Raw genomic sequence first — 144,179 nt, 5'->3', positions numbered from 1 at the left:
TAAGAAGGGGAGGATCCAAGTATTTTCTTTTCTTTTTCTTGTTATAGGATGGGTAAGCAGGAGGGCTTATTATTAAAAATAAGCTCATGGAATATCAATGGGCTTAGGGTCAAGTGTAGAGGAAGGAAGATTTTGCAATTTCTTAGGCAGGCGGAGGAGGATGTGATTATATTACAAGAGACGCATCTCTCACGTGAAGAATCGGAAAATGTGATTAAAAATACAAGGTGGATATCGAGGGGTATAGTGACCAACCAGTCGTGCCCAATCAAAGGCGTTGCTATTCTTTTTAAAGAAAAAATAGTGAAGGGATTATGTATAGGGGCGGTGCATGTTGACTTAAAGGGTAGATGGGTGGTGGCTGAGGTCTGCTTTTTTGGCTTATGGCTCACGATCGCAGGTTATTATGGACCCAATACAGATTATTCTACTTCATTTATAGAACTGTTCAATCTTCTCCTGAAAACGAAATACCCGGTTGTATTAGGTGGGGACTTTAATATATTATTGAATTTGGCCTTGGACTAATCCACTACCCGGGGGACAGCTAATTCCCCTAGATGTAGGTTATTGGTTAAACAGGCGATAACCGATCTACTCTCAGTTTGAATTAGGTAGTATTGTTTTTCTGTTTCTTTCATTTTTGTTTCTTATCAGGCATTCTGATTCTTCTTTTTTCAATACAAGTGGATATCTGCAAATCAACAAAGAATACATGTAGCTCTACAGAAAATCGTATTAAATTACATACTATAAACAATTAGGAGTGTCTGTGTTTTCACTGGAGTGTACATGGGCGTGTCACTGACTGCAATAGTGTTTCTTGGGTGTATTAGTGTGTGTCTTCATTGCAGTTTTTTTTCTGCAAATACCTATATCAGTGTGTGCATGGGTGTGTCAATTTCTACAACAGTATTTCCTTCCTTCTGTCACTGCTAACATTGATATGTTATTGCATGGGTGTACACTTCATTGTCTCAGTGTATGCATAAGTGTGTGTTTGGGTGTGTTAGATGCAATAGTGATGTGAGTGTCGGCATTTGTGCATGCTTGTGTATGTCAGTATATGCATCACTTTGTGTCTGGGTATCTTAGTGTATACATCGGTGTGTGCCTGGGTGTGTTATTTAATGTTATTTAATGCATTAGTGTCTCTCTGGATTTGTCAGTCTATATGTCACTGTATACCTGTATTCACAGGTAACTGCCTGGGTGTCATTGTCTGTTTCATTCTATAGCTTCCTGGGTATGTCAGAGTGTTCATGAGTATGATTCTGGTTGTCAGTGTACACATGAATATTATACACCTGGTATGTTACTGTCTGTATACGTGAGTGCCAGGGTATGTTTGTATCTGTATCAGTGTGTGCCTGGGTAAGTTTGAAGAAGACTTGTCTGGATAGGTGACTAGGTTCTGTCAGTACTTGACTACATATCTGACTCAACCGACGCCAACAACGCAGCCCTCAGCCTCACACAATTGATCACCAACTGGGCCGACAACCTCGCACCCCTCAGACGCATCCCAAGGCAGACCATCGCCAGAAAACCTCAAAGGTTCACAGACACCCTCAAGGAATAAAAAAAAACCTGCTGTACCCTCGAGAAAGCCTGGTGCAAAGACCACACTGCAAAAAACATGTCCACCCTCAAAAACAACACCCGCAAACACCATCAGATGATCCACACCACCAAGAGAACATCCTTCAAAGACAGACTGGATAAGAACACTCGCAACAGCAAAGAACTCCTTAACATCGTCAAAGAGCTCTCCAATCCCAACGCCAACTCGAACTCCATCACGCCCTCACAAGATCTCTGCAACTCCCTTGCTACCTTCTTCCATCGAAAGATCACCGACCTTCACGACAGCTTCAGCCCTCAGACCCAGCCTACCACCACGGATCCCACACCCCCAGCCGTCACCCTCAACGCCTGGACCCACATCAGCGCAGAAGAAACCAAAACTACTGTGAACACCATCCATTCCGGTGCCCCCTCGGACCCCTGCCCCCACTTCATCTTCAACAAAGCCGACGACATCATCGCCCCCCACCTCCAGACCATCATCAACAGCTCGTGTGCATCTGCCACCTTCCCCGAGAGCTGGAAACACGCGGAAGTGAACGCTCTCCTGAAGAAACCTACGGCAGACCCCAACGACCTGAAGAACTTCTGCCCCATCTCGCTCCTCCCCTTCCCGGCCAAAGTCATTGAGAAGTCCGTCAACAAGCAACTGACCAAATTCCTTGAAGACAACAACCTGCTCGACCCCTCCCAGTCCGGATTCCGAGCCAACCACAGCACTGAAACCGCCCTCATCGCAGTCACCGATGACCTCAGAACTCTGATGGACAATGGAGAAACAGCCACCCTCATCCTCCTCGACCTCTCGGCCTCCTTCGACACCGTCTGCCACCAAACCCTAATATCCCGCCTCCGCTCCACCGGTATCCAAGGACAGGCCCTGGACTGGATCACTCCTTTCCTCAATAACCGCTCCCAAAGAGTCTACCTCCCGCCGTTCCGCTCGGACCCCACCGAGATCATCTGCGGCGTCCCACAGGGATCCTCGCTCAGCCCGACTCTCTTCAATGTCTACATGAGCCCCCTCGCTGACATCGCACGCAAACACAACATCAACATCATCTCCTACGCCGACGACACCCAGGTGATACTTTCCCTCACCAAGGACCCTACCATCGCCAAAACCAACCTGCAGGACGGAATGAAAGACGTCGCTGAATGGATGAAACTCAGCCGTCTGAAACTGAACTCAGACAAAACGGAAGTCCTCATCCTCGGAAACACCCCGTCCACCTGGGACAACTCTTGGTGGACCACGGCCCTGGGCACCACACCTACCCCCTCAGACCACGCACGCAACCTCGGATTCATCCTGGACCCACTTCTCACCATGACCAAACAAGTCAACGCCGTTTCGTCTTCCTGCTTCCTCACTCTCCGCATGCTCCGAAAGATATTCCGCTGGGTCCCCGCCAACACCAGAAAAACTATGACCCACGCCCTTGTCACAAGCCGCCTGGACTACGGAAACACCCTATACGCAGGAACCACCACAAAACTCCAGAAACGTCTTCAGCGAATACAAAACGCCTCCACTCGCCTCATCCTCGACATACCCCGCAACAGCCACATCTCCACCCACATGAGACACCTGCACTGGCTACCCATCAACAAAAGGATCACCTTCAGGCTGCTCACCCACGCACACAAATCCCTCCACAACAAGGGACCCGAATACCTCAACCGTCGCCTCAGTTTCTACACGCCCACCCGTCAACTTCGCTCCGCCAACCTTGCACTCGCCGCCGTCCCTCGCATCCGCCGCACTACGGCAGGTGGGAAATCCTTCTCCTACCTGGCGGCCAAGACTTGGAACTCCCTCCCCGCCAACCTCAGGACCACCCAGGACCACCTCGCATTCCGGAGGCAGCTCAAGACCTGGCTCTTCGAGCAGCAGTAACCCCCTCCCCTAGCACCTTGAGACCCTCACGGGTGAGTAACGCGCTCTATAAATTTTATTGAGTGATTATTGATTGACTTAGTGTAACAGTCCCTCTATGAATGTGCCACCAGATATTTAAGTAAGTCAGAATATCACTGGCTCTTTTAGTAACTTTATGGATCTCTAAATGTATATGTATGTAAATGTATGAAAGGCTTACTGGCTGTGTTGGTGAGTAGAGGGGTATGTAACTGTGTTTGCAACTTGCTCTGATCTTGCTGAATACAGAACTCCTGTCTGGAAGTGTGTGAGAATGTATAAGTGCCTATTTTGCTCTCTGACTGGGTGTGTGAGTGGCTCTATGCTTTTGTAAATAGGTATGTGAGTTGCAGTATGGGTGGGAGCCTGTATACATATCTGGGCATAGGAGTCTGAAAGTGTATTTGTACGTCAGTGAAACTTAGAAGGGCATGTCTAACCTTTTAGACACAAAGCACCCTACCTACAATCTAGGGGTGAGTTATCAGTAGTAAAACAAGAGTTTAAGGCTTGTACACTCAGGTTCTTCAGTAGTAGGACCAAGCCATGTTTCTAGAACTAATTGTGTGGATGGGTGACTAGGTTGTGTCAGTACTTGACTACATAAGTAACTGAATGTATCATGCCCTCAATGTATATGCCTTCAGATGTTTAGGTAAGTATGCCGGTATATCACTGGTTTGTTTAGAAAGTGTATGGGTCTATAAATGTCTGTGTAAGTGACTGTATGAATGAGTTTCTCACTGTGCTGGTGAGTACAGGAGTATGTAACTGTGTATGTAGCTAGTTCTGATAGTGCTGGACACATAAATGTGGTTTCTGTGTGGGTGTGTGTAAATGTATAAGTGACTCTTTTGCTGTCTGACTTGGTATGTGAATGGTGCTATGCTTTTCCTAATACGTCTCTGAGTTACACTAAGGGTGGGAGACTGGATGTATAACTGGGCATATGTTTCTGTGAGTGCAAGTGAAACTCAGTGAAACTTAATAGCAGATGTCGTACCTTCTACGCACAAAGTACACTGCCCTACAGCCTAAATTCAACCTAGAGTAGGGATGACCTATATGTAGGTAAGTCTTTGCAAATGAGTTGTAAATGTCAAGGGAACCTGTCAGTAAAACTGAACACAGGGACTGTGAAGTAGTGGGCCCGAGACATGTTTAAAAGGCTACTTGTGTTGATGGGTGATTAGGTTGTGTCAGTGCTGGACTACATGTCTGAGTGGGTGTATCAGTCCCTCTACGGGCCTGCTACCAGAGAATGAAGTAAGTAAACTGGTATATCACTGCCTATTTTAGTAGCTGTTTAGGTCTCTACATGTATATGTAATGAGTTGTATGATTGCTTACCCCTGTGTTAATGAGGCTAGGAATTTGTGACTGTGTGTGCAACTGGCTCTAATACTGATGTATACATAACTACTGTTTGGGTGTGTGAGTGAATGTATAAGTGTCTCTGTCACTATTTTATTGAAGGTGTGAGTGCCTCTATCCTTTTTAAATAGGTATGAGACTTCCATTATGAGCAGGAGACAGGATATATGACTAGGTGTATGGGTCTGTAAGTGCATATGTAACTTAGTGAAAGTTAAAAGTTTAAGCACAAAACACCCTGCCTTATGGCTTGCACACAGCCCATCTGAGGGGTGACTTTTATCTTGCAAACACTGAGTTTAAGCGTTGGCATATGAGTTTTAAATGGCAAGTCGACTTGGCAATAAAAATGCACATAAAGGCTTTGCAGTAGTAGGTCTAAGCCATGTTTAAATGACTACTTCTCTGGATGGCTAACTATGTTGTGCCACTGCTTGACTACACATGTGACTGACTGTATCAGTCCCTCTATGGGTATGTCATCAGATGTTGAAGTAAGTATACCGGTATCTGATTGGCTTTTTACGTAACTCTATGGATATCTGAATGTGTATGCAAGTAGCTATATGACTCAAATACTACCTGTGTTATTGAGTATAGGAGTATGTCACTGTGTATACAACTGGCTTTGACAGTGCTCAGTACATAACCGCTGTCTATGTATGTGAGTGAATGTGTAACTGCCTCTTTCTATGTCTTACTGGGTGTTTAACAAAATGTATACGTGTCTCTGTCACTGTCTGACTGGATGTGTGAGTGGCTCAATACTTCTGCAAAGTTATATGAGTTGTAGTATGGGTGGGGGACTGGATGTATATACAGGTATAAGGGTGTGCAAATGCAAGTGTAACTTAGTGAAACTCAAAAGGAAATGTTTTACCTTTTAAGCACACAGCCCTCTGTTCTATGGTTTACCTGTAGTCTAGACTAGGGGTGACTTATCTGTAGTGAAAGGCGAGTTCAAGACGTAGAAATCAGGTTTTCTAATGCCAAATGATGCTGGCAGTAAAAGGGCATACAGAGCCTCTGCAATAGTAGACCGGATGCATGTTTAAAGGACTACTTGTCTGTTTGAAGGCTCGGTTGTGTAGGTACTTCACTACATATCTGAGTGAGTGTATCACTCTCTCTGTGGGTGTCCCACTAGATGATTAAGTAAGAATGCTGCTATATGACTGGCGCTTTTAGTAACTCTATGAGTCCCTAAATGTGTATGTAAGTGACTGTATGAAGTGCTTACTTATTGTGTTACTGAGTAAAGGGGTATGTAACTGTGTGTGCAACTGGCTCTGATACTGCTGGATACATAACTGCTGTGTGGGTGTGTGGGTGGATATATGTGCCTCTGTCCCCGTCTGACAGGGTCTGTGAGTGGTTCTATGCTTTTGAAAATATGCCTGTGAATTGTAGTTTGGTAGAAGACTGAGGGGGTGATTCCGACCCTGGCGGTAAAAACCGACAGGGCCGGGGTCCGCGGGAGCACCGCCAACAGGCTGGCGGTGCTCCTTTTGGCATTCTGACTGTGGCGGTACAGCCGCGGCCAGAAACGGAAAGTCGGCGGTGTACCGCCGACTTTCCGCTGCCCAGGGGAATCCTCAAGCTGCGCCGCCATGGGGATTCCGACCCCCATACCGCCATCCTGTTCCGGGCGGTTTCAGCCGCCAGGAACAGGATGGCGGTATGGGGTGATGTGGGGCCCCTGGGGGCCCCTACAGTGCCCATGCCAATGGCATGGGCACTGCAGGGGCCCCCGTAAGAGGGCCCCACTTAGAATTTCAGTGTGTGCTTAGCAGACACTGAAATTCGCGACGGGTGCAACTGCACCCGTCGCACCCCTTCCACTCCGCCGGTTCCATTCGGAACCGGCTTCCTCGTGGAAGGGTGTTTCCCGCTGGGCTGGCGGGCGGCCTTTTGGCGGTCGCCCGCCAGCCCAGCGGGAAACCCAGAATGACCGCCGCGGTCTTTTGACCGCGGTACGGTCTTCTGGCGGTTCCCTCTTGGCGGGCGGCGGGAATGACCCCCTGAATGTCTAACTAGGTGTAAAGGGTCTATTAGTGCATATGTAACTCAGTGAAACTTAAACACACATTTAAGCACAAAGCACCCTGCCCTATTTCCTACATAGAGCCTACCTATTGGTGACGTACATGTAATAACAGGAGAGTTTAAGGCTTGGCAAACGTTTCTAAATGCCAAGTTGACCTGGCAATAAAACTGCACACACAGGCTCTGCAGTAGTAGGCCCGAGCCATGTTTAAGGAAGTACTTATCTGAATGGGTTACAAAGCTGTGTCAGTACTTGAGTATCTGAGTGAGTGAATAAGTCCCTCTTTCGGTGTGCACAAGATGTTTACATAGGTATAGTAGTATATGACTGGCTTGTTTAGAAACTCTGTGCGTATCTAAATGGCTGTATGAATGGTTCACTGGCTCTGTTAGAAAGTATAAGGGTTTGAAAACTGTGTAATCAACTGGATCTAATAGTGCTGGATATATAACTGCTGAATAGGTGCATGAGTGAATGTGTGAGAGCCTTTTTTGCTGTCTGACTGGGATTGTGAGTGTTTTTGTAAATAGGTATGTGAGTTGGAATATGGGTGGAAGACCAAATGCATAAGTGGAGGTATGGGTCTGTTGGACCTGGCCCTTTTGGCAGGTTCATCCCCAGACTTTTTGCCTCCTTCCTCCTATTTTTTCTGACCTTTCGCTGATGGCTCTAGGACTCTGAGCACTTTATCACTGCTGACTAGTGCTAAAGTGCAGGTGCTCTCCCTTCTAAATTTGGTATGATTGTCCTATTTAATTTACCTGTAAGTCCCTTGTACAGTGGAATCCCTGTATCCAGGGTCTGTAAATTAAATGCTACTAGTGGGCCTGCAGCGCTGCTTGCGCCACCTACTGAAAGAGCCTTTCAAACCTTTCTCAGGCCTGCTAGCGCAAGGCATGCATCCACTGTTTTCTGCCACAGGGACCTGCCATTGAAATTTACTTGCCAGGCCACGTACACCCTTTTACTACATATAAGTCACTCCTAAGGTAGGCCCTAGCTAGCCCTATGGGCAGGATGCTATGTATGTGGAAGGTAGGACATGTGCCTGGTTGCGTGGCCTGTCCTGGTAGTGACAAACAGCATTTTTGGTTTCTCACTGCTGTGAGTACTACCTTCTCATAGGATTGCACTGAAAATGGTCTGCCTTATGTGGAGTGGGTATTGTCTGATTTATGAAGGGTAGCGTAGGCATGTTTGGTATGGTTGTAATGGTAGTGAGAAATGCTGCTCAGTAGTGTACGTGGATTTTTTATCACTATTACAGAAATGCCACTTCTAGAAAGTGAGCATTTTTCTGTGCTTATGACTTTGGTGTTTTGCAGCTTGACACCAATCCACATCTGGGCAGAGTGACAGTTGGGCTTTGTATATACTTTTCAGACAGCTTGTACACAGGGATGGTGGAGGTATCACAGAGGTGCATCTGCATTTTGAATAGTCTTCCTGGGCTGAGAGAAGGGGGAGGCGGGGCACATAACATCTGTAAAGGCTGTGCCCTGGCCTCACACAAAAGGGTTGTTTACCCCCAACTGATGTTTGGAGCCTGTGCTGGAGGAGAGACAGGGCACTCCCAGAACCAGTTGTTACTGGCTAGAACCTCCTCTCCCCTTCTTTATTAACACACTGCAAAAACTGAGTATAAATACAGGGGATTTTTTTGGAACTGATCTTACTTGTAACCAGACACAGAATGCTGCTGCAGGGTCTCACCAGGAATCGCCTGGGACTGCTGCTGCTGTGCTGACCTACGATCTGCCTGGTCACTTGGAGGAACTGCCAACTGCCTGTGAACCCTTTGTGTGGGCCTGCTGCTGGACCCTGTTGCCCTGTGTTCCCTTTTCCTGCAATAGCGCCTGGAAGAGTGCTTTCTACATATTAAAAAGTGCTTTGGGAGCACTTTTCGTTGGTGCAATTTAGCACCCTTGGTGTGCTTTTCATTTGATTTGTCTTGCACTCTGGAAGCATGTTGTGGTGGCAGAAATTGGTTGCAGCGCTCGTGAAGCACTTTGCCGCTGCCCGATATCACCGCTGTGACCGGGCACTGTCAAGTTTAAGCACACCGGAGACACGCTGCCCCTGGGACCCTCAGGGCACCACTAAAGTGAGGAAAGGAGCAAGCGCACTCCTAGAGTGCCCCAGAGGTGAAGCACCCTCTGAGAAGTACCACAGGGGCACAAGTATGCATCTACTTTGGTGCCAGCTCACCTCCACGATCTGGACAGGCTTAATTTCTTCTTTTCTAATCATTCTGCTTTTCCTTATTTTCATCTCACACCGTCTATTTACATTCCCTTTTACTTCTTATCAACATGCTACTCACTTTCATTCACCTTATATACACTCATGTCTTTTCTAACACATTTAAAAAAAAAATACATTTTAATTCGCTCACCTGTCATGTGCGTTTGTTGGTCTTTATGTTTATCTCTCAGTATGAGTTAGAATTTCTTCTCACTGATAAGATGCAAAAACAAAGCACAAGAATGGTACACCACTCTCATTCAAGGCAGCCATTAATGGAAAACTTTTCAACATTGCTTTAAAGGTTACTCAATCAGAGAAACAATCACAATCTCCCTTTCATATTTAACGTATGTTATACCAGTCAGTCAAAATGTATTTAAGCAAAATGCCATAAAAGCACAAAAAGCTTTATACAAATCAGAGATTAAAATACATATAAAAATATACAAGGCATCATTTACAAAACATTTCAGCAGCATAGCCCACATCCAGATCTAATCACACTACCAATACAGCAGGATCATATTGGCCCCTGAAAGCAATATCCAATCTCATAAGATTTAAAAAATAATACATTGGTACCCTTCAATTTTATGTGGAATTATAGCAACCTTAAAATGCGGAACATTTACCTAAATTATGTAAACAGTATAACTTGTTTAAAATCACTAAAATATACAGAATAAAGTGACAAATGCACACTTATATCACAAATCACAAATTCGTTTTAGAATCATATCCATTTCCAAATTAGAACTGTTGTACAACTATATCAACCAATTCATATTGTTTCCTGATAGCAATGGTAGATCTGATAAAATTTAATACAGGATAACAGATTAGAATTTCTGACAATTTTTGAACATGGATCATAGCATCCTTATAATGTATGAACTTTAATTTACGTAAAAGAGGCAATATAAAAGCATGTCTAGGGGAAGTATAAAGTTTACAAAATAGAAAAAAGTGACATGTGCTCTGCTGAGATCTGGCATCACAGGGGCAAGGTGGAAGCTCTTTTTGCCAACTCTATAGTGAATTAAATTTGATCTAAATAATGTTAAGAAGGAACATTTTAATAGACTCAAGAACCAAGTTAAATAGGGCTCCATGGTAATCACGGTTGAAATCTGGACAAAAGGTTCAAAAGTTTTCAAATTCTGGGCACTATGAAGTCTAAGGTTCAGGGTGTATTCAAAATGCCATTGTTTCACCATCTACTCAGCATTTATTGGCAAAGACTCTTGATTTGTAAACATATTCTTGAGCCCCAACTTTTGAAAAAATGTTTGCAAATATGAAAACCATTGGATTTTATTTGATTTGGCCAAATTTAAACAATCAGCCATACAGTCTTGAATCAGGCCAGCTGCAGGGTTTCTCCAGCATCTAAGCCACAACAAGAGTGGGGCAACAGCAATCAGATCTTCTATATATCGGAAACCCAATTCCTCATGGCAGATGACCTTTGCTACGTTCTTTGGTACAATCAATAATCTGTGGGCAAATGTATTCTCAACACGTTGAAGTAAACCTGCTTTGGCGTAACCCATATGCCCGCCCCGTATGTAGCTGCTGATATACACTTTGATTTGTAGAGTGTAATGATCTACGATATTGGTCTGTGTCCCAATTTGCGGGCAAAGCAAAATATTGCTTCTATATTTCTCACCAGTTGCTGGGTCTTAAATTTAAGATCGACATTACATAGCAGAGAAGAACTCACGTACATTCCTAAATAACAAAAGTCTTTCACCTTATTAATGATATTACCTCCCATGGGGAATTATTTGGACCTTGTATTTCGAGAGGCCGCACATCATTACATACATCTTTGAGAAATTTACTTTCAAATCAAGGTCTTGTATGAAAGTTAAAAAAAAGATCCAGCAGGCCTTGAAGACTGTTAGCTGTGTGCACAATTAATAGAGCATCGTCAGCATATAATAAAACTGGGAGCTGTCTCTGTCCCATCTTGGGGAAATCTTTCCCATATTTTATTAAAAAATCATAGAGCCCATCACTATATATCAAAAACTAAAATGGGTCTAAAATACAACCTTACCCTACTCCTCGTCTTGATGGAATAGGGGGGTTCTCTCACCATGCAATCCAAACTGAACTGAGACCATTAAATCTGTATGTAAACACTTTATCAACTCCAACATATTCAGATCGATCTGCAAAGTTTCCATAATTTGCCAAAGTTTCTCTCTATTTACCTAATCGAAAGCACTTGAAAGATCAATAAATGCCATATGAATGGATTATTTTTTAGCAATTACATATTTGCTGAGAACAAGATGCAAATTTAGTGCTTGTTCTACTGTGCCTACGCCAGGCCTAAAGCCATATTGAATTAGGGAGAGAATCTTGGCTTCCGTCACCCAATCTTCCAGCTGTGATAAGATCACATTCCCTAATATTTTAGCCATTGAATCTATAAGGGAGAATGGCCTATAGCAAGTAGGATCTTGTCTTTTGCCCCTTTTAAAGATAGGGATAATAGTAGCCAACTTCCACAAAAATTTTGGGGGTGATTCTAAGTCTGGCGGGCGGCGGAGGCCGCCCGCCAGACTTCCCCCTCCAAAATACCGCTCCGCGGTCGAAAGACCGCTGAGGGTATTTTGGGTTTTGCACTGGGCTGGCGGGCGACTGCCAAAAGGCCACCCGCCAGCCCAGTGCAAAACACCCTTCCCACGAGGACGCCGGCTCAGAATTGAGCCGGCGGAGTGGGAAGGTGCGACGGGTGCAGTGGCACCCGTCGCGTATTTCAGTGTCTGCAAAGCAGACACTGAAATACAAAGTGGGGCCCTCTTACGGGGGCCCATGCAGTGCCCATGCTATTGGCATGGGCACTGCAGGGGCCCCCAGGGGCCCCACGACACCCCATACCGCCATCCTGTTCCTGGCGGGCGAACCGCCAGGAACAGGATGGCGGTATGGGGTGTCAGAATCCTCCATGGCGGCGCAGCGAGCTGCGCCGCCATTGAGGATTCATTTGGGCAGCGGAAAACCGGCGGGAGACCGCTGGTTTTCCGCATCTGACCGTGGCCAAACCGCCGCGGTCAGAATGCCCTGCGGGGCACCGCCAGCCTGTTGGCGGTGCTCCCGCCAACCCTGGCCGCCGGGGTCAGAATGACCCCCATAATGTTACTCTTTACTACACTTCTTAGCACATTTGTAGTTAGCGGACCCCAGAAATTTGGCATAGATTTAAAGATGTCTACCAGGACCCCGTCTGGTCCAGTTTTCTTTCCTGGCCTGGAACGGTTTATTGCTGAAATAACCTTATAAAGGTCAATGGAAATATCTAGAATGTTCAAATTAGATTCTCAGATTTCTGCTTGATACTTTCATCCCCCTGATTTGGTAAATCAATTCCAGAATGAAATACCCTTGTAAAATGATTCATCCAAACAGTTTCTAGAATCAAACAATAGTCATCTCTAGTGTAACTATCAGAAAAATACGGGTGATTTACCACCTTCCAGAATGTTGACGTATCCCTCAATTCTGTAGCTGCCAGAAGTTCTTCCCACACTTCAGTTCTAATTTCCAATTTCCTCTCTTCTAGCGTTGCCTTATATTGACCCCTTGCCATTTTAACTAGATCGTGGGAAAAGGGAATAGTTCTGAGAGCTTTTTTTTAGGGTTTTTATGAGCAGCTGTACATGCAGGGTTGAACCATCAGTGAGCCACTGGACCCGAAGAGATCCTGTCAGTTATCAGTGCAGCAGAAATGGCATTACATAGATGTTCATATTCTTGGACTATAAGATCATGGGTTGACTGATGTGACAGACAAATATTAATGGAGTCTAGCTTTGACCTTATAGTTTTGTGATTAAAGGCATTTGGATCTACCTTTTCCCATTTCATGCATGCACCAGAATTTTTATTGAATGCAGATTTTCTTCTCACGTCCCCATCTTTTGGGGCCAATTTAAAACTGTAAACTTCGCACTTGTATAGCACACTACTCACCTGTTAGGGTCTCAAGGTACTATATGCATACCGCTGTGGAACCCCTCCTGGCTTTTTCCTGTGAGGTGCCCACTCTTGGACAGACCCAGGGTGAAACCAGGCATCCAAGAGCTGTGAGAGCTGTTGTGGAGATTAAGCAAGCTATTGCCCAGAGTTACAGAGTGGGACCCATTAATTAGATTAGGCACAAAGGCAAGAATAAACTGGTCCAAGGGAATGGAGCCCAAGACCCGCTGTGGTGGGAATTGAACTTTGGTCCTGGGCCAGATCTCTGCATCAGGGTCTGCCACTCTAACCATTGTCCCACACTTCTCCACTTCTTTGATGTGAAAAGCTAAATCAATACATAGGGGATTATGATCACTGGCGCAATGGGGTATTATCTTGAAGTCAAGAATTAAACGAAAATCTAAAGAGCTAATAAGAATTAAGTCAATAATACTCCCTTTCAAATTCCCTGTGAATGTGGGAATTTTTTGAGTATTTGCAGACGCTTTTCCCCTTGCATATACAATATCATACCATTTCTGGCTGGTTACTATAGTTACCTTCCCAACACTCCTCAAAAGATATCCCAATTTGATAGGGGTACTGGCAGGATCTGTGGATCAACTGCGGAGCTGATTGTGGCCTCCGTATAACTTTATGGTGAATCCACGCAGGAGTACAAAATTCATGTTCGTTATCTGTTCCCAAACAATCTCATTTATACTCCTATTTGCAAAAATAAATATATTTATAACCAATTACACTTTATAATCAATTTATTGCACTATAATTGTGAATGCAAATTCACAGCCTAGTATTTTTCATCCTCTTCCCTCATGCTCCTGTAGCTGCTTTACCATGGTAACATATTTTGAAACATTTTCGGCTAGCAGTATGTCACAGTTTCTGAGAGCAGCATGCCTACTTCTAAACAACATGTAACAGGTATGGTTGAATGTTTGAAATAATAAACATATCCCAAGCACCAATACCTTTTCTATTTTCTCCACAGTCAATCCAATATCTACTTACTTTTCTCAGAATATAACTACCTAGTTGTATGCACCAATATATTAACAACAATCAGTCAAATGTCTTCTTTCGAATTGTAACTAGTATCCTCCATTTCAACTGCTTTTCATTTCCAAAACTGCAACCTTGTCCTGAGTGTTGCTCCAGCTTACCTCCAAAATGCTCAAAGTGTGTATTGTGGGCCATAGTTTTGTGTTTTGGGCCAGAGAGAGTGCTATAAAGAGTGGCATTAACTGGGACCTCGATTTGTCTAATGTGGATATCACTTGGGTTGGCCAGAGAGGGTTAAAGTGGCATCAGTTGCTGCTTTTGGTTAAAAGCATTATGGATTGCCAACAACTAGACCTCATGATTGTGCACTGTGGTAGCAATGACCTGGGGTTTCACTGGAAGTCCTAATGAAAGATACCTTTGGAAAATCAATGGCACTTTTCACAAACATGACATTAGGTTTTTTTCTGAGTTGTGTCAAAGGCAGAAGTGGGGTGGGAATGGACAGGTGGAGTCTGTCCAAAAATAGCCAAATCCAGGAAACGTGTTAATACAACTGCTTCTGCATTTCTCAGAGACCATAACACGGGCTCTATATACCAAAATGTTTTACAATTTGATATGGATGGTTTGTATAGAAATGATGAGGTCATCTGACAAAGCCATTCCAGGTTCCTCCAGAACTTGAAAGACTGCATCCTGTTTCATGTGTACTTATCACCTACACACCATACAAAACAAAGGTTGAGCCAATCCTTATAATATTTAATTATTTTTGTTAATTCCTATTTTTTTAAGCCTCATTCGGATCCACCTGCGGATTTACACGGGGCTGTTCTGAGTCCTGCGGGTGGATCCGTGGATTTTGGAAATTGTTAAAAAAAGGTTTATACTTATTTTCGGCCCACTACTTGCTAATTTACACATCTAAATCAACTCCGTGGGTTCCAGGAACCTGTACCCTGACCTCATCACATCCATTTCAGCCCACATGAAAGCCCTCTGGACCATTTTCCGATAAAACAAAATGTCGGCCGCATCTTCCCCACCCGGTTGTGGCCAGCCATGAGTGTGAGAGTGTCTGTCTGGGTGTGAGAGTGGGTGTGGGAGGGTGTGTCTGGGTGTGAGAGTGGGTGTGAGAGGGTGTGTCTGGGTGTGAGATTGGCTGTGAGAGTGTCTATCTGGTAGTGAAAGTGGCTGTGAGAGTGTCTATCTGGTAGTGAAAGTGGCTGTGAGAGCGTCTATGTGGGTGATAGAGTGGGTGTGACAGTGTGTGTCAGGGTGTGAGAGTGTCTGTCTAGGTGTGAGAGGGTGTGAGATTGTCTGTTTAGGTGTAAGAGAGTGTGAGAGTGTCTGGATGTGAGAGTGGGTGTGGGATTGTGTATCTGAGTGTGAGAGTGGTTCTAATGGTGTGTGTCTGGAGATGAGAGTGGGTGTGAGTGTTTCATTATGGGTGTGAAAGTGGCTGTGATAATGTCTATTTGGGTTTGAGAGTCAGTGTGAGAGTGTCTGTCTGGGTGTGAGAGTGGATGTGACAATGTCTGCCTGGGTGTGACAGTGGGTGTAACAGTGTGTGCCCTGGTGTGAGATTGTCTGGCTGGGCGTGAGAGTGTCTATCTGGGTGTGACAGTGTCTGTGTGTTGTGCATGAGTGGATGTAAGAGTGTCTATCTGGGTCTTTGACTGCATGTTCGAGTGTGTGTGTGGGTGTGTGAGCCGATGTTAGAGTGTCTGTCTGGGTATGACAGTGGGTGTGACAGTGTGTGCCTGCTTGTGAGAGTTGATGTGAAAGTGTTTGTCTGGGTGTTAGAGTGGGTGTGAAAGTGTCTGTCTTGGTGTGAGAGTTGGTGTGCAAGGGTGTGTCTAGGTATGAGAGACTGAGTGTGAGAGTGTCTGTCAGGTGTGAAAGTGGGTGGGGGCGGGTGTGTTTGGGTGTGAGAATGGGTGAGAAAGTGTCTGTCTGGGCATGAGAGTGGGTATAAGAGTGTCTATGTGGGTATGAGAGTCGGTGTGAGAATGTATGGCTGTGAGAGTGTCAGTCTGGGTGTGAGAGTGGATGTGAGAGGGTGTGTCTGGGTGTGAGACTGTCTATTTGGGTATGAGATTAGGTGTGAGAGTGTCTGTCTAGGTGTGAGAGTGGTTGTAAGAATACCTATGTCCCGGTGTGAGAGTGTCTGTCTGGGTGTGAGAGTGGGTGTGAGACTGTATGGGTGTAAGAGAGAGTTTGAGAGTGTCTCAGTGTGACAGTATGTGTCTGAGTGTGAGAGTGGATGTGGGAGTGTCTGGGTGTGGGAGTGTCGGTCTGCATGTGAGAGTGGGTGTGAGAGGGTGTGTCTGGGTGTGAGAGTGGGTGTGAGAGTCTGTCTCAATGTGAGGGTGTCTGAGACTGGGTGTGAGAGTATCTATGTGAGTGTGAGGGTAGGTGTGAAATTGAGTGTGGGTGGGACAGTGTGTCTCTGGGTGTGAGAGTAGGTGTGAGAGTGTCTGTTGGGGTATGAGAGTGGGAGAGTGGGTGTAAGTGTCTGGTGTGAGTGTGTGCAAGAGGCAAGAGTGTCTCTCTCTCTATACATATATATTTAAGTATATATTAATATATATATATAGATATATATATCTATATATATTTATATATATATGTGTATATATACATATATATATATATATATATATATATATATATATATATATATATATATATATATATATATATATATATATATATATATATATATATATATCTTTGTACAACACGCTCCATTAAGGGGCCACAGACCCTGACAGGACAGCCTCCGCATAAGGGCGAAGCATCCCATCTTAACATAGAACAAAAATAGCTAAGGCACCAGTTTGGGATCCATCCAAACACTTTATTCCAGAGTGAACAACAACTCTCCTTTTTAGAAAAAGGAGAGTTGTTGTTCACTCTGGAATAAAGTGTTTGGATGGATCCCAAACTGGTGCCTTAGCTATTTTTGTTCTATATATATATATATATATATATATATATATAGTCGTGCTCCAGCAAGGAACCCCGCACTGTGGAGGGCAGAGTGCGCAGGAAGGCGGAGCAAGCCTCCCACTCAACATACAACTCCAAGCAAAGTCCCTCTTATCCAACCTGCAAATAGACCAAGACAGGGACTCCCATCAGATGTTAGGCATGGTGGCACTCAAAGTACATATGCAGTTCATTGTTGTTGTGCCCAGCACGTATTGGCAAGGAAACGGGCAACAGATGACACTTCTACATCAACAATCACAGGAAATAAATGACTAGTACACTATAGCTGACAGCTATACTGGGCTAAACACTAAATTTTCAACTGTTAGGAAAGGCTAATGTACACAAGTTGGCTCAAGCTACAGGTAGAAGAAGAAAAGATTCACCGTACATAGTTCATTGCTGGAATTACATCTGGTCAGGAGATTGCAGGACACACAGCACACTACAGGCCTGTTCATAGGAGATGTTAACCGAACAACCTATATTGAGAACACGTCAGGATTGAGACTAGTAACACTGTTTCTGACATGCAATCTGACTCCTATCACAACCCACACATAGGGATAGGTACTGGGCAGTTTTACTGATGTACCTGGCCAGGAGAAGCATTGACATCAATCAAGTGGAAACATAACACCTACTGCTACACATACAATATAAGTGTATGTCACTGGAAGTAGTGATTGATCAGCTCAGTCCTAGAGTCAGTTGCACCATCGTCATTTGCCTCCTCATCACTTTGTATGTCACCATCACCAGCCACTGGTCCAGCTGCCTTCTCATCATCAGCCAGGAATATGATTTGATGTCTCAGGGCTAGATTGTGGAACATGCAGCAGGCAACTATGATATTCCATTCCTTTTGTGGAGTGTGGAGGAGGGCACCTCCAGAGGCATGCAGACACAGGAATCTTGCCTTCAGTAGACCAAATGTTCTTTTTTTTGCATGCCTCGTCCTGCTGTGGGCCTCACTGAAACAGTGTTCCCCTCTATGTGGCATGGTACATCACTGGTGTTAACAGTCAGGGAGGGCTATAATAGCCTGAGTCACCTGTGTGAATAAAGGTAGGACCTGTTACCATTCAGTACAGCCACAGGGAAGATTGTGAAGATAGGTGCCACAGCAGAGACACATATCGAAATGCATACATAAGAATGAGCCAAGCCCTCTCTCTCTATAGTTGTGCCATCATGTGTGGGACATTGCTGTTCTTCAGAATGTAGGAGTCATGGACAGATTCTGGAAACTTGGCTGCCACTTGGGAAATGTACTGGTCTGCCACCTGGACATTTATGAAGTGATAGTTTTTCCTGTTCATGTACACTTGTTTGTTTGCACTGGGAGGGACCAAGGCAATATGGGTGCCATCAATGGCCCCTATCTCATGAGGGATGTGTCCAATATCATAGAAGTCTGCCTTCATAGTGGGCAAATCCGCAGGTTGTGGGAACCTGATGTAGCTGTCCAGGTGTTTCAGAAAAGCACACAATACATCCTTCAACACTAGACTGAACATGGGATGTGACATCCCTGTTGCCAAGCCCACTGTAACCTGAAAGGACCCTATGGCAAGAAAGTGTAGCACTGGCAGGACTTGTACTGTGGGAGGAATGGCATAGGGATTACATATGGCAGGTAATAGAGCTGACACCAGCTGTGTAAATAGATCCATGAAGGTCAAACGATTCAGTCTGGATGATGTGCGTCTCTTCTACGGTAGCTAGGTTGACTAGCGGATAACACACTGGTGCATTTCTAAATCTCCCCATGACAAGGTATGTAAGATAGAGAGGAGAGAATGTACAATTTGATAAGCACTCCACACATGTTATCAGAACAATTTCTTGTGGTACATACCAAACACTGTCGACATGCCTGCACAGTTGACACATACTATATTGGACATGCAGAAGTGCCATATTAAGCATCCATGCTGCCCATTGCTGGCCCTGTACAATAGTTAGTGGAACACAAAACATGTATAATGTTGTGTGCACAGATGGGTCCTGCACAGACCATGTATGTACTAATGCCTGTGACCAATATGGTTACACTGCCTATGAGGCACCAAGCAGCAGGACATGCACTTCATGTGACATCCACCCATATAACAGCATTGTGCCATGAATGTCACATGTAGGAGTGAAACCATAATGGCAGAACATAGCCACTAACTAACATGACACACTTATTTTTCTGCAACAAGCCATTAACTGTTCATAAAATGGCAGCCGCATGTACCTGCTTGCTCTTGACAGATGGAAGTGACTTAAGTCTGCCGGTGTAAGTCCTCATGGCGGTAAGCTGTCGCAACTACCATGTAATTTCTCATTGGTCTACATTGCTGCCAATGAGGGACTGGGGCCAATGATGATCGCCGTCGGTGGTGACGATCATGTAAGAGGTGGTCGTGACTACAATTTTCTGACGCCTAGCTCACTTGACTCCGACACTCCTGCAAGCAAGACCTCCATGACGTGAGCTGCTGTGTACTGTCTCAGGGAGCCATCATGCCACATCCTGCAAATGATAGGGCACGAGCCTTCACCCAAGAAGAGCTTGAGAAGCTGGTTGAAAGGGTCCTACCCCTGTGTGGACAGCTGTATGGGGCACCAGAGGAGCAGGTGAGCCCAATGCCATTGCTCTGTGTGATAGGGGTGTGTGTCATGGTGAATGGCATAGGGATACCGGCCAGGGACTGCATGCATGCAGGGTGCATGGATTTAAGGCGTGTGAACCGTTACGATGGATTTATGTGGGCAGTTGGTGTATCTGATGTGTGTAGTCCACTGCTGTTGATGTGGTGCCAGCCTTCATTACTTTCTCATTCTGTCTGTGTCACCCATCCAGGTCAGCGCCCACCAGAAGAAGGGGATTTAGTGTGCCATCGGCAAGCAAGTGCGGACCTTGGGGGCCCATAGCAGAAAGCGGTGGGAGGACCCGAGATTCTGGGCCCAGAAGACAGCAGAGGCCCAGCTGGGGATGGCATCCAAACGAGAGAGGGGTGCCTGTCAGACCCTGAGCCCCCTAATGACTGGCATTTTGGCAGTGGCCTATACTGAGGTTGATGGGCATTATGAGGGCAGCACAGCAGCCACAAGGGGGTGAGTGCTGATAGTATCCTTAAACTTGTCAGGCCTTAAATGGGATTGGGTGGCTTACTGCTGGGAATATATGATTGTGGTCAATGCTACGTGCACATCGACAATGGGAAATGGGTATCAGTCACCTAGGCAGAGTATCTTTTGTAGATGTGTGACCATACCATGCTGTCAGTGGATGTACATTTCCCATTTCCATTCCAGTCCATGTCTGTTATGTGCACATGTGATGTCCTATGGCAATTAAAGTGTGGCTTGGGCAATAGGTAGTGTCAGAATTGGAGTGGCATTGGTATGGCATGACACATTGCGTATTCATGTGATGACCATTTCCAATCTAGAATCCTCAAGCTGGCTTCTGTGGTAATGGGTTGCATAGTTGTAGTACAAGCTGTGGTATTTGTCCATGTGTGCCACATGAGAGCACATTATTCCCCTCTAAGATGTATGTTGTCTGGGCTCAGTGACAGGGTTTGCCATTTGTCAAATGGTGTTTGTATGTGGCTGTAGTTGTCATGGTGCATAGTCCAACTACTGTTCCTGCATGTGTGGTGGCATTGGAATTGGTCCATGATGTGGTATGTATGTTCCAGGGGTACATATGTTGTCACACTCCACTCAATGGATGTGTGATATGTGGTACATTGCCCAAGGTTGATGCAGTGAGCAGTATGCTGAGTAGTGATGTATGTTTTGGGGGTCAGCTGCTCTGACTATGGCATAGGGTCTGACTGGTGAAATGGGTGTGCCACAGATTCACATGGTACACCTCAGATGTGAACTGCTGCCGTGTGTGACTTGTATTGGCAGGACCCAAGTAGTACTCCATTTTGCAATTACTGTACTGAGTGGGCAGGGAGGTTATATGACAGCTAGATGCATTGTGGTCTGTGAGTGGAGTTTTCTACAGTGTAATTTACATGTTACAGTGGACAGAGAGTAATCAGGTGTTGTAACTGTAGAGGCCTGAAGTGTTGTGTTCTGTCAGCTGTCCATCCAATGGGTGAAGGTGAACTGAGAGATTAGATCTGTATTCAGCCATACTATAGATACAGCATCAGGGCATGATGTGCCCGCTAGTATGCCGTTGGTTTGCGTTAATGGGAATGACTCTAGTAGTACAGTTCTACTTAGATATTGTTGTAGGTGTGAGTGTTAGCATACATGTGTGGGTAGTAGTGAAATCTAATGACATAATGTTGGTTATATGTATTGCCATATGCAATTGCCTAGCCGTGATATGTAATGTAAGAGATGCAAATGTTCATATGTGTCTGTGGGAGGTATGTTTTGACCCTTTCCATCCTTTCTTTCTCTTTCTCCCTCCCTCTCTCTCTTTCTCTTTCTTTGTGTGCATCAGCAGCATCAGTCGAAGGAGAAGGGGCACAGGCGAATGGCAGCCCACGTCCCACGGGACGGAGGAAGATGGTACCATTTAGGCTGAGGGACCAGTGGGATGAGGGTGAGGGGAGTGCCATGGGGGAGACTGGATCTACCAGCTTATCTTTGGGATTATCCTCCGGTGGACACTCTCTGGTGGTGGCGGACCCATCTGGAAGCACCCCAGCACCATCATTGTCCGCCACATCCCTGTCTAGCATCGCCCTCCCTGTAGCTCCCCACACAGTTGCCTGTGCCCACTCACCCAGGAGGGTGGGCATCTTCTTCACCCCAGGCACCTCTACCTCTGCCCCTGACAGCTCTGCTGCCCTCAGTGAAGAGGCTATTGACCTCCTGTGGTCCATCTCTGTGGGTCAGTCCACTATCATGAATGCCATCCAGGGACGGACGACTTAAGCCCAACAGAGCAATGCATTCCTGGAAGGTATTCATGGTGCCCTGGCTGGCCTTGAGAGATCCTTTCTGGCTCTGGCCTCCTCGCTGATGGCAGCCAGTGTCCCTTTGTCTACCATCCCCCCTCCACCTACCTCTTTCCAATCGCAAATGAACTGAATTGCAAGAGCTATCAAACTTTTGAGGGTCAAATGGTTACAATTGATGACATAATTACTTGCAACGTGGACCATGAAATATATGTCCTAAAATGTGGATGCAACAAGCTCTATGTGGGGAATACAAATAAGAAATTGAAAATAAGAATTTTACAGCATAAGAAGGGAATCAGTAATGGAGATAAGAATTACCCCATGGCTTGCCACTTTGGGCATTATCTTGAGCCTTCACTGACAACTTTCAGATACTATGGAATTAAACACATTAGGACTCCTATAAGAGGTTGTGATATAGAGGAGAAATTACGAAGACAAGAATTGCAACTTATTTTGTCTCAAGGGACGGATGCCCCATGGGTCACAACTCAGATGCTGAACTATATGTTCATTTATAATTTGACACCTCTGCTTATTGGGTGTCTTTCTGCTTTAGATCCTCTGTAATAGAGCTTGATAAATTGTGTATGATTATAACCATAGATATGCTTCTTCCTTTTCTCAGTTCAGATGCATAGGAATCTTTTGGTATGTGATGAACTATGAATTATTAGAGATGTATCAGAGCACTTTATAAAGCACCTTATCCTCTTATGCCTTTGTATTGACTCTTCTATCCCCTAATAGGAAGGTTTATGAAAGTTTGGGATTTGTAAGGAATTATAAATTATGAGGGACATAATTGTTTGCTAATGGATGTACTGCTAAAGATAAATTTACTTTAAAAAAATTAATAGGAATTTGAACATATACTTTTCAGTTACAAGACTGTTACATCGATTAAGCACCCTGGACTAATATGCATTTTAGGTAAACGTATAGGCCCTCATTATGACCCTGGCGGCCACGGTGGCAGTTTCACCGCCGACTGGCTGGTGGTGAAGACCGCCACATTATGAGTGTGCCACATCCCCACTTGTACCGCCAGGGCGGTTGGAGCCACCGGGACAGAGATTAGCACCTCCGACATGGCAGTCCATTATGATCGCTGGCGGTATTCACAGCCGCTTTCTACAGGGTTTCCTGCGGCGGTAGTACCTCTTCCATGCCCTGGACTTTATTAGGTGGCTAGTGGACGAGTGCAGGAAAGTACCCTCTTTATGCCATGGTTACCCCTATTTTCTGCCTGATGTTAGTGTGCTTGACTGTGTTCACTGGAATCCTGCTAAGCAGGACCTCAGTGATTATGCTCTTGCTCCTCTAAATTTGGTTGTTGCATACTGGTAACCCAGTATTTCACCCACAGTTGGCATACTGGTGCCCACTTATAAGTCCCTAGTATATAGTATTAGGTACCCAGAGCACCTGGGCTTCAGAGGATCACTATGTGCTGCAGAATATATTTTGCCATCCATAGGGAGCCCATGCAAAGGCTTCTGCAGGGCTGCCATTGCAGCCTGTGTGAAAAGGTGCATGCACCCTTTCACTGCCATTTACACTGCACCAGGCTACTTATAAGTCATCCCTATAGCAGGCCTTCCAGGCTGAGGGCCGGGTGCAAAGTACCTGTGTGTGAGGCACCCCTACACTAGCAGATGTGCCCCCACGACCTCCAGAACCATTTTCCCAGACTTCGTGAGGGCAGGGACGCCATTTTACATGTGTACTGGACATAGGCAACAACCTATATCCAGCTACATAATGGTAACTCCGAACATAGGCATGTTTGGTATCAAACGTAGGAATCATACCCCCGTGCTTTTGCAAGCATTGGTTGTATGATCCCATGTGCTCTGGGGGCTCATTAGAGGACTCCCAGTGCTGCCATTACAGCCTTCTGAGGTTTTCCAGGCAGGCCCAGCTGCTGCCACCTCACAAAAAGGTTCCTGCCCTCCTGCTGCTTGAGAAGCTCAAGCCCAGAAAGGCAGAACAAAGGATTTCCTTTGGGAGGGGGGGTGTTACACACTCTCACTTTGGAAATAGGTGTTATAGACTTGGGAGGGGTAGCCTCCCCAAGCCACTGAAAATGCTTTGAAGGGCAGACTTGGTACCCTCCTTGCATAATCCAGTCTACACCAGTTTGCGGACCCCCTGTCCCTGCTCTGGTGCGAAACTGGACAAAGGAAAGGGGAGTGACCCCTGTCCATCACCACCCCAGGAACTCCTGTTCTCTCTGGACTCTTCTATGCTTCTTGGACTTGGTCACCTTCTTTCACAGATCTGCAGGTACAGGAATCCACTGTTGGTGTTTTGCAGTCTCTTCTGGTTCTTGCATAATCTTCTTTTTCATTTCTGTGTATGTTCTGGGAAGGTTACTGTGTTTTACTCCTGCTTTCCTGGGCACTTGGGTGGGTACTTACCTTTGGGGTTTTCTTGCACTCCCAGCTCCCCTCTCCCCTCTACACACTACACTTGCCTAGGTGGGAAACCGACATACGCATTCAACTTTCTTAGTATATGGTTTGTGTTCCCCCAGGACCATTTCTAACTATTGTGATGTGATGTTCACTAATTGCATTGTTTTCTAACTATTTTTACACCTGTTTTTGCATATTGGTGAATATAATTTGTGTATTACTTACCTCCTAAGGGAGCATAGTCTCTATGGTATTTTTGACATTTTTGTCAACAAAATAAAGTACCTTTGTTTTTGTAACACTGATGCCCTCATTATGACATTGGCGATAAAACCCACTTTCCGCCAGGCTGACAGCCGCCAACTTACTGCCGCGGCGGCGGATGTCCGTTCACCATATTATGACACACACACACCAATCCGTCAGTATTCAGCCACAAACACAAATCCGCCACACCAAAGGTCAGTGATAAACTGGCAGTATCTAAACCCACACCATTATGCGAACAGAACTCCGCCCACCACATTATGTACCACGAATCACCACGGGGGACAATCAACTGCAGTAAACCATTGATGCTACATACTGCGTGCTCAAAATGGACACACACATACAAAACAACACCACATTGAACAATTCAAACAACACACACCTGTCACCCATACACACACCACACCTACACACCCACACCACTATAAAACACACTCCCACATTATCCACAACCTTTCACCACTACAAACCATTGCCAGTAGAGAGACCTCAGACACAACCAGAGCCACACACCATACACACCTATACACTACTCACACACTCCACATCACACCCCCCAACACACCCTCACCTACACACTTCACACAACACCCATGGCACCACAAAGACATCCCCGTTTCACAGAGGAAGAGCTAAGGGTCATGGTGGAGGAAATCATCAGGGAAGAGCCACAGCGGAGAATCATAGACAGGGTCAACGCCGTGGGACAGCATCGAAGAACCAGGGATGACATCAGGAAGAGGTGGAACGACCTACAGGGAAAGGTACATTCCATTGCAGCAAGACACCAGCTCGCTGTACAGAGGACTTGCGGTGGCCCCCGCCTCCCCCACCCCACAACTAACAGCATGGAAGGAGCAAGTCTTGGCAATCCTGCATCCTGAAGGCCTGGCCAGAGTCAGAGGAGGCCTGGACCCTGGTAAGTCAACACTCTACTACGATCACCCCCCTCCCTGCATGCCATCACATACCCCCACCCTTACCCTCACTCCCATCACTCCACCACTTCCCACACACCACACCATCACATCTCACTTATCCCAATGCCAAGCCCTGCATGCTCTACCAGTGCATGGACACCACTCAGAGCCCTGCATGGACACTCATCACGAAAGCATGCACACCATAGAGAACTAACAATCCCACCATACACTTACATATACAAGTGAAAGCTGGCAGGGCAAATCCAAACATAGAAGGGAAGCCAGGGATGTACAATATGTCAGAAACAGAAACGATAACACATCATTTACATCCCCACAGGTATCCCAGCCAATGTCAGCAAAAAGGAGGTGCCACCACTATCTGGTCCCTCAACTGAAGAGGATCACAGTGATGACAGCAACTCTGGTCTTCAGGATCTGGAAGACCAACCTGGCCCATCAGGGACCTCTGGACAGCTGGTTACCCAGGCTCAGTCACACACCACCACAGAGCCTCCCCATTAATGAAAAACACCACCACAGCACCCACCCAGCGTACCCAAACCTTTGTCCCCAGGACACGTCAATCAGAAGTGTGTCCACCTCTACTGGACCCCAGGCCATACCTCGCCCCAAGACAATCAGGGACCTCGGGTCAGTGGCAATGGGCACACGGTTTAGGGGACAGAGACACAGGACATCAGGGAAACTGTGAGGAGTGTGATTCGCCAGGCCGTGGCAGGCCCAAGGAACCAACTCTCCAGGAGGCATTTGCAGAGATCCTGGGAGCCTATCAACATTCCCAGGACACGATGACCCAGATCCTGGACAATGTGCAGGAGAACAGGCGGCTGCAGGACGGACAGTACCAATGGATCAGGGAGGACTTGCAGGCTATCAACAACACCCTGATCTCCATAGCAGTGGTGCAGGCAGACATGGCCAACATTATGAGGGAGCCAGTCACACAACAGCGGGCCCCTACCACTAGCCAGACATCTGGACAGCCTTCCACCTCCACTGCCGCTAGTGGCCAGGAGGCCCCGCACAGGACTCATCTGCCCCTTCCCCTGCAGAAGGAGAACCACCCCGCAAATGTTCCCTTTGATCCAGACAGAAGCTGGAGACACTTGCCAAGACACCTGCCAGGAAATGAGACTCTCCTGATAGTCACCCTTGTATCCCACTCTGTCACCCTGTCCACCTTGAACTGCCATTGCTCCCCTTCCTATGTCCCCTTGGACAATGCACTTGTGCTACAAACAGACTGGAACAATAACCTGGACTTTCCTCCATCATCACCCTAATCCCTTGCACTTGCCACTCAATATTTTAGCACTTCAAGAAACACCCTTGGAAAAAGAAATCATTTTTGAGTTTGTCATGTATTCATTGAAACAGGTACAAACTTTGCAATTCAACAGTACAGAAAATTAACATAGATTAATGACCTCTAGTTGACTGCAGTGATCACACCAGGAGTGTAAGTGAGGTCACCAATATCTGCAAAATGAATTGCCAGAGGGAACAGTAAGTGGACATAGAAGTGGGAAATATCAGCATGCCAGTGCAACAAAAATTCAAACAAATGTCATTGAAATGTGAAGTAACACTGTCCTACCTGTGTGTCATTGGAAGTATTGTCTGATCACAGATGTTCTGTTGTCCTCATACTCTGCCTCCTCATCTTCACTATCCATATGGTCCACTGCTGGCATACGGGCATCTCCAGCCTCCTCCTCTTCCTGCAGGAATGGGACATGACGTCTGAGGGCCAGGTTATGCAACGTGCAGCATGCCACCACTATCTGGCAGACCTTCTTGGGTGAGTAGCACAGGGATCCACCTGTCAAATGGAGGCACCTGCAGCTGGCCTTCAGGAGGCCAAAGGTCCTTTCAATTATCCTTCTGGTTCGCCCATGTGCCTCATTATAACGTTCTTCTGCCCTTGTCCTAGCATTCCTTACAGGGGTCAGAAGCCATGATAGGTTTGGGTAACCAGAGTCTCCTGCAATTATTGAGGGACAACATTTAGCCACACACTATCCCACATGGCCATGCCATAACCATACACCAACATATACTGGGTGGGAACCAGGGCTCACCTATTAGCCACACCCTTTGCCTCTGTAGTTGGGCCATCACATTTGGGATGCTGCTATTCCTCATGACAAAGGCATCATGCACTGAACCAGGATACTTAGCATTGACGTGGGAGATGTACTGGTCCGCCAAACACACCATCTGTACATTCATAGAGTGGAAACTCTTACGATTTTTTAACACCTGTTTATTCTGCTGGGGGAGTGGGGACATATGCAATATGTGTTCCATCAATCGCCCCAATTATGTTGGGGATCTGTCCCATTCCATAGAACTCGGCCTTCACTGTGGCCAAATCTTCAACCTGGGGGAAAATGATGTAGCTGCACATGTGTTTAATCAGGCCAGACAACACTCTTGTCAGCACATTTGAGACCGTTGGCTGTGACATTCTTCCGCCCAGCCCACTGTCACTTGGAAAGAACCAGTTGCCAGGAAATGGAGCACTGATAGAACTTGCACAGGAGGGGGGATCCCAGTGGGGTGACCAATAGCAGATAGCAGGTCAGGCTCCAATTGGGCACACAGCTCCGTGATTGTGGCCCTGTCACGTCTTTAGGTAAGGATAATATGCCTGTCCTCCAGTGTTGCCAAGTCCACCAGGGGTCTGTACAGGGGGGTATGTCTCTATCTCCTATTCATCCACAGCGGTAGGTATTTATGGGGCAAAAGAGTGAGGAGCCGGTCACAAACTGAACGATGGAGCTACAACAGAACTTTGCATGTTGTTAACTTGTAGTGGGCCAGTGTGATATGTCCAGTATGTCCTAATTTCACCAGTGATGCAGCTATTTTCCAGGTCTTGTCCCCCCCTGAAATGTTGTCCGCCTGTCCTATGTGGAGGGACAGGTGGAAGTGAGGTCATTCCACTGACGTTGCACGCCATTGCGGGAGGCAGTCGGGAACCTCCGTGCAATTCCCCATTGGTTAACATTGGGCCCTATGGGTTACAGTAGCCAATGGTGATCTACGCCGGCAGTGACGGAATGCACCGCCGCGGACGTGACTGCCATTTTCTATCTGATCCCTCACTTGCTACCTGATCTTCCACAGGAGAGGACCTACACTGCATGTGCTGCTGTGATCTGTGTCTGGAACCTACCATGTCCCATATGACTGAGGAAAGGGCCCCAGCCTTTCCTTTGGAGGAGTTGTAGAGACTGGTGGATGGCGTCCTACCCCAGTGCGGACTGCTGTTTGGGCCTTCAGACCAACAGGTGAGTACACTGTGGGCACAATACATGTGGAAGGAATGCATGGAGTTGTGTGTGTGAAGGCCTCGTGTAAGGGGGGTGGGTGGATGTCCTCTGGGTAGCGTATAGGTTGTGTGCTGGGCCATGTGCGTGTGAATGGTGATGTGAAGGGGTATGGTGGCCCATAAGTGTAAGAGGCAGGACTGTTTGTCTAATTCAATTTTCCTGTGTGTATTGCCTCTGCAGTTCAGAGCCCATCAAAAGAAGGGTATATGGCATGCCATCGAAAAGGAGGTGCGGACCCTAAGGGTCTATTGCAGGCGGCGCACTCACTGTCGCAAACAGTGGGAGGACCTGAGATGCTGGGCACGGAAGACAGCGGAGGCCCAGTTGGGGATGGCCTCTCAACGAGAAATTGGTGCCCATCGAACCCTGACCCCCCTGATGGCCCGCATACTGGCGGTGGCCTATCCAGAGCTGGATGGTCACTTGAGGGCATCACAGCAGCCACAAGGGGGTGAGTACAGTGCCCATCATTACTACTTACACATGGTAGGTGGTATCCGGGTGGGTGATGTGTGTCAGTGGGTGTCCCTAGTCCAGGCCTGATATTGCAATGTAGGTCCCCTGGTGGCTAGAGTTCTGAAGGGATAATCCTGTTACCTTGCTCATAGGCATACACTACTGGTCAGGGCTGCCTGGGTCCCAGGTGTGCTGCATTTGGTGGTGCGTGCCAAGCTATTTCTCTGCTAGTGCTATGGCATATCGAGTAGTCCTGTTCCCTGTGTGTGAGGGTGCTGTGTACATGAATGGTGGTGTTGGTGCAGCCATTGACCCAGTATATCCTCTTTCCCCCACACTTTTTGTTTTGTCATCCTGTCCTTATGTACATTAGCATCAACTGGCGGAGGAGCAATGGCGCCGGTGACAGAGGGCGTACAACCCACAGGACCCAGGAGGCAGACTCCCATGACGTGAGGGCCCCAGTGGGACGGGGGGGTGAGGGGAGCACCACGGCGGAGACTGGAGGGGACATTTCAGACACAGATACCTGCTCCGATGGAAGCTCCCTGGTGGTGGCGGACACTTCTGTGACCACCCCAGCTACAGGTACATCCCCCACCCCCGTATAAGCACTGTCCTCCCAGCAGCCCCTCATTGAGTTGCCCATGCCCGCTCACCCAGGAGGGTGGGCATCTCCTTCACCCAATGCACCTCAGGCCCTGCCCCAGTGAGCCCTGCTGCCCTGAGTGAGGACGCTATTGACCTACGGAAATCAATCTCTGTAGGGCAGTCAACCATTGTGAATGCCATCCAGGGGCTGGCATCCCAGATGCAACAGACTAATGCATTCCTGGAGGGCATTAACATTGGATTGGCAACCAACAGAAATCGATCCAGGCTCTGGCCTCCGCTCTGATGGCAGCCATTGTCCCTGTTTCTACCCTCCCCCCTCCAACTTCTTCTTCCCAGTAACATTCTCCTCAACTCCAACCCATCCCAAGCACACAGGCAGACGAGCATGCACACAAGACAACACATAAGAGCATCACACTTCATCCCACAGGTACTCACACAAACACCACCCAGATGCAGACACACCAACATCCACTATTTCCAATGTCTCCCCCTCCTCCTCCACCTCCCTCCCAGTTCCATCTACACTCACACCTGCATGCACTACATCATCATCCACTACCAGCATCATCACCATACCAAGCAGAACACACACCTCACTGGCAGACTCTCCCACAACAGCCATGCACACGTCCCCTGTGTCCTCTCCCACTGTGTCTGCCCCCATTCCTAAGGTACACAAACCCAAGCACTCAGACACCCAGCAGCCATCCACATCACAACAGCATCCAGCTCATGCACCTGCACCCAAAATCAGCAGACGCCTCCACCAACCACTCCCTCTTCCTCCACTCCCATTCCTTCTCCCTCTTTCCACCCCAATGTCTCTAAAAAACTGTTCCTATCCACCATTGACCTCTTCCCTACCCCTCCCCCCCATGCTGCACATATGGGCAGGTTTGGAAGAACCCAGCCAAGTATCTCAGCCACCCAGTCCACAGGCCCAGTGGTCACCACACCCACTCGTGGTGAAAAGGATCCAGGCCACATGTCCTTAAGATGAAGGAACCTGCACCGGGCAGCCTCAAGGGAAAGGAGCCTGCCCCAGCTGCCAGAAAGAACAAGGATCCTGCCCCAGCAGGCAAGAAGGGAATGGAGCCTGCCCCAGCTGCCAGGAAGACAAAGGAGCCTGCCCCAGCAGGCAGGAAGACCAAGGTGCCTGGGGCAGCCACTGTGACTGAGCCCCCACCACCAACCATGGTTGTGCAGCGGTCCGAGGTTGCAGGAGGTGGATAGGAGCCTCCCCTCCAGCAGCACCACCACCTCCACTGAGCAGCTGTCCGAGGTTGCAGGGGATGGGCGGGAGCTTCCCCCCCACCAGCAGCAGCACCACCTGCACTGAGCAGCCGTCCGAGGTTGCAGGGGATGGTCAGGATCCCCCCACCAGCAGCACAACCACCACCACTGAGAAGCCATCCGAGGTTGCAGGGGATGGGCAGGAGCCTACCCCCCACAGCAGCACCACCACCTTCACTGAGCAGTCATCCAAGGTTGCAGGGGAAGGACAGGGGCCTCCCCCTCAGCAGCACCACCACCTCCACTGAGCAGCCTTTACCGCCGTAGGACGGTATATAGGCGGTCATTCTGACCGCGGCGGGCGGCGGTCGCCGCCCGCCAAGCGGTTCCCGCCGAATGACCGCTCTGCAGTCAAAAGACCGCGGCGGCCATTCCGGCTTTCCCGCTGGGCCGGCGGGCGAACGCCAGAAGGCCGCCCGCCGGCCCAGCGGGAAAGCCCCTTCAACAATGAAGCCGGCGGAGTTGAAGGGGTGCGACGGGTGCAGTGGCACCCGTCGCGATTTTCAGTGTCTGCTTTGCAGACACTGGAAATCTTTATGGGGCCCTGTTAGGGGGCAGAGCAGGGGCCACCAGGGGCCCCACAACACCCGTTCCAGCCATCCTGTTCCTGGCGGTAGTTACCGCCAGGAACAGGCTGGCGGGAAGGGGGTCGGAACCCCCATGGCGGCGCTGCAAGCAGCGCCGCCATGGCGGATTCCCTGGGCCAGGGGTAAACCGGCGGGAAACCGCCGGTTCTCCTTTTCTGACCGCGGCTTTACCGCCGCGGTCAGAATGGCCCAGGAAGCACCGCCAGCCTGTTGGCGGTGCTTCCGCGGTCCCCGGCCCTGCCGGTCATGGACCGCCAGGGTCGGAATGACCCCCATAGTCCTGCCTCCAGGGGCTGCTGTGCGGCCTGTCCACTCCAGAACCAGTGGGTATGACAACCACCTGAGAGACTGTGACCTTGCACTCCCCAGGACCAAGCACAGGGCATGTTGCCCCCTCCAGAACCAGTGGGTAAGACACCCACATGGCCAACACTCCCCAGGGTCAAGAGCACAGGGTAAGATGCCCCCTCCAGAACCAGTGGGCAAGACACCCACATGGCCAACACTCCCCAAGATCAAGAGCACAGGGTACTATGCCCCCTGCAGAACCAGTGGGCAAGACACCCACCTGAGAGACTGTGATCTTGCACTCCCCATTACCAAGCACAGGTCATGTTGCCCCCTCCAGAAACAGTGGGAAATTCACCCACTCCAGGGACTGTGGCCTTGCACTCCCCAGGACCAAGCGTGGGGCATTTTGCCCCCTCCAGAGTAAGTGGGCAAGTCACCCACTCAAGAGACTGTGGCCTTGCACTCCCCAGGACCAAGCACGTGGCATGTTGCCCCCTCCAGAACCGGTGGTCTTGTACCATCTCCCGGCTGAGGTGCTCCCCCTCCCCTGTCCCCCTGATGTGTTCATGCAGGTGTCATGTGTGGCCTTGGACTTTGGCCTGTGTCCATGTGGCCTGCAAACATTGTGGACTGGGCTGTGTCCCTTTTTCTGTACATATGTATATATCTATTATCTTGCCTATCTTATTTTTCATGCTGTGTTGATCTCATTACATTAACTTTTTTGAAATCGTTTTGTCCTTGCGTTATTCATCCGTGTTACGAGGTAAAGTTGTTTTTGTAATGCAGCTTATTGTGTGTATGGTGTGGGGGGATGCGTGTGTGTGTGTGTCACTGTCATTTTCCTTCCTCCCTCCCTTGTGTGCTAGGTGGCTGTACTCACTGTCGTCGTCTTCGCTGGTGTTCGTGGTGGAGCAGAACGTAGAAGATCATGGGGAAGACATGCAGTTCAGGCTCTATGGAGGCTTGGTTGTTCCCTGTGTCTCCAATGGTGATTCCTTTCCCTTCTGACCTCAGTTTCTGCCAGGCTTTTGATGTCGTTGGTACCGCCCCAGAAAAGGTGGCGGTTTCCAGGGTCATGATATGGTGGGCGGAACAATGACTTCCACCTGGCTGTAGGCAGCTACCACCATTGTGGCAGTTGTTTCCGCCCTGGCGGTCGATGTGGTACATTGGCTGTCTTTCGGAGATCTTTCTGCCATGGTCAAGATTTGGCGGTAGTTACCACCAGCCTGTTGGTGGTATTACCACCACTTTTACACCAACCGCTAGGGTTGTAATGAGGGCCTGAGTATGTTCTTCCATGTGAGTGAGTACTGTGAGACTACAGTGGTATTGCATGAGCTTTGCATGTCTCCTAGATAAGCCTGGGCTGCTCATCTACAGCTACAAATAGAGAGCCTGGCTTCCAGACACTACCTACATTTTACTAATAGGGATAACTGGACCTGGTATAAGGTGTAAGTACCATAGGTACCCACTACAAAACAGGCCAACTGTTCTGTTAAAGCTTTAGAACACTGGTTACATGGCAGCAACATGTCAGACTATGAGGACTTGTACAATCTGTTGTTGAGAGAGCATATTTTTAATAACTGTGTCTCCGACTTGTTGCACCAATACTTGGTAGACTCAGATCTGATCTCGCCCCAAGAATTGGGAAAGAAGGCAGACAAATGGTCAGAACAAGGGTGAGCAGAAAATCTTGTACAGGGGGTGACAAGTATAAGAAGAAGGATGTTAAGTCACATGACAAAGGTGGGGACAAAGATAAAAACAAAGAGTCTTCATCAGGCCCACAAACCTCTTCTGGTGGTGGGTCTAAATTCTGTTATATCTGTAAGATTAAATGCCATAAGCCAGGAGACAGCTCTTGCCCTAAGAAAAGCACCAAGCCTTCCACCACCACAACTTCACTGCTTCAACTAGTGCCCCTAGCAATAGCAATGGTGGTAGGAAAAATAACATTACAAATATTCTGTCCAAGGGTGTAGCAGGGCCCACTCTGTGAAGTGTAGTGGGGGTTGGTTTAGTTAGGGAAAACACTGAGGCTGTTTTAGTCTCTGACGGTGGCATTGACCTTGCCACCCTTGTTTCTTGTCCCCTTAATATGGATAAGTACAAGCAATAATTCCTACTAAATGGTGTTCAGGTAGGGTCCTAGAAGTGCCAGTGTCACAATGGTGACTGAAAAACTGGTGGCCCCTGAGCAATACGTACTTGGTCATCAGTAGCAAGTGACTGACACCCATAACAACACTATAAGCCACCCAATGGCTGTTGTTGATCTCAATTGGGGGGGGGAGTTTACTGGTCATAACAAAGTTGTGGTGTCCACAAACCTACCTGTAGAGTGTCTACTAGGGAATGACTAGGAGACTTCAGCTTGGGCTGAAGTGGAGTGGGAGGCCCATGCAGTCATGCTGGGCATTCCGACGCATAGCTTTGCTTCGACAAGTTCACAGTCCAAGATGCAGAAAGGACATGGAAACTTGGATCCTGAATGTATGGACCTCGAGCTTCCCAGTAGGGGTAGAAAGGGTCAAAAGTTATCCACTGTCCCTCCCTCACTGATGATTCCCCCTTTGAGGAGGAGGAGTCAACTCCCTGGACAGAACCTGCACCTGAGGAACTTCAAGCTGATACAGCTGAACTCATAAGTGTAGGGGTGCCTGCCAGGGAGGAGTTAAGTGTGGCACAGCAAACCTGCCCCACACTTGGGGGTTTGAGACAGCAAGCTGTCAAAGAAGAGGCAGGGGATGCCAGTGGCACCTACAGGGTGTACTGGGAGCACAATTTCTTGTATTGTGAGGCAAGGGACCCAATACCAGGTGCCACCAGGAGACTGGTCATTCCATTGCAATACAGATAATTGTTGTTAACCTTGGCACATGAAATTCCCCTTGCTGGACATCTAGGTCAAAGTAAGGCCTGGGACAGACTGGTCTCTCACTTTTACTGGCCGGCCTCACATGTCTGAAGATACAAAGGAGTCTTGTTGCTTCTGTGTCACTTGTCAAGCCAGTGGCAAAGCAGGTGGCACTCCAAAGGTCCCCTAACCCCTTGGGTGCGGGCGTCGGCCACTGGCCAATGCCGGCACTACCTCCCTGGTGCAGGTCGCAATCAGTGGCCAACACCAGGGAGGGGTTAAAAAATCCTCAGGTGCAATGCACCTGAGGATTTTTTTTAATTTAGAAAAACCCAGGAGACACGGAAGATCTTCCGTGTTTGTCCTACCCACACCTTTGTGACATCAGCGCAGGTATGGCCAGTTCCTGCTCTGGTGGGGAAAACAAGTCCAAACGGGCCTTCTCGATTTTCGAGAAGGCCTCGTTTGAAAGGGGAGAGTCTCCCCTCAGAAAACGTGCCCCCCTGGGACACATTTTTTAGCAAAATGGTATGTTTACCCCTGAGGGGGCACGATCACGCCCCCCCCCGGGGTTTAAATATTTTTAAGAAAATATATATTTTCAAAAATGATATTGACAGGGAGTCGCTCGTGAGCAGGGCGACCCCCTGTGGGGACAAATATTTATTTAATAGTTGTACAGTTTCAGAAACCATACAGCTATTAAAAAATACATATATATATATATATACATATATATATATATATATATATATATATATATATATATATATATATATGTATGTAAATATATAGATCTATTTATTTTGATATACATATCTATATATAGATATACATACTTATATTGATAGATATATCAATATATAGATCTATATACATATCTATATCTAGATAGTTTTCTTGCAGTTGCAGCTTGCACCTTCAAAGAAATGCACATACTTCAACTGATGCATTTCAACTGCAGCTTTTAGGTAGCAATAAAAAAGTCAAGTAAGTCTTGTGATTATGTTTCTGCTACAAAAGTATCTGACTTTTATCTAGTGGCAGTTTTGATGCCATAAAGTAGCGCAGAAGGTTTATTTGCCTACTGCAAAGATCAAATCAGTATCTTATGTGAATAGTTGAGTGGATCAGTATACTATATAGTATGCACTATAATACAAATGAAATGTATGTGTGAGGGGGCTATAGAGAGAGATGAAGGGCATTTTTGCTGAGTTGTAGTGAGGGAATCCGAGGAGGAGGTCATGGGTGTGGGAGCATCAATAATGACTGTTGGACTGGGTGCTAGAGGTGCTAAAGACTGTGCCAATTGGTACGTGACAAAGTGAAGTAATAGTGAGTCTTTTTTTAGTTTCTTGGGAGCACATGCTGATTGAGAGAAGTGAAGGTAAGGTGACCTCTACGTGTTGCACGTATCACACACACACCTACCAGCAATTTTGTGACTGTCTGCGTAGGCTAGTGTTTTAGAGCAACTGTTTAGCCAGTAGCAGAGATGGCAACTCATTGGATGACTGCTGCTCAAACCCTAACTGGGTGAGTGCTCTCTTCGGAGATCCCTAATTTGGTTCAGCTACAAAATACCACCACCCAAATCTTATTGTGGAGACATCAAAATTATTTAGCACAAAACGACCTGGTTTTGTAAGGCAGGCACCTGCGTTTTGGTCTTGGGCTCGGCAGCCATATAGGGAATCAAACCCAGACATTTCTTGAAACTTGACACCCACGGGAGTCCACAGAGGTGTGACTTGTGTGGATTCCGCAATGTTTTCTTACCCAGAATACCCTGCAAAGGTAACATGTTGAATAAAAACTCTATTTCTTCTTCCATTTCTTTCACATAAACTACAGAAATATGCTGAGATCCACAAAATTCCTACCACCGACTGTTTCCCCATCTGTCCTGCTAAAAACGCTACCCCACTTGAGTGCCTGTACCTAGTGCCTGTGTCAGGAATAGATCACCCCAGGGTCAACAGTTGCCCTCATGTAAGGACCAACATTGACCATTGTGTGATCTATTCCTGACACGGGCACTAGGCCTACCCACACAAATGAGGTAGCATTTCTATCGGGAGACTTGGGGGAATGCTGGGTGGAAGGAAATTCATGGCTCCTCTCAGATTCTAGAACTTTCTATCACTACAATGTAAGGAAAAAGTGTTTTTTTGCAAGGGACTCTGGGTAACAGAACCTGGTGAGAGCGCCACAATCCTGGGTTTTCATATGTGTCTAGTTTAAAAAAATGCACAGGTTTGGCAGGTTTTCCTAGCTACTGGCTGAGCTAGAGACCAAAATCTACAGCTAGGCACTTTCCAAAAAGCATGTCACTTTTCAATGTAAAGATTTGATGTGTGCATGTTGAGTTTTGGGGCGTTTCCTGTTGCGGGCACTAGGCCTACCAACACACGTGAGGCACCATTTTTATTGAGAGACTTGGGGAAATGCTGGCTTGAAGGACGTTTGTGACTTCTCTCAGATTCCAAAACTTTCCATCACCGAAATATGAAGAAAAAGTGTTTGTTGTGCCAAATATTGAGGTTTGCAAGGATTCTCAGCAGTAGGCCTACACAGACAAGTGAGGAACCATTTTTATTGGGAGACTTGGGGGAACACGGATTAGCAGAACAAGTGGTATTGCCCCTTGTCTTTCTCTAAATTTTTTCCTTCCAAATGTAAGACAGTGTGTAAAAAAGATGTCTATTTAAGAAATTCCCTATAATTCACATGCTGGTATAAGGCCCCGGAATGCAGAGATGTGCAAATAACCACTGCTGCTCAACACATTATCTTGTGCCCAATTTGGAAATACAAAGGTTTCCTTGATACCTATTTTTCACTCTTTATATTTTACCAAATGAATTCCTGTATACCCGGTATGAAATAAAAACCCATTGCAATGTGCAGCTCATTTATTGGCTCTGGGTACCTAGAGGTTTTGATGAACCTACAAGCTTTATATATCCCAGCAACCAGAAGAGTCCAACAGAAAAATGATATAGTCCTTTTATAAATCTGCCATAGCTGGAAAAAGTTATAGAAGAGAACGTGACAGAAATTGATCTTTTTTACCTCACTTTCAATATTTTTGAATTTTAGCTGTTACTTCTGTAGGAAAACCTTGAAGGATCTACAAAAATGACCCCTTGCTGAATTCATTATTTTGTCTACTTTTCAGAAATCTTTAGCTGTCCAGGATCCAGCATTGGTTTCATACCTATTTCTGTCACTAGCTGGAAGGAGGCTGAAAGCACAAAAAGTAGTAAAAATGGGATATGTCCCAATAAAATGCCAAAATTGTGTTGAGAATTTTTCCTGATTCACGTCTGCCTGTTCCTGAAAGATGGGAAGATGGTGATTTTAGCACCGCAAACTCAAAAACAAAATTTTTGCTGTATTTTGGCTAATTTCTTGGGGGGTGATTCCAACCTTGGCGGGCGGCTACCGCCGCCCGCCAGGAGGGAACCGCCAAACGGCCGCCATGCGGCTGCAATAACGCGGCCCCCATTCCAACATTCCCGCTGGGCCGGCGGGCGCTAACCATGTTAGCGCCCGCCGGCCCAGCGGGAATGAGGCCGCAACACAGGAGCCGGCTCCTAATGGAGCTGGCGGTGTTGCGGCCGTGCGACGGGTGCAGTTGCACCCCTCGCGCTTTTCACTGTCTGCCATGCAGACAGTGAAAAGCAGGCTGGGGCCCTGTTAGGGGGCCCCTGCACTGCCCATGACAGTTGCATGGGCAGTGCAGGGGCCCCCAGGGGCCCCAGGACATCCCTTACCGCCAGCCTCTTCCTGGCGGTGTAAACCGCCAGAAACAGGCTGGCGGTAAGGGGGTCATAATCCCCAGGGCAGCGCTGCTTGCAGCGCTGCCCTGGCGGATTATCACCGCCGTGGGAAAATCGGCGGGAAACCGCCGGCCCCGGCGGTGCGACCGCGGCTTTACCGCTGCGGTCAGAATGGGAAATGAAGCACCGCCAGCCTGTTGGCGGTGCTTCCGTCATTCTTGCCCTGGTGGTCCAAGACCGCCAGGGTCAGAATGACCCCCTTGGTCTCTTCCAGGCAAAACCACAAACTCTGGGTACCTTTAGAATAACTAGGATGTTGAAAAAAAGGACGCAAAATTGGCGTAGATAGCTTATGTGAACAAAAGGTCATGAAGCCCTAAGCCTGAACTACCCCAAATAGCCCAAAAAAAGGTCTCAGCACTGGGGGGATGGAGGAAGACCCAGCAGCTAAGGGGTTAATCACACTGCCAGTGGTTGGCGTACCATTTAAAAAGGGTACGGGTTGATATTGTTGGCCCCCTTGACCCTCCTACAGCTTCTGGAAACAGATTTATTCTGGTGGTGGTTGACCATGTGACCAGGTATCTAGAAGCCATACCTTTTAGGACCACTAAAGCACCTACAGTGGCCAAAGCCTTACAGGGCATCTTTTCCAGGGTGGGTTTCCCAAAGAGGTTGTATCAGACAGGGGTAGCAACTTCCTGTCTGCATTCTTAAAAGCAATGTGGAAAGAGTGTGGTGTAACTTATATATTCACTACACCTTACCATCCCCAGACAAATGGGTTGGTTGAGCATTTTAACAAAACACTCAAAGGCATGATTATGGGACTCTCTGAAAATCTCAGGAGATGGGATGTCCTATTACCATGCCTCCTTTTTGCTTACAGGAAGATAACCCAAAAAGGAGTGGGCTACAGCCCCTTTGAACTTCTCTTTGGTCACCCTGTTAGGAGTCCTTTAGCTCTTGTAAAGGAGGGTTGTGAATAACCCCTGAAGCCCCCTAAACAAGATACAGTGGATTATGTGCTTGGCTTAAGATCAAGAATGGCTGAGTACATGAAGAAGGCCACTAAGAATCTTCATGCACGTCAAGAATTGCAGAAGCAATGGCATAACCAGAAGGCTGTCCTGACAGTGTACCATCCAGGGCAGAAAATGTGGGTCCTGGAGCCTGTGGCACCAAGGGCACTCCAAGAAACAATTAAATGGACAACACATTATAGTGGAAAAGAAGGGTGAGGTCACTTATGTAGTTGATCTTGGCACTCCTAGAATTCCTCTCAGAGTACTTCTTGTGAACCGCCTAAAGCCCTACTATGACAGGGCTGACTTAACCCTGCCCATGGCCACTGATGGAAAGGAGGAAGAGAGTGACCCTCTCCCTGATCAATACTGCAGCTGATGGCTCAGTAGATAGAGTAGTCCTTGCAGACTGCCTTGCTGAATCTCAGAAGGAGGACTGCAGGAACCTCCTAGGACAGTTCTCTGAACTGTTTTTTCTAACACCTGGTCAGGCAACATGATCTCAGCACACCATTGATACAGGAGACAGTTTGGCTGTTAAAAGTAAAATTTATAGGCAACCTGATCATGTTAGAGAATGCATCAAAGCTGAAGTGCAAAAGATGCTTGACCTAGGAGTGATTGAAAACTCTGACTGCTCCTGAGCTAGTCCAGTGGTGTTGGTACCAAAACCTCACTCCAAAAATGGGAAAAGAGAGATGAGGTTCTGTATAGAATATGGATGGCTCAACACAGTCACTAAGGGGCATATTTATACTTGTTTTGCACCAAAATTGTGTTTTTCTTTTTGTTTTTACGCAAATTTGGTGCAAAATTAACTCCATATTTATACTTGTATGGAGTTAAAGTAATTTTTTGGACATTGAAACCTACTTTGCATCAATGAGATGCAAAGTAGACATTCCTGTGCAAAAAATGACTCTATGGCCTTATCGCCATATTTATCCCCTGTGCTAAAAGCACGCACGGGAGGAAGGAGGGGTCAGAAAATGGTGCAAATGGTTTTTAACGCCTGGGTCAGGGCAGGAGTTAAGGAACCTGTGGGCCTATTTCCATTGTGGAACACCATGAAATAAGCCCACAGGTGCCCTTCCCAGGTCCCAGTGACAACCCCACCCACACCAGAGGGACTGCGGAGGATGGGGGACCCCATCCCAGGTAAGTACAGGTAAGTATTTCTTTCTTTTTTTAAAGTGCCATTGGGGGCCCTGAAATGGGTCTCCCTACATGGCACTGGGTTCAATGGCCATGCCCAGGGGACCCTGGTCCCCTGTGCAGTCCATTGGGGTGGTGGGCATGACTCCTATGTTTTCTAAGACAGGAGTCATGTGGTATGGATAGTTTAGCATCAGAATATTACTCTAGGCAGGTTAGAGTATTTTTTTGTAATTCTAACCTGCCTAACATAATTTGTTTGATGCAAAACCCCCTTCTTCCATACTGCCAACCGCATCGAACATCATTTTTTTTTTACACTAGCCTACCCTTTGCACCGGCTTGCACCATTTCATAAATATGGTGCCCAACTGGTGCACAGATATGGGGCAAGCCGGTGCTAACCTTTTTGGTGCAAAACTGCGTTAGTGCAATTTTGCACCAAAAAGTATAAAAAAGACTGATGCTCACCCGATACCCAGGGCAGATGAGCTAATAGATACACTGGCATCTGCCAAGTATCTGAGCACTTGACTGTAGGGTACTGGCAGATCAAAAAGCATTGGTCAGCCATAGAGAGGGATGCCTTTGCTGTGATCTGGGCCTTGAAGAAGTTGAGACCATCCCTCTTGGTACTCACTTCATTGTTCAGATGGACCACAAACCTCTCTTATGGCTAAAACAAATGAAAGGAGAAAAAACAAAATTATTAAGTTAGTCCATTTCCCTACAGGGTATAGACTTTACAGTGGAACGTAGACCTGGGAGTAACCTCTCCAATGCAAATGGACTCTTCAGATGTTTCCACTTAGACAATGAAGACTCATCTGTGCAAGGCCCGCCTTATTGTCCCTCGTTTGGGGGGGTTGTGTAAGAAAGTACCCTCTTTTTGCAATGGTTACCTCAATTTTCTGCCTGATGTCAGTGTGATGACTGTGTTCACTGGGATTCTGCTAACTAGGACCCCAGTGATTATGCTCTCTCTTCTCTAAATTTCGGTGTTGCATACGGGTATCACAGTATTTCACCCACAACTGGCATATTGGTGCCCCCTTATAGGTCCCTAGTATATGGCACTTAAGAATTCAGGGTGCTGGGGTTCCAGGGGATCCCTATGGGCTGCAGCATATCTTTTGCCACCCATAGGGAGCCCATGCAAAGGCTTCTGCAGGACTGCCATTGCATCCTGTGTAAAAAGGTGCATGAACCCTTTCACTGCCATTTACATGGCACCAGGCCACTTATAAGTCACCCCTATAGCAGGCCCTCCAGCCGTAAGGGCAGGTGCAAAGTACCTGTGTGTGAGGGCACTCCTGCACTGGCAGAGGTGCCCCCATGACCTCCAGGACCATTTTCCTGGTCTTCGTGAGTGCGGGTATGCCATTTTACGTGTGTACTGGACATAGGTCACTACCTATGTCCAGCTACATAATGGTAACTCTGAACATAGGCATGTTTGACATCAAACATGTAGGAATCATACCGCCATGCTTTTGCAAGCATTCGGTGTATGATCCCATGCACTATGGGGGTTCCTTAGTGGACCCCCAGTACTGACATTACAGCCTTCTGAGGTTTTCCAGGCAGCCTCAGCTGCTGCCACCTCTTAGACAGGTTTCTGCCCTCCTGTTGCTTGAGATGCTCAAGCCCAGGAAGGCAGAACAAAGGATTTCCTTTGGGAGAGGGGTGTTAAACCCATTCCCTTTGGAAATAGGTGTTACAGGCTTGGGATGGGTAGCCTTCCCAATCCACGGGAAATGCTTTGAAGGGCACACTTGGTGCCCTCCTTCCATAACCCAGTCTACACCGGTACAGGGACCCCATTCCATGCTCTGGCACATAACTGGACAAAGGAAAGGGGAGTTATCACTCCCCTGTCCATCACCACTCCAGGGTTACTCTATCCTGTGACGCACTTCTTCCTGAGTGGTTCTCCTGCGGCGTGGGTTCCTTTGTTGTAGTGCTGCATGGGCCTCTTTTGCACCTTCCTTTGTCCCCGTACTGTGGGACTCCTGTGTGTGCTTCCTGATCTTTTGTGGGCTCTCTGAGTTGCTGAGAGTCCCTTCTCACACCCCCTCATGAGTAGAGTCCATCCGGTCCTTCCTGGTCCCGGGCAGCGCCATTTTCCACTAACTCCAAGCTTTGCATGTGCCAAGGCCTGTTGAAATGAGACTGCAATCCTCCATCCGGCGTGGGGCATCACTTGCACCAACCAGGAACCCAACTCCATCTTCTTGGGTGCAATGCTGACTGTTCTTCTTCAGTGGTAGTTCATCTTTTGCACCTCCATTCAGGTTAGCAGGGGCTCCTGTTCTCCCTGGACTCTTCTGTGCTTCTTGGACTTGGTCCCCTTTTTCCACAGGTCTTCAGGTCCAGGAATCCACTTCTGGTTCTTGCATAATCTACTTTTTCGTATCTGTGTGTGTTCTGGGAAAGTTACTGTGTTTTACTCCTGGTTTCCTGGGCACTGGGTTGGGTTCTAGTACTTATCTTTGGGGTTGGTTTTCTAGTACTCTCAGCTCTCCTCTACACACTACACTTGCCTAGATGGGAAACCGACATCCGCATTCCACTTTCTTAGAATATGGTTTGTGTTCCCACTAGGACCATTACTAACTATTGTGATTTTCACTAATTGTACTGTTTTCTGACTGTTGTTACACCTGTTTTTGCATATTACTGTATATCATTTTGTATTACTTACCTCCTAAGGGAGTAGAGTCTCTATGGTATTTTTGGCATTTGTGTCACCAAAATAAAGTACCTTTGATTGTGTAACACTGAGGGCCTTATTTATACTTTTTGGTGCAGAACTGCACTAACGCAGTTTTGTACCAAAATATTTTGCACCGGCTTGCACCATTTTTTAGCACCAGCTGGGCACCATTTTTATGGAATGGTGCAAGCCGGTGCAAAGGGTAGGCTAGCTTTAAAAAAAATCACGTTAGGCAGGTTTGAGTCAAAATAAATGATTCTGACCAGATTAGCATCATTTTCTGATGCTAAGGGTCATATTTATACTCTGTTTGCCCTGAATTAGCGTCATTTTTTTTTTTACTCTTATTCAGTGCAAAACTAACTCCATATTTATACTTTGGTGCTAGACCCCTCTAGCACCAAATTTATAGAGTTAAAGTCATTTTTGGGAAGTGGAAACCTACCTTGCCTTAATGAGATGCAAGGTAGGCGTTCCCGTGCAAAAAATGACTCTATGGCCTTAACGCCATATTTATACTCCCATGCAAAAATGGTGCAAGGGAGGGAGGAGGGGTCAAAAAATGGGGCAAAGCTTGCTTTGCCCCATTTTTTAAGACCTGGGTCAGGGCAGGCGTTAGGGGACCTGTGGGCCTATTTCCATGGTGGAACACCATGGAATAAGCCCAGAGGAGCCCTCCCTAGGCCCCAGGGGCACCCCCACCCACACTAGAGGGACTGCGAGGATGGGGGACCCCATCCCAGGTAAGTACAGGTAAGTGCATTTTATTTTTTAAAGTGCCATAGGGGGCCCTGAAATGGGCCCCAATACATGGCACAGGGTGCAATGGCCATGCCCAGGGGACCCCTCTCCTCTGTGCTGGCCATTGGGGGTGGTGGGCATGACTCCTGCCTTTTCTAAGGCAGGAGTCATGTGGCATGGTAGGTTTAGCACCATAAAATGACGCTAATCTGGTTAGAGTCATTTTTTTTTACTCTAACCTGCCTAAAGCCATTTTTTGGTGCTAAACCCTCTTCTTCTATACTGCTAGCCCCACCTGACTAAAGTCATTTTTTAAAACTCTAGCCTACCCTTTGCACCGGCTTGCACCATTCCATAAATATGATGCCCGGCTGGTGCACAGAAATGGTGCAAGCCGGTGCGAAACTTTTTGGTGCAAAACAGAGTTAGTGCAGTTTTGCAGCAAAAAATATAAATAAGGGCCAATATTTTGTAAGTTTACGCCACTTTTGCGTAAAAAAATGACGTTAATGCAGTGCAAAAAAAGTATAAATCAGGGCCTTGGTGCTAGATAGGTCTAGCACCAAAGTATAAATATGGAGTTAGATTTGCACTGAATAAGAGTAAAAAAAATGACGCCAATTCGGGCAAACAGAGTATAAATATGCCGCAGAGTATAAATATGCCCCTAAATATGGCGTTAAGGCCATAGAGTCTTTTTTTGCACGGGAACGCCTACCTTGCATCTCATTAAGGCAAGGTAGGTCTCCACTTTCAAAAAATGACTTAAACTCCATAAATTTGGTGCTACAGGGGTCTAGCACCAAAGTATGAATATGGAGTTAGTTCTGCACCGAATTAGAGTAAAAACAAATGACACTAATTCGGTGCAAACAGAGTATAAATATGCCCCTGAGTATTTTCTTTCATGTGTGTGAGTACTGTTTCTTTTTTTTTCTCCTCATATACCTCACAAAAACTCCTATATCAGTCCCATAGTTGATCCTGCCACCATTTCCAGAGAGAAGCTGATCATGCCAAGGAGCCCCCATTTCCTCTCATATAGACATCGAGCGGTAGATGGCATACCCACACCAACCAGTCTAACAAAAAAGGTGGAGGAGGAGAAATAATCATTGGACATTAACAAACAAGGCCTCACTTTATACCCTCCCTATTGCACTATGGACATACTCATCTTCCTTGCCACTTAAGCAGAGGGGCCCACATTTCCTCTTTCCTCTTACTTGAGCCTCCCACCGCCAAATCCATTCTTAAAAAGTAGAGGAGGGCTTGCAGCCAATCCTTGAGCAGGGGAGGAGTATTCCCCGTCCATTTTCAACATATTTTCCTCCTGGCCACCAAAATAGAATACAAAATTAAGTTCTTATGAGCTTTACTACCTTTATGACTTTTACCACCTACCCCTTGTGTCTGCCCAAAGAGAATCAGAGGGAGAGTTACCAAAACCTCACATCCCAACATGCGAGAGATATTTACATAGATCTTTCCAAAAGAGCTTCACCCCTGGACACTCATAAAACATATGAACATCAGAAGCAAGCTGTAAGTCACATTTAGGGCACTTAATTGCTTTGTTTTGTAAACAAATGATTCCTCCGCAGAGGTGCCGGCTTTGCTATCCTAAACAGGGTTAACATAGAAGATTCCCACCATTGCACAACTTTTCCTTGCAGCATAACCTTCCCCCATAGGGAGATGGGCAATGTAAAATCCCCATCCAAACCTTCTGATATCTCCCAATACCAATTTGAAACCTGCTTAAGTCTGGGGGACTCTGTTAACATACATTCCTCCCAAAAAACGGCAGCCCCACATACTCGTGATTCCCGTACCCAGCCTTTTATTTGAGCATACTTCAGTCTAGAAAAACTACCCCTCAGCTTGACCTCAAGATCCTCCAGAGAGATTACCACTCCTTCGCTAAATAGATTCCCCCAAGACACTATCCCTCCATGTCCTTTAAGCATTCAGGAGGACCTGGGGAGTCCCAATTCGGAGCGTGTGGGCTGTAATAACTGGCTCCTGCCACCACCCTCAAATAATACCAAATTGCCACAAGATCGCATAGAATTTTCAATTTTCAGTTTTTGAAGAATTTTGGATCTCCAAACTTGTAAAGATATCCCTTGGAGGCCCCCTTGACAGTGCCCAACATCGCTTTAAACATTACACCAATAGCCGAGGAGTCAGGATTGGAAAATAGCATTTTTACGGGGTTCAATTGGAATGCCCAAGCATAATAGTTTAAATCCGGGAGCGCCAACCCCCCTTTTTCCCTCTTTCTCCTCAATTTTTTCCATGAGATCCTAGAGCTTTTTGATGCCCAAATAAAAGAAGTAATAGCCTGTTGAAGCTTTAGCAAATACTGCTTATGCATTAGTAAAGGTATAGAGCTGTACAAAAAATTAAGTTTAGGCAGAATCATAATTTTTACCAAATTAATCCTACCTACCAATGTCAGGGGAAGGTACATCCATCTCTGAAGAGATTTGCACCCTTCCTCTACCACTGGCTTTAGGTTCGTCATTGCAAGCAGATCAATATCCTGAGTGAATAAAATCCCTTAATATCTAATTTCTCTCTTCAATTGTATCTGTCCGACCGACATATGATTCCAAGCCATAGCCTCTGTTTTCTCCATATTTACCTGAAACCCCAAAACTTTACCAAAATCTTCATCTAAAGACAAAAGCATGGGCAAGGCAGATAACAGGTCTGCCGTATATACTAAGAGGTCGTCAGCATACAAGGCCACCTTTTTCACCCAACCATTACACTTAAAGGGTACAATAACCAAATTTCCTCTTACTTTCCTAGCCAGTGGCAGTCTATGCAAGACAAACAGCAACGGGGAGAGAGGAGAACCCTGCCTAGTGCCCCTCATGATCTTCAAAGGCTCAGTAAGTTTGCCTTTACTAAGACTCTAGCAATGGGGTCTCTATATATAAGACACATTGCTCCACACAAGTTTTCTCCTAGACCAGCTAATCTCAAAATGAATGCTAGGTATTTCCAGTTCACCCTATCAAAGGCATTCATTGCATCCAGGGTAACCACAGCCAAAAGCATTTCAAAAGATGTGGCCATGTCTATTGCCCCTACCAAATCATACGTCAATTCATGTAGAAACCTACCCTTGATAAATCCTTTTTGATCAGGATGAATTAATTGACCCATCACTCTGTTGAGTCTATCAGCAAGAATTTTAGTGAATATCTTATAATCGCAGTTCAGCAAGGAGATAGGCCTATATGACTCACACATAATCGGACTCTCATCCAGTTTCAGAATTAAGGCAATCGTAGCTTCATTCCATGAACCAGGGATAGGGGTCCTGTCTTCAAAGATTGCTGCAAATAATTCTACCAAGACTGGAATTATTAACTCAGCCATCGATTTATAACATTCCATAGGAATGCAATCTGGCCCAGGTGCCTCACCATCCTTACTGCCCGTCAGCACCTTCCTAATTTCCCCAGCTGAAATCGGGCTATTCAAAGCAACTTGCTCTTCTTGTGATATAGTTGGGAGTATATCATCCGCCAACCATTTACTGATGTCCTCCTCTCTTACCTCAGCCTCTTCTTTATATAATTCAGAAAAGAAAGACTGAAAAGCTGCCTCCATTTCATCACTATTTGGTGATCTCTCGTCTGCTTGATTTATCTCTACTTCCTTAATATAGCTCTTCACTAAATCCCACTTACATTTCCAGGCTAGTAACTTGCATGCATTCTCACCATACTCAAAATTAGCTAGTTTAGTAGCATTTGTGCTGTTGACAACCCTGGCTTGTAACACCTCCTCCAACTGAAATCTCAACTCCTTCAACTTATTCTCCAAAACCTCACCCTCTTCCTCCTTAGTGTTCCCCAATAGTTTCCTCCTTACTTTGAGCATTTCCTCATCCAACTGGGAAATAGCAGTCCTAAACTGCCTATCCTAGCTATACTCATAAAATTACCTCTCATAACTGCTTTAAAGGTATCCCATACCATTGCCAAGGAAGGTGAGCCCAAATTAATTTTAAAGAAGACCTCTGTCTCTGTTTGTAACTGATCGAGGGTCTCCAAATCTTGTAGTAGCATATGGTCAAACACCCATCTACTAACACCCAACCCTCCAACCACCCTCAAGTCTAATATCACTGCTCCATGATCCGAAAGGTGGATGGGTAAATAAGTAATATTGCCTACCAAGCCCTCAAGCCTCAAGTCAATAAGAAAATAATCTGTGCAAGAGGCAAGATTATATTTTTTTATTGTAAAAGGAGAACTCCCTTGGGTCTCTCTTCCTCTGCCACCATAAATCCCTTAACCCCCACTCTTTCATCATTCCTCTCAGAAAAAATTGAGATTTTGGAGACCCTAGTGACCTGCACTTCTCAGATCTATCTGGTTTATTATCTAGCACAGCATTGAAGTCTCCAGCGATTAAAATTGGATCTGGAAAATCAACTAGCTGTGAGAAGCATTTTTCGAGAGGGTCAATATCATCACAGTTCAGACTGTTGAACCCCGCCACTGTGAATCTTCTGTTATAGATTTGTAATTTAACTATAAGCCATCTTCCCACTGACTCAGATTTTACCTCTAATAATCCTGCCTTAATCCCATGCTTAACTAAAATAGACACTCCCCTAGTATTGAAGTTGTGCTCCATACAGGCATAGGAGTGTAACCATGTTTGCTTTTTAAAGAGTCCAACCCCCTCATCTCTGGTCAGATGGGTCTCCTGTAGAATTAAAATTTGAGCAGGGGAATCTTTTAGATATTGTAGGATTTAATCTCTCCTACCCTTTGTTCTTAAACCATTCACGTTCCAAGAAAGTATCTGAAAAGAGTTGGGGTCCCGGCATACACTACTCTCACCAGCCATTGTCTCCTGGGTGCCACATGGATTGAGGTGAATGAGGTACCTTTTTTTTGTTTTTTTCCCCCACATGCTCTCCACCCTTTGACCCATCCCCTCCCGCCCCCCACCCTTCCCATGGAGAACCCCCTTCGAATAGTGGACCGAAAAATGTCCACAATTAGAGCACACATGACTCCCGGGTAAAGGCCACAGATATTACTTTCCCGTCACACTGCCCCCTGACGTGAATGCTGCCAGCAACTCATCCGCAGTTTTCCCATCCCTCACATTGTACATTTTATTATTAAACTTAACCTTAAGAATAGCCGGGAACTTAAGTTGAGCAGAAGCTCCCAATGATCTAAATTTCTCTAGCCGTTGCCCCAACTCCCACTGCCTGTTGATGGTAATCCTGGAGAGGTCTGATTTGATCTCAAATGAAAAATTCTGTGCTTTTAAGGTTCTCAATTTAAGTGCCTTTGACAAACATTTTTCCTTCAAACCATATGTTAAACAGTTAATCAGGATTTTCTGAGGCTTGCTGATGTTTGGATTTTTCCTGAAGGGGTCTCTATGTATCCTCTGAATGTCCAGCGCAATTTCTTCTTCGCTCTCCTTTAATGAGAGCACAGACTTCAAAAGGGATACTAGAAAAGGCTTCAAATCATCTCCTTCCGGAACATGCAGAACTCTCAAATTATTTCTCCTTGAGCTATTTTCTAATTGTTCCAATTTACTCTGAAGAACCTGTTCAGAGTCTTTCAAGGCCTGAATATCGACTTTGTGCACTTAAATTTCCTCTTTCATAGTCTCCACCATAGCTTCCAAGACCTGCGTTCTTAATGGCAGGAGATCAAGCTTCCTTTCCAAAGCCTCACAGGCCTCTCTAATCTCTGCCTGATTTTTTCCGAAATGGAAAAACCTTTCCCGATATCCTTAGAAAGGGAGAATAGCATTGTTTCGACTGAGGGCTCCTTGCCAGAAGCATATCGAGAGGGGTCCGACTGATCAGCCGGGACCCGACAAGGGACACTAAGCTCCAAAGAGCTCTATGTTACCTCAGCAGGAGGAGCCTCGCTGCCAGCTGCCTGAGGAGAGGGGACCCTTCCCCCCCACAGGCTGACTTTTCACCAGTGCTTAATGGAATCTCTACTACTTGGAGGGACCCCCCTAGTCCAAGTGCCCCTGCGTCCAGTTGCTCCTGCATCTCTGTGGTGCCTTGGGAGTCCCTTTCCTGTATAGTCTCTATTGGGAAGACTTCCATCCCAGGCTTAATTTTAAAGAAGGATCTCACTGAGGGGGTAATTTTTAAGGACAACATTTCTTTTTTTTTTTGCGGCACAGACCTCTAGACCGTTTTTTTAGGGCCTGGCCCAATACACAGGTGGTAATGTCTTCATCCCTGGGACCCCGGGCCCTTCACCATCAGCTGAGCAAGCAGAGTTAGAAAGATGACCAACAGTCTCCAAATTTAATGGATGAGAGACCCTCCTACCTTGAAATTGAGCCCCACTCCACGTGTTGCACAGCAAGGGCCGTCCTTATTGGCCCCCTGAAAGCTTTCCAGGCCCTTCTGATGCTCCACTCTCGCTCCTCACCTTCCTGTAGCCTCCTGGAAAAACCTTAAGCCGTCCAGGGCTAAGCCAGCGTGGCTCTGGTTCTTTTAGACCTGTCCGCAGCCTTTTATACCATCTCCCCCTTGCTGCTGATGGAACGCATCCTGGATATGGGCATTACAGAACAGGCATTGGCCTTCCTGTCCTCCTTCCTCAATGATCACTCTCAGAGGGTCCTGTTAAATCAATTCCAATCAGATGCTTTCTCCTTGCCTTGTGGAGTACCACAGGTCTCATCCATGAGTCCTACTTTATTTAATCGTTATGTATCCCCCATCTGCTGCCATTATTCATGCGTATTTGGTGTATGTGATATCCTTTGCTGACGAGACCCATATCATAGTGTCAATACCTAAGAGCTACTGTAGATAAATTCTCTCAGTGTATGTCAGCGACCACAGACTGGATAGAAAGGAATTTCCTCAAACTTAATGGTGAGAAAACCGAGGTGTGGCTCTTCTGGATCCACACCTCAGCCTGGAAAGGTAACTGGTGGCCAAACACCTGAGGCACCCTCCCAATTCCAGTTGAGAAGGCAAAAAATCTTGGGGTGATCCCAGATACTGAACTTTCTCTGAATGGACAGGACAATTGCACAGTTGCAACATGCTTCGGGTTTTTACGGAAGCTAAAGAAAATGTTCCCTTCATACACTTGTCGGTATGAAAGGAGGTTGCACTAGCTTTGGTCACGTCCAGATTGGGCTACTGTAATTCCCTCAATCCGAGTTCTAAAATCAGTACCCAGGTAAAACTCCAGGTAGTACAGAATCTGCTCGCTAGGGCGGTCCTTGACATTCCTAAGTGCTGGTCAGCTGCTGCGGGGCTGTGAGGGCTGTATTGGCTCCCCATCAAAAAGTGCATCATGTTTAAGGCTATCTGTACTGTGCACAAGGCTGTCCATCATCCGAGACCTGCCAGGATTAGGGATATGTTTAATCAGTGTAATATCACAAAATAAAATGATGGACGGAGTGTTAAAACGTTTCAAAGACTCCCCCAGTCACAGATCTGGGTTTCATCCATTGTTATTTTGCTTGCCAGCCACGTCACCCCAGTTTGGACCCAGCTTTATGCAAATCAGTCTTGATCCTCCTCCCAGTGGGAACAGTCAAGCCGGAAATGCCAAGCCAGAACCTGCCTAGACAGGATTCAAGCATCCTGGGACCGGTTTCAGGGTATCACCCTTCATCAGCCAGGCTAGCTTGAATCTAGTGGCACAGCAAACAAGGAACTCATGTCTGGGCATACCCTAGCCACTTAGGGCAAACAATGCAATATCACAAAATAAAATGATGGACGGAGTGTTGAAACTTTTCAAATACTCATCCCCAGTCACAAATTTGGGTTTAATCCATTGTTATTTTGCTTGCCACGTCACACCAGTTTGGACCCAGCTTTTGTGTTGCTAAAGTTGCCCTAAGTGGGAAGTGTATGCCCAGACGTAGGTCCCATGTTCACAGTGCCACTGGTTCAAGCTAGCCTGGCTGCTGAAGGGTGATACCCTGAAACCAGTCCCAGAATGCTTGTTTCAGGTCCAGGGAGGACCTGGCTTGGCAATTCGGGCTGGACTATTCCCATGAGGACCAGGGTGAAGATTGATTTGCCTATGGCTTGGTCCAAACTGTTGTGGCATGGTGAGCAAAAGAACGAAGGATTAAACACAGATCTGTGACTGGCGGTGAGTGCATTGTTCAGCACTCCATCTATCATGCTTTTGTGTTCCTAAAGTTGTCCTAAGTGGGACGGGTATGCCCAGACATGGGTCCCATGCTCATTGTGCCACTGGATTCAAGCTAGCCTGGCTGATGAAGGGTGATACCCTGAAACCAGTCCCCGGATGCTTGTTTCCACTCCATAAAGGACCTGCCTTGGCAGTTCGGGAAGGACTGTTCCCATGAGGAACAGGGTCACGACTTATTTGCATATGGCTGGGTCCAAATTGGGGTGGCATGGTGAGCAAAAGAGTGATTTATTAAACCCAGATTTGTGACTGGGGGTGAGTGTTTGCATTGTTCAGCACTCTGTCCATCATCCTTTTGTGTTGCTTAAGTTTTATCAGTACATTCCACATGGAAACCTTTGCTAATGCGTCCCTTTGTGACTAATTCATTCACTCTGGGACTCGTTTTAGGCCAATGAATCTTTTGACCCTGATTGAAGATATCTTAGGGTGAGATAGCTGATCAACATGTCAATTAATAGGTCAATAAAGTCATCAATATTTACGAAAATAAGACAATTCAAATTAGTCAAAGACATTAATAAGACTCAGAAACCACCATGACCTTTCAGTCATGAATAACCACACCAGTTTAGTACGAATTTGTGATATTTATTCCCTATTAATTACAATTCTACTAGTAAGTTTATTAATCTCAAAACCAAGAAACACATTAGCATAGTCACAATATGGCAACTCTGATAAGATTTCATCAAAGCAAGAATCACGAATATTAGAACATAGCACACCGTCAACATAGGTTATCCTTAGCAGAGTATCATTAGCACATTATTCAACAAAGCATAGATTCAGTCATTTGCCTATTTGCGTCTGTTTAGGGAACCCCTTAACTAACCTCGAATTAGCATTGGCATGTTGGGCTTCATGCAAAACAATTTAGTAACACCAATTTGGAAAACATCTAGCTATGGTCTTTGTCAAAAGAAGCAGTTGGTACCTAGAAAGGAAAATCAAACAGACAATCACAATTTCATTGTCATATAGTTACCCTCCGTATTGGGTCAGTATACAGATTCAGTCTTCGTCCTCAGGACATCAGTTGATTTGCCATCAGCCAAGAATTCAGCAAAATTCGGTAGGGCAGGGTAAAAGGTACTTCCCTCTTAAGGAGGTAAAGTAAAAACGGGCAAGATAAGGACAATATTGGTTTGAAGAACCAAACAGCAAAGTCTCTATGCAGAGTGACAAAGTGTCTGGGTCATAGCAAATCTGCAATAGCATCTCCCTAACTAACTCATTTCCTTGTGTCATAGGTTTTTATCCCTTTTCTGTTGTATAGTCCCCTAAAATTTGGTTGGTTTGGGCTGGCACCTCACTATCTCCCTCCAATAGAGTTTTAATGACTTCATTAAAATTGTCACCCCATAACAGTTCTCACGTAGTTTATTGGTCCTTATGATTGACGTCTCCAGCGGGTAGAATGTCCGGTATGATTTCATACTCTCGTGGTCCTCTTTGCATCTTCAGTCAATGGTTCCATTGTCTGTACCGGTTCAGACAACCTTGTCCCTGCGAGTAGTCTACACTGTTGCATTCAGCAAGAATGTTTCACTGAGCAAGCCGAATTTCATGAGAACAGATCTACTAAGGTTACATTCATCGTCTAGCTTTTGGAAAAAACACGAGTTCATGTCCTTCAGCAAGTAAGCACACTGCACGTTAGAAACCAGGCAGCTTAGGCCTCGACTCATGCTAACTAAGGCCTAATGATTTATTAGCAGAACTTTAGCATATAACCTTTTATTATTAGTGCAAATCATACTTTAACAGAACATTTCATCATTATTAGTCAGTTTCATTAGTCCCAGTATATATTGGTGGCCACTCCCAGTGGGCACCTTTCAAACATGCATTTAGCAAAATCAGATTAATACATTTTCTATGCGCCATTATTATACATTAGTTCATAAACATTTCATGTTAATTTCTAAGTGTATAAACTACGCTCTCTCACCTTCGATCTGTCCTAGGATTTGGAGGAAGAGATGAGGGGCAGGTCCTTCTCACTTGCTGCTGCCAGACTCTGGAACTTTCTTCCTCAGTCTCTGACTGCGATTTTTGGTCATCTGCCTTTCAGAAAGGCACCTAAGACCTGGCTTTTTACCGTTCAGGCAGCTTTTCGTAGAATGAAAATTGTGGTTTGATTAACACTTATCAGTATCGGAGTGTCATGACTAAAGAGCCTTGATGCCTATGGGTAAATGCTGCACTTTATAAATTAAAAATCAAATCAAAATTGCAAAATACAAAAATTTTTGTTGTAAATTCATGCGAGGTAAAGGTATATGTGTGGTAAAAATGTGTGTGATAAAGACATGCGTGATAAAGGCATTTGTGTGGTAATGGATGCGTGTAAAGGTATTGCATGGTAATGACTGCGTTGTTAATAGTGTTTCCCCACAACATCATGTGTCATGTTGTCTGAATTAAGCGGAAGAAAAAGCAAATTATGCAGCATATTTTATTATAGTATTACTTCCTTATGTTATCAATGGCATCCGAACACCGAGATGTAGAGTGGAATGAGTTTATTAATTATCAATGCTGCACTTTTCAGGAAATCTGGGCTATGATCACAAGTTTTATGCATGGTTAGATTAGTTATAGTGTTAAGTTTGTACCAGGCTTACAAAGGGAAGTAATAGAGAATATCAAGGCCACCGATTACAAAATAAATGTATCTTTAGGGCCTTATTTATACTTTTTGGGGCAAAACTGCACTAAGGCAGTTTTGCCCCAAAAAGTTTTGCACCGGCTTGCACCATTTTTTAGCACCAGCTGGGCACCATATTTATGGAATGGTGCAAGCCGGTGCAAAGGGTAGGCTAGCTTAAAGAATAATGACGTTAGGCAGTTTTGAGTCAAAATAAATGATTCTGACCAGATTAGCATCATTTTTTGACGCTAAGGGGCATATTTATACACTGTTTGCACTGAATTAGCGTCATTTTTTTTTAACTCTAATTCAGTGCAAAACTAACTCCATATTTATACTTTGGTGTTAGACCCATCTAGCACCAAATTTATGGAGTTAAAGTCATTTTTTGGAAGTGGAAACCTACCTTGCCTTAATGAGATGCAAGGTAGGCGTTCCCGTGCAAAAAAATGACTCCATGGCCTTAACACCATGGCCCGTATTTATACTCCGTTTGCGCCGAATTTGCGTCGTTTTTTTCAACGCAAATTCGGCGCAAAACTAACACCATATTTATACCTTGGCGTTAGACGCGTCTAGCGCCAAAGTATTGGCAAAGAGCGTCATTTTTTAGCGTGAACGCCTTCCTTGCGTTAATGAGATGCAAGGAAGGCGTTCCCGTCTAAAAAAATGACGGCGACGCAAATGCGTCGTATTTATACTCCCGGGCAAAAATCACGCCCGGGAGGTGGCGGGTCAAAAAACCCCGCATTTGCGCCACATTTTAACGCCTGGGTCAGGGTAGGCGTTAAGGGGCCTGTGGGCTCAAAATGAGCCCACAGGTGCCCTCCCCTGCCCCCAGGGACCCCCCCTGCCACCCCTGCCCACCCCAGGAGGACACCCAAGGATGGAGGGACACACCCCAGGGACATTCAGGTAAGTTCACGTAAGTATAATTTTTGATATTTTTCAATTTTTTTTGGGTGGCATAGGGGGGCCTTATTTGTGCCACCCTACATGCCACTATGCCCAATGACCATGCCCAGGGGACATAAGTCCCCTGGGCATGGCCATTGGGCAAGGGGGCATGACTCCTGTCTTTACTAAGACAGGAGTCATGAAATGGCGTCTGGGCGTCGTAAAAAAATGGCGCAAATCGGGTTGAGGCGATTTTTTTGCCTCAACCTGACTTGCCCCATTTTAAGACGCCCTAACGTCATTTTTGCCCAACGCCGGCGCTGCCTGGTCTACGTGGTTTTTTTCCACGCAAACCAGGCAGCGCCGGTCTGCTTGCGCCGGCTAACGCCATTCCATAAATACGGCGCCCGCATGGCGCTTCAGAATGGCGTTAGACGGCGCTAAATCTTTTGACGCTAAACTGCGTTAGCGCAGTTTAGCGTTAAAAAGTATAAATATGGGCCCATATTTATACTCCCATGTAAAAATGGTGCAAGGGAGGGAGGAGAGGTCAAAAAATGGGGCAAAGCTTGCTTTGCCCCATTTTTTAAGACCTGGGTCAGGGCAGGTGTTAGGGGACCTGTGGCCCTATTTCCATGTGGAACACCATGGAATAAGCCCAGAGGTGCCCTCCCTAGGCCTTGGGGCACCCCCACCCACACAAGAGGGACTGCGAGGATGGGGGACCCCATCCCAGGTAAGTACAGGTAAGTGCATTTTATTTTTGAAAGTGCCATAGGGAGCCCTGAAATGGGCCCCCATACATGGCACCGGGTGCAATGGCCATGCCCAGGGGACCCCTGTCCTCTGTGCTGGCCACTGGGGTGGTGGGCATGACTCCTGCCTTTTCTAAGGCAGGAGTCATGTGCCATGGTCGGTTTAGCACCATAAAATGATGCTAATCTGGTTAGAGTCATTTTTTTCACTCTAACCTGCCTAAAGCCATTTTTTGGTGCTTAACCCTCTTCTTCTATATTGCCAGCCCCGCCCGACTAAAGTAATTTTTTTAAACTCTAGCCTAACCTTTGCACTGGCTTGCACCATTCCATAAATATGGTGCCCGGCTGGTGCACAGAAATGGTGCAAGCCGGTGCTAAACTTTTTGGTGCAAAACTGAGTTAGTGCAGTTTTGCAGCAAAAAGTATAAATAAGGGCCAATAGTTTGTAAGTTTGCGCCACTTTTGTGTCATAAAATGACGTTAATGCGGTGCAAAAAAAGTTTCAATCAGGGCCTTGGTGCTAGATGGGTCTAGCACCAAAGTATAAATATGGAGTTAGTTTTGCACCGAATTAGAGTAAAAAAAAAATGACACTAATTCGGTGCAAACAGAGTATAAATATGCCGCAGAGTATAAATATGTCCCTAAATATGGCGTTAAGGCCATAGAGTCATTTTTTGCACGGGAACGCCTACCTTGCATCTCATTAAGGCAAAGTAGGACTCCACTTTCAAAAAATGACTTTAACTCCATAAATATGGTGCTAGAGGGGTCTAGCACCAAAGTATAAATATGGAGTTAGTTTTGCACCGAATTAGAGTTAAAAAAAATGACACTAATTCGTTGCAAACAGAGTATAAATATGCCCCTTAGGCCCATATTTATACTTTTTGACGCAAAAGTGCGCCAACGCAGTTTTGCATAAAAAAAATTAGCGCCGGCTAACGCCATTCTGAAGCGCCATGCGGGCGGCGTATTTATTGAATGACGTTAGTCGGCGTTAGCCGCCGGCGCTGTCTGGTGTGCGTTAAAAAAAACGACGTACACCAGGCAGCGCCGGCGTAGGGGGAAAATGGCGTATGGGCGTCCAGAAATGGTGCAAGTCAGGCTGAGGCAAAAAATTCGCCACAACCCGATTTGCGCCATTTTTTTACGACGCCCATCCCCCATTGAAATGACTCCTGTCTTAGCAAAGACAGGAGTCATGCCCCCTTGCCCAATGGCCATGCCCAGGGAACCTCTGTCCCCTGGGCATGGTCATTGGGCATAGTGGCATGTAGGGGGGCACAAATCAGGCCCCCCTATGCCACAAAAAAAAATAAAAAAAAACACTTACCTGGACTTACCTTAATGTCCCTCGGGTGGGTCCCTCCATCCTTGGGTGTCCTCCTGGGGTGGGCAAGGGTGGCAGGGGGTGTCCCTGGGGGCTTGGGAGGGCACCTCTGGGCTCATTCTGAGCCCACAGGTCCCTTAACGCCTGCCCTGACCCAGGCGCTAAAATCCGGCGCAAATGCGGGTTTTTTAGACCCGCCCACTCCCGGGCGTCATTTTTGCCCGGGAGTATAAATACGACGCATATGCATCGCAGTCATTTTTTAAGACGGGAACGCCTACCTTGCATATCATTAACGCAAGGAAGGTGTTCATGCAAAAAAATGACGCTAACTCCATGAACTTTGGCGCTAGACGCGTCTAACGCCAAAGTATAAATATGGAGTTAGTTTTGCGTCGAAATTGCGTCAAAAAAAACGACGCAATTTCGGCGCAAACGGAGTATAAATATGCCCCTTAATGTTTTTCCGAAGCAGGGGTATTCACCATCCAATCTAACAAGAGTGGAGAGTATGTTCCCTAGCTTAGGGATTTGACTGGAAACAACTTGTTGCCGGTCCTTACTCTACTAATAACAAAACTGCATCATATTTTGAGGTCCAAATCTTAACGGCATACATGACTTGTATGTTTAAAGCCACTCCTTCAAATACCAGGAAGTCAGTAAATGCCCTTCACTATAAGTGTCAAATGACATTTGGACGGGAGTTCTTTTAATGCCTGAGCCGTTACATTAGTTGTGTCTACTGTAATTTAAAGTTAGGTGTGAGGTATGAGTGAGAGTGTTCCCTATCCACTTTTTTGCGACAAACAAACGGACACGTGAATCATGTGAAAACATACTTATTGGATGAGACGTGTACGGGACAGAGTGAACATAACAGTGTATTTCTATAAATGTGTGCAGCTGAATTTGAATTTGCTGAATCTGGTTCCACTGCACCACAACCCCCTTTGAACTGACAGAGGGAAATGTATAGGTAGAATGGCATATTTTGAGCGCAAACGTTTTTGTTTTTGGATCCCGCCACCTAATTTGTGCACGATTCCTTGGATTAGATACCTCACACTGTCGTTAGTGTCGTGAAGCAAGTAGTATGTTAAAGACCTAGCAGAAAGTATATGAAGTAACACAACAGAACACAACACATACTGTAGTACATAACATAGAACTATATAACATATGACGTAGCATATGGTATCAGTGACCCCCCACATGTCCCTCTAAGTCAAACATGGCGGCAAGCTGAGAAGGAAAACTGGCCTGTTTTGACTATTATGATGTATAGCAGGGGAAAGCTTATCATGGCTATTCTTAACGAAGTGACATCTGCCTGCTTGGTAGACTAAATCACAAATAATTGTAGTGCTTGCTCTTGTTGTCTGCTAATTAGAATAAACGTTTTAACTGAAAAACATAGTAAACATCTACTAGGAACTCCCATAAATATAATACCCCTTAGGTAAACTCTGGTGTATGTTTCTGTTTGCATCATGTGCGCCTTACACAGGTATATATATAGCTATATGTACCTGTGTAACTGTGTATGTGTAAGGAGGGTTTCCTCCCCCGTCCCCGACTCGGTCAGGAGCTCTCAGGCCAGTGGCCTGCCTCCCGTGCACAGTGTACTGTTCTAAGGGGGACCCCTGGAACTCGGGGCCTCCCATCCAGTGCTGCCTGCGGGGGCTATTATTACTGCACTATGACCTATAGTTGGCACACCCACACCTGCCCATGGGTCAAATCTACCTTGATAAGGAAACGTCACTGGTGAATCTTTACCCAAAATATTATTTTGTATCTCAGAAGCTTAACAGGTGGATGTAATCACATTTTGAAAAACCCCGAAGTGCTCTCCAGACTCTGCACTGGGTCGGGGAAGGAGGTTTGGGCTGGTTCCTAGAGCCATGGCCCAGGGGACCGGGCCCCAGATGTCTGCTGAGACTTCACATGTCTCTCGCACTGGTTTCATAGAGTTTTGTTGCCCTGGAGATGACCGTCATGGTCAGACAGCACCCTATCCTCTACAGGGAAAGAGGCTTATCCCAGTGGGGACAATGATCCACAAGGCCATGCAGGCTTCAATGACCTTTCACTCGGGATTCTAATAGAGTCTAAGAGGTGGTCAATGCAGAGGAACACTAGACTCCTCCTGGGACTGGCTTCACTGCACTGGGTAAATAAGGTGCTTCTGGAAGTTGCAATGAGCCCCGACCTGTGAGCCCAGGCTCCAGGCATCCTACTGGGATTCACATGCCTCTCACTTGGGCTTCAAGTCGATGGTGGGCCTAGAGGAGAAAGAGACTACTTTCTACTCTGGCAGCACCGTGCCCTGGGTAGTGAAGGTGGTTCTGGCTGGTGCTTCGAGCCATGTCCCGAGGGGTCCATGCAATATTCAGCAACCTTCCACTTGGGCTTAATTGAACTGGTTAGCCCAAAAGAGCATCAGACTCATCCCCAGCATGGTGGTATGTCACCTTGAGTAGGGAAGGTGTTTCTTATCAGTGCATGGATACTTGAACAAGGAGATCAGACCCCAGCTATTGCAGTTTGCTTCACCGACCTCACTGAGGCTTCTTGAAGCTATTTGGCCTGGAGGAACAGAAGAATCCTTCCTGTTATGGATCTGCAATTATCTGGCTAGGAAGGCAAAAAAACTGTCTGAGTCTGAATCTCGTGCTCAGAGGTGCCAGACCCACTTATACGCCGGGACCACATGGCTTTCTCACTGTGGCTTATTGGAACTGGTCAGCCCTGAGACACCTTCCTGATCTGGTAATGCATGAGACTCCTCTCAGGTCTGGTGCTGCCCTGCCATCGGAAGGACGGGTGGCTCTAGCCAGTGCCTGGATTTGTGTCTTGGGTAATTGGGCCCAAGGCATCCATACAGACTTCAGCAAACTCTCATTGGCCTTTGCTGCTGGTTTGGTGCCACTATACCTTGGGTAGGGAAGGTGGATCCGGCTTGTGCCTTGAGCCTCTCCTGGGTACTAGACCCCAGATATCTGAGCGTGTTTCACTGTCCTTTCATTGGGGTTTCTTGGATCTGCTTGACATAGAGAAGAACAAATTCCCTCCTGAGTTTAGTGGCACCCTGTTTGGGGTAGGGAAGATGGATATGGCTGTTCCGTGGTGCTCTGACCCATAAGGCCCAGGTCTCAAACAGGGGTTCACTAACCTCCTACTAGACTTCTCGAAACTGGTTGAGCTGGGTGAGAGCTATGACTCCACCATAGTCTGTCCCACACCACCCTGTGTGTAGGAGGTAATTTTGTATAGTACCAAAAGCTTTGGCCTGGGAAATGACGCCCTAACCATCCATATAGGATTTACCACCCTATCAGAAGGACTTGATGGAGATAGTTGAACCTCCTCTACTGGAGCAACCCTGGCCTCAGTAGTGAAGGTGGCTCTGACAGTTGCCTGATGCACTGGGCTGTGGGATAAGGCTTCTGGGTATCCATGCAGGCTTCACTAACCTCTTACTAAGATTCTTAGAGCTAGTCGACTTTTAGAAGCATTGACTACTCTTCAGTTTGGTGCCACCATTCTCTGTAAAAAGAAGGGGGCTCTAGCCTGCAACTGGAGACGCAGTCTGAAGTAACGTGCTAATGGCATCCACGGGGCCTTCACTGTCCTCTTGCTGCACTGACCAGTAACCTAGTCAGTGTCGAGGAGCATCAGAAACATCCCTGTTCAGACAGCACCTTGGCCTGGTTAAGGGAGGGGGCTCTGACCCATGTCTATAGTACCGGCATGGAATAAAGAGCCCCAAGCAACTATGTAAGCTTCATACATTATCAGTGCATATTCTAGATGGTGGTCAGTCTGAAATAATAAAAACCTCATGCCAATTCTGGTGCCTTCATGTCCTTTGGGAAGGTGGCTCTGTCTGGTGCCTGGGAATAAGGCTAGGGGGCTAGAACATAGGTGTCCACAAAGGCTTCACAAACTTCTCACTAGAACTTCTTAGAGTACATGAATCCTCCCAGCTCTGGGACACACTGTGCTGGGTAGTGAAAGTGACTGTGATCTATGTTTGAAGCCTATCCCAGAGGATCTGGTCAAATGTGCTCACAGGTGCTTCAATGACTTTTCATTGGGGCGACCTTGAAGCTGGTTGACCTAGAGGAACGTGAGAATTCTTCTTGGGGTGGTGCCACTTTGGTTTGGGTATGAAGGGTGGCTCTGGCCTCTGCCTGATGCAATGAGCAGAGGCCACCAAGCACCAAACATCTGTGCAGGATTCAGCGACCTCTCTCTGCGGCTTCTTTGAGTTGGTAAGCCTGGAGGAGCACAGATTTCCTCCCCGTTTGGTGACACCCTGGCCTGGAGAGGGATTGTTGCTCTGACCAGCAACTCGAGCCCTGGCCTGGGAAACTGTACCCCAAGCATCCATGTATCACCAACATCTCACTGGGTATTCTTGGAGTTTGTTGTGTTGCAGAAGCAATATATTCCTTCCTGGTCTGGCACCACCTTACAAGGGGTAGAGAAAGTGGCTCTGGTCAGTGGCTGAAGCCATGGATAAGAAAACCAGGCCAAGGACATCCACAGAAGCTTCACCAACCTCTCAAAAGGTCTTCTTGGAGTTGCTTGGCTTGGAAGAGCACAAGACTCCTCCCCGGATTGATGTCACCCTGCCAGTGATAGAGGAGAAGATTTCCAAAACTGGTGTCTGGTGCCCTGTCCTGGAGGACAAGGCCCCTTGCACCTAAGTGGGCTTCACAGGCCTCTCTCTGAGGATCTTCCTGTTGGTCGGCCTGGAGAGCATAACACACCTCCCTGTCTGGAGCAACCTTTCTCTGGGTGGTGAAGGTGATTCTCGCTAGTGCCTGGAAGCACTGGTCTAGTGGACTTTGTCCCCTGGGTCTACATGGGCATTATTGCCCTCTCACTGGGGGTTCTTTAAGCTGGTCAGCCGAGAGGAGCACAAGAATCCCACAAGGTCTCATGCCACCCTGCTGTGGGTAGTGAAGTTTATTTTAGCCAGTACTAGGATGCCTGGCTGAGAGCCCCTCACAAGGCAAAGACTAGGACTTCACCATTTCTTCACTGGGGATTCTTGAATCTGCTCAACCAGGAAAAGCATGGAATTCTTCCCTAGTATGCATTGAGAGGGTTGCTTTAGCCAGTCCAGCAGCACTTGGACTCAAGAACAAGTACACTGGCATCCACACAGGCTTCGAGGACCTCTCACCATGGCTTCTTGGAGCTGATTGGCACATAGAGACCCATCTGGATTGATGCCACCCTCCCCTGAGGTGACTCTGGTCAGGGCCTTGGAGGCGCGGCAGGAGTAGCAAGCCCAGGCATCCACAAAGGCTTCATGAAACCTGCATTGGAGCTTATTGGTGCTGATTAGCCAGGAGGAACACAAGACGGCTCCCGGGTGTGGTGCCACCTTGCTCTGGGGAAGGTAGGTGGACCAGCTCAGGACATGGAGCCAAGCACAGAGGAATCATTCCCATGCTTCTATGTAAGCTTTACTTACTTCACAAGGGTTCCTATTGGATCTGATTGTCTTGAAGGAGCACTAGACTCCTCTAATCAGGCGCCAACCTGTCCTGGATAGGGAAGGTGGCTTAGATGGTGCCTGGAGCCCGGTCCCTGGGAACTAGATCCAAGTGTCCGTATGGATTTCACTGACCTTTCATTAGGGCTTATTGGAGCTGGCCAGCCCGGAAAAGCACAAGACATTTTTCCATTCTGGCACCACCCCACCCTCAATAGGAATGGTGTCTCTGGCCATAGTATGGAGCACTGTCCTGGTGGACCTGGCCTCTTGTGTCTATTTGAATGTCACTGACATCTCACTGGGGATTCATTGAGCTGGTCATCCCAGATGTGCATGAGAATCCTCTCTGGTCTGATTAAACCTTGTCTTGGGTAGGAAAGTTTGCTCTGGTCAGTGCATGAAGCCCTGGACTGCAGGGCAAGCACCACTCATCCATTTGTGCTTCACTGGCCTCCCCCTGTGTTCTCTTTGGAGCTGGATGTACCAGAGAAGTACAAGAACCCTCCCCAGTCTCGCTGTGTTGTGGCCAGAGTAGGGAAGACAGTTCTATCTAGTGTAGGTATAGCAGGTCTGGTGGACAAGGCCCCAAGAGTTCATACAAGCTTCATCGACCTCTCCCTGACCTTGGTAGTGAAGAGAAGCCTGGCCAGTGCCTAAGCCCTGGCTAAAGGGCCAGGCTCTGCTTCACTATGTGGTGTTCATAGTCCTCTCACTGAGGCTTCTTAGAGGTGGCCAGGCCGGAGAACTACAAGACTCTTACCCGGTCTGGTGGCAGCCTGCTCTGAGTAAGGAAGGTGGCTCTATCCAGGGCCCAGAGCCTTCACCAGAAACCAAGCCCTAAGCGTTCTTTCAGGCTTCACCCACCTGTCAATGGGAATGCTGAGAACTGGTCTGCAGGGAAAATGGTTCTGCCCAGCTTTGAGAGTGTTGACCCAGGGAACAAGTTACAGAGGTCCACCCAGGGTTCACTGACCTCTTATGGAAGTGTCCTTGAGCTGGTCAGCCACCATAGTTTGCATAGGGAAGAGGGTTTTGGCTAGTACCTTGAGATTTGGCTCTGGGAGCCAAGCCCAGGCATACGTTTCACTGGGGCTTCTTGTAGCTGGTCAGTCCAAGATGACCACAACAATCCTTTACAGTTTGGTGCTTCTGTGCCTGGTGTAGGGAAGGTCCCTCTAGCCAATACCTGGAGCCCTGGTGTGAGGGCAGAGGCCAAGTCATCCACGGAGACTTCATTGACTACTTATTTGGTCTTCTTGGAGCTGGTTTGCCCAAGGAGTGTGAGGTTTCTCACCAGTCTGTCACCTCACAACCCTGCATATGACTAGTCACTCTGGACAATGCCTATAGCCCTGAGGCAGGGCATCAAGCACCAGGCATCCACTTGGGCTACACCAACTTCTCACTGAAGTTTCTTTGGGGTGATCAACCTGGTGAAGCATAAGTCTCTTAAATGATCTGGCGGTATCCTGTACTATAGGTGAAGGTGGCTCTGGCCTAATCACTGTTCTAAAAACCAGGCCCCAGGGATCCAAGCTCGCATCACAGACCTCTCACTGTGCCTTCTTGGAACTTGTGAGCATGGAGAATGAAAAGGTTTCAAGCCATTTTCAAGTCACCCTGGCCTTGGTGGGGAATGGGGCCCTGACCAGTTCCTGAAGCCCTGGCTTGGGGGACAGGCCCCAATCAACAATGCAGGTTTCTCTGATCTCTCTCACTGGGGGTTCTTGGAGCTTGTTTGTCTGAGAAGCATGAGAAGGCTCACTAGTCATGCACCACCCAAGCTGGGTCAAGATGTATGCTCTGGTCAGTGCTTGAATCCCTGGCTCGGGGACCAGCCCCAGACACCCACATGTGCTTCTCTGAATTCTCCATAATGAGTTCATCCCCATCAAGGTCCCCTTCATCCAGATCCAAAACGTATTAATCTAAGGAGGATTAATAATGTGGCTCTTCTTCACCCACATCAGCAATTCGGATACCTGGAATGGCAGAGCGATTTTGAGAGGCAAATGTTACTGCAGACTGGAATCCAAGGCTTTTATGAGACTTCAGCGGCAGGAAGTTGGAATTCTCACAGAGTCTTCTTTGAAATGGTTGGCTTCTAGAAGAATAAGAAGCCTCCCTAAACTTGTGACATCCTACTCAAAGAGGAGATGGTGGATCTGACAGTGCCTGGAGCACTGGCCTGGGAGATAAGGCCCCAGATGTCAATGTGGATTTCACCAACCTCTAACAAGGCTTCATTGAGCTAGTCATCCCAGAAGAGGATGAGAATTCTACCTTGTATCACAAAACCTTGACTTTTTATAGAAGGTGGCTCTGGCCAGTGCCTGGATCCCTGGCTTAGGCGACATGACCCCAGACCTCCATATCAGTTTCACACACCGCTCACTAGGGATCCTTTGAGTGGGTCAGAGAGGGACCTGTCCTCTCCTGGGACTGCCATACTACTCTATCTTCCAGGATGCACAGGGAGGCCTTCCATCTCCCAGGAACTCAAACTTTGGGGGCCAGGGTGGGATACAATTAGGCCTGGGTGAAATGTTGATTACATCAGGGTGATCTGAGCAATTTCAGTAATGCTGCATTAATATTTGACATGGACTTACTGATAATAATGCAATGATGCCCGCTAGCGTAATTAAGAGTAATTTTGGAGTAAAAAAATCCTACAGCAAGAGGCAAGAGGACATTTAATGAGAGACTTCTCTGAATGAATGATTTAATGAAAATGAATTTGTATAGCACTTGGTTACTCGCCCTGGAGTGTCCCCTGCGCTCAGGTCCAGCTCACCATCCACAGGCAATGTAACCTACTAATCAAGAGTCCTCTGGAAGAGCCAGGTTTTTTTGCTATTTTTTTTAAACTGAATTCTGTTTCACTAATCACAGGTCCAGTGGCAGTGAGTTTCACATTTTATGAGCCAGGTATCTGAAAGAGTGTCCTTCCATTTGTGCCTATTAACTTTGGAGACAGATGCCAGCGTTCTGGCAGAGGATCTGAGACTCCCTGTAGGGCAAGACCAGGACCCCATTGGGAGCAGGTGACGAGGGCCTTTTCTCTGGAGTATTTGGTGTTAGAAACACAAGGCTTTAAAAGCCACCCTTTTACTTAGTGGGAGCCAGTGCAGAGAGCTAAGGGCCTTTCCCATGGAGGAGAACATTGGAAGATTTAATATTAGTTGGGCAGCGACATTTTGCACTCTCTATAGCTTCAGTAGTCTGCTCCTGGTGACTCCAAGGTAAAGAACATTACAATAGGCTAACCTTGATGTAATTATGGCCCGTACCACATTTTCTCTGGCCTCTCTTGGCAGAAGGTCCATGATTTTCTGAAGCATCTTTAAAATGCCAAAACAGGTACCTGCCAGAGCCTCGATCTGTTTATCACAACTCAATTGCGAGTCAAACCGGATCCCAAGATTCTTCACTGCTGGTTGAGGGCCGGAACCAGCCCCATAATGTCGGGCCACTAGTCTGAGGTCCAAATTGGAGGTTGCTTTCCTTTCAGAGCCACCTCCTTTTTCTGGCATTCAGTTTCAGGCAGCTCTGTTCCATCCAGCTCGCAGGGCTGACCAGGGAAGATCTAAAGTGTTCAGCAGAAGAGCCCTGTTTCTGAGAGAGATTTATGATCAATTGGGTGTCATCAGCGTGGGACACTACTTTGACACCCCAGCTCCCAACCACTTGAACTAAAGAACGTTTATAAAGATTGAAGAGCATAGGACACAAGCTTGAGCCCTGTGGTACCCATTGCTTTAGCGAGAAGATTTCTGAGGCACAGGATTGCTGCACCACATGAAACGTGCAGTTGGAAAGATAAGAAGCAATCCACTTTAAAGCCAATCCCCTGATGCCCACCAACCAAAGCTGCTCCAGTAGAATGCCATGGGACACGGTGTCAAACGCCACATTTAGATCTTGCATTATTGGTGCAGCAGTGTCTCCATCGTCAGCACTGTGCCTGAGTGTTTCTGAGGTGAAGAGCAGGGCAGAAACAGTGTTGTGAAGTGGCCAGACCGACTGGCTCACATGCAGCGCCTCTTCTGCCTTGATAAACTGCATCAGTTGTTTGTTAATGCATTGCTCAGCTACTTTAGCAGCAAAAGGCAACAGCGAGATCTGCCTCAGATTTTCTGGCTTACTGGAATCTAATTAGGGCTTTTTTTAGGAGGGGTGCCACAATTGCGTGTTTCCAGTCTGAAGGGACCTGGTCCACGTTTGGAGACTAGTTTACCAACTCAGAGGGCCGAAGAGATGACCCCCATACCTCTTTCCAGGATCCTAGGGGGAGCTGGGTCCGATTGTGACCCGGATTTGATCTTTGTTATTGCCTGCTGGATCACAGTTGCAGATGTTATCTCCAGAATGGTTAGGCCTTCCTTTGCGACAATGGGGGAACAACAGGAATCCCGAAAGCTGGCCTCCCTAAATTCGTGTGGGAAGGTTAAATAGATATACAAAGAACTGAGCTATTGCATTGCATCTTTCAGTAGTGGGTGCTAGCACTGCAGCGATGCATTCTAAAGGTGACAGAGATTTGACAGTGGAAAAAACATCCCATTCAAAGTTCTGCACTGAGTCAATCTTTTTATCATAAAATTGCCTGCGACTCCCCCTAATCTGCTTGCGATAAGCTCTTAGGGCCTCCCTGTCTGATGTGCTGTAGTTCCTGTACCACTGGCTCTCCAATTGTTTGCAGCGTTTATTTTTAAGTCTGAACTCTTCATTAAACCACTCTGCCAAGGGAGAGGTGTGTCTGACTGAACATCTCCCTGTAGGAGCTAACTCATCAAGGGCATTCCTTCTCCAGTTTGCAAACCGGGAACTGACTGTGTTCACATAGTCAGAGGAGCTAGGGACAGATGCCTCTAGTGCTGTGGTGAATGCTTCGGCTGAAACATTAGCCCATTTCCGCACCAAATATTGGTGGCCTATGGCAGTCTGGTGGGTAGGTGGAAAACCCTTAACTTCGCAATGTACCTCACAATGGTCAGACCTGAGCAGCGGCATTAGGGAGGAGACACTCATATTAGAGGAATTCGTAAAAATCTGATATAGAGTGTGCCCCATTCTATGAGTAGGGGCTTGAGCTAATTGTTTCATCTGTCCTACAGCTACGTCTTCCAGAAAAGTTGCTGCATTATGGATGATGGATGATCGAAGTGCATGTTGTGGTCCCCCAAGATGACAAAGGTATAATATTTTAACACAGGCGGGACAGGAATGTCCACCAGCGCCGCCATGAATTGAGATGGTGGGTCAGACGGCCGATAAATAAGTAGGCCCACTAGCCTGTAATCGCTAGACAATGTCAGTGAGAAAAAGAGAGCCTCGCTGCCTTTGATCTTTATGTCAGTCAGGATGCAGGGTAGAGACTGTTTAGAAATCACCGCAAGCACTCCACCCCTTCCTGACTTCCTATCCCATCTGGCTAACGCATAGCCATTCGGAATTGCCTCAAAATTGTCAGAAGCTGAGGTGTCTGTGAGCCACCTTTCCATGAGGAAAAGTGACCTTGGGTGATTATCCCTGATAGTATCACAGATCTCCAGTTTGTGCTTAGGAAGTGTGCAGCCATTTAGGGTGAACAAGTCTGCCAAGCGGTCAGCTTATGGGGCTATCCTCTCTCTAAATTTAATCAACTTAGTAGCCATTAGTCTGAAGCTGCATTGATTACAGCTAAGCTCATTTCTACTGATATTCAACACTACAGACACTTCTCATTCACCATGGCGGGAGCCATGGAAAAAATATCTTTTGGTGAATACACCTTGCACTTGATGGCCTCTCAGGTAGGGGTCCTGGCCCCTGGCGTCATCCAGGCGTGGATGGGCACAGACAGGTTTGCCTTAGGCATGTCTTTGGTGTGCCAGCAGTGTGCCTGCGGTGCACGTCCGCTACGTGCCAATCCAGCTTGCATGCTAAAGTAGGCCACCTGAAATCGGGCATGGCCTAATGAGCTAAGAAAGAAGAAACACCGGGGCCAAAATAAAATGCCTAAGGACATATTTATACTTTTTGCCGCAAAACTGTGCCGGTGCAGTTTTGCATCAAAAAGTTTAACGCCGGCTAACGCTACTTCTTTGCGCCACCCGGGCATCTAATTTATACTTTGACGCTCCACGGCGCAAACCACGGGTTAGAGTAATTTTTTTTTACTCAAACCATTGTGCCACGTCGTAAAGAAAAATTACGTTAACGTGACGAAAATGACTTTAATCCGGTTTACGATGTCAGAAACCAGATACGCGCCTTTTTTTTACCGCAATAGCGGCGCAAACACAGCAAAATGTGCAAAGGAGCCCAAAATGGATTCCAGAAGCCATGAGAGACCCCAGTAAGACTACAACTGACCAGGAACCAGCCGGAGGACCCAGACAAGACCCAGGAGAGGGAGAAGGAGAAAAGGAAGTGCCGGTTCAGTGCAGAGTAGCATGAAATACTGGTGAAAGAGGTGACGGAACACTAGTATCAACTTTTTGTCACCTCTAAATTGCCAATTGGGAGAAAAGAGGCAATTTGGCAACAAATTGTCGATAAGATCAACAGTGTGGCAGAATTACGGAGAACAGTCATCGAGTGCAAGAAACGCTGGCATGACTGCAAGCTCAAGACCAAGGAAAAGATGGCAAGGAACAGGAAGGCAGCACTGCTGACTGGAGGTGGGAGTCCAGCACCGCAGGAGGCCCTGGACCAGATGGAGGAGATGGTGGCAGCCGTCATCCCTGAGGAGATCGTCACAGGGATACAAGGACAGGACAGCGCAGACTACCAGGATACAACACAGAGTAAGTGGCATGGGAAACAAAAATGCATAATTGTTAACTGCAAGCGGGGGGAACATATCTACTACACAATGCATGTCAGCCACAATAATCAGGTAGTGGAAAGGGCAAAGGGGCACGGCACGGGTGCATGAGCTGTGCAGGGGAAACCTAAGGCACAGCACAACACTACACCAACAACCTTTGCATGGGTGTACTCTGCCATGAAAAGGATGTTGGAAAGGCAAAACCAGTCCAGGAGGGTAGGGTACAACATAATACTGGCCTGCTGTCACACTGTCGCGTAGGCTGTCATTATTTTAATGAGACTACTGGATTTTGATCGGCAGAATCGCCCGCGGTGTGGGAGACTGAGTCCAACCCACTGCGGGTGACACCTGTCACTCCAATCCGGGTTTTGCTCCGGCTAACTAGCAGTGCCTCATCTCTACCAAAGGATAGTGATGATTGGGCAGCCAATCGCATGACATACTAGGCTTCTCAGGGAAGTTGTGGTCCCTCAGGTAGCATCCGGTTCTCTCTGTTACAATTTAGGGGGTCATTCCAACCCTGGCGGTCGGTGATAAAGCGGCGGCCAACCCGCCAACAGGCAGGCGGTAAAAAAAAATGAATTCTGACCCTTGCGGGAACCGCCAACACAGACCGCCACTTTAACACTCCGACCGCCACAGCGGAACAAACAAACAGCGTGGCGGTCACCACCAACAGGCAGGCGGCAGACAACGTACCGCCCACCCTATCACAACTCACCAATCTGCCACCTTTTCCGGGGCGGGAGCACCGCCGATAAAAACACGGCGGAAACAGACTACGAACGGGAAAACGCTCACCTCTATACACTCCACGAGGACGGAGGACAGCATGGAACCCGAATTGAACATCCTACCTGCTCTCGTCTACCTGCTCATCTACCACGAGTACGAACTCCGGCGCAGACGACAACGGTGAGTACCGCACCTACGACACAGGGGAGGGGGGAGGAGGAAGGGTTATGGGCACACACATACGCAATACACCCACCCCCCAACTATCTACACACCAATGCAGAGCACCAAGTCAAAGTGACACCACCCAAACCCCCCGGAATAATGAAAAGATATAATTAAAGTGAGAAACGAAATTTATGTATAAAATAGGTTCATTGAAGTCATGGTAAAATAGGAAAATGAATAAAAAAAAATCAAGTTAAAACATTGCGGAACCGATAAATAGAGGCAATAAGTCCTGCACAGTCACTGAAATTTCAACTGTCCGTGGGCCAAAGTGTATCAACACATGGGCAAAGCCCACACAGGAGACCTGAGTCAGTTGGAGAGAACACTGCAGGGGCATCAGATGATAAAACTACAGGCACCTCAGGGGGAAGGGAAGGGGGGGCACCACAGCCACATGAGTCCACGACGCCAGATCCACGAAGGGGCCACCATGCCCGCTGTGCCATCCTGGGGAGTGCAAAGCCATAGTCTCTCAAGTCTCTACAGTGGGTGGCTTGCCCACTGCCATATCCTGGGCAGTGCAAAGCCACAGTCTCTCAAGTCTCTACAGTGGGTGGCTTGCCCACTGTTCAATCCTGGGGAGTGCAATGCCACAGTCTATCAAATGGATAACAGTCTCCACAGGCAATGGAGGAGGCAGGGTGGCCCGAGTGCAGCGTGAACAGTAGCTCGACACAGAACCGGCACTGTCATTGGGCCAGCGGTGCTTGAGACGGCGGGGCCCAGCGGAGCGGTGATTGACAGGAAGGGCCCGGCGGAGCGGTGCTTGACAGGAAGGGCCCAGCGGAGCGGTGCTTGAGACGGCGGGGCCCAGCGGAGCGGTGCTTGACAGGAAGGGCCCATCGGAGCGGTGCTTGAGACAGCAGTGCCCGGCGGAGCGGTGCTTGACAGGAAGGGCCCAGCGGAGAGGTGCTTGAGATGAAGGGCCCAGCGGAGCGGTGCTTGACAGGAAGGGCCCGGCGGAGCGGTGCTTGAGATGAAGGGCCCAGCGGAACGGTGCTTGACAGGAAGGGCCCGGCGGAGCGGTGCTTGTCAGGAAGGGCCCAGCGGAGCGGTGCTTGACAGGAAGGGCCCAGCGGAGCGGTGCTTGACAGGAAGGGCCCGGCAGAGCGGTGCTTGACAGGAAGGGCCCGGCAGAGCGGTGCTTGAGATGAAGGGCCCAGCGGAGCGGTGCTTGACAGGAAGGGCCCGGCGGAGCGGTGCTTGACAGGAAGGGCCCAGCGGAGCGGTGCTTGACAGGAAGGGCCCAGCGGAGCGGTGCTTGACAGGAAGGGCCCAGCGGAGCGGTGCTTGAGATGAAGGGCCCAGTGGAGCGGTGCCTGTCTTGGCGGGGCCCTGTTCAGCGGTGCCTTTCTGCACAGCGGGGCCCTGTTCAGCGGTGCCTTTCTGGACGGCGGGGCCCTGTTCAGCGGTGCCTTTCTGCACGGCGGGGCCCTGTTCAGCGGTGCCTTTCTGGACGGCGGGGCCCTGTTCAGCGGTGCCTTTCTGCACGGCGGGGCCCTGTTCAGCGGTGCCTTTCTGCACGGCGGGGCCCTCTTCAGCGGTGCCTTTCTGCACGGCGGGGCCCTGTTCAGCGGTGCCTTTCTGCACGGCGGGGCCCTGTTCAGCGGTGCCTTTCTGCACGGCGGGGCCCTGTTCAGCGGTGCCTTTCTGGACGGCGGGGCCCTGTTCAGCGGTGCCTTTCTGCACGGCGGGGCCCTGTTCAGCGGTGCCTTTCTGGACGGCGGGCCCTGTTCAGCGGTGCCTTTCTGCACGGCGGGGCCCTGTTCGGCGGTGCCTTTCTGGACGGCGGGGCCCTGTTCAGCGGTGCCTTTCTGCACGGCGGGGCCCTGTTCGGCGGTGCCTTTCTGCACGGCGGGGCCCTGTTCAGCGGTGCCTTTCTCGACGGCGGTGCCCTGTTCGGCGGTGCCTTTCTGCACGGCGGGGCCCTGTTCAGCGGTGCCTTTCTGGACGGCGGGGCCCTGTTCGGCGGTGCCTTTCTGCACGGTGGGGCCCTGTTCAGCGGTGCCTTTCTGCACGGCGGGGCCCTCTTCAGCGGTGCTTGTCCTGTAATTCAAGGGAGTCAGACCTGGCCAGGACTCCCTGCTCAGTCGCCCTCCGACCGTGCAGTTGCTGGACCCTTTGGTGACGGTGTCCTGGGCCCTTGGGTGTCCTCCCTCACACCCGGGATGGGGCTTGTGGGGCCCTCCTGGTCCGCACTCCTGCTGGCTGACTTCTCCGCCCTGCTGCCCTTGCCCTCCTTCGATGTGGCTCTCTGGGCCTTGCCTCCCCTGGATGTTGTGGCAGGTGAAGTGGCAGAACTTTGGTCCTTGGGGGCAGCCGTGTCAGTCTTCTTGCGGCGGCCCCTTACTTTACGGGTCCTCTTTCCAGGGGGGGGCTGGCTGTCCCCTTGCTGCTGACCGATGTATCACTGCTGGCAAAGGGGGGACTCCAAAATCCATGCACTACGGTGACACTTGAAGCTGGGCTGGTGGTGGCTGAGGTGCTCTTGGGACTCTTAGCAGATAGAGGGGGTGGGTCAGGTGAGGGAAAGAGGTCAAGATTGGAGAGGTAAACTTTTTTAGGACCAAGGTAAAGGGTAGGTGTAGTGGTTATGGGAGTGGAGGAAGAGGAGGTGGTTGTAGGAGAGTCAGGTGTGTTGTCCTTGGGTGAAGGTGCATGGGCTGGAGGCTGTCGTGAGGTGGTTGGCTGTTGGGTGGGTGGCTGCCTGCGTTTGTGTGTCTTGGAAGAGGGGGTGACAGACACAGTGGGAGAGGACACAGGGGACGTGTAAATGGCAGTGGGGGTGGTGACTGCATGTGTGCGGACTGTACTGGAGGGTGTGCTGGTGATGGAAGTACTGGCTGTTGGTGGTGTGCATGCAGGTGTGAGTGGAGACGTCACAGGGAGGGAGGAGGGAGACGAGGAGGTGGGGGACACAGAGGTGGTAGTGGCTGTTGGCATGTCTGCATCTGGGTGTTGCTTGGGTGAATGTTTGTGTGATCTGTGGTGCTTATGTCTGGATGAGCTGCCCTTGGGTGTTGAGGTGTGTGCAGGCTGGTCTGATGGTGTGGATGGGATAGGCTGAGGAACAGGAGACAGAGACAGGGTGGAGGCAGTTAGAAGAGGGAGGCTGGAAACAGGGACAATGGCTGCCGTCAGTGCTGAGGCCAGAGAATTGAACGATCGTTGATGGGCAGCCTGACCCGAATGAATGCCCTCCAGGTATGCATTGCTACGATGCACCTCCCTCTCTACCCCCTGGATGGCATTCAAAAGGGTAGACTGCCCAACAATGATGGTCTGTAGGAGGTCAATGACCTCCTCACTGAGGGCAGCAGGGCTAACAGGGGCAGGTCCTGAGGTGCCTGGGGCGAAGGAGATGCCCGCCTTCTTGGGCGAGCGGGCACGGAGCGATGGCTGAGCGGCTGCTGGGAGGGCGGAGCTGGTGCGCTGGGTGGCGGCTGTACCTGTAGAGGCGGGGGGCACGGATGTTGCCGCCACCGCTAGGGAGCTCCCATCCGAGGACGTGTCGGTGTCGCTGGTGTCACCACGGGTCCCCGTTGTGAAGCTCCCCTCGCCCTCCGTATCACTGGTGGCCTCGGTGTCTGTGCCATGGCCCACCGGGGCCTTGTGAGTTGCAGCTCCCTCGTGCTCCGGTGCCAATTCTCCTCCGCCTGATGATGCTAATGCACACATGCACAAGAAGATAAAGAAAAAGGGTGGGGGGAGAAATAAAAACAGGTTAAGTGCATGCATTGTCAACACCGTTGGCGGAGAGGACAGACACAGGAGCCTCATGCACTAAGCCGCGCAATCGGGGTACACTACTCAGCACTTGTGACTAGGCCAACAGGTCTAGAGACAACAAACGCGCACATGGGTGATGCAGGACCATGGATAGCTGTACTTGTCACCCTACAGAGGTGGGGGGCGGGGGCACAGGGACATGGCTAAAGGAGAGGACTACACTACAGAAAGCGCCCTGGCCTAATGTCACCCACAGCCCTCCTCCCCCACCCAGGCACCTCCACTGCGCGTAAAGATAGCTGAATGTGCTGGTACTCACCCCCTTGTGTCTGCTGTGATGTCCTCACGCGCCCATCCAAATCGGGGTAGGCCACTGCCAGGATCCGGGACATCAGGGGGGTCAGGGTACGACTGGCACCCCTCCTAGGTTGGGAGGCCATCCCCAGCAGTGACTCGGCGGTCTTCCTGGTCCCGCGGCGGATGTCCTCCCACCTCTTGCGGCAGTGGGTGCCCCGTCTGTTGTGGACCCCCAGGGTCCGGACTTCCTTGGCGATGGCACGCCAAATGTCGACTTTCTGATGGGCGCTGACCTATTTGACATGTACAGGGTGGAATTGGAAATATCATCATTTTTCCGCATGTTAGATGTGATTGGCCCCCCCTCCTCAACCTTGCCATGTGGCACATGCTCTCATCTGTCGTGCCTTGCACTCGTCATTCTCTCCCCACCCCACCATCTTATATCCACCCCACTCAACACAGGCATAGCCCATTTAACGTGCACACAGTGTACTTACCTGTTGGTCTGGAGGACCGTAGAGTAGCGCATACTGGGGCAGGACCCCATCCACAAGTTTCTCCAACTCTTCTGTAGTGAAGGCAGGGGCCCTTTCCCCAGTCGCAGCAGCCATTGTCTCTTCCAGACCGAGTTCACAGCAGCACTTGCAGTATAGGTCCTCTCCTGTGGATGATCAGGTCTCGAGTGATTAATCAGATAGAAAATGGCAGTCACGCCCGCGGCGGTGCGTACCGCCGCGGTGCGTACCACGACCGCCGGCGCACCTAGTCATTGGCTCGTGAAACCCATAGGGTTCAATGTTAACCAATGCGGCTTGGCGCCGCGGTCTTCGACCGCCTACCGCCACGGTGTGTCACGCCAGCGCATTGACCTCACATCCCACTGTCACACTTCTCAGGTCAGGCAGCCGCCATTTCAAGGGCCCACATGGCTTAATTTCTACTGCGTCACACAGGCCTAGGCCTTGCATTGCCACTCATACAAGCCATTCAATGCATAGCGATTCGTGTACTGTGCAAGCTGTAGTTACGTACCTGTGGGTTGCTTGACTCTGTACTCCATGTTCTCCTTCCTAGGCACCGTCCGCTGGGACTTGCGAGGAGAAGGAGGAATCCTCCCGTGTACCGACCGCTGGTGGACCTGTCGACAATGGAGGAACGTCATATAATACTTCGATACCGACTTGACCGAGCCACTATACATGAACTGTGTGCCCAGCTGGAGCCAGCACTGATGTCCCCCATCCGCCAACCCACAGGAATTCCCCTTCTGGTGCAGGTTCTGTCAGTCCTCCATTTTTTGGCAAGTGGGTCTTTTCAGACAACAGTGGCCATGTCATCAGGGATGTCTCAGCCTATGTTTTCTAAGATTTTGTCCACAGTGTTGTCTGCCCTGACGAAATACATGCGGAGCTACATTGTTTTCCCTGAGGAGGGTGATTTGGCCACTGTGAAGGGTGATTTCTATGCACTTGGACATATCCCCAACATCATTGGTGCCATTGATGGGACCCATGTGGCCTTAGTACCCCCAAAAGACGATGAGCAGGTGTACAGAAACAGGAAAAATTACCATTCTATGAATGTGCAGGTGGTCTGTTTGGCTGACCAGTACATCTCCCATGTAAATGCCAAGTTCCCTGGGTCAGTGCATGACGCGTATGTTATGCGAAATAGCAGCATCCCCTATGTGATGGAACAGCTACAGAGACAACGTGTGTGGCTAATAGGTGACTCTGGTTACCCCAACCTGCCGTGGCTACTGACCCCAGTGAGGAATCCCCGGACCAGGGCAGAGGAACGGTACAATGAGGCCCATGGGCGATCTAGGAGGATCATAGAAAGGACCTTCGGCCTCCTGAAGGCCAGGTTTCGGTGCCTGCATATGACAGGTGGATCCCTAATGTACTCACCAAAGAAGGTGTGCCAGATCATCGTGGCCTGCTGTATGCTTCACAATCTTGCATTGCGACGCCAGGTGCCTTTCCTGCAGGAGGATGGTCCAGATGGTGGTGTTGTAGCAGCTGTGGAGCCTGTGGAGAGTGAAGAGGAGGAAGACGACGGGGACGACACGGACAACAGGGACACAGTTATACAACAGTATTTTCAGTAGCACACAGGTAAGAATCCCCCACGCCATTTTACATTTACTTCAGGCCTCCTGCATCTCTACTTTCTGTGTTTCCCCCCAGTTCCTTTCAACTGAATTGTGACTTTCCCTTCCCTTTTCAGAGCTGTATGACCCACTGCCTGACTTCTGCTTTGTTTGCCTATGGAGTAAAGCACATTGACATTGGTATGTTGTCATCACAATGTAACTGAACATTTTTGATCCGTTATGTGTAATACATTTGTTAAGAATACAAGCAGACTCCTGAGTGTTTTAAGTGCAATTAGTGATTTATTTAAAGTGCTACATATAGGTCCATGATAGTAAAACGGTGATGGGTGGGGGTGGAGTAATGTCCATGGCAGAGTCAAGTTCTCAGTCGCACAGGTGCATTGTCCATATGCCTGTGGAAGGATGGAGCAGGGGCAGTTCAAGGTTGGACAGGGTGACAATGTGGGACAGTGGAATGACATCAGGGGGTATCTTATGCTGGCTGGGGTCTTGGCATCCTACTCTGTCTTCCTTTGTGATCTCAGGTTCCTCTTGCGGGATGGTTGATCTTCAGCAGGAGGTGGGGTTCTGGTGGCCTGTCGTTGTGTGGGGGCCTCCTGTCCACTAGCGCCGGCGGAGGTGGTAGGCTGTTCCTGGTCCAGGCTGGTGACAGGGGCCCTTTGGGGTGCCAAATGGTCCCTCAATGTGGTGACTATTTGGTTGAGGGCCAGGACGATGTTCCTGAGCTCCTCTCTGTACCCCATGTACCGTTCCTCCTGCTGTGCCTGGATCTCCTGGAACCTGGCCAGTACCGTCGCCATCGTCTCCTGGGAGTGGTGGTATGCTCCCATGATGGTGGTGAGGGCCTCTTGGAGAGTCGGTTCCCTGGGCCTGTCCTCCCCCCCCTGTCGCACTGCAGCCCTCCCAGTTCCCCTGTTTCCCCAGGCCTCTGTCCCCTGGACGGTGTGCCCACTACCACTGCCCCCAGGTCCCTGTTGTTGTTGGGGTGTTGGGTCAGCCTAGGTGCCCTGTAGTGGCGGACACACCACTGATTGACCTGTCCTGGAGACAGAGGCATGGGCCCGCTGGGTGGGAGCTGTGCTGATATTCCCAGAGGGGGTTAGGTCTGCTGTGGCCTGTGTCTGTGTGTGGGGAACCGACTGTCCAGAGGTCCCCGATGGTCCGGGCTGGTCATCAGGTTCTAGGTCGACAGAGCTGCTGTCCTCACTGGGGGCCTGTTCTGGGGGTGGGATGGACAAATCTGGACCCTCCTGGCCGGTGTGTTGGCGTTCGGGCCCTGCAGGGGTAAAAGAGTATGGTTATTGCTTCTGTGTGTTCCATGGCGTGCGATTTGTGGGTGCCCTTGTCCCCCAGTGCTGGCATTCCCTTGTGGGAGGAGTTGTGAGGGTGGTTTGTGGGGGGGGATGGGTATGTGCAGTGGTCATGCATAGGTGATGGGTGTCCATGGTTTGTGTTGCCATTCAGGGTTTGGTTTTGGGTTGGGTGGGTTGTGCTGGTGAGACATTGGCAGGGAGGATGTGTGCTGGGGGGTTGGGGGTGAGGGTGGGGGTGTGGGTTGGCATGCTGGTGGTTGGGGGGGGGAGTAGTTGAGATTAGACTTACCAGAGTCCATTCCTCCGCCTACTCCAGCGAGGCCCGCAGGATGCAAGATGTTCAAGACCTCTTTCTCCCATGCAGTGAATTCGGGAGGAGTGGGTGGTGGTCCGCCGCCAGTCTTCTGCACAGCGATGTTGTGTCTTGAGACCATCGACCGTACCTTCCCCCGTAGGTCGTTCCAGCGCTTTCGGATGTCTTCCCGGTTTCTGGGATGCTGTCCCACAGCGTTGACCCTGTCGACGATCCTTTGCCATAGCTCCACCTTCCTGGCTATTGTGGTGTGTTGCACCTGTGTGCCGAAGAGCTGGGGCTCTACCCTTATTATTTCCTCCACCATGACCCTGAGTTCTTGGTCCGAAAACCTGGGGTGTCTTTGGGGTGCCATGGGGTGGTGTGGATGAGGTGTGGGGTGGTGTTTGTGGTGATGTGAGTGGTGGTGTGTGGTGATGTGTGCGTAGATGTGGTGTGGTTGATGATGTTGGGTTCCTGTGTGTGTTGGGGTTTTCGATAGCTGTGCTCTCTCTCTCTCTCTCTCGCCTTCTCTCCGATTTTCTAGTAGTGGCGGTTTGTGGGTGATGTGGGTGTGTGTTTTATAGTTGCTTGGATGTGTGGGAGTGGTGTTTGGATGTGTATCAGGTGTGTGTATTTCAAATTGTCCAATGTGGCTGTGTTTTGGAGCTGGGTGTGTATTTTGAGCGCGGCGGTGTGTACCGCCAATGGAATACCGCGGTTGAAAGACCGCCGCGTGGATTCGTGGGTCGTAATGGCATGGGCGTGTTTGTGTTGGCGTGGCGGTGGAGGTTTGGTCATCTCCAGTTTTTCGCTGCCCGCTGCCTTCCGTGGATGTCGGGTTTTCGGTGGTTTGGCAGTTGGAGGTCAGAATGACCGTGGCGGTTTACCGCGGCGGCAGCGGTATGATGGCGGTCTTCTGACCGGCGGTAAGGGCCTTTTACCGCCGAGGTCAGAATGACCCCCTTAGTCTCATATATAATTGACAAACAGAAGCAGTATATGTTTCAATAATGAGTTTAATAAAATGACTGCATCTTAGATAGCAAAGTGTGAGCTGCAATAACCAGGATGACACAACATGACAGTATTAAAATTGTGAGAAGAAGAGTGAAGCATAAAAACAATGCTGTCATATTGTCACTATGATCGATAGACTATTTCCTATGTAGGTTGTAATTTGAGCACAGCATGTTACGCTCTAATTCTTCCTTTCAGGTTCCCCTGGGAAGACATCAACCCCCATACCTGAGCAAAGGCCTGTTGTCTGCGTTAGCATCTGTAGTGAAGCATTCAGCAATCAGCATACAGTCGTGGTTCCCTGGCTGGAATCTCCCTCTAACGTGTAAGGGACAAGGAAGTGTTTATATGATAACACAGCTGATGTTCGGAGAAAATGTCCCTATGTAAGGATGTGTATTTTCTACGAATTTTGGAGACTAAACGTCTACCACGTTCACCGGCAATGTACCAAGCTGCAGCCTAGAATGAAGCACAGGGTCATCAAGAATGTCTTGTTCAAGAACAGAGTGCTGGCTTAGGCAAAAACAGTTAGATAGATGAAAATAAAACAAGACCGTAAAAATGGTTATTGTAATAATAATAAAGCAAAGCTGAATAAAATATATCTAGGTTAAAGGGCACAGCGGCCTAGTGTGTTAAAACAACGTGCATGGAGCTATAACTAAAATGGCAACACAACACCCTCCCCTTGTCGGTTGAAAGTGGTTCAAAGCCAAAGTTAACATTTTATTGCTAAAAAGCTCAACCTAAGACATATATAAAAGCAAAGTAAATTTTGGACAAGTTGAAGGGACACATAAGCATCCTACATGACAATTTAAAACATGAGCATGTGGCATAAAACCTAATTCGAAGGGCATGTCAATTTAGAAAAGTTCCAATCAATTCTGAGTCATGGAGAATAGGAGATCTTCCACTTCGGTCGATGTTAAAATCGGGGAGTCCTCGCCACAAAGGATCAAGGAGCAGATGTGTTCCGTATCCCCAGTCTCAACCAAGGCAGCATCCCGTGGTGTGCCCAGTGATGAGTTGTGAACAACTTCCTCCAGGAAGGGTAACTCATAAGTAGCTTCACGTAGCAAACGCAACCTCAATGCGCATGTCCGGAAATGAACCGTCAGCAAGGACATCAACAGATCAGCATCCACTGTAGGCAAGCGCTGCTTCGAAAGGCAGATTTCCAGTGCATATTCCAAAGAACACCGAAACACGGGCTGCACACAATACAAAACTGGTATGAATGACAAAGACCAGCCACACTCCAATTTCTCCAGGAGTGTTGCTCGAAAATACTGCATCATACGTTCACAGCAAAGCTGCGCTGATGGGAGTGCGGTCATTTCTCCTTGTTGCAGCGGGACAGCCATTGCGCATAAAAAACAGCAACAGCAGGATGCCAGCTGATAAAGCCAAAGTTATCGGAAATCTCCGAAAATACTAGAGAAAATTGAGTGGATTGCTGATGGTATCAAACCGAATACGGAGGAGAAGGTGTGAATGAAACCAGAACCAACAGCTTTGAAAAAAATGTGCAATTCCAGTTGTACTGGACACATTAAATATCCGTCCCACAAGTTCACCAAAGTGTCTCGGAAAGTTTGTATTTAACATGGACGGTATGTCTGCCACTTGAAGTGCGTAGGTCTCACGCACAGATGTAAGAGCCACATGCTTTTGAAACAGTAAAGCCTTGAGTCTGCTCAACTTGTCAAAATTTACATTTAAAGTAGCAATGTGAGGCCAAATATCAGCTACCTCCTTAATTTTAGAGGGGGGAGAAAGTACGTTCCCGCAGCATGTAACGACCTTAGAGACCGAAACAATGTAAACTATTCCGGCCCGCATGCCACAACAGTCTTCACCATTGAGGAGGATGTAACTGCCGTTTGAAAGCACCTGGAACATAGGTCTAATAAAGGGGACTGGAACTCCCTTCAGCTAACAAGCCAAGTTCGCAGCAGACGCATTACACGCCCCATGCAGGGACAGCTGTTTTCAAACCATCGAGTGGCTGACTGAAGTCTTGCATTCACTACCGCTTTGCAAGGACTTCTTTCATGCCACTGAAGCATTTGTACGAGAAGGGAAGCTCCCACACCTCATGGATGTAACTATCTCCCAGCTTCTCATATCTGCCTACTGGAATGTGTTTTAAACAGGAGGTGAATTGAAGTGTTGAAATAGGCAGATTAATAACCTCATGTATTAACCACTCAACAGATGGTGTTTCGGCCACACTAAAGGGGCCATGTAAATTTTGAAGAGGATAGGGCTGAGGGAGAACCCTTGGAGGACCCCGCAGATGAGCTTGGCTGCTGGGAACTGGAAGGGAGGGAGGCAGACTTTCTGGGTTCTTTCCGCAAGGAAGAAGGTGAGCCAGTCTAAGGCCTTGTGCCGTATTCCTGCGTCGAAAAGGCATGCCCGAAGGATTTGGTGGCAAACAGTGTCGAAGACTGTGGAGAGGTCCAGGAGGATGAGTGCGACGGTCTCACCCTTGTCGACTCTGGTTCTGATGTCGCCAGTGCAGGCGATGAGGGCGGTCTCAGTGCTGTGGTTCTTGCGAAATCCAGACTGGGAGGCGTCAAGTGCATTGTTTTCCTCTAGGAAGTGAGACAGTTGGGTGATCACTATCTCCTCAGCGACCTAGGCGAGGAAGGGGAGAAGAGGGGTGGGGCGGTAGTTGGTGAGGTCTTCTGGGTCTGCTTTGGGTTTTTTGAGGAGTGTGGTGACTTCGGCATGCTTCCAGGTGTCTGGGAAGGTTGCGTCATCAAAGGAGCTGTTGATTACGGTACGGAGCTGGGGAGCGATGATTGGGCTGGCGTTGTTGAAAATGTGGTGGGGGCAGGGGTCTGTGGGGGAGCCTGAGTGGATGGAGTTCATGTTTTATTCGGTATCTTCGTCATTGGTGGGGGTCCAGTTGTGGAGTTGGTTGGGGTGGGGAGGTGTTGTGTTGTTGGTCATGTCGGTGGTGCCGGTGGTGGTGCTGGGTGCGGATGGTGTGAAGCTGTTGTGTATGTCTACGATTTTGAGGTGGAAGTAGTTGGACAGGGAGTTGCAAAGGTTTTGTGTGTGAGGGGGTCGATGGTGCAGGATTTGGGTTTGGTGAGCTCTTTCATGATGGTAAAGAGTTCCTTGCTGTTATGTGCGTTACCATCTATGCGTTCTTTGTAGTAGACCCTTTTGGTGGTCCGGATGAGTTGGTGGTTTTTGTGTATAGTAGTTTTGAGGGTGGAGAAGTTGTTCATGGAGGGCTCTTGGCGCCATGCTTTCTCAGTTTTGCGACATTCACGCTTGGAGGCTTGGGGTTCAGTGGTGAACCAGGGGGCGGTCTTGATGTTGCAGGTGTTGTTGTTACTTTTCAGTGGGACGAGGGAGTCTGCGCAGGTTGTTAGCCAGTGCAAAAGGTACTGAGCAGCGATATTGGGGTCGTTGGTGAAGGGGGGTGGAGTTTATGTGTGCTTGGCGTTCAGGTATTCTATGGGGATCTTGTCCCACATTTGGTAGGGTGTGGTGTGTTGTCGGTAGAGGGTGGGGGGTTTCGTGAAGGAGAAATGGACGCAGTGGTTGCTGGAGGTGAAGATTGCGTCAAGCGTGTGTCCTGCTGAGTAAGTGGGCGAGGTGACCAGTTGTTTCTAGGTTCGTGAGGTTGTCTAGCAGGGTTGTGGAGATGTGGTCATGGGTGTTTTCCAGGTGAAATTTGAGGTCAAAAAGGAGAATATAGTCTGTGGAGGTGAGGGGGTGGGAGCTGATGGTATCAGCGATGGCATCACAGAAAGGGGGGTGGGGGCCTGGTGGTCTGTAAATGAGGGCTCCTCTGAGGGTGGTGTTGATGTTTGTTAGAAATGGGGTCTTTGGTTGACAGTCAGGTTACCCCCTGCTCAAACAAGGACCCTCACTCTAGTCAGGGTAAAAAAGAATCACCCTCAGCTAACCCCTGCTTACCCCATTGGTAGCTTGGCAGAGCAGTAGGCTTAACTTCAGAGTGCTAGGTGTAAAGTATTTGTACCAACACACACAGTAACTTAATGAAAACACTACAAAATGACACAACACCAGTTTAGAAAAATAGGAAATATTTATCTAAACAAAACAAGACCAAAATGACAAAAATCCCACATACAAAGTCAAGTTATGAATTTTTAAAGATTAAACTCAAAAATGGCACTTAGAAACACAAAATGCTTCGATGTGGTGTTAACACGGCGTCGTGATGCAGTCGTTCCCAATAAGCCGACACTAATGGCGCTGGACACGGAGTCGCGTAGACCCCCAAGTACAGTACCTTTGGTGAAGAGTGAAAACAAGCCGATGCGCGAAGTTGGGGATCGCAGCATCTCTGCGAAACATTGAATCCACGCACTTCGAGCGGCGTCGGTCATGACGTGGTGCGGCAACTTCCACGGAGTCGCGGATTTCTGCAGGGCTGCAGCGGCGTCGGGCCTGCGAAGGTCGTCGCGTTTCAGCGGTCGGTTGCAGGCGGCGTCACCGGATTCAGCAGCGGCGGCGGTCCAAAGTTGTCCAAAGTCGATTTCCTTGGATTTACACCAGCTTTCCTTTCAAGGGCCCAGAGACTGGATAGGGCACCACTTGTCAGAGCAGGAGTCTCTCCAGAGACTCCAGGTGCTGGCAGAGAGAAGTCATTGTTGTCCCTGAGACTTCAAACAACAAGAGGCAAGCTCTAAATCAAGCCCTTGGGGATTTCTTCACAAGATGGAAGGCACACAAAGTCCAGTCTTTGCCCTCTTACTCTGGCAGAAGCAGAAACTGCAGGATAGCTCCAAAAAGCACAGTCGCAGGCAGGGCAGCACTTCTCCTCAGCTCTTCTCCAGGCGGAGGTTCCTCTTGATGTCCAGAAGTGATCTAAAGTCTGTGGTTTTGGGTGCCCTTCTTATACCCAATTTCTCCTTTGAAGTAGGCCTACTTCAAAGTAAAGTCTCTTTTGAATGTGAAATCCTGCCTTTCCCAGGCCAGGCCCCAGACACTCACCAGGGGGTCGGAGACGGCATTGTGTGAGGACATACACAGCCCTTTAAGGTTAAGTGACCACTCCTCCCCTCCCTCCTAGCACAGATGGCTCATCAGGAAATGCAGACTACACCCCAGCTCCCTTTGTGTCACTGTCTAGGGTGAGGTGCATCCAGCCCAACTGTCAAACTGACCCAGATAGGGAATCCACCAACAGGCAGAGTCACAGAAATGGTATAAGCAAGAAAATGCTCACTTTCTAAAAGTGGCATTTTCAAACGCACAATCTTAAAATCAACTTTACTAAAAGATGTATTTTTAAATTGTGAGCTCAGAGACCCCAAACTCCACATGTCCATCCGTTCCCAAAGGGAATATACACTTTGATAATTTTTAAAGGTAGCCCCCATGTTAACCTATGAGAGGGACAGGGCTGCAACAGTGAAAAACGAATTTAGCAATATTGCACTGTCAGGATATAAAAAACACATTACTATGGGGGTTATTACAACTTTGGAGGAGGTGTTAATCTGTCCCAAAAGTGACGGATATACCACCAGCCGTATTACGAGTTCCATAGGATATAATGGACTCGTAATGCGGCTGGTGGTATATCCGTCACTTTACCGTCACTTTTGGGACGGATTAACACCTCCTCCAAAGTTGTAATAACCCCCTATATGTCCTACCTTAACCATACACTGCACCCTGCCCTTGGGGCTACCCAGGGCCTACCTTAGAGGTGCCTGACATGTAAGAAAAGGGAAGGTTTTGGCCTGGCAAGTGGGTACACTTGCCAAGTCGAATTTACAATTAAAACTGCACACACAGACACTGCAATGGCAGGTCTGAGACATGATTACAGAGCTACTTATGTAGGTAGCACAACCAGAGCTGCAGGCCCACTAGTAGCATTTGATTTACAGGCCCTGGCACCTCTAGTGCACCTTACTAGGGACTTACTAGTAAATCAAATATGCCAATCATGGATAAACCAATCAACAATTACAATTTACACAGAGAGCATTTGTACTTTAGCACTGGTTAGCAGTGGCTCAGAGTTCAAAAGCCAACAGCAACTGGTCAGAAAAAATAGGAGGCAGGAGGCAAAAAGATTGGGGATGACCCTGCATAAGCAAAAAAGTCCAACAGCGTCTATGTGAATTAAGAAGTATAGGTGTTCTGCGCTGTCTAGGGTATCGAGGGTGTTGGTGGTGATCTTGATGGTGCTTTTGTGTATGATGGCGATGCCTCCTCCTGGTTTGTTTGTGCGGTCTCTGCAAGAGATTTTGTAGCCTTCTGGGACAGATATGCCTATGTCGGGTTCTGATGAGGTGTTCATCCAAGTTTCCATGAGGAAGGTGATGTCAGGGGAGTGTGCAGTGATCAAGTCCCAGAGCTCAATGGCGTGTCTGTGGATGGAGCGGGTGTTTAAGAGGATGCAGTTAAGGTGGTTGTGGTGGCTGTTGTGGTGCGTGTTGGTGTAGTTGTGGTGCGTGTTAGTGTTGTTGGTGTTTGTGGGAGTGCAGGAGAAGCGGCATGCGTGACATGTGAACGGTCCGTGTGTGTGCTTGGGGTTGGCCTGAGTGCAGCTGGGGTGTTGTCCTGGGTTGATGACGTGGAGTATGGTGAAGGAGTAATGCTTGCTCGGGGGACTGGCGCTGGGCGCGGTCCAGGCGCGGATGGGCGCAGACAGGCTTGCCTCTGGCACTGCTGCGCAGCGGGCGCCATTAAGAAGGGGACGTGGGAGGGAGGAGCAGCTGGGAGGCGGGACCGATTGGGGGCGTGAGGGGGGTGGGGCCGCAGGGACACAGCGGCAGGGAAGAACGGCTCAGGGGAGCCACAAAACGGGCAGGAGGGGAGCGCACAACAGGGCAGGTACAAAAAGTGTTAAGAAGCACTAAAACAGTACAGGGCACAAAAAAGGCGCAATTTAGAAATGAAATAGAATGCAAGTACAGGAGACACAGTTACAGACCTTACAGTGAGCAGCAGCAAGGGTGGGGGGCAGCCTGAGGGCGGGGTGGAAGGCACAGGCACAGTCTGGAGGGTATGCGCGGTGTGAGCGGCGAGCCCAGGACCTAAAGGCAAGGGCAGGGGTCACTCACTGCAGCATGCAGCGGGCGCCATTAAGAACGGGAGGTGGGAGGGGGGACCAGCTGGGAGGCGGGAGCGAATGGGGGTGCGAGGGGGTGAGGCCGCAGGGATGCAGCGGCAGGGAATAACGGCTCGGGGGAGCCACAAAACGGGCAGGAGGGGAGCGCACAACAGGGCAGGTACAAAAAGTGTTAAGAAGCACTAAAACAGTACAGGGCACAAAAAAGGCGCAATTTAGAAATGAAATACAATGCAAGTACAGGAGACACAGTTACAGACCTTACAAGGAGCAGCAGCAAGGGCGGGGGGCAGCCTAAGGGCGTGGTGGAAGGCACGGGCACAGTCTGGAGGGGATGCGTGGCGTGAGCGGCGAGCCCAGGACCTAAAGGCAAGGTCAGGGGTCATTCACTGCAGCGCGCAGCGGGCGCCATTAAGAACGGGAGGTGGGAGGGGGGACCAGCTGGGAGGTGGGAGCGAATGGGGGTGCGAGGGGGTGAGGCCGCAGGGATGCAGCGGCAGGGAATAACGGCTCAGGGCAGCTGCAGAATGGGCGGGAGGGGAGCGCACAACAGGGCAGGCACAAAAACTGCTAAGAAGCACTAAAACAGTACAGGGCACAAAAAAAGGCACAATTTAAAAACGAAATACAATGCAAGTACAAGAGACACAGTTACAGACCTTACGGTGAGCAGCAGCGAGGGCGAAGGGCAGCCCGAGGGCAGGGTGGAAGGCACAGGCACAGTCTGGAGGGGCTGTGCGGCGTGAGGGGCGAACCCAGGACCTAAAGGCAAGGTCAGGGGTCACTCACTGCACCATGCAGCGGCCGCCATTAAGAAGGGGAGGTGGGAGCGGGGAGCATCTGGGAGGCGGGAGCAAATGCGGGCGTGAGGGGGTGGGGCCGCAAGGACGCAGCGGCAGGGAAGAACGGCTCAGGGGAGCCGCAGAACAGGCGGGAGGGGAGCGCACTAAAGGACAGGCACAAAAAGTGCTAAGAAGGACTAAAACAGTACAGTGTACAAAAAAGGCACAATTTAAAAACTAAATACATTGCAAGTACAGGAGAAACAGTTCCAGACCTTACGGTGAGCAGCAGTGAGGGGGGGGGGGGCAGCCAGAGGGCGGGGTGGAAGGCACGGGCACAGTCTGGAGGGACTGCGCGGCGTGAGGGGCGAGCCCAGGACCTTTTTTCTGGTTTTTCTGGTTTCTATGGGAATCCATTTGAAGGTCTTCCGTAGCATGCAAAGGGTGTTTTAAACAGGAGGATGATATGGTGTTGATTTGCTGAACCATGACGAGAGATGAGTCTAGGGTGATGGCGAGGTTGCGTGAGTGGGTAGAGGATGTTGGGGGTGGTCCGAGGGCGGTGGGCCATCATGAGTCGTCCTGTCTTGTTGGGGCCGAAGATGATCATTTCTGTTTTGTTGTATTTGAGTTTGAGGTGGCTTGGAGGTTTGTCTTGGCGGTGGAGGGGTTCCTAGTGAGGGAGATGATGAGCTGGGTGTCGTCTGCGTATGAGATGATGGTGATTCTGTGGGGGCGGAGGATGTTGGCGAGCGGGGCCATGTAAATTTTGAAGAGGATAGGGCTGAGGGAGAACCCTTGGGGGACCCCGCAGATGAGCTTGGTTGCTGGGGACTGGAAGGGAGGGAGGCAGACTTTCTGGGTTCTTTCCGCAAGGAAGAAGGTGAGCCAGTCTAAGGCCTTGTGCCGTATTCCTGCGTCGAAAAGGCTATGCGCGAAGTATTTGGTGGCAAACAGTGTCGAAGACTGTGGAGAGGTCCAGGAGGATGAGTGCGACGGTCTCACCCTTGTCGACTCTGGTTCTGATGTCGCCAGTGCAGGCGATGAGAGCGGTCTCAGTGCTGTGGTTCTTGCGAAATCCAGACTGGGAGGCGTCAAGTGCATTGTTTTCCTCTAGGAAGTGAGACAGTTGGGTGTTCACTATCTCCTCAGCGACCTAGGCGAGGAAGGGGAGAAGAGGGGTGGGGCGGTAGTTGGTGAGGTCTTCTGGGTCTGCTTTGGGTTTTTTGAGGAGTGTGGTGACTTCGGCATGCTTCCAGGTGTCTGGGAAGGTTGCGTCATCAAAGGAGCTGTTGATTACGGCACGGAGCTGGGGAGCGATGATTGGGCTGGCGTTGTTGAAAATGTGGTGGGGGCAGGGGTCTGTGGGGGAGCCTGAGTGGATGGAGTTCATGTTTTATTCGGTATCTTCGTCATTGGTGGGGGTCCAGTTGTGGAGTTGGTTGGGGTGGGGAGGTGTTGTGTTGTTGGTCATGTCGGTGGTGCCGGTGGTGGTGCTGGGTGCGGATGGTGTGAAGCTGTTGTGTATGTCTACGATTTTGAGGTGGAAGTAGTTGGACAGGGAGTTGCAAAGGTTTTGTGTGTGAGGGGGTCGATGGTGCAGGATTTGGGTTTGGTGAGCTCTTTCATGATGGTAAAGAGTTCCTTGCTGTTATGTGCGTTACCATCTATGCGTTCTTTGTAGTAGACCCTTTTGGTGGTCCGGATGAGTTGGTGGTTTTTGTGTATAGTAGTTTTGAGGGTGGAGAAGTTGTTCATGGAGGGATCTTGGCGCCATGCTTTCTCAGTTTTGCGACATTCACGCTTGGAGGCTTGGGGTTCAGTGGTGAACCAGGGGGCGGTCTTGATGTTGCAGGTGTTGTTGTTACTTTTCAGTGGGACAAGGGAGTCTGCGCAGCTTGTTAGCCAGTGCAAGAGGTACTGAGCAGCGATATTGGGGTCGTTGGTGAAGGGGGGTGGAGTTTATGTGTGCTTGGCGTTCAGGTATTCTATGGGGATCTTGTCCCACATTTGGTAGGGTGTGGTGTGTTGTCGGTAGAGGGTGGGGGGTTTCGTGAAGGAGAAATGGACGCAGTGGTTGCTGGAGGTGAAGATTGCGTCAAGCGTGTGTCCTGCTGAGTAAGTGGGCGAGGTGACCAGTTGTTTCTAGGTTCGTGAGGTTGTCTAGCAGGGTTGTGGAGATGTGGTCATGGGTGTTTTCCAGGCGAAATTTGAGGTCACCAAGGAGAATATAGTCTGTGGAGGTGAGGGCATGGGAGCTGATGGTATCAGCGATGGCATCACAGAAAGGGGGGTGGGGGCCTGGTGGTCTGTAAATGAGGGCTCCTCTGAGGGTGGTGTTGATGTTTGTTAGAAATGGGGTCTTTGGTTGACAGTCAGGTTACCCCCTGCTCAAACAAGGACCCTCACTCTAGTCAGGGTAAAAAAGAATCACCCTCAGCTAACCCCTGCTTACCCCATTGGTAGCTTGGCAGAGCAGTAGGCTTAACTTCAGAGTGCTAGGTGTAAAGTATTTGTACCAACACACACAGTAACTTAATGAAAACACTACAAAATGACACAACACCAGTTTAGAAAAATAGGAAATATTTATCTAAACAAAACAAGACCAAAACAACAAAAATCCCACATACAAAGTCAAGTTATGAATTTTTAAAGATTAAACTCAAAAATGGCACTTAGAAACACAAAATGCTTCGATGTGGTGTTAACACGGCGTCGTGATGCAGTCGCTCCCAATAAGCCTACACCAGTGGCGCTGGACACGGAGTCGCGTAGACCCCCAAGTACAGTACCTTTGGTGAAGAGTGAAAACAAGCCGATGCGCGAAGTTGGGGATCGCAGCATCTGTGCGAAACATTGATTCCACGCACTTCGAGCGGCGTCGGTCATGACGTGGTGCGGCAACTTCCACGGAGTCGCGGATTTCTGCAGGGCTGCAGCGGCTTCGGGCCTGCGGAGGTCGTCGCGTTTCAGCGGTCGGTTGCAGGCGGCGTCACCGGATTCAGCAGCGGCGGCAGTCCAAAGTTGTCCAAAGTCGATTTCCTTGGATTTACACCAGCTTTCCTTTCAAGGGCCCAGAGACTGGATAGGGCACCACTTGTCAGAGCAGGAGTCTCTCCAGAGACTCCAGGTGCTGGCAGAGAGAAGTCATTGTTGTCCCTGAGACTTCAAACAACAAGAGGCAAGCTCTAAATCAAGCCCTTGGGGATTTCTTCACAAGATGGAAGGCACACAAAGTCCAGTCTTTGCCCTCTTACTCTGGCAGAAGCAGAAACTGCAGGATAGCTCCAAAAAGCACAGTCACAGGCAGGGCAGCACTTCTCCTCAGCTCTTCTCCAGGCGGAGGTTCCTCAGATGTCCAGAAGTGATCTAAAGTCTGTGGTTTTGGGTGCCCTTCTTATACCCAATTTCTCCTTTGAAGTAGGCCTACTTCAAAGTAAAGTCTCTTTTGAATGTGAAATCCTGCCTTTCCCAGGCCAGGCCCCAGACACTCACCAGGGGGTCGGAGACGGCATTATGTGAGGACATACACAGCCCTTTAAGGTTAAGTGACCACTCCTCCCCTCCCTCCTAGCACAGATGGCTCATCAGGAAATGCAGACTACACCCCAGCTCCCTTTATGTCACTGTCTAGGGTGAGGTGCATCCAGCCCAACTGTCAAACTGACCCAGATAGGGAATCCACCAACAGGCAGAGTCACAGAAATGGTATAAGCAAGAAAATGCTCACTTTCTAAAAGTGGCATTTTCAAACGCACAATCTTAAAATCAACTTTACTAAAAGATGTATTTTTAAATTGTGAGCTCAGAGACCCCAAACTCCACATGTCCATCCGTTCCCAAAGGGAATATACACTTTGATAATTTTTAAAGGTAGCCCCCATGTTAACCTATGAGAGGGACAGGGCTGCAACAGTGAAAAATGAATTTAGCAATATTGCACTGTCAGGATATAAAAAACACATTACTATGGGGGTTATTACAACTTTGGAGGAGGTGTTAATCTGTCCCAAAAGTGACGGATATACCACCAGCCGTATTACGAGTTCCATAGGATATAATGGACTCGTAATACGGCTGGTGGTATATCCGTCACTTTACCGTCACTTTTGGGACGGATTAACACCTCCTCCAAAGTTGTAATAACCCCCTATATGTCCTACCTTAACCATACACTGCACCCTGCCCTTGGGGCTACCCAGGGCCTACCTTAGAGGTGCCTGACATGTAAGAAAAGGGAAGGTTTTGGCCTGGCAAGTGGGTACACTTGCCAAGTCGAATTTACAGTTAAAACTGCACACACAGACACTGCAATGGCAGGTCTGAGACATGATTACAGAGCTACTTATGTGGGTAGCACAACCAGAGCTGCAGGCCCACTAGTAGCATTTGATTTACAGGCCCTGGCACCTCTAGTGCACCTTACTAGTAAATCAAATATGCCAATCATGGATAAACCAATCAACAATTACAATTTACACAGAGAGCATTTGTACTTTAGCACTGGTTAGCAGTGGCTCAGAGTTCAAAAGCCAACAGCAACTGGTCAGAAAAAATAGGAGGCAGGAGGCAAAAAGATTGGGGATGACCCTGCATAAGCAAAAAAGTCCAACAGCGTCTATGTGAATTAAGAAGTGTAGGTGTTCTGCGCTGTCTAGGGTATCGAGGGTGTTGATGGTGATCTTGATGGTGCTTTTGTGTATGATGGCGATGCCTCCTCCTGGTTTGTTTGTGCGGTCTCTGCAAGAGATTTTGTAGCCTTCTGGGACAGATATGGCTATGTCGGGTTCTGATGAGGTGTTCATCCAAGTTTCCATGAGGAAGGTGATGTCAGGGGAGTGTGCAGTGATCAAGTCCCAGAGCTCAATGGCGTGTCTGTGGATGGAGCGGGTGTTTAAGAGGATGCAGTTAAGGTGGTTGTGGTGGCTGTTGTGGTGCGTGTTGGTGTAGTTGTGGTGCGTGTTAGTGTTGTTGGTGTTTGTGGGAGTGCAGGAGAAGCGGCATGCGTGACATGTGAACGGTACGTGTGTTTGCTTGGGGTTGGCCTGAGTGCAGCTGGGATGTTGTCCTGGGTTGATGACTTGGAGTATGGTGAAGGAGTAATGCTTGCTCGGGGGACTGGCGCTGGGCGCGGTCCAGGCGCGGATGGGCGCAGACAGGCTTGCCTCTGGCACTGCTGCGCAGCGGGCGCCATTAAGAAGGGGACGTGGGAGGGAGGAGCAGCTGGGAGGCGGGACCGATTGGGGGCGTGAGGGGGGTGGGGCCGCAGGGACACAGCGGCAGGGAAGAACGGCTCGGGGGAGCCACAAAACGGGCAGGAGGGGAGCGCACAACAGGGCCGGCACAAAAAGTGTTAAGAAGCACTAAAACAGTACAGGGCACAAAAAAGGCACAATTTAAAAATGAAATACAATGCAATTACAGGAGATACAGGGCCAGATGTAGCAAGCAGTTTTGCCCATTCTGTTTCTATGGGAAAATGTGTTCGTACATATGGCCCACAGTTACAGACCGTACGGTGAGCAGCAGCGAGGGCGGGGGGCAGCCCGAGAGCGGGGTGGAAGGCACGGGTACAGTCTGGAGGGGCTGCGCGGCATGAGGGGCGAGCCCAGGACCTAAAGGCAGTAGTAAATCAGTAGTGTTAGACAGGAGACTGAGGTGTTCTCTAACCGTGTCTAGTGAGGATGATTTTAACCATTGCTGGCACAATTTACCTACACTATGGGGGTCATTCCGACCCTGGCGGTAAAAACCGCCAGGGTCGCGGATGACGGAAGCACTGCCAACAGGCTGGCGGTGCTTCCTGGGCCATTCTGACCACGGCGGTAAAGCCGCGGTCAGAAAACCGGGTCCGGCGGTTTCCCGACGGATTTCCCCCGGTTGCCCAAATCCGCCGCCATGGGGATTCTGACCCCCTTCCCGCCACCCTGTTTCTGGCGGTTCATGGGGCCAATGGCATGGGAAGTGCAGGGGCCCCCCTAACAGGGCCCCAGCCTGCTTTTCAATGTCTGCCTACTGCACCCGTCGCACACCTGCAACACCGCCGGCTCCATTCGGAGCCGGCTTCAGTGTTGCAGACCCCTTTCCCGCTGGGCCGGCGGGCGCTAACTTGGCTAGCTCCCGCCGGCCCAACAGGAACGTTGAAATGGCCCCAGCGTTCTTTTGACCGCGGAGCGGCCATATGGCGGTTACCGCATGGTGGGCGGCTACCGCCGCCCGCCGCGGTTAGAATGAGGGCCTATATGTTGTGACTATACCCGCACGTTCAGGTGATATATAGCGAGGGTCTGTCGTACTAGTTCTAAAACCCCAGAGGAGTTATTAAAACGTTGAGAACACCCATTGGTATCTATTGGCCACAATAACCAGCCGCCAGGACGTGTCAGTGAAGCATTAAATGTACCATTCTGGACCCATTCATGGAGCTCATTTTCAGTTGCATTTGTATATTGTTGCCATTTATAAAACTTTGCGGGGCAGGTATACTGGGCATGTTTAATTCCTTAATTTTAGCTAAGCCTAAACAACTTGTCTGTTGTACTGTTTAATTTAAAAAGATCATTTGTACAGGAATAAGGCATGCTCTAAACAAAGTTTGCTTTCCCTTAATTTGCCAATTTCTTGTTTCCCACAAACTTTTCAGATCAATTGTTTTCAGCCTATATGCATAGCCTTCTATCGACAACCGGGAAACAAAGGATTCCGAATATATAAATTTCGTATTAGTCATTAATATATGCATATCCTTAGTAGGTGGTACTTTAAAATAATATGACTCAGCATTTTTCACATTGTGCCCAGAATAAATATGCAAACTTTTCAGAGTATGTTTTGGAACTCCCCTGCGGTGGAGTTGGACAGTGTTCCCATTGTGTATAATTAAAAACAGTTTTGGGGCTGCTCGCTCTATGAATGAAATGGTGCCCATAATAATTATAGCAAAACATATCTCCATAATATTCTTTAAATTGGTAAACATCTTCGTTTTCAAAGACAGTCTAGTATCGCAATTCAGTCATCATGGATTCGAATGTTTTCACATCCCAATCATCAGAAACAATGCCTGGTATTACTACATCATTCATTGATAGTTTGAACACATACGGTATTTGAATAACTTCCGTGGGACCATATATATCAAACATTACTCAGTCCCAAACAATGCCGTTCAGGAATTGGTACTGCGGAAATGTTCACAACTGACAAGTCTCTGTGGACCTTATGTGATGAGAAATATGGCTTCAAAACCTCCTCCACCAGTTCAACTGTTGATTTTCCTGGAAGAAAGTGACCATTTATTAGTAAGACCATGGTAATGACAAAACCAATCCAAAGAAAAAAGGCTAGGAGAGTCAAAGAGAGCCATAGATAGTTCCATGGAAAAATAAAATACGTTTCTTTAAGCCAATCTTTTTAGCTTACGTGTATTTGACAAGTCAACTGTCGAAGAGGCGAATGAGTCTGAGAAGTCATCATTGAAATCGGCAAAATATCCAGAGGCAGCTCATGAAAATGGTGGAGCCATTGTCAGTAGTGGAGTCAGTGTTTCTGGGGTGGCACACTATAGATAGCACCATCCATCTGTGTTGGAGTTGAGTTGACTTGGTCAAATGTTTCTAAATTGTCTGATGTTAGTGGAACCAACGCAAGATCATCTTCCACCCTCCTCAAGCTCGGAGAGGTGTCAGTGTTAGTATAAATGACTTGTAGAGGAACTTCTTCGCCAGTATTGAGAGGGATTCAGGAGCTACTGGATGTTCCCCTTGGTCGGCTGTGTAGGATCAGCCACATGGCGTAGTTTGACATTGTTGATGGAGACAAAACGATTTTCTTTGGCACCTGCCAACGGTGGTAGAAATACAGTTTTGGTACTGTGCATCCCTAGTACTGGGACTGGTGCTCAATAGGAAGGGCCAAATTCTTTTTTCACAACAACTTTTTCACGTACAAGATCCCCAACTTTGGGAATCCAGCCGGTAGATGTTACAGGCACATCCTTGATTCCTGTGGAGGCGGCACTGTTAGAAGAATTATCATCACGGAACTGTTGCAATTCCTGTAAGACAGTGACACGTTCATTTATGTCAAAGGGTGTTTCTGCTGCCTCCACGCCAGGACCATCAAGATCTAGAACATACATGTGAGTTCCGAATAGGCACTCATATGCAGTACGGCCCCCAGGGACCGACTAGGCAGATTATTTAGTGCTCTCTGGAATCCATATAGGTGGTTAAGCCAACTATGACCCGTACCTAAGACTCTGGCTGTTAAGGATTGCTTTAAATCACGGTTTATTCACTCCACAACACTATTTCCCTCAGGATGAAATGGAGACGAGTACTGGAGTTGGACCCTCAATGAAGCCATGGCGTCCCTGAATGCCCTTGACGCGAAAGCAGGGCCCTAGTCCGAATGGAAAGCCGCAACCACATATGTACCGATAGAGACTCGCAAATCTTTAATGACAGTCTGAGCGTCAGCCAAGCGTTGTGGCCACACCCATACAAATCTGGAGCATGAATCAACAGCGACTAAAATATACTTGTATGCACTGTCTGGTGTTAGAGGACCACAGTTGTCCAAGTACACACATTGTAACAGTTTGTTTAACATTAAGAGGGGTGTCTGCGGCTGGTGCTTGGCAGTGGAAACTTTAATTTGTTGATAGATGTCACAACAAAGGACATACTTCTTGGCCTCTTTGTAAAGACCTAGCCACTAATAACGGGCCTGCAGGATCGAAATTGTAGCCGCCACACCAGCATGGGCAGATGCCAACTCCTCATGTGCTGCTTTAATCAATTGTGATCAAATGTCTCTATTTGGAATGTCTCGTACATCTCCGCCTGGTATCTTAACATCAGCGTTCAGCATACTTCCTATTCAGTAGTTATACTTGTTAGAAAATCCCTAAGGATAGGGCGTACCATCAGCCGTAGGTGTCACGGCAGCCCAAATGTCTGCATCTGGTTTTGAACTCAAACGAGTCACTGCAGCTACAGCAGCCACAGCCATTGCTGACTTTGTGGCTTCATCAGCCAATGTATTTCCAGCAACATGTATCCCAACGCGCTGGTGTCCAAGTGTATGTACAACGTGGACATTTGGTAGCGTCTCTATCAGATCTGCTACTTTCCCCCACAGAAGTCTGTGTTTAGATGGTCTGGCCCCTAAATTATCTCGACCAATACTAGAATAGGTCTCTGCGGTGATTTTGGGCAGCTCTCGTTCCTGATCCTGTTGAGGAATGTTACGGAGCCGCATGCGCACTGCAAGTGCTACCGATTCCCCTTTAAGATTACTTAAAATGATTGTGGATACTGTGGCAAAATTGCCCTCAATCGCATCCCCAAATCTCGACCGGGGCAGCCCCGTATTTGTCTTGAATTTGTTTCAACACCTCTGGTAAATTGGCAAGTGTCGGTGTATCGTGTGCGGTTGTATAGAGTGCGGCAAATACCGTTCCCCAGGTATTACAGTTATCTACTGTAGGGACCATCCCAAAGGGCAAGCACATTGTTAATATTCTCTGTTTATCCTGAGGTCCCGTATGGGGAAATACTGCCTCCAGTGCACTAATCTTTTGTGCTAACAAAACGGAGTTTCCTCTCATTTGGTGGGCACTATACCCATAATATAATGTACAGTCGCAGGATTTATATCTGGCGTTGCTGCATGTGGATGTGCTGGAGCAGCACATGCTGGGTGTGTGTTTGCATTACAAATTGTACTAATCGTCTATATATCGCTGTCAATTCAGTATATAAACGACGAACCTCAGCTACCGCTAAATTTCCAACCGCAGGATGTGGTGTATAGGTGGCCAATAAAGGCCAGGTAGGACCACCATTACTTAGAGGACCTAACCTTACTGATAAAATTGTGTGGGGTAGGGCGCCATCAAGCCAATTATTATGTTCTTGATAAGATAAAGGTATTTCTAAATATGCATATGCTCTGTTTTGTCCAGGCTCATTTGCAGGTGTATAATGGTGAAATGTATTTGTATTCCCATCAACTGCTGGAAACATGACCCAAGAATAAAAAAGTTCTGTTCTATAAGCTGCATGGGCATCCACCACAAATGTGACTGGACCCCCCTGGGCATTAGGCCATTCGCTAATAAATGTGCAGTTAGAGGTTGTCTCATATTAACTGCTATTTGTACCTGCTGTAGGTTCCCCATTGTAGTGACACTATAAGTTCAGGGAAGGCACACCAAATAGGGCTTTCCTTTTAAAGTTCAAGCTTGAACAACCTCCAGCTGCAAATAGGATAGCCTACGCAGCTGGGGTGGAAATCCTCAGTACCACGGACGTCTCCGCATACGGTATTGAGGTGTCATTATATATAATGAGACAGAGATACTCCGGAGGACCCGAAAATTAGAGCCTGACCAAACGTTGGCGGCGCCATGTTGCGTAGGCTCTCATTATCCTAATGAAACTACTGGATTTAAGGATAGTGATGATTGGGCAGTTGAGCGCATGACATACTAGGCTTCTCAGGGAAGTCGTGGTCACTCAGGTTGCATCCGGTTCTCTTATTTACAATTTAGTCTCATATATAAATGACAAACAGAAGCAGTATATGTTTCAATAATGAGTTTAATAAAATGACTGCATCTTAGATAGCAAAGCGTGAGTTGCAATAACCTGGATGACACAACATTACTGTATTAAAATTGTGACAAGAAGAATGAAGCATAAAAACAACGCTATCATATTGTTACTGTGATCGATGGACTATTTCCTATCTAGGTTGTAATTTGAACACAGCATGTTAAGCTCTAATTCTGCCTTTCAGGTTCCCCTGGGAAGACATCAAGCCCCATACCTGAGCAAAGGCCTGTGGTCTGCGTTAGCATCTGTAGCGCAGCATTCAGCAATCAGCATACAGTCGTGGTTCCCTGGCTGGAATCTCCCTCTAATGTGTACGGTACAAGGAAGTGTTTATATAATAACACAGCTGATGTTCGGAGAAAATGTCCCTATGTAAGGATGTGTATTTTCTATGAATGTTGGAGACTAGACTTCTACCAAGTTCACCGGCAATGTACCGAGCAGCAGCCTTGAATGAAGCACAGAGTGATCAAGAATGTCTTGTTTCAGAACAGAGTGCTGGCTTTGGCAAAAACAGTTAGATAGATGAAAATAAAACAAGACCGTAAAATTTTTTATTGTAATAATAATAAAGCAAAGCTGAATAAAATATATGTAGGTTAAAGTGTGCAGTGGCCTAGTGTGTTAAAACAATGTTAAAACAATGAGCATGGAGCTATAACTAAAATGGCTACACAAGAACATGACAGCTGGCATTGGTACAACATGAACTGGGGCTCAATTCCCAATATCAGGCCATATCTGCAAGTGATATTTACCATTGACAACAGTTGCCACTACCACCTATGCTGTGTGTGCAGTTCAAGTAGCCAATGGCAGTTATGTGCCCATAGATCAAACACAACCAAAATAGAGGGTTCAGGATGACAACATTATCAATCCCCTGTAATTACAAAAAATGTGCAAATCCTATCAAATGTTCATGTCAATATGCGCTATAAACATCAGGTATTGTAAATAACATTATGAGGTACACAGCAGTAATGTCATACCCATGCTCCACATGTCAGGGTCTACCCTGTGCCTGTGTTACAATAAATGCAATGCCACCATACAACATCTCAAGTGTCATAGTGCTAAGACAACAGCATTAAGGGGGAGGACATATGTGTCTAGCTAGTGAAACACACCCACACAGTCATAAGAGGAAATGGAACACTGCTAGGACCATCAGTGCAATCCAATGTAGCACATATTCCCCAACATCAGCAGTACACACTACCAATGCTGATACCTGTATCGTGCCATGCCAATGCTATACATAGTATATGCTATGTCTCAGCAACATATTGGTGGATGTGACTGAGTCAGTTCCAGATTGTTAAGTGTGGTGCAAGTGCCATCAGAACATCCACAGCCAGTGCAAGGCCACACAGTGATAATGGAAGTAGACTGAGGGTTGAGTAGTATAAGAAGAGATGGTGTCAACATACAATTTGGAAAGAACCTACACCTAGAGGATGTGACGCAGACATTTCCCCAAACTTCCCACACTACATGTGACATGCAGGTGGGGCATATGCCTAGGAGAATGCTAATAATAATGACAGGAACAATGAACAGGAACCAAGATCACAATATTCAACTAATAGGAAGTCAGGAACGTCACATATGCCTGTCCTGGACTTCCCTGATAACATGGATGACGAGCTGACAAACATTAGCCAGCAGACACTCCAAGATGTCCTTGGAACCCTCCAGACCCCACTTTCAGTCACGAGGGGGAGCACAGAGGTGGCAGCCGTCACAGAGGACCCACCCACCACCCCAATAGTACGTCCTGCCAGCTCCAACCGAGCTTGGGGACTCTGAGGACACTGGTACCACCTTTGAGAGGACTGTAGTTGGAGTACAGCGGGAGCTGGCCAAGGAGGTGCGGGTGGAGATGCAAAATATGGCAGCCAGCCTTGAGGGGATGCGTTTGTGCATGATGTCATCTGCAGAACAGGCAGCAGCCATGCAAGCGCTAACATCCATCCTGCAAGGACTACAACAAAGCGTAAGGGAATTCACCACTGCAGTAAGGGACACACAACACCTGGCACCCCAAACCTTTCATTGTGTGCACAAATGCAATCATGACCCCCTCAGGGCAGACCTGGCTGCCTATCACAGTGATGTAGCTGCTTTACTTAAGAACCAGCAGCTCCTCCTTGCTGCAGTAATGCCCTTAATAGCCCCACAGTTGGCAGCTACCGGGATTTCTGACTCCACGTCTTCAAACACTGAAGTGTGTGTTGCCCCTTCCAACCCACCACCACCAAGGGCAGAGGAGACAACACACACATCAGAAGATGAAGACGTGGAACAGATCACCTTCACCCGTAGGAGTACCCGGTAGCACAAGTCCATACCACATGGGCACTGATATCCTTGGTCCTGTGCTTGTTAACATGCCAGTCTTGCAACAGCTGCTCACATGCACTGTTCTCCAGCACACTGTTTACCTTGACACTATGCTCTGTGATTGTCTCTCACTACCTCATTGGCAATTCATGTTCCTCTGCACTGTATGACACTTCACCCCAGCATGTGCAATGACATGTCCCATTACACTTGTGTAGCATCACAATAGAAGGCGTCACACTAATGGGCTCACAATCCTGGACTACGTAATTATTGCAAAGAATGTATGTCGGACCCACGCTTGCCGGAACAACGCATGCCTGAACAACGAGGTCGGAACAACGACCTCGTTGTTACCACTAATGCCTTTACCACGAATGCCTTAACAACGATTTTTCGTTGTAAAGGCATTCCTGGTAAAGGCATTAGTGATAGGCATGCATTGTTCCAGCATGCGTCCACCCTGGCCCCCCACCATTAAAAATTGCTGCGACCCCACCACCCCCAAAAACCACACCAACCCCCCACCCTTGCCCCTAAAACTACCCCAACCCCCACCTCCTCCCTAAAATTACTGCAACCCCCACCCTACCCCCAAAACCTAAAACAACCCCAACCCCCACCCCATTCCCTGAAACCTAAAGTTCTCCAACCCCCACCCCTAAATCTACTCCGAGCTCCCCACCCTGCCACTAATCCTAAACCCCCAACCCCCCACCCCTCCCCTAAAATTACCCGACCCCCCAACCCACCCCTAAAACCTAAAACCACCCCAACCCCCACCCCTAAAGATACTCCGAGCCCCCCACCCTGCCCCTAAACCTAAAACTCCCCAACCCCCCACCCGCCCCTAAAATTACCCGACCCCCCAAACCACCCCTAAAAAAACCCAACCCCCACCCCATCCTTAAAACTCAAACTACCCCACCCCTAAAACCACCCCAACCCCCACCCCTAAAACAACCCCAACCCCCACCCCATCACTAAACCCTAAACCACCCCAACCCCCACCCCTAAAACCACCATAACCCCACCCCTAAAACTAAACATACCCGACCCCCACCCCTGCCCCTAAAACTAAAAATACACCGATCCTCCACCCCGCCCCTAAAACTAAAACTAAAACCCCAACCCCCCACCCCGCCCCTAAAACTATAAATACCCGACCCCTAAAACTTAAACTAAAACCCCAACCCCCCACCCCGCCACACCCCTAAAACTAAAAATACCCCAACCCCCCACCCCCGCCCCAGCCCCTAAAACTAAGACCCCCTGCCCCTAAAACTAAAAATACCCCGACCCCCTACCCCCGCTCCTCTTACCTGACACGACCCCCCATCCCTGCCCCTGAAACTAAAACCCCAACCCCGCCCCTAAAACTAAAAATACCCCGACCCCCCACCCCTGCCCCTCTTACCTGACCCAACCCCCACCCCTAAAACTAAAATCCCAACCCCCGCTCCTAAAACTAAAAATACCCCGACCCCCCACCCCGCCCCTAAAACTAAAACCCCAACCCCCCACCCCCACCCCTAAATCAAAAAATACCCCACCCTGCCCCTAAAACCCCAACCCCCCACCCCGCCCCTAAAACTAAAAATACCCCCACCACCCACCCCTAAAACTAAAACCCCCACCCCGCCCCTAAAACTAAAACCCCAAATCCCCACCCCTGCCTCACTTACCTGACTCGTCGCGCTCGTCCCCCTCAGCCGACTCCCTTGTTTGTGCCTTAACCATGCATGTGCGTTGTTCAGCACATGCGTGGTTAAGGCACAAAACAACGAAGTCGTTGTTAAGGAAAGCGTAGTTCCGCTTTCGTTGCCCATGACTTCGTTGTTCCGGAGTCGGCCTTCAGGGCGTTTCCCTATTGCACTACAGTACTTTAAAATAAATAGCACTTACACAACCACTTTGTCTCTGTGTAATGTGACACATCAACTGTGTAGGAGATTAGTGATGTATGTCACATGTCAGTGGCCATAGAATGTCAATACAACTGCGTTGAAAGATTGTGGGCTGATAACTATGTACTGGGGTCTGGATTGTATCATCATCTCCACTTCCAGAGGCTTATTTCTGAAGTAAATTGAAAACTAACAGTATAATGCTGTGTTGGACTGAAAAAGTCAGCTTCAAGGTATGTATAAGCTGAAAATCAATGTGTTCAAAATACCCTTCAAGACAATCTTTATGTATGTGACATCTGACTATAAACTTTCATCACACACACACCAAACAGCAGGAATGGATGTGTACAAGTGTATGGACAAATCTGTAACCTGGGAGTACAATGTAAGAAATGATAGGTGTGAGTTATGTATACAATAATATATAAGATTATAACATCATTCAGCTTTTGTGGGTTCACATGAACATCAGGCTGCAGGCAGACATACCACAGTGCCCAAGATTCCAAATCAGGTCTCAAACAATGACAGATTTAAAACATACATCCAAACTTCACAACACATTGGGAACCATAGTAACCTTGAGTGGTGGGTGCAGTGGATGGCAGATACATAGAGAAGTAGCTGTGGTGTAGCTGCCAATGTGACTGCACATTAGGAATTGTGAATAACCATGTCAATGATGGGATTCGGTGGCAAGATGGTACACAAATGCAAATACTAAATTGACACTGTTCACCCATGCCAAGGCCCTGTTCCCCAAGCATATGACACATACTGTAAAGGAGTACCTAAATATTTATTTAACAGTAAAAAAGGATAATAAAATTAGGAGAAACACCTTAACTAACCTAACCTATCCTAACTACACATTACCCACAACTGGCCCTAAATACCCTAATCTAAACTTACGTATCACATTTAACTAAACGCTCTAAACATCAACCTCCCACCCCCATTATATGATGGGACACACGTAGGACAAAATATACTAACCTAAACAATTTTTTTTTTTTTTTGGTATGTATTTTTTTATAATGTTTTTTTTTTTTAATACATATAAACCCCAACATCATCAACCCACAAAAAAACACATGTAATATTATAACCCACTCCACCCCCAACCCACTTATGCTAACTAAAGGAACAGCCTACTCTAAGCCGTCTAAACCCACTAAATATAAGAACCAGGAAAGAGGAGGGAGGGGAGGGAATTATGGCTGAGGTCCCAAAGTCACAAATTTGCTCTCCGCAGGATCTTCTTTATACCCCGCAGTCTCCTGCTATTGCGGGACACCTCCTGCTGCAGCCTGTCCATCCTGCGCAACATCCGTTGCATGTCACGTTTCATTGCTTAGAATTCGGCATTGTCTATCACTGCAGCTAGGGTTGTCTGTGTGCCACTAGTAGATGGTACTGCTGGTGCCGGTGCCGTGTTCGGAGGGGGAGGTGCAGGAGTTGTTATCTGTGGGCCGAAAGCTGATGAAGTAGACGGACCTGCAACAGTGGCTGTCATCCTTTGTGCGACTGTGGTCTGAGCGGTTGTGCTGGTGGTGGTGCCTGTTGTGGGCAAGGATGCCCCCCACCCCTTAGGCAAATGCCCTCCAGACCCCTGTGGCTCTCTCATGCTGATAACGCTGTACCATATTGCGGAACCCAGACTCCACATCTAGTATGTGGCGGTAACGCATTGCCCGCCTCTGGAATTCCCTGATCTCATGGGCATTCATGTTGGCAGCTGTAAAAATAGAGAAAGCCAAACATTAGTGACATTATTGTGTGATACCTCTACAGATGATATTCTAACACTTCCTCAAAATTATCTTAAACAGTCCAAATCACAGCACAGATCATAGAATGTCCCTGAGGAATGACAGGCCAACACAGCCTACACATCTACTATCTAACAGCACAGCAATGCTCAAAAAGGTGTGTACAGACTTAAATGATCTGTGCATCATTGTATTGTCATTAGTCACATAACAAATGCTGCAAGTACTCCACATGTGACAGGCCAACTAATGACTATCTTCTGGATGACAATCAAGGCCCACAAGATCTGTGATTTGTAAATGGAATTGCCTGGACAGTATGCAGTTGCTAATCATGAGGGGGTATCCACGGTTGGAACAAATGAATGTTGGAATTACATGTCTGTCTTCTACACTGGGATCCTCACACCAATGTACACATATTTCATAACCCTAACCCTGTGCCTCAGGGAGTGATGGACATGCAACACATACTTTCATAAATCAAGGACAGCCAGGAAGCTTTGGACAGCTGTCCATGGGTTTAGTCAGTCCACCACAGGTAAAGAAGGCTGCCAACTAGGATTCACTCAAACATTGGACAATCACATCCACATGTATGTTCCTAATTGTAAACAATTGTCAACATAATTTGATCTCACTAATACCTTTCCAAAAACAAGCACATAGATGCAAGCACCCATCTGGGCTTGAGTTACATTCACAACTATGACATTCTACTCAAGTGCCACATAAACGTAGCAAGACTTGTGGAGCTAGATGCTGCTAGGAAGTCAAACATACAGTCCTACATGTACATTAGTTAACAGGGAGGCTCAAGTCTGTGGTGATACTTCAGCATCACTGGTCTGTGTGAATCAGGGCATGACTTGCTGACTAAATAATGAAAATGGCCCCTCCAAATTTATCATTGGCATAAATGCAGCTACAAATATCACCCTGTTCACCTGCCCATGCCTATAGTGCAGCACTAGAATCCCAAAATATGTCTCTCCGCCACTGATTGTCCAATTCAAACATGGATATCAGATCATGTGCCAACACATCATACCTTGCAATGTGTCCAGCACACAGGAGTCAATCACACAACAGTTGCAAACACAACACAGAACTAACATATGAACACTTCCTGGATATGTCTGGGTCTGCAAATCCAGCCACTTCTCCAATTGTGTAGGGGCTGGTCCACCTGTAAAACATGGAAGGGTGAAATGTGCTCAATGTCTGCTCACTGTACAAAACTTTGAACAACAAATCACTGTGTGTGACATTTTATATGATAGAGCAGCACCTCAGGCATGTAGACACCCCAACAGACATACTACTGCAAACATGTATTGTCCCTGTCACTCCAGTGAGTGATAGACACACATATGCACACATGCACTGGCCCTAACAATCATGTGGTGCCAAACATGAGTACTCAATTTTGTGCAGAATTTGTTCTAAAGGGTACTCCATTTCTTCATTTGTTGTTCTGAGAGACATGCAAAGCCACATTGCAGGTGCACTGCAATACCAGTCACTCAGGTATTGTGGCTTGTGCATCAAGGGACAATGAGTTACTATGTGATGCTCATGTGGGTTGAGTTTAGTTCAGGAATTATTGTGCTTTCTATGGTCCATTACATGTGGGCCTGTGTTGTCTGTAGGTTACATATGCTTCATTGCCAGTGTACCCAGAGCCGTATATGAGCCCTATGACACCATTATGGCAGGGATCCTGAGTGTTACTTGAGGACAATGTTATGCTAAACATGGATTGCCCATTTATCTAAATCAAAACAACAAAGAAATATATGCTGACAGTGTCTAATTTGATCATCCATGACAGAATTCCTGGGCACAGGTGTAGTCATTGCACCTGAAATTTGTTACTCAGGGCCCTGTGTACCTATATCAGGTATTGTAGATCACAGTTAGCCACATTCATCATCTTACATTTGCCAAGTTGGGTGATCTGTGGTTATACAACAAACTGACACTGTCCCCCAATCGAAACATGGTTTAGCAAATGTCCTACTGTGGCAATCCTGATGTGGTAGGTCTCAATTTGTATGCACCTTGGGAATGGCAGCAGTCACCGGAATGCTGGTCTGCTGCTCTTAGCATACACCCATGTCTGTGATAGCCTTCATACTGAGAAGTTAACAATTGTACATATGCTGCACTAGATCAGCAGAGGTGTACCAAACGTAAACTAGCAAACTATTTTGTCACTTTAAATGTATGATGGAAGCAGTCAGGGGTCCCTGCACAACATAATGTAAATAAATAATGTGTGACCATGCATTCACAAAGGACATGGATCCCATTATGATCCATTAACTTATGAAAATTGCTCGGCTATAAAGTGACACAAATGGCAAATGCATCAGCTCTGTACCAGCAATTGTGCCCAAGGCAAACTAAATCACACAGGGACAATGAACATAGGGGCAGATCTTTTTTTTTAATGTGTAGCATTTGCTTCATGTTTTTACGCTACAGCTATGGAAAGTAGCACCAAACATTTAGATACTATCAAGTGTGCATTACCTTGGCATCCATAGTTAATTTAAATGCTGCCCAAAACCAAGTCAAAATATCAGCCTAATATATTACCAGAGTTTAGGAAGATCTTTGTATGTATGGCCATGAATACAGTTTAGACATGTATTCAAAATAATTGGGGACTACATTCATTCCTTACATTAGCATGTGAAATACATCTCATTCCTGGTACACTCACAGGCCATGAATAAAACATGTGTTTGTGTTGCATTACCATCATCTATTGACATCAAAGCAGCACTAATTTACAAGATCAAGTTGTGTTTTGTATGTTTGTGCAGCTTTTGCGTCAACAAATGACGGTAATGCATAGCAAATATTGTATAAATCAGGGCCACTGTATGTTCAACATGCATTCCACATGTCCACAAATTGCATGCAGCATGTCACCAAATCTGCTCATGTCACCACAGAGCATTTTACTGTACACATTAGTCTGATTTGTACTCGCCAACAGGGCCACCAATCACCACACCCAGGTGGTCCAGCAGGTCTTGCTCTCTGGCCACAAGGTCAGCCCAGCGATGTTTGAGTTGGTGGTCGTTGCACTGGCTATTGGACACTCTCTTTAGGGGGAACAGCACCTTGATCCACCTGAGCCTCCTCGCCTCGTTGTGATACCCCTGTATCACCCTGCCACCAGCCTCTAACATCAGGGGGAGGAAGTGGCACACCAGCCAAATGAAAGCCCCCAGCTCCTCCTCACCCTTTCTCCCCAGACGTGGCCTGCCCAACATCACAAAAAATAATAGGGATAGGAAAGGGAAAAGAGGGAAATACAGAGAAAGGAGGTATGAAAATGAAACTTAAAGAACCCACAAAAAGCCCAACAATACCCCAACTAACAATACCCACAAGACACTTCCAACAGTACAAAGACAAAATTACAGACAAAAAATGACAAAAACACACTTTCACTGAATTACTGAGAAAATTACAAAAACAACAGATGACAATTGAAATGGCACACAGGAGACAAAAGCACAATTTGGACAGACACAACTCTCAACACAGCCACACAGTCCAGAAAAATCACAGACTGCAAAGTGAAAGTGAAAGTACACGCACTGTACCATTTCTGTAAACAGGATATCCTATTACATCACATCTTGTGTCAAATGCGGTCCGTTTTTATTATGATGAGTGAAATTTTATGACGCTTACAGGCTTTATCAATATATGCTCTTAGCACAGTCCACTTACTTATTGGTAGTGGGCAATGTCAGCCCAGGAGTGTTGTGAGATGTTGATACTGCCTCAATGATTCCATGTCACCTTCATTAGAGTCAGCATCATCCTGCTATGTGTCTCATGGTGTTTGACCTGCAGCAAAACACATTACACACCCCTTACACAGTACGTGTGATTGAGTGATATCGATGTGATATTGGAAGATTCATCTTCCAAGTTGTACTGCCAGTTAAGGCCATGTCATTGTCACTGTGTGGTTTTAAATTGGTCCCTTGTTGCTCTGGAATGGCATCTGTTGTTATTTGCATCTGTCATTTGTCCATAGGTGTGTATCCCATTGGGTCAGGATATCAAACATGACTAGCAGTGTCACAACCTCAGTGTCTTCCTGGCCACGTGTCAATGTAGTGGTGTATGTGTTGTGTGTCCTACAGGGTTGCTATGCTTTCTGTATATAACTAGGTTTCTGTACTTACCAACAAATAGGCCATTTCCATATCGTCAATCCTGAAAGTGCTGATTGATGGTGCAGTGGCGGAAGATGAATGAATCATGTACACTCCCAGGATACCTTGCCACGATGTTGGTGATCAATCCTGGGTGATCCACAATGACCTGCACATTGATGGAGTGTGTGTGCTTCCTGGTGCGGTATCGATGCTCGGTTGCAGCAGGTGGCACAATCCGTACATGTGTGCAGTCAATGGCACTAAACACATGTGGGAATCCATTGATTTGATAGAGCCCTGTTTGGTCTCCTGCTGCTTCTGCTGTGTGTTGGGGAAGCTGATGTGGTGGGGTGTGAGGGAGATGATGGCATCCAGTACGTTGGGTAGGAAGGCAGAGAACAAGGGCTGTGAGATCCTGGCAACCAGGGCACCAGTGGTTTGAAAAGAGCCACTTTCCAACATGTGCCAGACAGCTAGCAGCTTGGTCTCCCTGTGGAATGATGTGGGGTGTCTGCAAGCTGGGTGGCAACTGTGGCTCAATGTGGTGCAGCAGCTGCTGTATGGCTTGCCAGTTTAGTCTTTACCTCTGGATGATGTCATGTTCCCTGAGGCGGTGAAGGGTTGTCCTGGTCTGGAATCTCCTCTCCTACCTTCGGAGTAGCCTTTGGGGTCCCTGTTGTTGTGTTGGAAGCTGATGCTGTTGCTCCTGTGCTCTGCGTCTTTGTGCATGCTGGATGAATAGCACCTCCAAGTCTTGCTTTTGGAGCTCTAATGTTGCTTCTGTGTGTTCTCCTTCAGTACTGGTGTGTTTACCCATTTTAACGCCTGCCCTGACCCAGGTGTTAATTTTTTATGCAAATCGGGATGTGTGCCATTTTCCGACTCCACCTCCCAGCCGTGCAGGATTTTTGCTCTGTTGGATAAATATGGCACACAGGTTTTTAAGTCATTTTTTGGACGGGAACGCCTACCTTGCATGTCATTAACTCAAGGCGGTCTCAAGCAGTCAGAAAATGACGCACACTGAGATATTTTGATGTTAGCGCGGTCTAGCGTCAAAGTATAAGCATGGTCTTAGTTTTGTGCTGAATTTGCGTTAAAAAAAATGACGCAAATCTGGCGCAAGCAGGGTATAAATATGGGCCCGAATGTGCTAAAAGGAATCAAAAGCAGGCAGGCAGTCAGGGAATTATAGTTCCCATGGTGAGGCTGTGAAGTACAGGAAGAGTCATGCATCGGTTGAGACAGAAAGCTCTAAGATCGCGCAGCTCACATGCTAAAGTAGGCCACCTGAAAGGGGACGTGGCCTAGCGAGCTACAAATGAAGAACCACTGGGGCCATAGTAAAACAAACTGGAGCCTAGACACTCCTGCTCCTACTCAGAGGCTGCCCTTCCAGGTAGAAACTAGTGGGAAAGTCATTGCTAATTAATATAAAAAAAGACAACCCAAAATGAGAACGATAACATAAAATTATTAAAAACACACTGGTAGTGTCTGAACATAAAATGGCCACCAACTGGGGTGGGAGCCAGGCACCTCCCATGCCTAATGCGCAACAAGAAACCAAAAGCAGGCAGGTAGACAGGTGAGTGTAGCTCCAACTGTGAGGCTGTGAAGCGCAGGAAGTGACATGCATCAAGTGAGACAGAACCCCACCTCTTGCTGCTGTTTATGTTCTGTTGCATTTAGCTGTATTTTCTTAGCACAAAATGCATCCTCACATCCATTTGAATGTGCACTTTGTGGTAAGAAACCAGCTCAAAATGGCTGTATTAAGCTGTGGACAATCGTACCCCAAGTGCACATTTAGCAAACGCTAGCAAATTCTTGCACTGCAATTTGTATCCTGTTCTAATTACTGCCATGTCTTAGAGCAAAATGCATCCTTGTGTCCATTTTGGATGTGAGGGGGGAGCAGGTCCCAGGCCCAGCTTTCTTTTGCTGTTGGTCCCGGATTTGCCAGATTCTTGCCCTCCTTGGGCTCTGGTTTTGTTCCTTCTCCTGGTCTTTGCCTTTTTCTGCATTTTTCCTTTGGCTTTGTGTGTTTCCCTTTTGTGCCTTTCGGTGCCTCATTTTCCCCTCCTTTTCTCCCTCCATTTCCCTCCTTTTTCTCCATCTTTTTTCTCTTGCTAGTTTTGCCTTGCCCGTTTCCCATCTCCAGTTCACCCTGCCTTCTCCCACCCTGCACCCTGCTCTCCTGGGACCTACTTAATGAAGGCAACAGCTCTGCTGCACAGTGGATGCATGCAGTGTGCACACCACTGGCATTGAAGGTGCACCAAAGGCAAGCCTGTCTGTGCCCGTCTGAGTCTGGACCATACTCAGCACCAGGAACCCTGGTTCTCCTTCACCCTACAGACACACTGCCACAGAACTCTGAGATCTGAACCACAGATGCCACAAAAGCCACTGCTGTTGCACCTCCCCTCAATCCTTCGTAGGACCTTTCTCCTGCATCCACTACTCCTTCTCCTGCATCATCAGATGGCCCACCAACATGCCATCTGCCACCATGCAAACCAACCAACAAAATGCACCTACTTTACAACAACTTGGCTGCCTCCTCCACAGCCCATGCTCGCTTTAAAACTAGGTCACCGAGATCTAGGACCTCATCACCATCCTCATCCTGACGTCATCTTCCTCACTGAGACTTGCTCACACCTGTGTCCACTCCTGATAACAGCAACCAACAGATACAAGATCACCAGAGAGACCCCACCAACAAACCCGGAGGAGGGATCATCATCATTCACAAAGATAACATCTACTGCACTACTGAGACAGCAGACACCATCCAGCTCATGGAACACCTCAACATCATATGGAAAACCATCAGCAGAGGCACCCTTGCCTACACACAACCTAGACAACTCCTCAGCTTCTGCACCATCGTCCCCAACCTCATTGCCCTTCTCGCCATTGACTCCAAAGACGACATCTTCCTCTGAGATCTAAATTTCTACCTTAAGGACACCAACACTGCCAATCTCCTCAACAGCATGAATAACATCAGACTCACCCAACCCGTCACAGACCTCACCCACAATGTAGGACACTCACTGGACCACATCTTCACTTCCAGAAACAGGGTCAAGTACAGCCACGTCAATGTACTCATCTGGACCACATAGTCCATCATATACTTTGAGATTTCCAGGCCTCACATCTCCACGGCCAAGCCACCCGGCTCCCAGCACCAAAACTGGAGCAACGTATCAGAGAGTCAATGGACCACCCCCTTCCACACATCATGCCTTGACCCTGCATCGAACCTGGACCAAGCTGTCAAAAACATCAACTCCTGGATCGCCAACTGAACCAACCTCATCACTCTCATTAAGACCAGCAGACACAGGAGATCCACCAAGCAGGCAAGATAGTACACCAAGGAACGGAGAGTAGCAAAACGCCACTGCAAGCAACTGAAAAGAAGATGGTGCACAATCAAAGACACCTCAGACAGGGCCACTTTCAAGACATTCCTCAATCTTGACCTCCTGCTACTAAAAGAAACAAAGAGGAAAGCCATAGCTGACCACATCAAGTCCAGTTCCAACCAAAGCAAAGAGCTCTTCAACATCATCAGAGAGTTTGCCAACCCCTTAGTCACAGAAAACAGCATCACTCCCACCCAAGAGCTATTTGACAGACTATCTGACTTTTTGCACAACAAGATCACTATCATCTATTAGAACTTTGAGCCCAAGCCCTCAGACTTCCCTCACCTTCATGCATTCACCAAAATCAACACAGGCTGACTTACCTCATGGGACCAGTTCACCTCTCAGGACACCACAACCATCATGAACTTCATTCACTCAGGAGCCCCCACGGACCTCTGCCTTCACCACAATTTCAAACTTGGAACCCCTGGGATCAGCAGCAAGGTCACCTCCCTATTCAGCTCCTCACTTGCACAGCCATCTTCCTTGAAGACTGGAAACATGCAGAAGTCAAACCACTGCTGAAGAAATCATCTGCTGACTTGAGCAAACTCAAAAATTACCACCTCATCTCACTTCTCCCTTTCCTTGCCAAAGTCCCTAGAAAAAGCCATCAACTGACAACTCACAAAATATCTGCATTAGAACCTTCTACAAGACACCACCCAATCTGGATTCTGCACCAACCACACCACCAAGACTGCCTTGATCGCAGCCTCAGATGACATCAGAGCCCTCCTTGATTGGGGAGAAACAGCAGCCCTGCTCCTCCTCAACCTTTCAGCAGCCATTTATACAGTATCTCATCACAATCTGAAGGTTCCCTTACCTCCATTCACCTCTGAATGCAATTACAACATCTGTGGTGCCCCTCAAGGATTCTCCCTTGGCCCCACCCTCTTCAAAACCTACATGGCACTCTTAACCAGCTTCATCAGATTCAGCAGTCTAAACATCATCTCCTACTCAAATGACACCCAGCTCTTCTTCTCTCTCTCTGAAGATCCCGCCAACAGAAGAATCAACTTCCAAAGGTGCTTGAGGGCATCACCATCTGGATGAAAGACAACTGCCTGAAGCTCAACACAGACAAAACAGAAGTGCTGATCATTAGCAATAACACCACCCATTGGAATGGCTTCTGGTGCCCCCCCGGAATAAGGACCATCACCCAAACTGACCGACAATGCCAGAAACCTTGGCATAATCCTGAACAGCAAACCGACCAGGAAGTCCCAGATCAACACAATCATCTCTACCTGCTTTTGCACACTTTGCATTTACGAAAAGTCTTCAATTGGCTCTCCCTGAACACCAGATGTACTGTCACTGCCCTAATCACCAGGTGATTAGACTACAGCAAAGCACTCTACGCTGGGATCTACAAACAGCTTCTTCGAAGACTCCAGACCATACATAACTCCACTCCTCCACAGATGGACCCATATCACCTCCCACCTCAGAAAGCTCCATTAGTTCCCCAAACAGAAGAGATGCCAATTCAAGCTGATGATCCATGTCTACAAAGCGCTGCATAGCCAAGGACCCACTTACATCAACCGTCACCTGAACTTCCACCACCCCACCAGACAACTACGCTCTACCTCCCTCTCACTCACCCACAACCCCCTCATCAACCAAAGCAACAGCAGAGGATGCTTCTCCTCCTACCTTGTGGCAAAATCCTGGAACAAATTTTCACTGCAGCTGCGAACTTTAACCTCTCTACTGGGATTCTGGAAAGCAGTCAAGACCTGGCTGTTTAAGTGAGACACCTGAACCATCATGACTCTCAAGCGCCTGCATACCATCTGGGTTGATTAGTCATGTTATATAAATCCACCCGATTGATTGATTGATTGAGGGGTCATTATTGAACTAAGAAAATAGCAGTAAATGCAGAATTACTCTTCTCACATAAATCTGTGTAGTCTCGGGGAATTTTTGGGTAAACCTGCTGATTATGCTGTTTTGAACTACTTGCGTTACACCCACCTTTAGTTAAAATCCTAGCCCTTTTGGGATTCCAAGGAAGTGGCTTTTCCTCAGCTTTTAAGCCCCTACAATGTGGTGTTTTCTGGCCATTTGGTACATCAGCCACCCATCAGATGGCTTATGCCTGCTGCTAACAGATGGCCCAGGCTGTCTGTCTACAAGGTAGCCAAGTCCTGTCACCAACCAGGTGGCCCAAGCTGGCCATCTACCAAACAGCCCAGACAAAACACTGACCAGTTGGCACAGGCACTTCGATGCTCCAACCAAAGTGCCTAGGCGCATGGTGCTACCCACCCATATGCCCATGTTCACTGATGCCAGTGATCTAAAGTCTATGAAACCCCCAGCACCAACCCAAACTTCTTCAAGGTTATATTGACTACTGTATCAGGCACCTCCTTAAACCAATGTTTTGTTCATCCGTCAGCAACAATTATTCTTGTCAAAATCGGTCCTACAGGCATTTACATTCAATGCTGGCTCCATGGCAGCAAACAGAACTTTTTACTATTTAAAAATTGCAAAAAGGTTGAGATCGCATTCGCACCATGTCCTCTAATCATTTGCTCTAGCAGATAAAAATGGTTCCACCATCTCTCCCATGCTGGCCACGAGAGGGTGCCAGATATGATGACCCCCTCTTGTGCCCTCTGTACTGTGGGTTTTGCATCCAGGGCTCATGTTGTTTTTCCCCAGTGGCACCTCACATCCTCCTGCAACCCACGGTCCCCTCCCAGAACTCTTCACCCCTTGAACCTCCTGTACCAATGCTTCCCCTATTTGCACTCTTGTAAGAGTAGCGCGTGTTTCCCTTTTAATTAGCTCCGTCCACTATTATCTATCAAATGTAACCTTTCATTCTTATTTTTCATCCTGCCTTGGTTATTGGCGTCAACAGTTGTAATCTATTGACTCTTTGGTTCCGGCTGCATTGGTTACTTGATTCCAACCGTCACTTGTACCTGCCATCAGCAAAGGACACATGATTTATCTGTTAGTAATCAACTCTTCTTGTTGATTCTAGTGCACCTTATCTGCATCAACACTAAAAGGTCAAGGGAGTACAGACCCTTGTGTGCAGAGTCACAAGGCAGTAGAGCAGACCCAGTGATGCAAGTCTATCTTTTTTTTTCATTTTATACCAACCCCGCTTTCACTCAGAGGCAGTTAGGCCCGTATTTATACGTTTTTAGCACCGCATTTGCATAATAGTTTGACGCAAAAGCGGCGCAAACATACAAAAGACATTTATATTTTGTAAGTTTGCACCACTTTTGAGTCACAAAATGACACAAATGTGGTGCTAAAAAGTATAAATATGGGTCTTAGTGACTTAAGGTTGTGATTATTTGATTCCATTCTCTGCCTCAGATGGGATTAGAAGTCAAGCATTGCCTCTGTGGTTAAAACCAGGTGAATGCGTGACACGAGGGTGGTTTTTGAAAGGATCATCAGAGGCAGTCAATTTCCCTCAGACTTGCAGGTATGGCAAAACAGCTGCCACGTGGCTGTAACACAATTTGCAGAGGGAAGACTCAAAGCCTTCTGAAGTGGCTGGGTTGATCTGAACCCAAGCCAGTGGGGGTAGATGCTCCCTTCCATGATGAACAGGAGGCCGCCCTATGACAGTGCACATTATCAGCCATGGAACATCACAAAAAGCCACACACCGCATGGAGATTGGAGCCCCTTGGTTGTGGTTTCCTGCTCTCTCAAACAAGGAAATGGCAGGTGTGCCAGTGGCTTAAATGTGCACCAAGATTGGGAGGGCCTATGATGGGTAACTAGGACCTTACTTTGGGGGAGGAAGGGAGCGAAGCCCTAGACATGCCCTGAGATGGCATCAGGGAGATTGAAGTGCAGTCTACCCTAGAATAGGCATAGCGCCAGGAGGAACCATTGGTGCTAATGATCAGTGTATCCTGCAATTCACACAAATTCCTACAGTTAGCTGTGTTCTTCATCTACTTGCGAGCAGAGTGATCCACTGCTAATAGTCATAGGCAAATGTTCTACCATTTGCCCACTAGTAAGGGCAGAAGTGGTAGGACAATGGCAGTGCCACCTAACTGCCACCATATGTCAATATGGCCTAGTGCCTTGCCAGACTTACCCTCTTGGTGTCAACCTTGACAATTAAAAACATTTTTAAGGTGCTCACATCGGAAGCCCCACCCCATGGGTGAGCAGCTCACACAGAAGCGGAGGCAGGTGGCTAAGCTCTGGCCCAATGAGTCATGCATGGATGTTCAGATCGGTCTGCCAGATGCCTAGTTCCCTACTAGTACTCGAATTGCCCGTCAAGAGTGTGTCAGTGATGGAAGGTCACAACACCTGCATGTCAGGTACCTGACATTCACCGCAGCTGGCTCCAACCAGGATGAGACAACTGCTAGAGGAAAGTCACCTGCCTAGGGGGTGGCCCCTAGCAATGCAGGTGGGCCAGAGAACACTGCCTGAAGGTGACCACAGTGAAAAAGACCTAAGCTTCCCATCGCCATCAAAGCAACCTACGCAATAACCACTGATTGTGACTGTGGAAGCCATAGACACCAGGGAAAACTCCACTCCTGCTCCTGGAAGCTACAACCATGCTTGACTTATGGAGTTCACTCCCAGGGTTGTTGAGTGGCACAAGATCTGGGTAGAGGATGAGCCAGGTTACAGCATGGCCTGATTCCCTCAATTTAAAGCAAACCTGTTCCTTGGTCACTTGAAACCCCAATGGTCCAGGTGTGGGCACAGAGGAACCTGCCAGGAGGGTGTCTTGGGGCCAAGTCAGGGAAGACATTGTTATTCAGTCCCCAGGATCCTGCTGGGTGAGTGTGGGTTGCATCCCAGCAGGGTGATCTGTCACATGGGGCACCTCCCGCTCACAGGCCTGGGGTCGGCTTCCAGGGTCACATCCAGTCTGTTGTTCTGTTAATGATCCTTCTTCATGTTATGACTTTTACTTCCTCTAGTTAGTCTAGTTCTGTCATCTTCATTGTGTTCCTCCAGGGCCTTTGCCCACCCTCTTTGGAGTCAACTGGAATTCAGTCACACAACATGGAGCAGTAACAGGTTTGTGATACTCCTTAGATATCCAGGGCTGCATACACATTGTACTGAACAGATCAACATGTGCTACATTTTGCCAACAGGTGCAAGTACCATGCTGAGCCCCATTCATGATACCAATTGCGGTTTGCAATTAGTTTCAATGAACAAATATCAGTAATAGGCTTACATTGATTAAGTCCCAGTCCATTTACAGATCACCCATCACCACTACTGGATGGTCCTAATTAAACCATCTAACCTCTATAAGCACAATGGAAATGTCCCAAGACATACCCCTTAATTAAGTGACTTCTAAATTTGTACACTCTAATTTTTTCAAAGTAAGGGGCATATTTATAATGCCCTAGCTCCACCTTATGCCACAATAGCATCATTATTGTTTATGTTAATGTGGCCCAATCATGCCGAAATCCCCGTGCTGAATTTACAGGGTAGCACAATGCATGCATTGCACCACTCTGTAACCTCTTGCACTACATTATCCCTGCGTCAGGCATAATGTATACAAAGGGGGTGTTCCCTGTTAAGGGAACCGAAAAATCTATGAGATTTCCTTGCTCCATTTACTTACCACACATTTAGGGCCTGATTACAACTTTGGAGGAGGTGTTAATCCGTCCCAAAAGTGACGGTAAAGTGACGGATATACCACCAGCCGTATTACGAGTCCATTATATTCTATGGAACTCGTAATACGTCTGGTGGTAGATCCGTCACATTTGGGACGGATTAACACCTCCTCCAAAGTTGTAATCAGGCCCTTAATGCCTGCCCCAAAGCAGGCATTAAAAGGGGTCTTCCATTCTTTAGAATGGGGTTCTATGTACTCTGCAGGAGTAGCACCAATATTTTGGCACTACTCTTGCAGAGTACATCAATAGAGTCATGAGAAATTATGCTATAGCCCCCTACCCTGCACCATGGTGCACCATATTTTAAATATGGCACACACATGGTGGTGGTAGGGAGGTGCTAAGGGGTGCAGGCAAAGTAGTCCGACACTCGATGCAGCGCCACTTTTCCATAAATCTGCCCCTAAATGCTTTGGACCTCCAGGACACTCGGGGAAGAGCATCAAGGTGACACTAAGGAGCATATTTATACTCTGTTTGCACCGAATTAGAGTCATTTTTTAAAACTCTAATTCGGAGCAAAAGTAACTCTATATTTATACTTTGGTGCTAGACCCATCTAGCACCAAATTTATGGAGTTAAAGTAATTTTTCGGAAGTGGAAACCTACCTTGCCTTAATGAGATGCAAGGTAGGCGTTCCCGTGCAAAAAATGACTGTATGGACTCAGAGCCATATTTATACTCCTGTGCAAAAATGGTGCACAGAAGGGAGGAGGGGGTCAAACAACTGTGCAAAGCTTGCTTTGCCCCATTTTTGAACTCCTGGGTCAGGGCAGGCGTTAGGGGACCTGTGGGCCTATTTCCATGGTGGAACACCATGGAATAAGCCCGCTGGTGTCCTCCCCAGGCCCCTGGGGCACCCCCACCCACACCGGAGGGACTGCGGAGGATGGGGGACCCCATCCCAGGTAAGTACAGGTAAGTATTGCATTTTATTTTTTTTAATGCCATAGGAGGCCCTGTCCCCTGTGCTGGCCATTGGGGTGGTGGGCATGACTCATGCTTTTTCTAAGGCAGGAGTCATGTGGCATGGTAGGTTTAGCATCATAAAATGACTCTAATCTGGTTAGAGTCATTTTTTTTCACACTAACCTGCCTGAAGTCATTGTTTGGTGCTAAACCCCCTTCTTCTATACCGTCAGCCCCACCCGACTAAAGTCATTTTTTTTTTTTACTCTAGCCTACCCTTTGCACCGGCTTGCACCATTCTATAAATATGGTGCCTGGCTGGTGCACAGAAATGGTGCAAGCCGGTGCAAAACATTTTGGTGCAAAACTGCTTTAGTGCAGTTTTGCACCAAAAAGTATAAATAACTTTTATATACACTATTGGATCTCAAAATACCATGGTTGCTGGTACCTGACTTGCCCTCCACATGATCTGTGTTGTAGGATTTAAAGAGTACTCATTTCAATTGCAGGTCCTCAAAAGTGTTCTGTAGTTATATTTTTGTTATGGCCTTTCCACTTTGAGTGAGTATTTTGTGTGCCTGCTGTCTTCTTTGGAAGTGGTTGCTATTTCTCAAATGCCCTCTCTGAAATTGAACCTTGATTATCCATTACACATTGTCACTATGGTTGGCACAGAAAGTACCACTCAAATTTAATAGGGCAAACATCAGAATGTATTGTCACCATCAAGGAGATGAGTGATCAGCCAAAGTTTTTTAGAGTCACTTAAGTGCCTGGGTGAAAGCAGATTGGTCTTAGTCTGATAAAGCACGCAACCTTTATGTCAGCGCTCATCAGCAAGTGTCAGAGCAACAATTACCACAGTTATCTGAGTAAGAGATGCAGTAATCAATAGAGCTATGATGGATTTAATGAGCCATCCATAGCTTCAATGTGCCACTGTATATACTTACACATGCATGTCTTAATCTTTGAGACAAGCATTTGCAACTGGCAGGATTAACGAGGTAGATGCAAGAGTAGTAGGTGATGAAACTCAATATAAAATTTGGTCAGTGTGCATATTGGAATCCAGGGCAGAAAGAACAATGATGAGATTAGCTGTATCTGGATACCAGTTCTGATCCCTTGGATGCCTCAGAGGTTGAATGTCACAGCACAGCAGTGGGGTGGAGTCACCATGGGTAAGCAAACACACAAAAAGAAAAATGCAAAGAGAGAAACAAGGCAAAGTACACAGGGGAGCCAGGAAGGAGGAAAACAAGATGAGGAACTTATACCTAGTGGTTGACCTAGATAAAAGAACTACTGCAACAATGAATCATTGCCAGGCACTGCTTCTATTGGAATTAAATATTGTCTCACTAATGATCTGGAAGTGAACTCCTGTTTTTCCAGTTCACACTCATATAGCAGTTTGTCGCGTAGGCGCTCATTATTCTGAGACTATTTGTTTTGACTGGCAGAATCGCCTGTGGTGTGAGGGACTAAGTCTAACCCACTCCAGGTGACACCTGTCGGCATAATCCGGGTTTTTTGCTCTGGCTAACTAGCAATGCCTCATCTCTACCCAAGAGCAGAGAGGATTGGGCAGCTGAGCGCATGACACAATTGACTCCTCAGGTAAATCGTGGTCACTTGATCGCATCCGTTTCTCTCACTTACATTAGTTTCACATATACAAGGACAAACAGAGACAGTATATGTTTCAATAAGATTTTAATGAAGCAACTGCATCTCAGATAAAAAAGCATGTACTGCAATAACCAGGACAATAAAGCATGACAGGATTAAAATAGTGACGAGGAGTGTAAGGCATAAAAATAACGCTACCATATTATTACTAGAGTCAATAGACTAATTCCTATCTAGGCTATATTAGAGCACAGCATGTTAAGCTCTAGTTTGCCCTTCAGGTTCCCCTGGGAAGACATCATCCCCCATACCTGAGCAAAGGCCTGAAGTCTGCATAAGCAGCTGTAGCGAAGCGTTCAGCAATCAGCATACAGTCGTGGTCATCTGGCTGGAATCTCCCTCTCACGTGTATGGGACAGAGAAGTGTTTTTAGAATAAAACAACTGATGTTCTGAGAAAATGTCCCTACATAAGGTTGTGTATGTTTCTATGAATACCAGAGACAAAGCGTTACCACGTTTACCGGCAACTATCTTACTGCAGCTTTGAGAGAAAGAAATGTCTTGTCTATAAATGCAGTGCTTGCCTAGGCAAAGAACAGCTAGATAGGTTAAAGTGCACAGTGACAGGCCTGATTTTGCTAGAATAACGTGCATGGAGCTATAACTAAAATGGCTACACAACAAGTTAGCTGGCTAGCCTTTCTCAAACTTCACTGCTCAGCCTTCTAGAGTCACCATTCCTTTCTTTCTGTAAATCTAATGCAAGTTGCAAGTTAATACCGGGATTGATATAGCCTTTGTCCTGACTGTTTTCAATGGGCCATTTGAGCTGAATTCCCAAAATTGGGTAGTGGTGGCTCAGCCTGCGCTTGCGAGCTGAGGCGCAACATTATTGAGACACAATGTTTCAGACCTCACTATCTGCATCAGCAGTGGTCACACACCATGGAATAGTCATTCCAAGCTTCTATGAAATGCACTGGGTGAAGAAGGGGAAGGTCCTGGCACCCTGGGCCTTGACTGCTGATGCATCCACAGATGAAGTTCCTAACCCCAATCACACGGGTCAGACCACTGATGGGTGAGCTACCAGGCCTTTGCTCCACTGGGTGGTAAGGCCCTCTCAGATGAGGGGCTCCCTAAAAGGCACACTGTCATTTCTGATGGTTGCAGGTAAAGTGGAATACAAATCCTTTGCTTGAAATACCAGTTGAGTCTGGGCAGTCGATGCCTAAGTGGGCCACGTACACTCAATCAATGAAAATACTCTACTGTGTAGATAGCATCTGAGCTGGCCACCCTGCTGTGGATGTCTGCATCACATAGCTATCTCGGAAGGGTGACTCACAAATAGGCCCATTGAGCAAGACTAAAAAATGACAGGAATTCATTGTGCGCTTGCTCTGGCTCTTACACCATCCAGTGAGTATGAATGGGTGACTAATGGGTTCAAGCAACTAGAGTCTACTAATCTGGAAGAAGTTTCCTTTCTTGTAATCCATGCTCACTTATTGAAAAAGGGGGGCATTTGAGTGAGTGTATTTGACCTCTTGGAGTCCTGGCTAGGCTTGAAACTTCAAATGAGCCCTCATCTGGAATTCCAGGGTATCCCAGCCATCTAGGCACACCATGCATTCCTAGTGCTCATGCAACCAGAAAATTGGAATCATAGAAAGGACTTCTTGCAGCACTGTGTCTTCCAAGGTGAGCTGCTGCTTCCCATTTGGGGGACCAGTCAGACACTGGGGCATCTTGGAGCTCTGACTGGGAGCCGGTCAGGGCTATTAACCAAACCAAAGCAGATGAACAATCCCAAGGCTTTCCGAATCCCATCCTGAACACTTTGTGATACCACAGACTGGGGAATAGAGCCCTGGCCCAGGGGTCTGAGCACTAGGTATATTAGAGATCTGACTGTGTCCCGGTCACATCTTACCAGTCTGTCTGAGAGGAAGCCTCCCCAGCTTTTTGGAACCCCATCCTGGGTACTTTGTGATGCAACATGCTGGCAAATGAAGCCCAGACCCGGGAGGCCTATACACCTATTCTATTGGCGCTCTGACTAGAATCAGCCAGACCTTTCTACCTGCCTGAAGTTCGGAACCCACTCTGGGCCTGAAGGATCCTGCCTTGGATTCTTGGTGACATCCTGGGCTGGGGAACAGAACTCAGGCCCAGTGGGCCACATATTGGGCCTGCAGGGGATCTGACTGGCAATTTGGTCAGAGCACTTTACCTCTCCTAAAGATGAGAAGCATCCACAGCCTATACAAGTGAATGCTGGAGAGCCTGGGACACCAACAGGTAGTGCTTGTTACATAGGCCTGGGGCCCGGTCCCCCGGCCTACTGCAGCTATGACTAGGAACCTGGTCATATCGTCATACCCTGTCAGAGCAGGGGAGCCCTCCCCAGTCTTGCAGTACCCCATTCCAGACCCTTTCTGACACTTTGGGCCCAGGACACCAAACATTGGTGTCTGGCACCAAGGCCTAGGCCCGCCCACACCCATGGCCTATCATAGCTCTGATTGGGGAACAGGAATACGTTTTCTACCATCCTGCAAAATTACATACTGGGCACTGTGTGACTACACAAGCCTATGAATGTAGCTGAGGCCCATGGAATGGCATCCCAGGTCTCAGAGAGCTCTGACCAGTAACATACCCAGTGATTTCAAATTTGTGGCAAGGAGGGGAATCCTCCGAGAATTTACATGGCTTTATTTTGGGTTGCTTGGACCATAGTCCAGGGCATGCACCCTGGGTCTGCTGACGCTCTAACTGAGACTTGTCAAAGGCTTCAATCATGCAGGAACTGGGCAATCTTCCCCATGCCTGTGGTTTCCCATTCAGTGTAGGGAAGGACTTATCAGGTCAGTGGATATACTTTAAGTCAACTATGACAAGACCACTTTACTGGGAGGATGATCTTTTTGGTACAGTAGTCCTTCTATTCCCCAACAATCATTATCTGGGGGAAGGTCACTAGGCAATCTTGTAATCTGGTTACTTGGGGTGATGTGGCAGGGGTCTGAGCAAAGGCATCCACCCTCATATGAATTCCGGGGCAGCTCTGAATTTTTAAGACTGAGTTCCACGACATGAATTATGAGTTTGTTTTGCATTCGAAATTCATCAATGACATGGTTATGACAAATGTCCACAGCCCTTAGCATGATGAATGCAACATTGGCATAATTTGATTCACTCCTACTATTTTCATATGTGTGATTTGGATTCTCAATTCATAAGAACAATGTCTTTATGTACAAATCATAGGTCATCTTATAGACTTACAAAAAAGCATCTGTGTTGCTCAAATTTCCCCATTCCACTATTTTCTAAATTAGGCCCATAGGCCCTCATTCTGACCCTGGTGGTCCTAAACCGCCAGGGCCGCGGGCAACGGAAGCACCGACAACAGGCAGGTGGTGCTTCATTGCCCATTCTGTACCGCCGCGGTCAGAAAAGGGGATCCGGCGGTTTCCCGCCGGAATACCCCTGGCAGGGCTGAACTGGGGATTCCGACCCCCTTCCTGCCAGCCTGTTTCTGGCGGTTTTGACCGCCAGGAACAGGATGGCGGGAACGGGTGTCGTGGGGCCCCTGGGGGCCCCTGCACTGCCCATGCCACTGGCTTGGGCAGTGCAGGGGACCTCTAACAGGGCCCCAGCATGATTTTCACTGTCTGCATAGCAGACAGTGAAAACCGCGATGGGTGCAACTGCACCCGTCGCACCCCTGCAACACCGCCGGCTCCATTCGGAGCCGGCCTCTGTGTTGCAGGGCCTTTCCCGCTGGGCCGGCGGGCGCTCCTTTGGCCAGAATGGCCACCGCATGGCGGGCGGCAGCCTCCGCCCGCCGCGGTCAGAATGACCGCCATAGTGTTTAAGAATGATCAAAATTGAGAATATTGTTTTCATTGGAAGCAAGTCTCTCAATCAATCAGTTACACTGTCATTTACTTCAGGCCAGATGTAAAATGCGTTTGTGATTTGTTAATTTGTCATAACTAGGTTAGGGTCTGTGAAAAGGTGAGTTTCTAATGTATCGAAGTGTATGTCTGTTTCATTCGCAAAAATAACGATGTGAGCTGAATCTTACTAACTAACTATTTTTGCAAATGGAAATAGTGATTACCTCCTAACAATTCTCAAATTATGTTTCCTCCTTTTGAATGTATTAAAGATTTGCAAATTGCAATTAGTTGCAAAAATGTGTTTTCTCACTCACACGTTAGCATCAAGTGGGGGTAGGTGATAATCATGTGCAAACAATTAAAGGAGAGGAAACACCCTTATTTCACAATTGCAGCTCTCTATGCTACAGCAGGGGAGTGGAAGGCTTTTCTCCACATCAGCAGAGAAGACAAAAATTACAGTAGTGCATTTTCAGAGTCTGAGTGAAGCTATTCCAGCAGAAAGAGGAGGGGATTTGTAAGTACAGTCTGATCAGTAATGGTATTTTAGATCTCATTGCTAAATTAGACCCTGTGTTATTTAGAAAACACAAACATGAGTGTGTCCATTCCCACATATATGCAACCTGCTGCCTTCACCTTTTAGCCTGAGGAAGCAAACAGAGGCCCTCATTACAACCCTGGGGGTCAAAGACCGCCAGGGCTGTTTTGTGGATTGCGCTGCCAATAGGCTGGCGGTGCAATCTGCTGCAGTCGCACCGCCGGGACCGGCGGTTTTCTGTCACGTTAGTCCCGGCGGATTTAATCCTCGAGGGCAGCGCTGCTTGCAGCGCTGCCGAGTGGATTACGAGTCCCCACTCCCGCCAGCCTTTTCATGGTGGTAAAAACCGCCATGAAAAGGCTGGGGGAAAGGAGAGTCACGGGGCCCCTGGGGGCCTTAGGCATGGGCAGTGCAGGGGCCCCCTGGCACAGCCCCATGAAGCTTTTCACTGTCTGCATAGCAGACAGTGAAAAGCGCGACGTGTGCAACTGCACCCGTCACACCGCCGCAACACCGCCGGGTCCATTTGGAGCCGGCTCCCATGTTCTGGCCATCATCCCCGCTGGGCCGGTGGGTGGAAACTCGGTTTCCGCCCGCTGGCCCAGCGGGGATGTCGAAATGGCCACCTCGGGAGTGCGGCTGCAATGGCGGTTGCCGCCCACCAAAGTTGTAATGAGGGCCAGAGTGTTGTAGCCACTGCAGGAGGGCTTTCACAAAGGTTACTTTCACGTTGTGTTAGTATTTTTTCACGCAGTGCTGCTTAGCATTCACAGACACAATGCATTTCCGAATACTCACCAAGATTTGCAGCAAAACATATATATTTTTTGTAAGGCACAATTTCCCCTGGTTACATAACCAGTTTGGAATGCAGACATGTTTTAATTGGTCCAAAAAAAGAACCACTTATTTATTGGAATAGGAAAAAACAGCACTCTTTAAACATAGAAATTGTGTGCAATACAGTCAGCATAATTTCAGACCTTGTTGCTAAATGGCCCTCACCCAACACATTATTCACATATTTCCAGGCACTGTAGCCTATACAACCACCTTTCTAGAGGAAACTTTGTTGATGCCTTTATTTAAGTAATTATTTTAATACAGATTATGTAATTTTAAAAACAGAGAGTTTCACTGCTTTAAGCTGTACCATTATGCTTGTCTTAGGTGACCGTGCATGTGCTCTGTGTACAGAGATCATGCCCCTATATCTGACTGCTACTACAGTAGCCAACACAGTTAAAATCTTGCGCACAGGAAAACCAGGCAGTCATTGAACACATGTTTGGCCTTCTTAAGGGAAGATTTCTCTGCCTACGCCAAAGTGATCGAGCTCCGCAATATTCAACAGAAGTGGTCTGCACAACAGTAGAAACTTGTACAGTGTGGCAAAACGTTGCAACCAGAATGAGTGTTCCTATGCAGCCTGAGTTTGACAGCTCTGATGATGAAGAATAGCTACAACCACAGGGCCAAATACATGATGCCACAAAGGCTGCAGATGGACTGGATAGAACATATATTACAAACCACCATGCCTGAGTTAACTGTCCTAAAGTGCAAAATGATATACAGTAATAAAAACTCAAAAGCAAACTGCATACAAGTAATTGCTCTTTCCATGTTTATTCACAGGAAAATATAATATATTTTTTTATTGAAATAACTGTTTTAGTTCAGAACGTAAGAAACAAATGAACATTAAGGTTTCGCTTTTCACAAGCTTTGTTCAAATCCCCTTCCTTAACTTAGTTGCAATTGGCCTCCCTATATTTGTTGCTGACATGACTACTTCTCTTTCAACATCCTGACTATTAGTATGCCTACACCTTATCACTTCAGACACAAACTACTACGGCTGGAAGCCTCCTCACTTTCTAGCCCACGGGCAGCCTGATCATTGGAATGTGTTTACATAGTTTGAGGCACTTGCAGTGATGACGTAACTCAACACAAGCATTTAACTAAATCCTAGATCCTATGTGCCATTTCCTGTTGAATTCACAAGATTCTTCTGTTAAGCAGCCCCATAGCGGTATCCAATTTTCAAACATTCATACCATATTATTGCATTAAAAAAACTACTTGGGGATATATTGTATTCTTTTGCTGAGTCTCCTCATGAGTTGCACCACATAAATTATCAGTGCTATTAATCATGTTTATAGTGTCCGATTGCTTATTTTTTACCTCCATCTTGGATTTTGAGTAGGGTGTGATCTTGGTGGTAGTGCATTATGCCATCTTTGTCTTGGATAGAGATGTTTATTCTATGTCGTGTAGGCGGATGTAGGTGTGTTTGTCTTCTGGGAGGCACTCTTTTCACAAACGGTAGCCGTACTTGTAATGCCTGTTGGTGCAGAAGATCCATGATGTTACTAATGTCATCCTCTAGTTTATCCTGGTTTTCTTTATTATAGCCCAGTGATATGTTTGCTTCTATATCGTTAGTGTAAGCATGAAAGAGTAATAAAACAATTATATTTGTGTTTATATGCCATATGGACATTTTTGAAAAGGTGTCTGTGCAATGTAGGTTTCAACTTTGAAAGGTACAGCAACTTGTTGTATATAAATTAAGTGATAGAAAATATATGCCTACATATTTTATCCAGGGTATTATTGTCTATTCATATACTCAAGTGACAAGTAATGCTGGAGAAGCAATGCAAAACGACTAGCAACGAACTACAAATCTTATAATGCATTTCACAACGCAAAACAAAAAGATTTCAGATTTTTTAAAGTTACCTTGGAGAAGTGGAACCAATTATTGGACTATAATGTAACGTTTAATCATTTTTTTTTTTTTAATGCTGAATGCTTTTGGTGGTTTTTGTCTAAGTGTCCTGAGGTTGGCTGTGGAGGTTGAGAAGTGTCAAAGAAGTAAGTCCTGATGTTAAAGTGCTTTCTATTGCCTCATTTAAATATGTGGGTGATGGCTGTGTGCATTAGCCCCCTCCAGAATCAAAGGCTTCCTTCTTGTGACGTGCAAGCTTTTGTTTAGTTCTGCACCAAAGGACAAATCACCCCTTTCTTAGTTCATCAATACTGCATGCTTTTATTCCTGCAGCATTAAATCGTTTTTGATTTCTAATCTATATTCTTTTTTTGGTGGCTTCTGGAAAAGTTAAAGAAGCTTTTCCAAAAAGCTTCCTATTATTGGCCACACATTCCTCCACAAGGATATCAATTTCTTCGTCGGAAATTTTTTGTTTTCTTTTCCTTCCCAAGTCATCCTGATGATCATCCTGAATTGCCATTTTAGAAGACTCCACCAGGTGGTATGCACAGCATGTTTCCTGCCATGTCCTGTTCTTTTTAATGTTAATGCTACAATGTATCTGCTGATTCTGATGTCATCAGTCTGTGTCTGTGCAATGTTTGTATTTTGTGAACGGGAACAAATCGCTATTAGTAAATCGCTATTTGAGGAAAATTATCTATTTTAGTCGCTATTTGGAACATGTACTCCATAGTACATTTCATTTACCGAATTGCACATTGCGATTTCTTAACAATCGCAATTCACAATTCTGTAAACTACACATTAGTACATCTGACCCTCAGTCACTTAAACATTCACTCAAAAGAAATTGGTCAAGGAGTGGTTACAAATTATGTTCACTAAATTGAGTTCTTAAACTAAGAAAACACAAATAGGAGGCGGATGAAGGGTTATTGGTGGAACAGGATGCCAAATCTTTGATGTCATCAGGGTTAAAGGGTGCATGATGTCATTTTTGCTCCCTTTGTATTTTTGAGAATCAAAGTCCATGCTTTAAGCACTATAATGTCTTTTAGTCACTCAGCTGTTATAGAACTGTATAAGTGCTGCTCTTTTTAAGGGACCTTTTAGCCAGAATTCGATGAAGCGGACGCCACTGAGACCTAAGGCAGAAACCCAATTTGAATCAAAGCGAGCCAGGATGAGACTATTTGCAAACAGAAATGTCTAAAGTGAAAGAGATTCATGGCTTGATTCTCGTTTAACAAATGTTGATGAATCACTCTCTGAAGGGCGGAAGTCAACTGTGTATGACACCATCTGTCAGGTTTAATTCCAGCATGGAATCGGTGTGAAATGGTGCCATTTAAGATACTTTTTAATGAACCATTTTGAGAAAGGAACTGGCAGAAAAGGAGTATGTCAAACAAAAGTGTCTGTTGCTGTGCATGAACTGCTGAAGATAATTTGTGGCTTTCATTTGAGTTCCAAGGAATATTTATAAGAAAATACTGAATACTGTATGCAAAGACTAAGGGCAGACACCAAAGAAGCAAAACATAATTTTATGTCTACTGTGATCGTCAGTTGCATTTTTGGCGCAATTTGTTGCAAGAAGAAGGAAACGTAGAACTGCGGACGTGCAATGACAAATGCTGAGGGAACATAGTGAAGTCATAGTCCGCATTATTTAAGTGACTTTGGCATCATTATGGACAGTGGATTGTAACATTTGCTTGGCTTGTATAACCAACTGCAAAATATAAGCCTTGCAAACAAGAAAGGAAATGAATGAGCACAACACAACATTGAAACAATAAAAAAGCAATGATTTAATAGTTTTGTTCATGCGCTGCCCGTCCTTTAGGGCGGAGGGGCCACGCCCCCACCTTTTGCCCCTCATGAAGAGTGTCTGTCAGGCTGAACAAAGGTCAGCCTGACAGACAGTCTTCATTTTCAGCTCAGACAGCCAGGAGTGAGACATGCGCGATTTGCGCAGACTCTTGGCTGCCTGAGCTGAACTTTGCTGGGTTGAGGAGGTCACAGCTCCTAAGGGCGTGACCTCCTCGGCTCAGCAAAGGGGCCTTGAGGCCCTATCCTGGGTGATGAGGAAAGCGTCACCCATTGACACTCCGCTCTAAGCCCTGAAGCGCCCAGAGCGAGTGTCAATCAGTGACACTTCGTCACAGAGTGGGGTGGGGTCAGCAGTCTCACTGACCCCATCCCACTCTGTGACAAGGCTGGGACTGCTGCCTTGAGGGAAGGCAGCAGTCCCAACCTTCCTGGGACCTTGAGGCTGAAGGTATGTGTGTGTGATGTTTTAAAATTAATGTTTGGTGCATGCGTGCATGTTTGAATGTTATGAGTGTTAATGGATGTGCATGCGTGCGTGCGTGTGTGAAAGAATGAGTGTGTGATGTTTTAAAATGAATGTTTGGTGCATGCGTGCATGTTTGAATGGTATGAGTGTTGTTAATCGATGTGCGTGCATGTGTGTGTGAACTTTTAAAATGAATGTTTGGTGCATGCGTGCATGTTTGAATGTTATGAGTGTTGTTAATGGATGTGCGTGCGTGTTTGTCTGTGTGTGAAAGAATGAGTGTGTGTGTATGTGTGTGCGTGTGTGCTTCCCGCCGCCCCCTCCCTCCTAAAGCTGCCGGCTGCCACTGGTTTTGTTGGGAGTAAGCTAGACCTCAAAGGGCATTGGATTAATTTGCAAATCACGGCGGGAAACGTAATGGATGTTGAACGATACAGTACATGCAGTAAGAATGAGAAAAATAGTGGTGTCAAGGGTAAGTGACAGGGAAGCTAAGAAGCAGCTGATGGAGAAAATGCTTAATGCTAAATGTGTGTGTGTGTTTGTGTGTATGTCTGTCCGCCTCCCAGGACCAGGGAAGAGAATCTCTGCACAGTGGGGCATAGAGGGAGAAGGTGGGTGCAGCACCTTCCATCTTAGCACCCATAAAGACTAATCTGGTTGGTAGTGTATACAATGGGTTGCAATTGTGTGATTAAAGTATATTATTTCTTGCAAATATAAGCACTATGCTGAACATTCACCTTATTGGATCTGTTGATTGATTTTTCTGTTTTGAACTTGAGCGTGCAACTGTTTAGCCTCACAATCAGCTCTGGCTTTAACCCTGATGGCGCCCTGTGCGACAATCTTTTTTGGTCCTCCTCCCCATGACCTCCTCCTCAGATTCCCGCACTATCATCCTGCAAAAGTGCTCCTCAGCTCTCCACAGCCCCTCTTTCACACACATTTCATTTGTTGTGAAGCACTGGTAAAGGCTGACCAATCCACTCAGCTATCCACATAAAATATAGATCTGTTCTTTGAACCAGGCATATTAGGCCACAGCGCTACTTTATGGCGACTCAAAACTGCCATTGGCAAAATATGATCTACCTCTCTCTCTATCAGGATCATGAATCACAAGAGTTATCTTTGCATTTTTATTGTTGCCTGACAACTGGATGCAAAAGGAACTCTGCTACAGGTGCTTTTAAATTGTAAGTTATTGCTAAACACAGCGCCCCCCACTGAGGTCATCACACCCTTTCATTCGGTGCCCAGTGCTGACACATCAGTCACACAACCCTAGAGCCAGCCCTGCTCACAACCCTGACAGTCAAGTGCGGAAAGTGTTTTACTATGACTAGTTCTCAAATACATAGGGCCGTATTTATAGGACCCCTAGAGCCATAGGAGCGTCACTTTGAGTGACGCTCCTGTGGCGCTAAGCACAGCGCTGTATTTACAAGGTGGCTGTAGGAAAATGGCCCTTGTTGCAGTTACAGCCCCACTTTTTGCCTGATATTGATGCTGACTTGACTGAGAGTGTGCTGGGACCCTGCTAACCAGGCCCCAGCACCAGCCGTCTTTCACTACCCACAATTGGCACAACCCTGGCACACAGATAAGTCTCTTGCAAAAGGTATCAGTGGTGCCAAGGGCCATGTGACCAGGGGAGGTCTCTAAGGGCTGCAACATATGTTGTGCCACCCTAAGGGACCCCTCACTTAACACAAGCACATTGCCATTGCAGACGGTGTTCGTTGGTGGGGGGAAAAAGACAAAGTCGACATGGCACCCCCCTCAGAGTGCCATGCACACAAAACACTGCCCGTGGCACAGGAAAGTCACCTCTCTAGCAGGCATTAAAGCCCTAAGGCAGGGTGCACTATACCACAGGTGAGGGCATAGCTGCATGAGAAATATGCCCCTACAGTGTCTAAGTCCATTCTTAGACATTATAAGTACAGTGTGGCCATGTTAAGTATATGGTCCGGGAGTTTGTCAAAACAAACTCCACAGTTCTATAATGGCTACACTGAATACTGGGAGGTTTGGTATCAAACTTCTCAGAATAATAAACCCACACTTATGCCAGTGTTGGATTTATTAAACAATGCACACAGAGGGCATTTGGAGATTTTACCCAATCCTCTAGTGTAGGACGGACTGGTCTGTGCAACTAGCAAACAAGTTTCTGACCCCCTGGAGGGAGAGCCTTTTGCTCTCTGAGGCCATAAAAAAAGCCTACACTGGGTGGAGGTGCTTCACACCTCCCCCTGCAGAAATTGTAACACCTAGCGGTGAGCCTCAAAGGCTCCGACTTCATGTTATAATGCCCCAGTGCACTCCAGCTAGTGGAGATGCCCAGCCCCCGGACAAAGCCCCCACTTTTGGCAGCAAGTCCAGAGGGATAATTTGGAAAAACAAGGAGGAGTCACCACCTGAACCAGGACCACCCCTAAGGTGTCCAGAGCTGAAGTGACCCTCCTCGCAGAACCCTCCATCTTGGTTTCGGAGGACAGGGACCATTAGGGACAGGAATGTGCTGCCCTCCCCAAAGGGAGTGAGCACTGGCGGGTGTAGCCGCCCTCTGGGACAATAGCCATTGGCTACTGCCCTCTGACCCCTAAAATGCCTCTAAATCTTGTATTTAAGGATCCCCTGAACGAACCTAGTCAGATTCCTGATGACCTCACAAGAAGAAGGAATGCTTAGCGGAAACCCCAGCAGAGAAGGAAAGGAGACAAAAACTGACTTGGCCACAGCCCTACCGGCCTGTCTCCTGCTTCAAAGAACCTGTAGAAGAAAAGCAACGTGTCATGCATGTCCAGCGACCTCTGAAAAGCCTCCAGAGGACTTCATGCATCACAGAGGATCAAGAAGTCCCATAGACAGTGGCCCTGTCCAAAGAAGAACAGAAGAAGAAACCTCTTCTGAAGGACTCCCACCTCACTCCAGAAACGTGAGTCCTAACTACTCTGCACCCAACATCCACGGCCCGAGTCCAGGTGGCCCAGCTGACCAGAGAAGGCCCCCAGGCAACGGCGACCAAGGGCCCACCCTGGGTTGACCTCTCCACCCCTCCACGGCAGCGCCTGCAGAGGGAATCCCAAGAACCCCCCCTGACCACGACTGCCCTGGACGAAGATAACTGGTGCCAAAGGATCCACTGCACCCGCAGCCCCCAGGCCTTGGAGAAATCAACACCTAGTGCAGCAATGATCAACAGGCGGCCCTCTTCCCTGTACGACCGGTGGTGTGCCCGAGACACCACCCGGACCTCACCTGCAGCACCTGAGTGACCCCCGGTGTCCCCTCATAGAGTTTTATTGGAAATCTGATGTCCTGTTTGCACCCTGCACCCCTCTGCCCCAGTGCCGCTGAGGGTGTGGGATTAGTGTCTGCTTGGGGCCCCTCCAGAGCTCCTCTAATCCCCCTGGTCTTCCCTCCGAGCCGCGGGTACTTACCTGCTGGTAGACCGAATTCTGAGTCCCCTGCACCTGGCCAGCCCTGTGTTGCTGGTAGTGGGTGTTTGGGGTTGACTTGAACCCCCAGTGGTGGACTACCTACAACCCAGAGACAGGAACTGTAAGTCGTGTACTTACCTCTTAAACTGTATTTTATTTTCTTCCCCTAGGAACTGTTCTGAAAATGTATCCACTTTTGAAATAGATATTCTCTGTTCACTTCAAAACTGTTTTCTTTGCTAAAGTAAAACAAAGTTTACTTAATATCTGTGTTGAGTACTTACCTGCAACAGTAATTATTTCTAAACTGAATCGTGTGGTTCTAGTAATAAAGTAACAAAAAGAGTATTTTTCTATATAAAATCCTATTGGTCTGGAATTAAGTCATTGGGTGTGTGCCTCTTCTTTTGCTTGTGTGTACAACAAATGCTTAACACTACCTTCTGGTAAGCCTAACTGATCGACCACACTACCACAAATAGAGCATTAGTATTATATATTATTGCCTCTGTCAAGCCTCTGGGGAAACCCTGGACTCTGTGCACACTGTGGGCCACCGCCGCCCGCCAAGGTTTAAATGCAGCCGCACTCCTGCCGACCCCATTTTGACATCCCCGCTGGGCCGCAACATGGGAGCCGGCTCCAAATGGAGCCGGCGGTGTTGCGGCCGTGCTACGGGTGCAGCTAAACCCGTCGTGCTTACCAGTGAAAAGCAATGTGGGGCTGTGCCTGGGGCCCCCTGCACTGCCCATGCCAAGTGCATGGGCAGTGCAGGGGCCCCCAGGAGCCCCGCGACTCCCCTTCCCACCAGCCTTTCCATGGGTGACAGGCTGGCGGGAAGGGAACTCGTAATCCCCTGGGCAGTGCTGCAAGCAGCGCTGCCCTGGCGGATTAAAACCGCAGGGACAACCATGGCGGTAAACACTGCGGTCGTAATCTGCAAGAGTTTACCGCCAGCCTGTTGGCGGTACAATCTCCCAAACAGCCCTGGCGGTCTTTGACCGCCTGGGTTGTAATGAGGCCCTATATCTCACTTTGATATAGTATATACAGAGCCAGCTTCCTAGAGTGGCGTTAAGCCACTTTTTGTGGCTTAATGCCACCTTGTAAATATGGTCACTTCCCACACAGCACTGTGTGTGGAAGGGGCATGCAATGGGTGTTGCTGTGGGCATGCCATAGCAACACCCTTTGCATTTTGACACTGACTCAGATTTATGAAATCTCGTAAACCTGATGCTGCGCCAAAACCTAACGCCATCCCCAGGGGTGGCATTAGCAGGGTGCAACGAGGAGGAATACTTTTATTCCTCCTCTTTTCTTGCTTTTTCTATGCGTGCTGCATTTTGCGGCACGCACAGAAAAAGCAAAATGCCAGAAATTATTGTTTATGTGTGGGAAGATGTCCCTTCCTGCACATAAAAACTCCACTTGTGAATACCTGATCATGCTAGACTCGGACAATGGCACAAGTTCAAGCCAACTGTAATGGAGCGCCGCTGACTTTGGGGACCCCATTAAGCCCGCTGAACAGAGTACCTCAAATCCTAGTTTGTGAATTGTTGCAAAGATCAGTGTCAAAGAAGCAATGTGTTGGTTCTGAGATGTGGTGAGGCTACAATGCAAGGGCCTGCATCGTCATCGAGGCTCCCATTGATGGGGCTTGTGATGCGAAGTCCGGCATTGAGAATGTGGCATGCAGTCATGACAATGTGTTGGTTCCCAGGAGCTGCAAGGCTGTGATGTGGAGTCCGGCGTATAGTTATGAAGGCTGCCTTCAATGAGGGATGGGAGGTCTTGCTCAGAGGATGCTTCCAGCAGCAGCAGTCCAGATGGGGCTACAAAGGCGATGCAGGTCTTTGTGATGGGTCCAATGCATGCTGCAGTGATGAGATGTCTGTTCTGCTTGGGTTTGCAATGCACAGCAGAAGAGATGTGTCAGTTCCACAGAAGTTGGGAGCACACCATAAGCCCCCTTCCAAGAGTCCAGGACTGGGGTGGCACCACTTGGCAGCATAGAGTCACAGATGGCAGAGTACAGGTGCAAGGTAGCTGAAAGCCTTTTGCTTCCATGAGGATTCCGATCAGGAGGCCAGTCAACTAGCCCTTGGAGTCACCCCAGCTACTGGGTTCAAGACATGCAGGTCCAGTCCTTCTCACCCAGGCAAGAGGTCAGCAGGTGAGCACAGAAGAGTGGCAGTCCTTTCAGCAGCACACCAGTTATTTTACCTGGCAGAGTATCCACATGTCCAAAAGTTTACTGAAAAGTTTGTGTCTGAGGTCGACCAGGAGTGGGAAGAAGCTTTGAGAGGTGTGCCTTGGAAGTGCAAAGGTGCCCTGCATTCCTGGCTCCAGACTGATTACCGGAGGTATGAAGCACTTAGCATGGAGAAAGGACACAGAGTATTCAAGTGTTAGTGAGGCTGGGCCCAGCTTCCCCCTCCTGTCCTGCCAGTGATTACCCATCCAGTCACACCCAAGCTCCTCATTGTGTGTGGCTGTCTAGGAGGAATACTCAAATCCCAACTGTCACCTATACCCAGGCAGGTGACCCAGAGACAGGTTGCACATCACAAATAGCAATGGTAGGAAAATGCCACTTTCTAAACGTGGCATTTTTCAAAATTGTAATTCAAAATCTGACTTCACCATAAGTGAGGATTTTTCATTACAATTCCAAAAACAACAAACATGAACGGGTTACCTGTTCCCATTTGGAAAGTACACTTATTAAATGTAATAAGGTATTTTCCAAAGCTATCCTATGAGAGAGGTAGGCCTTGAAGTAGTGAAATATGAATTTAAGAGTTTTTCAATACCAGAACATGTAAATCTTAAAAGTACATGCCTACCTTTTCAAATACATTAAAACCTGCAAACTGGGTTGTCCAGGGCCTACTCTAGGAGTGATGCATATGTATTTTAAAGGAAGGTCTGGGCCTGGCAAAACATTTAGGGGCATAGTTAAAAGCCCCTAGTGCTGTTACAATGCCACATTAGCCTAATTTCTTTAGGCTAATGTGGAGTTAGAAGGCAAAAAACGCAGTACCTTATTTACATAGTGGCACAATGCATGCATTGCACCACTTTGTAACCCTTTGTGCTACATTATGCCTGTGCCAGGCATAATGTATGAAAAGGGGGCATTCCCCCATTAAGGGAGCCAAAAAAATGGCGCAAGGAAATCGAATGGATTTCCTTGCGTCATTTTTTTCAGAATGTTTAATGCCTGCTCAGGGCAGGCATTAATAGGAGGCTTCCATTGTTTACAATGGGCCTCTGAGTGTTTTGCAGGATTAGCGTCAAACATTTTTATGCTAATCCTGCAAAGCTCCGGACCTGCGTCAAAACATTTGACACTAGTCCCCTATCTACTACCATGGTGCGATGTATTTTGAATACGGTGCACACATGGTGGCGTTAGGGGGGTGCTAAGTGACGCAAGAAAAGTGGCGCTGAACTATGTGCAGCACAACTTTTCTTAACTGTGCCCCTAAGTTTGCCAGATCGAAGTGGCAATATAATCTGCACACACACACACACAGACTCCAATGGCAAACCTGAGACATGTTTAAAGTGCTATTTAGGTGGATGGCACAATCAGTAATGCAGGCCCACTAGTAGCATTTAATCTATTGTCCCTGGGCACAAGTACTAACACTTTACTAGGGACTTACATGTACATTCAATATGCCAATTGGGTATAAGCCAATCTAAAATAATTTAAGGAGCGAACACAGGAACCTTAGCACTGGCTACAAGTGGTAAAGTACACAGAGTCCTAAGGCTAGCAAAATCGAAGTCAGAAAAAAACAGAATGTCTGAAGTCAAAAATGGAGGAGGAAAACCATGCCAAGGATGCCAAGTCGAACACTATCATTGACAAGATAGTGGACGTGCCTACTGTGTTTGGCAAATTGGTAGAACATGTGAGAAACCTCAGTCTTTCTCAAGTTTCAGTCAAGGATACAAAGGTTCCAAAGGAAGTGGTTGAGCAGCATGACACAATTGGTTGACATCATAGGACCAAAGGTTGATGTAAGATGGTATGCTGCTCCACTACGTGAACAAAGAGGTATGCATCACAGGACAAAAACTGCTTCTGAAACTACTGAGACATTTAAACTATTCACTAGGAAACAAAAGAAAAAACTGTGTAAGAACACAAGAGCACATGCTCAAAATCTCTCTCAGACTCTCTCATTCATCTAAGACCAAATCATAAAATGTATCCAATCTTTTAGAACTGCAAACACTACATGTGATACCTGCATTAAAGAGGGTATTGAACCCTCTTTCCTTTCCCCAAGAGCAAGCCACAAAATTTTTAAATGTAATTTAATATAAAGACATTTCCAATTCGCACCATTGGAAAACTACCAGCTTCCCAACTGCTCTTATTAATTAAAGAAACGCCTTCTCAGCTATTTCTAGCTCAGGCAAATCAGGAGGCCTCTGATTAAACAGTACAATTAATGGACATCCTTTCCAGTCAACCAACATCCTGCCTGTGTGTCCCTGGTAACCATCAATTTCATTTAAGCCAGCTGACTCTTTTACTGCAAAGCCTGTTAAAGCAACCCCCAGAAGCTTTAGATGTCCTTCTAACAATATGAAATTGTGGGTATCGAGAAACTCAACTCTGCACAACTGAGAGGAATGAAATCAAACCTGACTAGTCTGATAGTTCATCCACATTAGAGACTTGCCCTCCTTGTACCTTAGATCTTTCTCTTTCCAAATCTCTACATAAGGTACCCGATAATCATATAGAGGCAATTGGCTCTAAGGAAGGACTATCCTTCATACTCCTTTTGACACCAGAATAAATAACAAGGGAACAACAGGACATCCTAAACAGAGGAAACGTTCTTAAAATGTTGAAACATCTTCCCAAGTTAAGTTGGTTGAATACTGGGACATTGAGAGTATTGAGTTTGTGGTTAGGGCTGTGCTCTCCTGAAAAGGAATAGGCCATGGTCACCTGGAGTACTTCCGATACTTTGGGGCATATTTATACTCCGTTTGTGCCGATTGTGCGTCAAAAAATTTGACGCACAATCAGCGCAAACGTTGCCCCATATTTAAACCCTGACGCCCAAGCCCGCGGACGACAAAAATCCGCCGTGTGCGTCATTTTCTGGATGCGGCAACCCGCCCTGCGTTAATGATATGCAGGGTAGGCGTTCTCGACCAAAAAACGACACACACGGCCGTGCGTCCTATTTATGCTTCCGGGCAAAAATGACTCTCGGACGGGAGGCGTAGCAAAAAAATTACGCAAAGCCCGATGTGCGTCAAAATTTAACGCCTGGGCCAGGGCAGGCGTTAAAATGGGGCAAACACACCTGTATTTAATCAGAACACACAGAACAAACAGCAGAGCAGCAGAGCAGCAGAGCAGCAACAGGGAGACATGGAGGTGATCTTTATCCAGCGTGCACGTAGACGCAGAGCCTTGCAGCAACAACAGCAGCTACAACAACAACAGCAGGGACCCCAAAGGCAGCGCAGAAGGCAGGAGAGGATATTCCGCCCAAGAACAACCCTGCATGGACTCAGGGAACACGACATCATACAGAGGTACCGGTTGAACTGGCAGGCCATTCAGCAGCTGCTGCAAAACATTGAACAGCAGTTGGCCCCCACTTTGGTGACACCCCGCACTATCTCAACAGAAACAAAGCTGCTTGCCGTACTTCACCTGCTGGCAAGTGGCTCGTTTCAAACAACTGGTGCCCTGGTTGGCGGAATATCACAACCATCATTCTCCGCATTTCTGCCAAAAGGACTGGATGCCATCATTCGCCTGACACCCCTCCACATCTGCTTCCCTAACACACTGCAGAAGCAGCAGGAAACTAAACAGGGGTTCTACACCATCAGTGGCTTCCCACACGTCCTTGGTGCAATCGACTGCACACACGTACGCCTTGTGCCACCTGCTGCAACTGAACACCTCTACCGCAACAGGAAGCACACACATTCAATCAACGTGCAGGCCATAATCGATCACCAGGGATTGATCAGCAACATCGTGGCTAAATATCCTGGGAATGTACATGACTCCTTCATCTTCCGTCACAGCACCATCAACCAACACTTCCAGGATGGACGGTATGGCAATGGACTACTTGTTGGTACAAAAACCTACTTATATACACACTGCACAGCAACCCTCTAGGACACACAACACATACACCACAACAGCAACATCTAGACAGGAACACACTGAGGTCCTCACATCACTAGCCATGTTTCTTATGTCACCATTGAACCTGTCACACATTGGAATTTACTGTTTAGCTTAATGTGAAGACATTAATGAGTGTGGTTGCCTAAATGTCACCTTGCAAATTGTAAGTGTCACAATAACCTTTACATTTATACATTGCATACGTTTCAAGGTATGGGATGTCCAGGGTACTTTGATATGAACGTGTTAACAACACTTTCTATTTTAAATGTGCATGGAACTATCATCTCACCCTCAGTGAAGACACACGGACACCTGTATCACAAGTCACAATGCTAGAGAGGACACACTCTATTGCAAATCCTAAAACATACTGCTGACAAACGGTTAGCAGACAAACACTTGCTCAGCCAAGGAAAAAACACAATGCAGAAGGTATAACCTACAAGTATAGGTTGTCACATTAGTACACAAAAGAGTCACAGACAACACAAGACATCTACTGCCATTAAAGGCCTTTTCAATAGTGCCAGCTACATCAACATGATCCCATTCTGTGTTTTTCTTTCAGCTGATCAGGGGTATGGCATCCAGCCACGGCTAATGACACCATTTGGGAACCCGACTACTGCTGCAGAGCGGGCATACAACGATGCCCATAAGAGGACACGCAGCATTGTCGAGCGCACCTTTGGGATCCTCAAGTCAAGGTTCCGCTGCCTTGACATCACTGGCGGTAGCCTACTATATTCCCCAGAGATGGTCTGTAGGATCATACTCACTTGTGCCATATTGCACAACATTTGTGTAAAAAGGAACATTCCCCTCCTGGAACCAGACCCATACATGCCTGAAGACGACGAAGAGGAGGATGCTGGCCTGCAACAGGAGGGGGAACAAGCAAACACGGCTGCTGGAGTGCGTAGGCGCCAACAGATTGTAAATAATTTATTTTCTTAATTATCACTATCACCACTTAATGCACAATTGTAAATAAACACAGATAACAAACACCACATCATGGTTTGGCCTATTCTTTTCTGCCCACCTTTAGTTTGAAATTGCTGAAGAAGAATGTCGTCTCATTGAGCAATAATGATATAACAATCATCACACAAAAAATATACACCACAAATGTAATGGCCACCATACAATGGTCAAATACACACACCATGTAAATGACAGACATCCTGTACAGTTCACCTTTGAAGGGCAATAGCTGAGGACCACACATATGACTCACATACATGTAGGAAACATGGATCATCGCAGCAGATGGCACACAACTAAAACACTATCACTCAACTAGGGGAAAACAGGCCTCATACATCAGGCAGTTCACATGCTAATGCTTCAGGTACAGGAATGTAGTACTAGACTCTTGGCAACAGTAATTCCAACTACTTACTATAATTGCAATGACTATCTGTCACTAGAGTTACACATAAGCAGAACATACACAGCACAAGTTCTACACCTATGACAAGCATCCAGCACATCACATCCCATCTACATGTCAGCCCTTTTCTAAAAACATTACACACACTTGCAGCTGCTCACACCCCACCTGTCTGAAGAGGTCCCTTGAATGCCGATTTGTGTACACTCAGATTCCCTCATCTATACGCACACACACTCACAAGAGTCATCCAGTGTGCCACACCCTTTACTATGCCGACCATTGTCATACTACCATCTCACTGCATGGAACACAGCTCATATAATACACTGCCTTGGAGTTTATAAGGCCTGGTATCACCTGTAGATTGATTCTTCTGTGAAAGGTACTGTAGGCTATTTATCAGCTAATCCCATCTGACAGGACTAGTGAGACACAGATGGAGGCCACACCTGTGATCCCCTCCATGCACACCACCCAAATGTACATTCCCCGTCTCTGCTGATGCCTCCTACTGCATACATGTTTGAATGTGAGCCATTACATCATTAAGCTTTGACACTAATGTTGCCGTGTAACACTTTATCAGGGTTCAAGTGTCACCTTCAAAGCAACACAGGACATACACAGTGTGACATTTCAACTGCCTAATGCTCCCTCTGACCAGTCCTATTCAGAACACGTGATCATGTGATTACTGAAAGAGCTTGCTCCTGATTGACCCAGCATCCTGTCAGCCTGACTGGCACCTGTCCGTGGGTCACTCTACAGATACCTGGGGTCCACCTATGGACCACACATGCTGTCCAAAACCTTTTGTACCTCAGACACTAATTTGTCATTAGCCTCATCAATGTATACTCAAATACATAGTAGTGCATCATCTGACTGTCATTTGCATCAGACTTGTGACAGTGCCCATGAATAGCCAAATCTTGGCCCATCCGTTGTCTGACCTTCATTAATGCCTAAACTTAAAAGTGTGACAGTGGACCAGGACCATAGTGTATGATGGTGTAAATGGCCTCCATCAAAGCCAGCTACCTCAGATAATGACCATGAAAAGGTTACACGTATGAGGACCCTGACTGTTCAAAACGCTGAGTAACACTTTTTCAAATGATAAAGATGAGTCGTGTGTTGAATACCAGCCATTTACTTCTGCACAGAGGCTATGATGTTTCATGATACATTACCATCCACAGAGGCCAACTGGAGTACAAATGTGGCAATGACACATGCCAGATCCAGACACCTGAGACATTCTCTCACTCAGCACAAAAAGGTTGCCCATTCGAAAGTCTCATTACACGTGTTTAGTGACAGGGTGGGACCATCCATGTGTAGGTGACCATGTCCTCAATGGCTTCTCTCCATTTTTGCTACAAACAATGCCCAATTGAAACAAGATTAGCTGCCACTAACTCATGAGGAGACCTGGAAGTTACAGTGACAACATACACCCTGACAGTTGATAGTGGATCTACATTGGACCACACATATAAACATGTATCATCCAATCAACAAAATATTTGCAAGCAGCCGATCACAGTAGTGTCCCAGTTGGAACCTAGCAGGAAGAATTAAACATGCCACTAAACCAGGTAATGCATAAAGGGCCACATACATCAACAACCTATTTGTCATCAGCACATGAGGAACGTTGAGATTTAGCAAAAAATATCAATGCAAAATGGTATGTCAGATTGCTCCAAAGAATCAATAGGGCAAACGTCAAATGGTCAAATGGGATTATTGAATGGCAAACAGTGAATCATACCCTATGGGCTTCCATGAGCCTGCTGCTGCAGGTTTAGCATTACTGAATTAGGGAAATCCTTGGATAAATTAGCAAGTCTGGAAGGGTAAACCCTAGGGTGCTGGGGGCCTAAGTCCACATCTACCGCCCCCCCAAATATACATGAAATATGCACATGTGAAGTACACACATGCATAAGGCGCATGTGTGGCCTACATGTCAAAAGTAAAACACATATAAGATACACAAACTCATAATTAGGACATGGTTACCCCCATAAAAAGTGTAGGTGACAATTGCACTACCTATTTGGCCTATATATAATTTTGATTACCGTGATAAGTGTGGACACATTTTTGCTAAGGAATACATCCTGGTATCCAATTCATCATTTGAAATTAGCCATCAGCAATTACCCAAAATATGTGTACAATTATGGGTAATAACCATTTTGAGCAATCATTACTATTGCACTGTGAATACCTTCTATACATTTTATAAGGGACATGTGCCATAGCTAACCCCAAATGTGTATCACTTAGCACCGTTTGGTCATGACAAAATTATTTTCACATTTTGACAAATTAAAGACATATTTGTCATAATGCTTCATATTTCCACGCATACAGCTTGTGCGTCATAATTTTGGACGCATAGGAGTGCACATAATGCTGAGTCAAAAAAATCCAATTAAAATAAATATATTAATAACCAGCATTACATGGCCACCATTTTTTTCTACAATGCGTCATATTACCACGCATACAGCTTGGGCGTCATAATTTTTTGACGTACAGGAGTGCACATAATGCTGAGTCAAAAAAATCCAATTAAAATAAATATATTAATAACCAGCATTACATGGCCACCATTTTTTTCTATAATGCGTCATATTTCCACGCATAC

Source organism: Pleurodeles waltl, chromosome 4_2, assembly GCF_031143425.1.
Source record: "Pleurodeles waltl isolate 20211129_DDA chromosome 4_2, aPleWal1.hap1.20221129, whole genome shotgun sequence".
NCBI lineage: Eukaryota > Metazoa > Chordata > Amphibia > Caudata > Salamandridae > Pleurodeles > Pleurodeles waltl.
This window is presented reverse-complemented; position numbering follows the sequence as displayed.